The sequence below is a fragment of the Cyprinodon variegatus genome, unplaced genomic scaffold (assembly GCF_000732505.1).
Source record: "Cyprinodon variegatus isolate N-32 unplaced genomic scaffold, C_variegatus-1.0 Scaffold216, whole genome shotgun sequence".
Taxonomy (NCBI): Eukaryota; Metazoa; Chordata; class Actinopteri; order Cyprinodontiformes; family Cyprinodontidae; genus Cyprinodon; species Cyprinodon variegatus.
This window is the reverse complement of record NW_015150669.1, coordinates 757,214-901,392: the sequence shown is the minus strand read 5'-3', so window position 1 is coordinate 901,392 and position 144,179 is coordinate 757,214. Positions and strand designations below refer to the sequence as shown.

Below are 144,179 nucleotides of genomic sequence, written 5' to 3'. Positions count from 1 at the left end.
TTCAACCTCAAATAAAGCATGGTCAACCTTCAACAATTACAGAGTTTAGGAACTATTTGCTTAGGTTGGAGACCTCCGTTTACCTGATGAGCATACAGTTTGTTATGCGTCGTCTTCCACATCTCCCAGTGCGGATCCAAATTTGAGCTTATAGCAGCCACTTCAATGCCACATAGCACTGTGAAAAGCAGGCTCTGAAACATGGTGAGAGCTAACAAAAAGGTAAATAAAAAGGAGGCTTGCTAACTTATTCTGCTTCAGCAAGAGGACACGGTTGCAATTGTTTCAGAGATGTCAATGTGAACGTAAAAGAAAATAATTTATATTAACTTGACAAAAATATGGGAAACTTTCATGCATGTGTAAAGTAAAAGACTAATTACTTTAGAAGTCAAAATTCTCCACAGTGACAGATTCAACCATCACCCACCTGTATAGCTGTTCTTTGCAGAAATCACATTCAGCATTTTTTTCAGCTTTATCAGCATATATTTATGCCATGCCTGCTACACACCTGCAACTAATGAGACATTCGACTTTTTATTTTGTCCACTTGGGGGCAGCAATAACAAGCCATAAACAGCCCTGATCAAATATGGGAGACAGAGCAAGATGAGATGGAGGTATGCTTTTCTTTTTTTCTATAAGCCCATGATGCTGTGCAAGACATGAAAGGTGGGAATTAAAAAGTTTTTTTTTCTCTTTATTACAAAATTTGTTTTTTTTTTCAGAGATTAATATTGCACTTTAATATATGTGTGAATGGTAAACAAAGATCCATTCGTGTCATATGTTTTCATCCCTATTATAATTTACCATTTAAACAATTAAAGTAATAATAATACATAGAGTTATAAGCAATGGTGAATTTATATTTTAAGAGGTTGTTTATAATCTATGATCTTCACTGATGAAATAAAAAAATAAACACAGCAAAAAACAATAAAAAAAAACCAACAACAACAAAAAAACAACAACAACTAATAAATACATTAAAAAACATAAATATACCAATCCAAGCCCCATTAGAAATAAGAAGAGAATCAATTCTGGACATAATTCTGTACAGATGAAGACCAGCTTGGGGCTGAAAATATCCAATTATGCATAAGTAGAGATGCAGATTTGTTGACCAGAAGCGCTAAAGAGTCCAAATCACATTACCAGGGGTTGGGAGGTTGACTCCTCCAATAATGATGTACTTTGAGATCTTTTTCCTCGTTGAACAGCCATTATTCTATTCAGTGATCAGATCAATGCTCTGATCAATCAACATGTTATGTCATCACTTATCCTTCCATGTCATTTTCTTAGCCTTCCAGCTCTTGATGCTTAACTTGTTTTTAAAAGCATAACCTTTTTTTGGCATCATGTCCTCTCAGAAATGTTCAGTTTAAGGTCAGTTGTGTTTATCAAAACAGTTTTGGAGAACATGAGAAGGTTTACATTTTGTCTGACACCCTGTTAGCAAGCTGAAACTCATGTCTTTGAGAAATCTAGAAAATTTAGGCTGATAAAACAGTTAGGGATGTCATATTCTTTTCCTAATTATGAAAATAATTCATTAAAAGGCACATACAACTGTTTTCTTTTGATAAACCACGTAGATTATTTCAATGATCTTTGTTTCTTTTAAAAAGAAGGTTTATCATATAAAAACTAATTGCAAAGGAAGCAGATTGAATGATCAGAGAGTGTAATAGTGGAGGAGGGCATGAGTATCCCATTAGCCACCACCCACCATGGATTGTATTTTTTCCATTTACAAGGTTAAAGAATGGGAGATAACCAGGGGTAACTACACACAACTTTGAAAATGTATTATTAGTACGATGCATATTTCTGTAGACAAAATGTAAAAGCAACACAGACAGACACATTCTCGATGCCTCATAATTTAATAACTTAAATCCTTTCATTAGTCTTTATTTAAACTGCAGAGCTGATAATATGAGTATATATAATGTCCAATGTCATGTTATGTGACTTACTTTTTGCTTCCAGTTTATGAAAGGATTTAAGGTCATACCTTCTGCAATAGTCCCCAAGTACTTTAATTCCCCTTTCAGCACAGTCGTAGCAGGAGAAAGAGGATTTACTCACACGTAAGCAGGGATTATATCATATATTTGTTTAGGATAGGGTCAAAATTATCATTCTGGTGATCATCTTTGAAACTCTCTAAAGGCATGGCGATGCACTGAATATGAAAGCAGAGAGAAGAAAAGCAGACTGAGGCTTTTTTCCCACCATTTTAAAGTGATAAGCACATGATGGGCAATTTACATAGGTGTACATACAGAAGCTGTTTTAGTAAACCTGAAAAATTGAGAAAGACTTTTGTGTAAAAAAGAAAACAGAGTGTGTATCAACAGCAGCTTTCTATCAATGTAACTCGTCATCGTCGTCGCCATCATATCAAATGCATCTGTTCATAAAATATTCAATTTTAGTTCTGGATGTATTTTTAGGGCCTTGCTCCTGCTAGGATAGATCCGTTCAACATAATGTGTAAACATTTAACAGGTTATCTTGCAGAATTGCACAGTGCACTGGCAAAACAATCTAGAAATAAGTAAAAATGTCTTATTTTAAGTATATTGGAATGAGTATTTTTACTCTTAAAATAAGATAATTAGATAGCATGCACTTAAAATACGACAACGCAATTGTGTTTATTTATTTTATATGTAAATGGTCTTGTTCCGTTGGTAAAATGCATCTTTTACAACCCCAATCCAATAAAAAATGCACCTATTTTAGTAAAAATGACTTATCTAGATTTTGATTTTTTTCCCAGTGTTATTGCAACCATTCATCCTCCCATCAACTATGAATAGCTTTAAGCTACTTTTACAGCTTTTACAAGGGGGTAGAAGTTATAGTTCTGGTCTTTACACCAATATTTGAGTCTAAAGGGTTAAGTTCTTTTTCCTTCTTTAATGTGAATTGAAACGTAATTTTAAATATTTTCTCTTTGCATTTTTTTATTTGGAATTGTTTGCATGCTGCTGACATTCTCAGATATTTGTTCTCATTCCTACAGAGATCTATTGGTCGAACAGTCATGTTTTTGGTAGTGTTGCACGATGCCATTTTTTTGGCCCTGATACCGATACCCGTTACCTGGCTGTGCAGTATCGGCCAATACCGATACCATATGTTTGAAATTGAGTTGTGTGTGTATATATGAAGAACTGCGTACTACTTGGATGTAAAATAATTGCCATCATGTCAACCTTTGTGAAGTAAAGCAAGCAAAAGACTAATACAAAGTGAATCCAGTAGAACTTTTTATTGCCTACCTGGAATGGGTGACAATAGTTGAATACATTTTTGGCTCTCAAAATGGTATCGGTGCCCTGTTTGTTGGTACTCGCCGATACCACCATTTTAGTGCAGGATTGGGGCCCCGCCTGATACTGGTATCAGTGCAACACTAGTTGTTGGGTAGTCGAAGGAAGCTAAGTTACCGTACCCAGAGAAAACCTGCTCCTGCACAGAGGGAACATGCAGACTCCGTGCAGAAAGACCCCAGGCTAGTATTCCTTCCCAGGATATTCTTGCTGCAAGAAAACGGCGCTAAGGGTTGTGCAACTGTTCAGCCCCCTTTGAAGCTAACAAAATCCTTCAGAATACTTTATTATATCGGCAGGTTAGAGCTTCTTAAACCAACAGTGTATCTTTAGTACACCCTGTTAATTCTGCAGTGCTCTGAAAAAACAATGTGCACTTATAAAAACAAACAAAGAAGTAAGATGAAAACTAAATAAATCTAGGTTGATGTCACAGCGTGGGGTAGACTGCTAACGTTGCAATGCCACAGAGGTTTTTCTTGTTCCTTGCAATACGGATAAAGCCTCCTTCTCCCCATTCTGTTCCCCAGCTGAAACCACACAACATTACACTTTATAGTTTTATGACAGAAAACAAAATGTTACAAAAATGTAAATACTAAGAAAAACATCTGTACCTGTTTTTCACCAGCCAGTAGTCCTGTCCTCCGTCTGTGCCGTAACCCACGACCAGGACGGCGTGATTGATCAACTTTGGGTTACAGTCAGGCACATTGTATAAACCTGCAAGAATAATGTGCAAAGCAACAGTAAATGAAACAGTTCTATACTGGTTATGTGTTTATAATAGCATAAATATTGAATATTCTTTTATTCAGATAGTACGTAATCCCAAGGTATTATGTATACATGCATGTAAATGGAGGAATCGAATAAGAAAGAAGTTTTCCTTTGACAAATTGACACGTAAAACTTAGAGGAGCGCATAGTACCTAAGAAAAAAACTTTAAAAATGAGGTGAAACTATTTAAACCACAGTATTCTGTCATTTAGCACCTTTCAGTAGCATCATTTCTCATTCATAGTGTAATTGAACCTTTCATCGGGTAAATTAGAATAAAATCAAAATGACTTTTCTTTACTCTTTACAAATTTACTAACACCACATTTGCTGATATTTCCATCAATTTTTAAAGAATAAATGGAACTGAGACATTTCAAATGTATACTTTGCTTTTCTGGGTTCGATCAGATTGTCTTTTACAATGTTTGCATGGGGTGTGAATACTGTCAGTACTGCATTTTGCACCATATTTATTTATTTATTTGCACTGCACTGAGCCTTTCCATATCAATGCCTTTTGCACCACGTCTTTAAACTTTAAACTTTCCTTTTCTCCTACACTGTTTACATTCTGATCGCTGCTTCACTTTATGAATGGAAAAGTTCATTTTACTATTGTAAGCTGCTCATTCACTGTTGAAAAGTTGTATGCATCAAAATTTCGTTTTGTATAAACTATATGTATACAAGATGACAATAAAATTTATTTAAGTGTAAAAATATATGGAACAGAATCCCAATACTTTTTGTCATTCTAAAAAAAGAAAAGCGGAAAACGGCAGAAAATGTAGGTAACACAAATGACAGATTTTCATCTTCAGATTTAAGGAAAAGGCATCAGTGAAATAGGTACTTATCCAAACTTTTGTCATCTTGGGGTTACAAAATCTCCCACAACCATTATAAACACCTAAATCTACTACGGGGTAATTTTAAAGTGATACTAAGAAAGATCCCACTGTCCAACCACTGCAAACATAAACATGATAATGATAACGCTTCATGGGGCTTCATTGCAAGCTGTTTGCTTTTGATCTGTGCCATCTAAGATGTAGTATTTCAGAAACAAACTTCGAAGGTGGCTCGTGACTAAAACAAATGATAAATCAATGGAAAAGCCTCTCACATGCACACTCAATAAGGAAAGAGGACCTGGGACCCCAGAGATATTTTGCACAAAGGAAAAGAAATCCAAGCTCCAACCTTGTAAAAGTTATTGGGGAAGACTAAGGACCTCTAACTATATAGTCTTTAAGACTGTATAATCTTGCACCCTCAAATTATGAAGCTTGAAAAGTTCAGTTTGCCTAAACTGAACCTGGATGACTGAGAATCTTCACAGATATCTCAAGCTATGGAGTTTCATACAATATATGCAGTGTTATCAATCAGTTTATTCAATTAGAAAAATTGATGAAAAGAACGTTTGGTGTTATTTAGGAGTTTCTTTTAAACATAAGACATTTTGCAAAAACACATTTTGGCAAAGTTCCTTATTTTGAGGATTCAGCAGCCTCACCTCCTCTGTAAGAATGGAAGGAGGGCAGCATGGCATTCACAGCCACAGCAACTGGTCCAACGGATGCAACTGCAGCCTGCAGAGCCAATTCATCTCCCCGTGGAAGGATGTGAAAGTTTGAGCAGTAGGCAGCCCTGCCTTGCAGCGTGTAGCGGCATTTTCCGTTCTGAAGACAAAATGAGAAATTGGGAAATACAGAAAATATAAATATTTGAACAAATATCTGTGGTATGATTGGATCCCTTTTAGTCTTCATCTTTCATTTTAGTTGATTTCATGCCTTTGCCATAACGAGCTACATAAGATGTTACACTACGTTATTTATTAGTGAAAAAAGAAAAATAATATGTTCAATTTTCTCTATGGTCTGGGTCACCTGGTGTTCGTAGGGGTACGAGCGCTCCGAGTCGACGCCTTTGTTGTGGATGATGTAGCTAAAGGCCTTGGTGATGTATCCTCCTCTGCAGCCGAGGTTTCCCTCCTGAGTGCCGCAGTCCACAAGGTTCTGTGGACTCAGCATAACAAGGTCGCCTGTTCGCTTCTTCATCTGCCCCTCAAGAGCCCCTAAAGAGCTGAAGGCCCAGCATGAACCACATAACCCCTTAAAAGAAGAGCAGCAGAAAACATTTAGAGCAGCTGTTGCATTTCAGATGTTGATGTATAGATTATTTTGTACCTGATTTCTGACAGGACCAACCAGGCCGTGTTTCCTCCAATCAACACTTTTTGGAAGCGATGAGTAATTCACTTTCTTAAAGGTGTTGTTCTCGATTTCAAGAGCTTCTTCCACCTTCAAACCATTTAGCCTGTTATTTATCTCCTCTGCTGTCTTAAAGCAGAAAGACAAAAAAAAAAACAAAACAGAATGCAAATGAATAGTTTTAGAAACAACATCTGCATTTTAGTGTTCAGACTCTGAGAAAACAGTCAGGCTTTCTTCAATTCTACCTCAAAACTAGTAAGCCTAAATAAAATGACATATCATGTAGCGGCTATTTAATTTCAGTTTTGGGGAAGCTAAAAACAATGAATTAAGAAAACCAAATAGGTTGCATTTTTCCGACACTATTCAAGATGGAACATCTTCCACTTAAGCATCTCTAAATATCCGATAATCAGCTTTGCAGACATATTTGTTTTCTATTTGATGCTTGAATATCTGTGAATAGAGAATACATCCTTAAAAACTTTTAACAGGACAATGTTGCTTTTTTATGCAAAAAATAAATAAATAAATAAATAAAAATCAATAATAATTATAGGAAACAAAGCACATTCCTGTTAAGTAACAAGACATTTTGGTTGGGATTAAGTTTAAAGCTTTGGAGTGAATAACGGTCAGCATAAAGTAGTTAATTCAAGGGTAAGAGTTAAAAGGGAGTAAAACAAAACCAATGCAAAGTTGTAACATGAGTAGAAAGTTTCACTTTTTGAATCTTTGGGCCTGATCCTCAATAGCTCTGCCCGTCTTAAAGCAAGTCAAACGTGTTTGTATGCACAGAGCAGATCTGCATGGAAGGCGCCGCGCAAAGTCATTTGCAACTGCACCGTTTTATGGGTGGAGGATATGCAAATGTAAATATATTTACCACATGAAAAGTTATTTTTGAAATATAAAACTCAACTGCTGTCTTGGTTTTTGCCGACTTTTAAAAGTCTGGTGTAAACTGAGATGCAATAATTTCTGCAGTCATTGTGGTCACAAGGGAGGCATTGATTCAGACAATGGATACAGTGGGTCTGTGTGCATGTTAACATATTAGGACTGTAAAGAATAAAACTAGTAGAATTAATAACTATTAGTGGAGGAAAAAATGTCAAAGCAAGTCAGTACGAATTAATGCAGCAGAATGACGCAAAATCTTTACACAACTAAACCATAAGGAACAAAAATTATTGAATATATAGCTGGTTCTGCACACTTTAGAGGGAACTTTCGCATTTGTGTTTTGGCTCCCAAGAGGGCCCTTTAGCAGGCATTATGGCCCATAGAAGGACACTAGTTTTGTAGGTACAAATAATTTCTTTGCACGTCCAATTTAGCGTAGCTTATTTGGAATTTTTAAAAAATCTGACCCTTTGTGAAGATTCAGTTAAGAACATCATGGTCTCTCTCTTACTTTAAACTTGACCACTGCCTTTGTCGTTTTTCTAAACTCAAGAACTTATAACTGGATGCTTATTCATATACTAGAAAACCAACTGCGTAATCTTTAGCAGAGAGGACCTGTTTAACAGTTTTCTCCAAGACCTAAATACGATTAATTCTATGATAATACTGCAACATATGCTATCTTAAATACACATGATTAAAGATTTGTAGTAAAGTAAAATTATAGTTTTATTGAGAAGAAAATCAATATGTTTTACCCCCTTATGACAAACATATTTTTATTCTATCCACTTTCTATAAAATGAACAAACTTTTACATCCGTGGCAGCTATTCAGTATAAAATCGTGATTTTTGACTGTGTAATAACCTCAGAACGGGCAGAAGAAGCTGCTGATTGTGTGCTGACCAGATGATAAAATGGAAGTTAACAGTGATTAAGAATATAAACTTGGTCTAAATCATCTTTGCTCAATCATCTGGGTGCATTTTCAAATATCACACTGCAGAGGTGTTGTTCTCTTTGGTGCATATTCCTGAACTGTGATGGTGCTTTCCAATGCAACTGTAGCGCACTGTCCTCTGACAGCAATCCAAAAGCTTATGAGTGTCCCAAACATGCCAGACTCCTGCAGAGCAATGACACGCTACACCCATCTAGGCTTTTCTGCTCTGGTTTTCTCAGCCAAAAAAAAACACCTTGTGATATGCTTCAGAAAAAGGCCTCTCATATTCAGTTTATCCTTCTTCTTTATTTCATATCTCTTTATGCTTTTAGTTTTTTACACAATTTCCTCATCATTTCAGATTCCTGCCAAAAATCTTGCTCTTTAGACCATGTTTGAATTAAAAGGCACCCACATGCCCTGTTATGTCATCAGTCTTTATGTGGCATCGGGGCAAAATGTGTTGATTTCAGATTTAGAAAAAGCAGAAAGTTGAAATAATTACTTCAAGAGATTAATGATATTTTAAGATCAATTACAAAACGATGAAATATACAACTTGGCCCAACGTATTTAAAAAATGTTACTGCTACACAAAAACAGAACTATGTGCAGATTTACACAGCAGCTGTTATATTACTATGTATTTGATGGGTCTTTTAAATTATTTATAACTCACATACATAATTATCCAGTTATCTGCTTTTTTAGTCACACTACAGCTTATAAGTTCTTTGATATAATAGTGTCAAATTCCAGTCTGGTTTCAATTAAAAGAACAAAGGGAGGTGTGTCTGAGCTAAAATTGTTCTCTTCACGTTACCTACTGTTTGCCCAAACAGGACTTCTTGCGGCTTTATTCTTGTCATTTTTAAATAGGGACCAGATTTTATTTTCTTTTTTACTTGTGTGACATCAAAATGTTCTTTATTTTCCAATGTTGAAGACAGGAAATAAGGTAAAGTTTGGGGGAAAACATGCGGGGTATGTCTGAAACAGGTAGCCTGTCCTGGAATGGCTGAGTCGAGGACTGCAGCTATAGACGAGCTGCACGCTCTACCTTTGTGCCACCAGCTGCAAAAGTAAGGTACGATTTGTAATCCAGGGATTTTCTTGTAGTATGATTTCAAAGAGTTGACATTCAACGACTTTTAACATGTTTAGATTAGGTTATCATTAAATTCAACAAATAATTTTCTTATCTTATTGTGTCAGCTGGTCAAACTCTGCTTTTCACCTCTGACCTCCTACAGCTTTGCTCTTCTTGCCATAGAGTTCGATCAGCATCCCAAAGCTGTGGAACATTGTCTCCCCATTCATAGTTTAGCACCATAGATGTACTGAAAAAGCTGATAAAGGATGGATTTTGCTTTTTTTCTGAAAGGTCTTAAGTTGTTTTGAGGTCACAACCTTAGATCTCTTTCCTACTGCATCTGTAATGCCTCAGAAAAGGGGTACAAAAACCATGCAGTTTTAGAAGAAAGCTTGAGGAGGGGTGAAAAAAAGAGGTTTGCTTTCAGTTGAAATCTAGTTAGTAAGCATGTGCAGTAACTGGGGATTTGGAGCCACAATTGTTTGATTGTGAAAGTAGGTTATGTTCTTTGTGTGTAACTACATTGCAGAATCTCAGGTTATAAAAGTAATTGGCTGTAGTGGTAGCAAAAGGAGGGACTTGCCCCGAGCGCATTTCACCCAAGAACAACCACTAAATCTCATCATCCTACCATGTCAGCTAGGTGGTTCAGTCCCAGAACAAAGCTTTGTTTTCCTGCTGAAGCCTCCTGGTTGTGTCTCAGCAACATGAGCAGATTTTTCTCCCACACTGTTCTCCTGAAGATCAGCTCAGTCTGAAAAAATCATATTATATACATTATTATCAAATATGTTTGCAAATTTGTGTGACTGCATGTTAACTTTTTTTTTTTTTAAACTCATACCTGATTGTCATAAATTTTGCCATATTGATTTTTCCAGTCTTCCCACAATGTCTTGGTAGCTGATAAGGAACAGCTGAGGATCACAGCTGCCATTAGCAACACAGCACATAACCAAAAGTGCATCCTGCAAAGATAAAGAAAACCTTTTAAACTATCATCTCTCATCTGGGACTTACAGTCAGAAAATAGTAAAACGAATAAAAACAGAAATTGATCTCAGCACTTAAGAATTACAGTTTGGATTTTAAAATTAAAATGTTTCAGAGAAAATAATCTAAATATTGCTCAGTTTATCTATCTATTTATTTTATCAAGGCTGTGATCATTATTATTTTGACATAATTTGGATTCTGCAATAATCATAATTTAACTAATATAAATTTTGGGAAGGGCCAGGTGGTGATTTAATGACCTTTGAAGCTTCTGTTAAAATACATAAAATCACTATTCGTGCGAATACAACATGTGAAAACCTCAAACACACTGCTTCCTATTTTGATATAAAAAAAAAACAAGAAAAAAAAGAAAAAGAATAGCAGGCAGTATGTCAGAAAGAGAGAGTCCACTTATGTTCAAGAGGGGAAACAGGTTGAGTATGAGCATGTAAATGTGTGCGCATTACCAAACCAGCACAAAAACAGAAAATCTTTTTAAGATGTTTGCCCAGTCTGGTAAGAGAGAACCGCACTGTCATGAGCAGAAGGGTCAAACTAGAAGGAAGAAGTCATTATCTTAAAACCAGCATTCAAAGCCTGATTACTTAACGCAAAATGACAAAGAGCTTAATGTTTGCAGACATGTCCTGTGGTCTCATGTAACTAAGTTTGAAGGTTTTTGTCACACTGACTATTGTTTAATTTTGGAGGAAAAAGTTGGAAACTTGCTAACTTAATAAGGCCAAGGGTAATAATATGATATCTGTAGTGGTCTAGGTGGATACTTATGGGCTGGGTTGCTGCAGGAAGAACTGCCTCACGCCATAAAAACGTCTCGTAGAAACACTGGACCTACATCTTTAGATATCAGCCAAAAACGTTTTGTTGGTCCAATAAATAAACACATTTCTTACAAATTAGAGAAGAAGTGCTGGAAGTAGAGCTTTAAAAGACTATCCAACATGTTTGATGCAAGTTAAGATGTTTGGAATGCAATCAAGGAAACGCAAGTTAGTTAGTTTTGTTTATAAAGTGTAATAAGAAAAAAAACTTTTTGTTTTCCGGCATTTAGGTAAGAAATAACAGTGGTTTTGCTAAAATACTGTAAGAGGCTACGTTTTGTCTGATTTGATATCAGGCAGTGAGCACAAATGGTCTTGATAAAAACATTTAGAATAGGAGCCCAAACATTTTTAACATACATATTTAAAAAACTAATAGAAACTGTAAGATATAGACAACACAGGAAAAGCCCCCCCTCTGTGGTGCACTTGTCATGATTGTGTCCTTTTCTGGACTTTTTGGTTCTGTTTGTTTGCTTTCTGTCTTATCAGTTACACTTTGATTTATGTCATTCTGTTTTCTGGGTCATTGGTTTCATTTCCATTTTGTGTCATTCTAGTTGTTTTCTGATTGAATTTAAGCTCTTATGTATTTATTGATTAGCCTCTGTTATCCTCTTGTGCCAGTCTCCTTTCCTCTGGCTCCCTTCTAGGTCCTTCTGTCCACACCTGCTCCCATCAGTTGATTACTCCATTCATTTTTCTGTTAGGCGGATATATTCCTCCCCTGCAGTTTGTTTCTCTTTGTTCCTTCAGTATTTCCTATTTTTTGGTTCCTTAGTTGTTGTTTTTTTGTGAATTGGTTCTGGATTATGTCTTCTGTATTTTTACATCATTAAATTTAGCAAGAAATCATCTCTGCCTCTCCATCTCTGCATCTGGGTTCTTATCAAGTATCCACTAATCCTGACAGCACTGTATCAATACTCAGATGATTAATGTAATAATTCAGGGGAAATGTTTGCATGTTTCTCTTGACTTTATACAATAAGATCATTCTGAAATGTTTTACCCCCTGCCAATAATGCTTGGATATTGGATCAAAATGTGTAAACAAAAGTATTACTAAAGTGTCTTCACACTTGTGAAACCACATTATTGCACCTTCTAATTTTTTAACCATCCCATACTAACAGATATTTGTTTTTTATTTGTGTAGAATAAATATCCCATTATAAGTGGAAAATGCTATAAAATAATGCATCATGATCATTTTTTAAAGATAACAAAACCTGGCATTTTTAAAGGGAAGTATAGACTTTTAGAACAAACTGTTCAGTTTAATGATGCTCTGTCTTTAAGCTATTAAATACAAACAAATTTAATATGCATGCTTTATTGAGCTAAACTAAGGGTTGCATAATTTTGACCAACATAAAGCAAAAAGTAGATAAAAGATTAAAACCTTGAAAATTAAACTTCACAAGTAAAATATTTGGAGCTGCTGCAAAATAACTTATTAGAGTGAGGGAAGTATGTGATATATATCTGTGTAATCAGGAAATACATTTCTATATTCTCACATTTTTACACATGCTCACAAAGGGGAAGTTAAAATAGGTTTCACTAAACTACTTTCACAACAATTTCTAATTTTTTTAACAAAGTTTACCAAAAATATATCACAAAAACCGAATTAGCACTCACCTTGACAGAGACAATCAGCGAGTTTTTAATCTTCCAGAATAAAATGACGCTGGTTTACAAAGCAGACAGCTAACTTTCAAAGAGGAGGTTTTCCTTCCTCTTACAACATCTGCTCTGCGGCCTGTCATGTGAATCTCGTTTACTACCAGCTGCATTCTGACCCAATATAGCCTTCCAGTATTACTGCTGCAGCTCGGCAACATGCAAGAATCGAAATAAGTGTGAATAAAATTACGCGAGGGGGGAATCCTACCAATGCAGAAGTTTAGGAATTATTTCAAATGAAACCTGCAGTTTTATTTGTGACAACTCTTTACTGGCATGCTGACTCATATTTTGCTTATGGAAATGCAAAAAGAGGAAATACAGTTACAGTGAGGGGTTTACTGTAGATGCACTCACATGCCCATGAATATTAGATTTCATTAAAGTATTTAGCGATTGGTTTGAGCTGTTTGTTATTGTTGAATGGACATGCAACACGTTAGATAAATTATTTTAAACAAGAATTAGGTGAATACTTTGTGTAAAAAATTCTCCCCAAGAAAACTTTTCTGAAATACTAGTTGGGAAATGACATATTGACCAGAGTAGCTAAAAGGGGACAAACTTGTCAGCCTTACGTGTTTTACCATTAACTGAAAATATGTAATTTAGGGGAAAGAATTTCAAAACAAGCAGTAGAACATTCTACCTTCCACTTTATGTTGCAAAGGAGGACCATTGGTAATCTTTGTCCCATTAGAGGCAGGAGAAACAAACAAAAAAAAAAAAGAAAAAAGGGGCAATGAGATTGAGAAAATGACATTTGTATAATTTTGAACAGGAAGCGACAATAAGAAGCAGCAGGGCTTCAAAACAGATGCAGAGGGTGGAGGTTTTCTGCTGGAAAGGTAATTTGCATCGGATGAGCTCCATTCCAACAGTCATCAGCTCCTGCTTTTCTTCACTAAACTATTACGAGCAGGTTGACGGTTGGCTGCTTTTCATAGAGATTTTCCATATGTTTTATTATTTTTATTTCATTTGAAATCTCAGGACTCTCCTCTCGGTAGAGACATAGTTTTTTGCAGAAGTCACATTTTTCATTGTTTATTTTAACAATGATTTGACAAGGGTTACAGAGGATGATATGTCCCCTGCATTGCAGTGATAGAGCCAGTGTGCAGGACCTTGTAAATTAGGCAAAATCTTTTAACCTTCTCCATGTTATTACAGTCCAGTAGTCTATTTTGTTTTAGAATATGTCAGTGGTGGTAGGAAATAAGCTTTTTATCAAGTATTTTTTAACGTTAAAGGTTTTCAGCTTGTTGGACAAGCAAGAGACAATCAAGCAAATATGAGAAACACTCGAGTAAAAGTAAATTTTTTTTTTTCATTCATATTTAAAATACTGCAAATGTGGCAGACATTTTGGTTATTAAATTTTATTTCCTGGGACACTTTGTTAACATGATTCTTGAATAAAGAATTTTGGATCTAAAATAACTCATAGATATTTAAATTCTGGAACTAGATCAGGCTTTACTCCATTCAAAATAATGTTTGATTAAGATCTGTAGGATGCTTTGACAAGTACATGCAAACAGTTTTTGTGATGTTTAACATGGGATGCGAGCCAGTTGCACACCGATCACAAAGCACCTGTGAGATCTTTTGCAGCTTGCTGGATGCTTTTGCTGTTTCCAGGACCGACACCTGTGTCACTGGTCTTCCTCTTCTTTCATTTGATTGTCAGATTGCAAACAACTTATAGGTACATACCACCACGTACTGTACAAGAATGTAGCCTTAAGTTTCCACATACAATATTCTATTTTTGAATTTTGTGCTATGTAAAAATAAAAACAATGCTTTATTATTACCATAATTTCCTCCCTATCTCCATCTGTCCCTAAAATGCCTTTAATACTCCATTCTCTCCAGTTTCCCCTAATTACTTTCCTCATCCTCTCTCTTTCAGTTGCATATTTATAGCAATTCATCAGAACATGATCCACATTTTCTTTTCCTCCACAACCCTCACATATACCATTATTTCTCTTCCCTAGTATGAATAAAAACTCATTCAAGTAGGTGTGTCCAGTTTTTAGTATTTAAATGATGTATGTAATGTAAATGATTTCTTTCCTTCTGCTTCTCTCTCCGTAATTTTTAAGTATTACAGATTTTGAAACCATATAACCTTCTTCCTTTCTCATTTTTATCTTATATTTTTTGCCATCTTTCTGCTTTTTTCTTTTTAATTATTAATTTACCTTGCCCTTTTCCAAATGGAATCTGAACCGTAATCTGCTTTCCCAAAGCCTTTTTAGCAAGCTTATCTGCTATTTCATTTCCTCTCATGCCTTCATATGCTGGTACCCAACAGAACTGAACGTCTCTTCCATATCTAGATAACCTGAATAAACTTTGATGAATTTCTAAGACAAGGTCTTTCCTATAGTTTCCTTCTGAGTGAATGCTTTCTATTGCTGCTTTTGAATCTGTGCATATCACCACCCTGTCTGGTCTCCTCCACCCACTGTAAAGTATTAACTATTGCAACCATTTCTGCTGTGCATACAGACAAAAGGTCCATTTATCTTTTACAGATACATATATGAAACTCTTAAATTTATATTCCTATTCCCACTTTTCCATTTGGATTTTTGAACCAACTGTGTAAATTTTTAATAACTATAATACAGTTGTCTAATATGTAAGCTAGTTTTAACCCCAACTTCATTATGTTTCCATTCTCTTTTCATTTCATGTAGTTTCAAGTCAACCTTTGTTTCTGGAAACAACCATGGTGGCTCAGTGCTAATTGGGTTGTTTTTAGAAAATGTCTTATCATCTAACTCATTTATTTTTGCCCATTCATTTCATATACAGCCAAAGCCCTTTCTTGTAAATTAGGAATATTCCCAACACTTCCTTATTACGCTTGTTGCTGGGTTTTCTTTACCACCACTTCTAATTCTGATCAAGTACGAAAGTGATATTTTGACCTGTCTCATTTCTAAAGGAGTTTCTCCAGCCTCTAGTAAAAGAGCATTAATGGGGGTAGTATTCTTTATACCTTATATTGTAATTACTATTTGTAATGCCGATCTTGCTTCTACTCCATATACCATAAAAATCCATAATCTATTACTGATCTCATGAGAGCCCTGTAAATAAATATTCAGTAGTGACTGCTTATCAGCCCCCCAATCATTCCCAGCCACTGTTTATTATTTTCTTGCACTGCTTAATAAGCATTTTCCATGCATATGAACTATTTAGCCATACTACTAAATATTTGAATTCTGCTACTCTATTTATAGGCTGATCATATACGTTTATTTCTCCTATATCAATATATCTTTTATTACTGAAAATCATATAAAAGGATTTACTGACTGACATTTTGAATCCCCAGTCATATGACCATTTTTCTATTTTATTCACAACTGTCTTCATATTTCCTGCTACGTGCGAGACATTTCTTCCCCTCATCCATATGGCTCCATCATCCGCATAAAGTGTTAATTTGATGCATTCATCTAGATTTAAAAATATATCATTAATCATAATGTTAAATAGTACAGGAGTGCTTAATGGCCTTGCTCCTTCTTATCTGTCTGAGCTGTTGCATTCTTATACGCCCTCCCGTTCCCTCAGGTCAGCTGATCAGTTGCTTCTGAGGGTCCCAAAGACAAAATGCAAGCTCAGAGGGGAGCGTGCTTTTTCTGTGGCAGCTCCTAAGCTGTGGAATGACCTGCCTCTGAGCATAAGACAGGCCTCTTCTCTTGCTGTTTTTAAGTCCCTTCTTAAGACACATCTTTTTTCCTTGGCTTTTGGCACAATTTGAGAGGTTTTACTTTGTTTTATTCTTTTTGTATACTAATATGTATTTTACACTCGTTTTTTCTCTATTTTATAATTTTATTGTATTTTATGATTGTGTACAGCACTTTGGTCCTGTCCGGTGCATAAAGTGCTTCATAAATAAAATTGGTATGGTATGGTATGGTATGGTATGTTTTCTACTTTAAAATGTCTTGAATATTCATCCCCAACTTTAACTCTTATTTTCCTTTCTGTAAAGAAACTTGCTATGCAGATATGCATTCTTCCACCTATTTCCATATTTTCCAAGTTAATCAATCCACATTGAGTCATACACTTTATCTTTGTCAAAGAATACTACTATTTTCAATTCTCTCATTTTTAGACCTTTTTCTATGTCATTGCTAATTCTCACCAGGGCATCCATTGCAGACCTTCCTGTTCTGAATCCACATTGATAGCTATTGAATATCTGCTTCTGCTCTAAAATAAACCCCAATCTCTTTACTAATATTTTCTCAATCCATTTTCATAAGTGAGAAGTCAATTCTATTGGTATATAATAGAGTACTATACTGCTACATTACTTTTGAAATACTAAGTACTGCAGCATTTAGTAATGTTGATGAGTGCCTGATTAGTGCACTCATCAACATTTCCTTTTAATGTCACTAAATGACTTGTTTGATCACATAACTGTTTTAAAATTTGCCATTTGGCTTTATTAAAGCACCATTTTGTTATTTTGATTTAATCGTGTTTATTCAACTTATCTTTAATGATTCTCTTTACAGGAAAATTATGACTTCCTATAATGGATTCTCCCCTCACACTCCACTCACAAGAACTAACTATTAAATTAGATACTAAAGTTAAATCAAGGCATGACGTAATACCTTTATATATGTCAATTCTTGTTCCCTGTCCATTATTGAGGGACACCAGTGACCTTTCATCCATCATTTCTTCCACTATTTTACCATTATTATCCATCGGTCTGCTTCCCCATAGGCTATTATGTGCATTGAAGTCACCACACCAAATTTCTCGTCTTGTTATTTATCCTAAAAATTTATAAAAAAACTCACTTTCTAAATCTTTCCATTGATTATCATAATTGCGCATCCTAATATTTCCACTATTTTCTAAGTTAAGTATTTCTACACTCACACATTCATACTTTCCAGGAACATCATTTCCTCTATATGCCAGTCCTTCTTTAATGAATGTTGCACAGCCTTCTCCATTACTGTTTTACTTCTATCTCTTCTGACTGAACTGTAACTGGGAATTTTAAAATCTAAAGATTTTAACCAAGTCTCCCGAAAACATATAACATCTGGAGCTGTTTCTAATTCATGTACATATTTTTTAAATTCTTCACCATTTACTAAGAGACTTCTAGCATTCCGTTTAAGAATATGTATGACCATTAAAAAAAACAAAAAACATTACTTGATAATTTCCTGCTGAACTCAGAAGTTTGTGAATTTGATCTGCTTGGACCTCTCTCATGTCAAACCATCCTGCTGCTTCTACAGTCGTTTTAATTTGATCACTTTTCTTTTACATTTCCACTGTAACATTAATAATGTGGCAAATAAATGCTACATAGTTATCTTTTTCACCATCATTGTATTTTCATCTGCATTACATATGTGCTTACATGCATTATGTTTATCTGGTCAACTGACAATGGTTTGCTTCTGTTTACTTTGTGAGGCCTTATTTTCCTGACTTAAATTTCCTTGATTTGTTTCTCTAGTTCCCAGGTCATTTGTACTTTCTTTTCACTTTCTTAATGCCTCAGCATATGAAACCTTCTATGTTATTTTTATTCTTCTGCTTGTCTTGCTATGCATCCACCAAATGCTGAGCCATGTTCTCCTCCACAGTTACAACATTTTATTTTGGAGTCTTTGTCACACTTTCCTTATTCATGTGAACCTCCATATCTTGCACACCTTATTTTCCCTTTGCACTCCATTCTTTGACAAACAAAACACCTTAATGGATTGGGAATATATTCTCTCACCCTGAAGTTTATGTAGCCAATCTGCACAGATTCTGGAATCACATTCTCAAACTGCAATTTTATTGCCATGGTGTATTTAACAACTCCATCTCTTTTGTGTTTTATCCTTTTTGCATCAATACCTTTTCCTCCTTTAATTTCTTGTTTGACATCATCCACTGTCATGTCAAGTGGGACTCCTGTAATTACTCCTCTTAATCTAGCAGCTGTGCCAGGAATGTATGATTTGATTCTTTCACCTACAAGAGTTGTCATTTTGAGAATCTGTTCTAGTTGTTTTTTGTTTACAGTATAAATTAATATCTATGCCAGTTTTCAAATTTGTTAATTAGCCTAGCTGACTTTATTTGTCCAAATTCCTTCTCCATTGCTTTAGTTAGTTTTATCGGATGTACGGTAAGTGTCCTTCCTTTTGTTTAAACTCGACTGTCACTTTCCCCTCTTCCGCTGCACCTGTTTTTCTTGCACTTGTTTTTGTCTTTTTGCTTTTTTCCTCTCTAACCACACTCCCATCTGACCAACTTCTATCTCTTTCCTGTCTTTGCCTCATTTCTCGTTTTCTCCATGAAGATCTTGACATCATCCACTCCATTTCCTCTCCACTATTTCCACCTGATGTGGAAGCCATTAAGCTACATTCAGAGTACAGCTTATGCAATCCACCAAAAGAGTTCAACTCCTACTGACTTCTCACTCCACTTGCAATTCTCCTCTGCATTCTGAGACTCCCCTATCGCCACCTGTGTCACTGTCTAAGCTGAAGCCCTTTTAAAAATGCATGGACTCAGTGGGACCGGCGAGGAAGCAGAGCTGGATCCAAACATTGATGGTCTTTATGCAGAAGCCCACATAGAAAAGCCAAGGGTGTTAAAGGGAAAGAGATTTATTGTCAGATGAGAAAAATTTAGCTATTTTGTCTCAGTGATGTGAAATATGTTTATGGAAGTCAAGTTTAGTTTAAAACTCCAAATACACTTAGGCTCTGTACCAAAACCGAAATGTGATTTAGCTTAAGGTTCACAGAACTACTTTGATCAAAGCACAGCAGCATGGCTACTTTTGAATGACTCGTTACAAAAAGAGGGAAGGTTTGGGATGGTCTAGACTAGCAGGCATCCCCAAACTCGGTCCTCAAGGCCCCCTGTCCTGCAGGTTTTAGAGGTTTCTCTGCTTCAGCACAGCTGGGTATTATGATTGCAGTAGACCAAAAGCCTGTTAATCAGCTTTCAATTAAAATCAGCTGTGCTGGAGCAAGGAAACCTCTAAAACCTACAGGACAGGGGGCCTTGATGATCGAGTTTGGGGATGCCTGGTCTAGAGGGAGTCTGGACTTGAATTCAGTTCAGGTTTTGTTGTCTATCATTAAACATAGGCAGCCCCAAAGCCAGTCCTCGAGGTCCGCTGGCCTGAAGGTTTTAAAGCTTTCCCTGCTTTAGCACAGCTGATTCTGATAATTGCAGTTCAGCAAAAGCCTGTTAATCAGCAATCAATGAAAATCAGCTGTGCAGAAGCAGGGAAAGCTTTAAAACCTGCAGGACAGCGGCCCTCGAGGACCGACTTTGGAGATGCCTAATAAACAACTAAATGCTAACAAACACTTTAGTGTAGCTGAAAGGAAACATTTCTGCAAAGAACAGACTCAATGCCAGTTATTGTAAACTTTTAGTGTAAAATGAACTGTTAAATTGGCCTTGGCCCCTGTTACGGTCCCAGTACTACAGACATAATACTAAATCTGTTTTTATGAGGAAATACACAGGCAAGAAAAACATACTGTAACTTATTGGTCCTTTAAAAATGTAATTTGTTATGTTTACAATTTTGTGGCTTACTTAAACCATGAACTATTGTCCTGTTATTTATTTATTTATTTATTTATTTTGTTTCATTACTTCGTTCTGTGCTGTCACTAACTAACAAACACTGCCACCCATGCCTGCCTGGTAATTTTGGTCTAGAACTTTCATTGGCATTTATCATACTGTATATTAGATAAAAAAAAGTAAAATAGACCAAAGGATACTGTATTTGAGGCTTCCTATAAACATATGACTGTTTATATGGCCAAAACTAGATAATAACTTAGACCAGGTTAGTTCTGTATGTTATAGGACACACAATATGAGACTATTTCGATGTATAAAATCCAAACACATTCACTTCCTAGTATTTTTTCGCAACAAGGAAAGCCTAGCAAACAAGAAAAGGTAGCCTGTAAAGCCGGAGGGTGAAGACAAAAGAAGACTCAGAGTTAAAAGACATTTTTTTTGTTTTGTTTCCAGCTTACCTTGCTCTCAAACACTTCTCCCTTTATAAGTTCTGCTTAACATTTCACTGTCTTCCACATAATAAACACCACAAAAAACCCAGCCACAACAAGCACCCAGGGAACAGGAAGAACAGGAAGCAGATATAATAAAACCGTTGGTATGATGATGTTACGCAATGCTGAACTTTGATTTGGCTCACATGGCTGCAGGAGTTACCCTCTGATCTTTCCCTCTTCCTGAATCCGGGTTTGGAAAGAGATTTGCTGATGAGAGCAGGATCCCTGAGGTAAGACAACAGATGGTAAATTTCTGACTCAGCGTTCATTGCGCAGAAATCACTGATAGGCTTTGCGTCAACACACCTCAGGATGCTGCTGCTGAGCGAAACGGCAGGTGGATCTACTTAACACCTTTATTAGATAACATGCAACCGCTGTGACCATTATTAAAGAGAGGTAACATTCAGTAGAGCCCTTTTTTCTGTTATTTCATCAGTGTCCCCTCTAGGTTTATTCCCTAACGTCTCAGAGCATATAGATGATGGTGAAGGTCATATTATTTTGATTATATTCCCTTTTTCATATTATTTAATTGCCTCCTGACTGCTGACCTCAAATCATTAATCCATTAGAGCTTCCCTTGCTTTTGTATTTTCATAATCTGGCTATTTCTTCATGCAATTGAAAAACTTATGTTTCATTGTTTAGAATATTGTTGTGATTAAAAACACAAAAATCAAAATCAATCGAATATTAATAAGGCGAATGGTGCAGAAGAAAAAAAACTTTTTCTAAAAGGAAAGGGATTAAGTATTCCCATTTGTTTCTAATATAGAGAATAATTGTTTGCCATAAAGGTAATATAACTAAGACTCTTCATCTGCTGTAGCCAGGTTTATGCATATGAACAACAAAATGCCAACATATTCCAAGACCAGTTTGTGGAACACCCTCTGATGTTCTGTTTCCTAAAGAATAAGAAGTCCTCAGCATACATTTCAAAAACCTTTATCCTCTTCGATGTGTATTATAATAGCATTACAACCAATGTTTCCCAGACTAAATAAAGGGGTTTACAAAAACAATTCCATTTTTGAAATGGTCGAGACAGAGCAAAGGGCTAAAAAAAAAGATTCCTGAAAGTGTCTGTTGCTCAAATTCCTTCCCATAAGGTGTTGCTCCTAAATCCTAAAACTGGGCAGACCTGAATCCTGTCATCCAAGCACTGAGCATTGGAGGGAGTCCAGCAGCTACTGCATATAATCCCCCTGCACGCTCTCCACATCCACAGCCGAGTTGTTGTTGTTGCCATGAGGACGGCTGAGTTGCAGAGAGAACGGAGCTGCAGCATCACACTTCCTCTGGAGTTTGCGTTCTTAAAATGGGAGGAGGATGAGGAGGAGGGTGAAGCTTTCCTGTTGCCGCTTGCTTTTTTGCTTGCTCAAACTGCTTGTTACTTGAATGGAGGGTCTGAATCATCTCTGCTCATTTTCACCGTTGGCAACAGCAACACCAGATATTTGCATTTGAAACATGAGCACTTCATTTTGAAAAAAGGTGAGTTGACATTTCAGATTCTTTGTTATTCAATCAAAAAGTGTTTTAGTTATGTTAGTTTTAGGGGGCAAAGTGTTTGAGCTTGACTTAGATGCGGCATCATCAATAAAACGAAAATATTTTGCACCTGATCGCTGTTTTCACATTGAGTTATGGGTTCTGAGCTATGCAGAGCTGCTGCCATCCTCATCACATTCTTTATGTAAACAATAATCTGCATCAAGATTGTTTCAGCTTCCTAGAAAGAATCTTCTCAGAATGAGAAGGTCCTTATTTAGATGCAGTGAAAGAAGTGGCATATCACTTTAAAAGTTAATGTATAAACAGAGATATCTAGAAGAGAGGTAAAAGAAACAGTATATTATTTGAGATGCAAGAAAGAGGAGATGAAAGCAAGAGCTGAAAAAAATAAACCATCCTCCTCTTCCTTTCTCTTCATCTGACGTGTTGCACACTTCATAGTGTTGGCAAGTGATAAGCAGAGATGCCAACACTGATCACACCTGTAGGTGTCATTTCTTTCTCCATTTATTGTCAGTTTAAAGAGATTTTAACAGCAAGGCTCACATTTTCCAATGAGCCGTACCTCCATATACCTGCAGCCAGCTTGCTCTATATGAGACAGTTATATTTAGAGTTTATAGAGATTGTTGTTTTCATGCTAACACAGCATTATCACATTCACAGGCAAGAGGGAGAACTCACTGGTTGTCCCTGTGTGATAGATACTGGGCGTTTTTCCCAGTGACAGATCATCTCAGCTGTTGATCTAAACTCACATTCAAATTCGCTTGTGTTCTGCCCCCTGCTGGCAGCTTTTCTAACCATATGTAAACAAAAAGAGATTAGGAAGATTCAAAGGTTTGAGAAAAAAAAAATCATGACCTTTTATAATAAGCTTTTCTAATATTACAGCTGTTATGTGATCATAGTTCTAGGAATAATAAAGCCATGAACTTTGTGTCACTAAAATATAAACATAATTTTGTTTCTGGAGGATTATGTCTGAGCTGAGTGAAATTTATCTTTGAGACTCTTTTACTCAGATTTTGTGGATATCAGTGTAGCTTTTATTGCAGAAATATTAGCTACTTTAAGGATTTCAATTTGCAAAAAGTGGATATTGCATGATTTTCTTTTAGTTAGGTAAAAACTGTACACTTTATATTTTTATGTATTTTCTTTATTGTTAGAAAATGGTTGTGCTGTTACCTTTACTTAGAGTAATTTTGTTTGTTGCTTTTTTTAAAGGTTTAAATTTGTTTAGAAATCAGAAACACAAGTTTAGAGAGTTTTATTCCCTTATTTATGTTCTTTTATTAGAACATATTTTGGATATATATAAATAATTAACATTTACTGCATTTTTTCATAAGAAAAGTCAATATCAGAATATATTAAGTTTTAATTAATTAATAATTATATTATTTGAACAACTTGTTCAAATAATATAAGGCTCCGTTTTTCATTCTGACCATAAAACAGTTTCTGCACGTGGGACCAGCTGCACTGGTGACATAACGCTAGTTTTTAATAAGGAGGGTACATGCATTATTGTGATTCAAAAATCACAAACTTCTATATGTATTTATTAAGTACAGTTAAAAGAAAATCCAAAGAAAGACTAAAAGAATAAGAAGCTAGAGAAACAATTTAGCATAAAACCTAAAACTGACATTTTGTAGCATGAAGCACCTTCAGATTTTTATGCACTTGTCAATGTTATGTTAGTTTAAATGATTAAATAAAGGGTAACTGCCCTTGTGAGATATCCTTGACATCTGGATATCTGCATTCTAAAGCCATAGTTTACAGGGAGGTTTCTAAGGATGAAAAGATGTTAGTCTCAAAATGGTATAATTCATGACAGAGTTACAAAGTGTGGAGAATTTTATAAAACATACAATAGGGCCTTTAGGAGAAAATGCTTCAAGGGCTAAATTATAAAATTAAATCAAATGGAGCTCTAACTAAGTACTGCTTTTAACAAATATCTTTCATTTTCTTTGGAATTGTATATGATAAGAGTCTAATTACTGTATATGATGAGAAACATCATACTCTTATTTCACTGCGTATGGTACAGCCCTCCAGAGCACTTTGTGGTACCTATGTGAAGTCCTAAGTAATGGAACTAAACCTCTTAGGCTCCGTTTTTCATTCTGACCATAAAACAGTTTCTGCACGTGGGATCAGGTGGAAAGAAAGTGTTTTGTCTGTCTTTCTTTAATACACTCAGTGTGCTGATTCAACAGAATAAGGAATTTCAGTCTTTGCAGCTTAAACTAATACTGATATGTTAGCTGATAATTGAGTGTTATAAAAGAACAGTGACATCTGGGGCTGTTTCAATCGAAACCTTTTACATTAACAAAGCTTTTTGCAATGAATTCATCTGCATTTGATTACCCTGCTAATTAATTTATCAACATCCTTAGAGATCAGAGCAAAAACTCAAGCTGTAAAATGTAGCGTCTTTGTCGGAAATAAAAATAGTGCTCAAAGATACAAAGAGATGAAATGTTGGCTAAAGAGATAAAACAAACCCTCATTGTGAAGCCTGATGTGAATACAGCTTATTTTCTGTATCACTCTATCAGCACACATACAGTAAGAGCACATTGGCTGTACAGCCTACTCTTTGTTTGTAGTGTTTTTGCCTTCTTACAAATCCTGCAAGAGCTGTCAAGCTAAAATAAAACCTCCCTTTTGACTACTGCATCCAAGAGCCTCAATCCTTGTTGCTAAGGTTACATCCGCACCATCAGTTGGAGCTACATTTTTTTTAAATGTGCTTTGACTTCAGGTTTTCATCATCCGACTCAAATAGTTGCAAGAGTATTTGTTGCATATTGTTAGAGATGACCACAGGTTTTCTTATGTTGTTTCCTGGACTTAAAGTGAAATGCATCATAACTTATCTCTTCTCTTTAATGAATATTTAAAAACAGAGCAGACATTTTCCACACATCTAAGGAATATATATAAAAAAGGCGATACCTATAGTTTAAGAACAGAAAAAAGACAAATTTTCAGCATTAAATTCTTGAAATTCATGAAATTTGCTTTTTAAAATAAAAGTAGCATCTTCCTATAGCAAGCTAAGGCAACTTCATTTATAAAGAACATTAAAAAAAGCAAGCATGGACCAAAGTGGTTAAAAAATGAATGAATTATAAATGAAATAAATAGAAAACATAAAAATGTTTACATAAATATGTTATAGTTAGCACATTCATACAAAGATTACCCACAACCGCTTGTGTGCTTTTTAAATTTCTTCACTGTTTGTTTGCAAGGAGGCGAACCTTCATGACATCTACTGTATTAAAGCAGTCTTTATAAATCAGTGCAGTAAAATGTTTCCCTCTTCTTGCTTTTTTGACTCTTAAATCTTAAAGCAAACAAAATCAGACAAAGTTAACTCAAGTTCATTCAAAAGGTAGTTTTAAAATAGTGATTTTATTTAGCAATTGAAAGTTATGTGACCTGACCTGAACCGATGTGGAAAAGTATATCCTCCCCAGGAACTTTCTGTAGTTTTGTTTTTTGCCATCCCTCTCATACAAAAAAAACAATGTGACAAAAAGAGAAATAGATTAAATCTATAAGATGACAATTGCTTTTTCAAAGTTTCATAGCCTATTAAAGACATCTGAATCATTTATAATCTTCATAATGTTAAAAGAAATGGATATCAGAGTAAATATTTTCACATTAAAGTATATTCTTAATATAGTATAAAAAAGTGCAGGTTGCTACCTTTTTTTTAAACTTAAATATTCTTATTTAATAGAATTAATTTTACTTTTACTTTAAAGATTGAAGGATTTACATGCAGTATAATACAGCTAACCCCTTTTAGCCAAAATGAAATGCTTCATATTTAGCTGCTCTTGAATATTTCAAAAAATATATATACGACCCATTCTTATACTGACATGTTTAGAACAGACTTCACTGTGTTACAGATTTTATGTTCCTTTGCTTCTCACCCACAGGCAGATCTCCAGATGTTTAAGGGGACTGCAGCCCACCTATGTTTGTACTGGAGAGCTGTGTACCTGCTGGCTGCGGGGGTGGCATTACCGTCTGAAACGCTCTGGCTGTGTCCACCTCCCTGTCGCTGCAACGCTGCTGTTCTGGAGGCGAACTGCTCTGGTGCTCAGCTCGGTGTCATACCCAATGGTCTCCCCCAAGATGCCGAGCTGCTCAACTTAACCCAAAACGCCATCAGGACTTTGGTGAATCAGCAGTTTCACACACTAACTCAGCTTTTACACCTTGATCTAAGTGACAATCTTTTGACATTGATTGAAGTGGAAGCCTTCTTCGGTCTGCAAAATCTGTTGACGCTGAATCTTTCATACAATCACCTCACGATTATTTCAGTGGGAGTGTTCGCTGGTTTGACGAACTTACAGTTACTGGATATAAGTAGCAATAAGATTCTTGTGTTCTTAGACTTTACTTTCAGAGACTTAGCATCTCTGGAGGTTTTCCTAGCAGACGATAATGACATTGTTTTTATCTCGAATCAAGCCTTGGCTGGACTAAGTAGACTACAGATGCTGGATCTTGATGGCTGTAACCTCACTGCTGTGCCAACAGAGGCGCTCACTCACCTGAGTGTTTTGAAAAGCCTTCATGTTCACCAGCTGGGCCTCAAAACGCTACCAAACTACTCTTTCCATTCTCTGCTGCACCTTAAAGAGCTCGTCATTACTCATTTCACCAGGCTGGAGACTCTGTCAGGCAACAGTCTCTTCGGCCTTAACCTTACATCCTTAACCATCAAACACTGCAACCTCAATGAGGTACCTTACACTGCTTTGCATCACCTTGTATACCTCGTGTCCATTGACCTTTCTTTTAACCCTATTACCTACATCCATGGAAACCTTCTTGGTGACTTGCTAAGGCTTCAAGAGTTTCATTTGGTCGGCGGCTCACTGGTAAACATCGAAATAGGAGCATTTAAAGGTTTGGGATTCTTAAGATTGCTGAATGTTTCAAGAAATCTTCTCACCACACTTGAAGTGGGATCCTTTCATTCAGTGGACACCTTAAAAAGCCTGGGACTTGATGACAACCCCCTTGCTTGTGACTGCCGCCTGCTTTGGGTGGCTCAAAGGAGGCTTTCTGTGGACTTTGGCAGGCGGCCGCCGACCTGTATGACCTCCACCAAGCTGCAGGGCTGGAGTCTTCTGGAGTTTTCTGAAGAGGAGCTACAAAGTCTGCTTACCTGCCGGCAGGCTCGAATTGTGGACCGAAGGTCCCAAGATGTGAAAGTAGATCAAGGACACTCTGTGGCGTTTTACTGCAGTGCACAAGGTGATCCCCAACCATCTGTCATCTGGCTTAATCCACAGCTAAGGCAGGTTTCTCCTGTTGGCAGGATACGGGCCCTCTCCAATGGCTCCCTGGAGGTCCGCTACGCTCAGCCACATGATAGCGGAATGTATATGTGCGTGGCATCCAACGCAGCAGGGAATGAAAGCCTGCGTGTCAGTCTTCATGTCCAAGCCTTGCCATCACCCTCCAAAAAACGCTTTCGTCTTAAAAGTTGGCTGACTTTTCCGTCCTCTCCTCCAGGAGGGGACAGAAATGAGACTCTCCCATTCGATGTGAAAACCCTTCTAATTGCAGCAACCATCGGGTTCCTGTCGTTCTTTGGCTCTGTGTCTGTGTGCTTCATTTTCATGTTCTTCTGGAGCAAAGGAAAGGGGCAAATAAAGCACACAGCAACAATTGAATACGTGCCGCGAAGTGCCATGAACAAAAGTAACACAGGTACATCAAACTACATGGAGACAAGCAGATTTACTATGAAGCTCATATGAGTTAGTTTGATTTACAATAAAGCAGAGAACTAAAACAATGTGAAACTCAACATTCTTAATTGTTTTCATTTTTACATCTGATGTTACTATATTTTACTAACAGCAGAGTCCTGTTATTTGAATGCATGAAGCATGTTCTGTTCCAGACATTATGAGGACTACAGGTTGGGGTTGGCTTCTTAAAATATATTCAAGTATTATTTTAATGCTTCTTGCCATTAGAAAGAAAAAGGTTGCAGCTCCTCAAAGTGCAAACATCTTAGACTGGGAACCACATACGTAAAAGGTGGAGATTTTGACATACAAGCTCGAGATGAACCACTGAGTTTTTTTGGGCTGATATTTGTCTTTATTTTTTTATTTACCTATTGTGATTTTGACAGATTCTATTTTATTTCCTTGAGGATCATGATATCTAAAAGATGAGGTAAATGGTAGAACAGTTACTCTGATAAAAAAGAGTTTTTAATTAAACAGAAAAAGAAGAAAGTCCAAGGCTGTAGTGTAATGAATGAATGAATTTAGAGTTTTGCATACATCAGTATGTCCAGCCTTTAAAGGCTTAAAAGACACCAATATAAACACAAACATAAGGACCAGATATAGCGGGCACAATAAATTCATGAATTATTTAAATAAGCAAGTCAGCTGTCTTCTCCAGGCTTTACAAATAAAGACAATTTAAACACATTTAAATCAAACAATATTTTGATCTTTTCATTATAAAAGAACCAGAACATGTCAGACTTTTTAATCAATAATTCATCAAACAACACTTTTCTTAAATGTTGTATTTCCCCATAGAAAGGAAATATAACAAAACATTTATTTCATTATACACATCTCCCAACTCAGATAAACCAATAAGCCTCTTCTCTTCTGTTGTTTGAGAAAACCTTCCAGTTTCTGAAGCCAGGTGAATACCTGGATACATGTGCTCAGATGAGCAATCAGACATGTTTGGTTCCTTGTCTAACTTCCCTGTACATAAAACTGTTTCATAAACATCCTTTTTTTGTACAAAGGCTAATAGCTTTGGCATATGTTATGCATAACCATTTTAGTTTAATTGGGAATACATTTTGTTCTAATTTAATTAAGACAACAGGGATATTTATTTTGTAATATACATTAGAAGAGTTATCCCTACCCAATAGTAAACATTAACTAAACTAAAAAAGGTTTGCCAGAATGCATTCTGTAGGGAAAAAAAATGTTTTTGCTTTCAAAATGAGTCCAAACCAATCCAAGTCAGCAAATGAATGACCTAAGAACTGCATAAATAAAGTCAACACTAAAACATGATGTCCCTACATCCCAAGGTGGAGTGGTGGTCTAGTGGTTAGGAATTAGAATCCTTAGGTTTTGAGTTTGAAACCCATTGCCACTCTGGTTCTTTTGGCAAGACAACACTTGGCTCTGCACTGTTCCCTGGGCACCCCAGGTGGAAGCCCAACCAACACCAAGGGGAAAGGGCAAACGCAGACTGCAGTCGCATTCTAAAAAGCAAAAAAAGAAAAAAAAAAAAAACAAAACAAACAAAAAGCTTTTATTTCTTAAGTTCTTGCAAATATTACATGTTTTTAAGGACATAATATGGATTGAAATATTTTTCAATTATACAGCGTAGTTTCATTTATTTCGATGTCACAAAATCCTGCTGTTTTACTTGATGCATGTAGATATTCAAGCTTAAATTAATTTAAAGTCATTACTGAATCCAAAAATTTGTGTCTGAGGGTATGAATTTGATCAAATAAATAATTAAAGCCTTTTTTTCTTAATGCACACTTATGTGAAGGTTATTTTCATTTCCATTAAGCGCTCTTCAAAATTGGAAAGACAGGAGAATTAGCTGTTGAAATCAGGCATATCTGTTGATCTTCAGGCATGATCTGTTGATCTTTTTTTCTTAAAAAAGTGACAAAAAAGTGAAAAACTTACAAAAAATTTAGAGTCAGTGCAATAATTTATTGGATTGGATAATTAAAGTTAATTTAATAAAAAAGTAAATTCTCTTTACACGTCTTTATCACACATGCAAATATTTTTGAAGGATGTTGATCCCTGCCAAAAAAATAAAAGGTTTCAAAACAAGAGTAACAAAAAACATTAGCTAAATTAACTAGCCCTCTAGTTTGCTTATATATGTTTCATATTTTTCTCTTTACAGAAGGTAGCCTATATACTGTATTAGACAATAATATAACTTCTTGTTTTTTTTATCTTTGGATATTGTGAAAAGGGATTTTAGCATTATGTTGAGGCAACATACTATCAGCACGGCATCCTGTTTCTCAGTGCTTATTGTTCCTTTCTTTTTTTCTAATATTGTCACATAAACTGTATATTATGCAATCGGTTCATTATTTAAAGTTTAACATTTTTGATATGACATAAACTGCATGAAATAAAACGCCTGATCATTGCAAAGATTTCATTTCATCCACCAGAGAGTGGAGCTATTTGCACACATTGTGAACACAGAAACACTGTGAAACAGTGAAATATATACAAGTGCTTGTGAAGAACTGATGAAATAAATGACTAATTCTAACAACTGGCTCATGATGGCTTTCATTTACCACCACAGCCAACAGTCACAGCTGCCTCTGTTGCTGTGATGTTCAAAAGCTGGTGTTGTTGCTATGACGACACAATAACTCTGACAGTATGGAGCACTGAATGAGAGAGGAGAACCAAGATGTTTCCAGAGCAACGTTCAAAAAATGCCTCTTTACAAGAGGTTTTGATCTCAATTATTATTTCATCTGGTAAGATAAATGCTTGAAAATTTTCAAGGTCATTGATAAAAAAATAAATCACTAGCACTGAATGAAGTTTAAAAGGTTGTCATCAAATTTTCATACTACAGTCAAAGGTTTAGTTTATTTCTTTCTTTTCATTTTTTGATGTGTGGCATTTTGACCAATTTTTTTTTTAATCCCTTGTGACATTTGATGAAAGTTATACTGTAAATGTGTGTATGGAAAAATAATTTAAAAAATATCAGAATATTGATACTAATATTGATTCAGCAAAAAAGATATCGATAGGACCTTTTACATTTTTTCAAGATGAGAAGCTAAACACAGCATCTACATCAATTAACTAAAAAATATGTTTGTTATATATCTAATACTAATATATCTAATACTAGTACTACATTTTTATTAATTAAATCTACATTCTACAAAGTTAAAAGTTCTGAATTGGTTACATCACTAGATATAGTTAGATACACTTCAATAGAATAGAATAGAACAGATAGAGTAGAGCAGAATAACGGTAACAGTATTCCTGTGCACTAAAATAAAAAATCTAACAATTAAAAACTTAAAACAAAGCCTTGTTTGGAGAACGCTTGGGATTTTTGATATAAGACTGTCTTGCAGTGCAATTTTCCTTTATGTCATAATAAAATGTGAAAATATATGTTTCCCTTCTAATTCACTGTCATAGTAACATGTCTATTTATAAAATTAATTAAATCCAATAACAACAAAATCTTACACAATATAAACTCTTTATTTTTCACGTTTAACAGCATGGTGTTAAAACTCTACAATTATATAAGTAGATACCATTTTATTAAAAGTGAATTCATTTTAGTAACTTGAGAAACTGTATTTCTGTTCCGTACTGTTTGTAGGTTGCACAAATATAGGCTTCAAGGTTGCCATTGGCAAAAAGGCTTTTAATCTAAAAACGTGCTTCGTTGAAGGGTATTTAAATCAGGGAATAACAAATCTACCGAGACATTTTATTTTGAAAATCTAATAATATACTTACCCGGAAGTACATTAAAAAGTTCCGGAAGTGTTTTGCTGCCGCTAAGATTAGAGCTAGCGGTTAGATCCATTGTTAGATTTTTCTATTAAATGTATCGTAATTTACACATTTGTTTAGTTGGAATGTTTTCACTACTATATTAGAAAGTAAAGATGGTAACAGAAAAAAACATTTAATTGATCAAAAGCTAAACGACCGCAAAACAACAGGCAGCACAAACAAAAGCTAAGGTTTGTTAGCATTGCTTACAAGTATGAGTTTGGCAGTTAAACGCGAACCCAGGAAGACTGCGGGAAACCGCATGTCTAAACTGTTGGATGCCGAAGAAGAGGATGAGTTTTATAAAACAACGTACGGAGGCTTCAACGATGTGAGTAAATACTCTGGAATAGTAAACAAAAAACTGATAACCATAGGCTAGCATAAAGATGCTAATGTAAACATTCTACTGATTTAAACAAATTAAACCTATTATTTTCACAATTGTGACAGTTTAGGAGTTAATCATTTCAAAATTGTATATATCTATTTCAAGTCTATTTTTCAAACTTAAAATAAAAGGATTCACCCAAAAAACTGAATGAAAGTGCCAATTTATTACTTTTAGAATAACATATATACAAATATTTGCTTTGTAAGTATTTACTTCTTTTACTCAGACCTGCCCAATTATATATACTAAATTCAACAAAACTTCAGTAGTTTTCAGATAGTTTTCTGAATTCTTTTTTTCTGGTTTGGTTTTTGTAAAATAAGAAAAGTATAATAAACCGATAGTAGCTGGTAAATTAGTCAGGAACATTTGGACTAAAACTGTAATCAGTTCTTCTTCTTCTTATGAGGTTTTATGGCAGCTGGCAAACTAGTTAAAAGTGCATTACCGCCACCAACTGATAAGCAATTAAGCAGGGAAACAAGAAACGCCTCACCCCAAGAAAAAAAATAAAAATAAAAAATAATATTTTTCTAAACTGTTTAGCTGAACCCAAATAATAAATGCTTAATCACATTTGCCCTAATAATTTCTAATTTATCTTTAATGTATCATCACTCTGCCAGTTTCTAATGGTCCTATTGGTTTTCCCATCATGCTTTCCACCATTTCCCAGTTTAAATCTTTAACTTAAAGGTACTCTTCTGCAGCTTTCACTAGGGCTGGGTATTGTTCAAATATTTTCGGTGCCGGTACCAATACAGATACCTTCACTTCGATACAGGTTCCTGAACGATACTTTTTCGATACCAGTTTTATAATATAATTTACTTAGCAGTTTTACTTTAGAAAAATTAACATGTCTGCTTTCTCAGGAGACAAACAAGCCCCTTGAATGGGAATCTTACTGACAGTGCACTGCTGGTATGTGAGGGTCTGAGCGGCTCTGACAGAAATAATATTGGAAGGCAGGATGGTAATCTGGATGAACTGACTGCACTGATTAAGTTTTCAGGTGGATTTTCCCATTTAAAAACATAATAAAATACTTTATTCCCACTGATCACAGCAAATATAGCTGCAAGGCAAATAAAGAATAGAGTAGCTCTGCCCAACGCCCGTCAGAGAGCCAGAGCAGCAAAGCTGCTTCAGCCGCGCATCAGAAGCTGGTACAAGCAGCAAAAAGGAAGCAGCAGACGCGATTTTGCTGCTCTTTCTGCGTCCGGTGTGAAAGCAGCATGATTCACTCCGCTCTGGCTTTGCACTGCCCACGGGCTGCTGAGAGGAGGATGGTCGCGCAGGCTGCGGTCCGCTCTTCTTGCAGTCAAACACCGAGCAACTTTCTGCTCTTAAATTATTTCCGTGCACCATGTATTGCATTGTGCGCTATTGGCATCAGTCTTAATAAAGTGAAGCCACATTTTTGACCTAGGGGGCATTTTAAAGGGGTTCCACGACACTCACCACCAGTTCACAACAAATACACAGGAACCCTGGCTGTAGGCGTGACCACCTATGTATTTTTCCTGGATGACGCAATCATGTTAAGTGTTACAGCCAATCATCGAAACTTTGCACCGAAAGACGAGGCATGTTTCGATACTCTGTAGAACCGAAGCATTTCGGTCGGTACCATAAAAGAACCGATGTTCGGTACCCAGCCCTAGCTTTCACTATTATTTTGATTTTTTTGTTTTTTCTCATCATCTGTGCACTACAATTGATCACTTCAACCATGAGAAGAAAGAAATCTTTTTTTTTTTTTTTTTTTTTTTTTTTTTACAATTAATGAATCTTTAATTTTGGGACCTTGCTCCAGAGGTTTTGAACTTGCCATGTGCTGAACTGTTGGTTTGGGTTTTTCTGACTGGGATGGGATCCTTTTTGCAGCTTCAACATGTTATTCAGAGCTCAAATTTCAGTTTTTTTATTTCTTCAGAAATTTTCCTTTACATACAGCTGCTATATGTTAAAATGTTTGGCATTTGAAGCATCTCAGAGGCAGAGGATTGTACATTTTAACATTGTAGCTCATGTAGCCAATGAAAACTTTGCTGGGTAATTGCTCTTCTTCAAATTTAATCAACACAGATAAGCTATCACACTTTTCACAGTTTCCTGTTGTTTTTAACCTTTTAACTTCTTTTACTTTTGCACAACTTATGTTTTCTAGAATCTCCTTTTCAGGCATTCTTAGAGGAACTCCTCTAATGAGTCTCCTACTAATCTTTTTGTTCTCCACCAAGCTGCACTGAACTCTTTTCCCCTCAATCTTGTTAATCCATATTGCTTTGCCTTGTTGAGCGCTGTCTCTTCAGTTGATTAACAGGTCTCCACTATACAGTATTCTGGCACTTCAGACTTCTCCTACTAGTTTATTTATGGATTTTGTTAACTGATCCGGATCTCAATCTGTAAAAGACTCTGCTGATTAACTAGTCTGAATATACTTTGTACTCATTTTGTTTTCCAGTGGAATTTCTAGATTGTTCATCGCTTGACATTTCTGAACTGGACTCTCCTTCAATTGATCTCTGCTTTTTCCGCTTTTTCTCATTTTTTGACGCTACTCATGGCCCAGGACATTTCTCCACAAGCGACCTAAACACGCACCATCCGAACATGCCAGGAGATTTTCAAAATACCATCATCGTCTTCCCGCACCACGTCCAATGTAATCAGTATTTTGTTGCTACCCTTCATAGGTAAAAGAAGGGCCTCACCTTTGATTCCCACGCCTTGATTGTTCATGTTCTCATGCTTTAGAGCTGCCAATCTTGCCTGTTTTGTAATAAATCAAGGAGAAGTTTAGTAGCTTACTTTTAGATTGCTCAGTTTAAGTGTTAATAAACAAATAGTAGAGAGGGAGGGCTCTGTTCCTACATTGCTAGAATAAACTCCAATCACTCCTCTCTGTGGAATTTCACTAGAAAGCAAATAAATTGTAGGAACGGCATAGCATAAGGATCATAGATTCACTTTCCTTCACCTTGATCATGCTATGTTCAAACATCTTGAAGTGTACCAGCTGAAACAGCAGGTTTTCTCCTCTGGTGTGGTGTGTAGTGTTGTTTTGTGAGATTCACTGGGCTGATCCTCTTTGCACATAGCCTCTGAAGAGGAATGGACCCTTAATATTAATGAAAACATCAAACCTATTGTCCTGCGACTTACTGAATCAGGTTCAGTATAATTTGCTAAGTTTGTGCAATCAAGAATGGAGTTTGAATTGGGTTCTACTTTGCTATTGATGCTGCTAGGATGGAACTAATTCAAGTCTAAACTTGTGCTGATTGATTTACTATTGATCCCAAAGCACATGAGGTAATGTCCTGCTGACTTTGTTCTCAGATCTGTCTCTTCCTGTTCGAACTATAGCATTGTTTTTGGGTGTTTCTCGTGTTTGCTGTCTCTTGGATGCATTCATTGGAAAAGCTGATTTTCAGCCTCAAATCTGTACACAATCAGAAATGCTAAAAGAAAATGAAAAAATAATAGATTTGTACATAAAAGTGTGGAAGTCTGCGTTTGGGAAATACTGTCTTTCAGTCTTTTTGTATAAATCTTTCCTGTTTTTTTTCATTTATTAATCTTTCTTAAATGTTTTTAGTCTCCCTGACCACATTTAATTGTTTCATCACATAAAACCTGATTGAAGCTTATTTGTCCTAAATGAGGAAGTTGTGTTTACGGGTATGTTGGTTCACTGTTCATCGGCAGATACTTAAATTTGTCGGGGACAGTTTGCTTTTTAGAATATTTTAAAGCAAAAACTCAAAATCAGTATTTTATTTCCTAAATGATCATTTATTATTATTTTTTTATCTATTACTAATTTTTTCAGTTTTGTGTTATTTGAATTATTAGTGTGAATTGATCATTTTCTTTAATGGGATTATATGTAAACTATCAAGCACAACTGAATACTCTCATTATCTCATCCAACCTTTTCCTTCTGCTTGCATGTAGGAATCTGGAGATGATGAATATCATGGAGAGCACTCAGACACAGAGGATGAGGTGGACAGTGACTTTGATATCGACGAGGGTGACGAACCTGACAGTGACCAGGAGGAAGATGCTCCTCGGAGGAAGAGTCGAGTCGTTACCAAAGCTTATAAGGTATTTAATAAGCTTAAAGTCTATTGGTCTAATATAATTTAAATGAGTCAGAAATCCATTTATTACACATTTTTCTTTTTATTTTGTTTGAGTTATTATTCTCGTTTGACCAGTGGTTAATCTTGTATTTCTATATTCATTCAAATGTTTTTTTTTGTGATTTCATTGTATAGCTAATAGCATTAAAAAAATGGGACAGTATAATTTTTCTCTCTTAAACAGAATCATTAGGAATACATAGTAAAGTAAGATGAATGTGGCAACACAACTTCTGTTTTCACAGGATGTCTCATATGCTCCAATCAGATTCCATCAGTACCAAATCCTGTTCGTTATATAAGGAAAAATCACTACCTGAGATGCATAATTTCCTTTATTCTCTGCTGCAGTTTGAGCAAGCTATGTGATTTACTCCTGCCCTTTATTAAATAGTTCAGTTGTATGCTGTATTTTTTTTGTATTTAATCCAAGGAGCCCATAAAGGTGGCAAAACCCAAACCTAAAAAACCAAATGAGGAGCAGAAAAGGACAGAGAAAACCAAAGTGGAGCTCAAAAGAAGGATTCCCCAAGAATTTCAAGATTTTGCTGAAAGTAAGATGCTGCAATTTTTCTTCTTCTCCCAAAATTATGAGCCATTTATTTTCCTAAATTATTACATTAACAATAATAATGATCAGTTATATTATAGATAAACAAAAAATAAATATTGGGGATCTTAACTACTTTTCCTTGGTGGGTCTGTTTTAGGTTAATAATTTAATGCTCTGTCCTTATCTTTTACAAAGTAGCTCGAAAGTCTGTGAGACAGTCCACCAGTGAACACACGAGGAAAACCAACCTGCGCTTACAGGAGCGCCAGGATGCTCCTCGGAGACGGAGAGGCGCTCACCGGGATCGTCCTCTGACCCAGGAAGAACTGCTGGCAGAGGCTAAAATCACAGCTGAGGTCAACATTCGATCTCTGGGTAAGAATCGGATTAGTTAGAAATGTCTTACTGCTCAATTGCTCCTGAAAATAGAACTAAACTATGCAGGAAAAGCAATACAAACTGGTTAAAGTAACGACAACAGGCACTGAGAAATAAACTGGATAAAAATGTCACTTCTGGATTTGAATTTGAAACAAATGTGTTTCTCAAAAAATGGGAATACATTAAAAGTTAATTTATTCCACTAAATAATTGTTTGAGTTTGTTGAGTTTATAAAGATGGGTGGAATAAGTGGAAGACGACTTGTTGTTTCACCATCTTTGTTTGCCATGGCCTAAAGACCATCAGGTGTAACCATCAGAGTTAATACATAAATAAATATATCACTTTGTTACAATAAATCTAAAAACTATATGAGCTTCACTTCCTCAAATAAAACTTCCAAAATAAAATAAACACTAAAGCATATTTAATATCCCTTTAGGATGACTAACTTATTTTTGAATTAAACTGAATAATGTCAGCAATTAAGATGCACTTGTATTCTGTTTATATTATGCTGGTTTTCTGTACATTATTCAACATCCCTAACGGGGTAGATTCTTGTTTTACTATAGTTTATATGTACTAATGTTATTTTCCCACAGACTGAGCTCTAACTGGTTTCTCTTTGTAGAAAACTACGAACGTTTGGAAGCAGACAAGAAGAAACAGGTCCATAAGAAGCGGCGTTTTGAGGGGCCGACCATCCGTTACCATTCAGTCCTGATGCCCCTGGTCTCTCACTCACTCCTTAAGGAGGAAAATGTGGATGTGGAGGGGTATGTGTCATCACCAGTCAGACCCAGCTGCCCTTTAAAGTCTTTTTCAGACACAATATAAACTTCTTTTTTTTTATGTATGTATATTTTGTCTGCAACAAGTATAATCCGCCCCATGAATGTTTAATCCCTTCTATATGACCGTATGCCAAAACATTATCTCATGTTTAGCTGTTATGCAATTTAGTAAGAAGATTTATTATGATTTTTCATCAAAGGAAGAGATTAAAAAGGAAAAAAAATAATAAAGTTGATGCGGACAATAGTAAAATAAATCCCATATTGTACAAAGTGAATACAACAATTACTGATTATCTTAATGCCATCTTCCACAGGCTGGATCAGGACATCTCTGTGACTGCACCACAGAATCCCACCACGACTCCCCAGCAACCCACTGGAGGCCTGTGCTCCCGGACTTACATAACGTTCAGCGACGACGAAGCCTTTGAGACGGCCTTTCCTCCCAGAGCCAAGTCCAGCCCCCAGATTCCAGTTCAGGAGATTTGTCCCGTCACGCACAAGGCAGCGTTGTACCGGGACCCAGTAACGGACATACCCTATGCCAACGCTCGAGCCTTCCGCATCATCAGAGAGGCGTACCGGAAATACGTGGCAGCTCACGGGTTTCCAAGCAGCTCAGGAGGAGGAGCAGGGGCAGACTCCTCTGCGATGAAGGCGGTGCGCCCGAAAATGGTCGTCAAACAAAGTGGAGTTACGACATAAAGGAGTATTTTTTTTTTTTTTTTATACATTAAAATGTAAGCTTTCTATTGAAAATCCTGCAGATGTTTGGGGAATAAGCAGAAATTTGTAATGGAGTTAAACAGTAGAGTTTTCACACAACATAATGAAGTCCTTGGTTTGAGGCACCTCTATAAACCAGCAGCGACTCCATAAAACTGTTTCTGTTTCTCCAAACAACCTCAGTTACCTTTACAGGTCAGTGTAAGAGAAATACATTTCAGTGCTACTATTCACTGAAGGACAGATGGTTAGAAAGTCAGAGTTCCTGCGTAATAAAGAAAGGTATGGGATTTCAATATGGTGTTCTCAAAGAAGCAGAAAGATTGGCGGATTGTATATCCTTCCAGACTTTATTTCCTATTTGGTTGTCTTTTTAGCTTTCTTCCTTGTTCTAGGTTTGCCTTCTTACTTCTTGCCTCCCTGTCTCTCTCTACCTTTCTTGATTTCTCATGTCCTTCCATTTTTTTGCATTCATTGTATTCCTCTTATTTCCTTTGTAAAATTAAGTCTGGAGATTTGCAACATTTGGATACCCCTATCAGAAATTTTAGGTTTATTAGTGTCGACTCATCTACAGTTTGAATGCTTTCTTTTATTGTCCTTAAAATGTCAAGTTTTTTACAGATAACTCTTTTGTATTTTCCCTAAGTGGCAATCCTTTTCAGGAATAATGAAATAAACATTGATAACTTTGATTTATTGTTTGACTTTTTATTAAAGGTGACAGTGAATGAATATGGATGTGACCAGAAACTAGAAGAAAGTTATTTTTTTTTTTAAAGGTTTTTGGAAATACAAATATTGTCATCTAGATAGAAACCAGGATCACCAGAATATGATAACAGATTTTTAAATGAAATATGTATCTCAAGCCTTTTGTGTGTACAAAACAACAGGCAAAAAAAGTTAGAAAACAAACCGCTGGATTTTTTTGTTTTTCTCTTAACAGGCCTTATAAAAACCTAACTTTCTCGTGTTCTATGTAAAAAACAAACTGAAAATGTGTTTATAGTATGGTGCTGAGTAGCTCTCCAAGATCTAAAATGAGACGCCTCACAAAACACATTTGTTTTGGACTTAATTCTTTAAACATTTAAATTAAAACCTGTTAGTCTGCAGCTGAATTCATTCAGTCATCCAACTGAACCCCTGCTTAGTAGCTATCTTTGAATTAAACCTGAAACTAACACTGCTTTGTGACTCTTAACAATGACACTGGAAATTTTCTACAATAGCATGTCTGAATATTTATGTGTATTAGTTGCGGATTTAACTGATCAGGTAATAATCCCTGACTTCCATTAACACCCTGACATCCTTATCAATAAAATAAGGATAATACTCTTTCGTTTTTTTTCAATAACAGCTTCATTCTCTCCAGTTTTATATTCCTCTTCTCTCTGAACGTTAAGTGAAATGGTGAAGCATTTTTCATTAAAGTCTAACCGCTCGCTCTCTTGCCCTGCAGAACTCTGTATTTAAATGAAGCAGACAGCGAACAAACATTTTAAAAAGTGTGCTCGCTTGTTAATAGCAGATAATTGCCTGAGCTTCAGTCCTGAACAATGACGCTATGCTGATCCCTTAGGGGCTTTAGATTAGCTTTTCTATTTTTACTCTCGGTGTACAATGACCTAGCAAGAAAGTCGCCCCCTCAACATTTCAGCAAAGTGAAACCTTTAACCTCTTATGTCGCTAAATAAGAATCATTCCTGCAGCTTTTTACCATCTAGGCCAGCTTTAGCCGTCAAAGAAGAACATCCTTGAAGATGCTTTGCATGTATTCTGCACTCTAACCACTAAAGGTTTAGCCTAAAGCAGATGAATAAGAAAAATGTTAACTTTCCTTGAAAGCTCCATTAGCTTTGAGCCAAAGCTGCTTTAAAAACTTCTAACAATCCTCTTTACCAGATTTTTCTGTTCTCAGTATCTTAAGTAGTAGCTTTGGATTACTCAAGTTGTTTCAATTGGTTTTGTTCATCTATTACTGACCTTACATGATAATTACAAGTGGTATATTCAAACAGAAAATAGAGCTAACAGGAAACCAACAAACCAAATCAATCAAGAAGCCCAGACACACTTTTATTTCCTCCGATCCTCAGCTTATTCTGATGAAACTCACTGTGTTTTCCCTCCAGAAGAGACATATAGTCCCTCCAGTTTCTTCTGGATCTGCACTGGGGTCTTCTTCCAGTGGGACTTTTCTGAAGACGTCACCATGATCGTTTCCTTGAACCTCCTCAAACCATTTCTTTAGATGACAATGAGTATCTATTCTCAGCTGAAAGAGTTATTAGAGCTTTGCACCTCATTTACACTGCTCCCTGGGCGCCCCACCATGGCAGCCCACTGCTCCCCAAGGAGATGGGTGAAATGCAGAGGTAAACATCTCTAATGTGAGATTAATAAAGTTCAATTATTTATTAATTATCTCCAAGGATGAGCCCATTCACCCTCAATCATTCTGCAGACAGCTGACACTCAAACCGAACCAAATCTTCAGCAAATAGCAAAGCTAAAACATTTCTTTATTAAAATCAGAGAGCCTTGTGGACTCCAACATGCTCTCGTAAATAAGCTCCACCTTGGGGCCAGCATGCTATTACCTCCTGCCTTTGGTACTAAAGGACTGTATATTCCTTAAAAGCCTCTCTGAAAAACTACTGGTAGAGTTGCCTTTTCCAGATTTGTCATATAGACCGGACGACCAACGTTTCCTCAGCAATTCTGTGATAGTAGAATATGGTCAGAAAGGAAGTCACTGCTCCTTAGAGAATCTTACCCAACATATAAGAACAGATATTCACATTGATGCTGGGAAGAATTTTTCTTCGTGGACAAAAAACACACGTATTCCTAAAAACAGGGACCAAAACTTTCCATGTTATGTTCAAGTTCTTCATATGACACTTAAGACTCTTACCAACTAATAAAAGGTCAACAGTTGTTGCTGGGCAGCTTTGTAATGACCTAAGATTCCTCATATGTGGTGATTGCCTGGCTGTGTGTTTCCTGGACGGGGCCGCCTTTTACAGCTGCTTTTTATGTCTCTGCTTCCGTCTCCTTGAACCCCAGTCGGCCTCGGCAGATGGCCGCTCACACTGAGCCTGGTTCTGCTGGAGGTTTCTTCCTGTTAAAAGGGAGTTTTTCCTCTCCACTGTCGCTACAAGCATGCTTAGTGTGAGGGATTGTATTTGAGTCAATGAATCGATACAATCAACTGGTTTTCCTTAGATAGAAAACTTTGTATCAATTTGACTGTATGATCTGGTTGAACTGTAAAGTGCCTTGAGATGACATGTGTTGTGAATTTGGCACTATATAAATAAACTGAATTGAATTGAATTGAATTGATTCTTTCTTTAAATACATTTTGAATTAAAGTTTTCAGATGGGCGGCTTAAGGTCAATCAGCAAGACTAAGAACATAGTCTAGTAAATCAAGAGCTTTTTTTGATTTTCGGGCATAAATGTACTGGTATATTTGGGATGATGTGTGTGTCAAGACCCACTTGACTAAATGATGGTTTCGACTTAAATAAACAGAAAAGTTGACAAAGTTGATAAACAGAAAAATTGTCTTAATTCCTTTGTGCTCTACTGTTGGTTAGATTGGTTTCTTTTTTACTCTCACCAAAGATTTTGTTCCAGAATAAGTGAATTCTGTTTACATCCCTAATGTTTTTCTCCTAATTTTTTTGCAAATTGTAATTGTTAAATAGTCTGGTGACATTGTTGCCTTGAAGCAGAAAGTCCTGAATTTCCAATCCCAGCCAGAGATCTACCTGCGTGGGGTTTGCATCTTCTGCCAATACATGGATGGTTTCTATCAGACTTCCTCCAACAGTCTGAAAACCCAGCTGTTAGGTTGATTGGTAAATCTCTATTGTCCAAAGGTGAGAGCATGCATGCATGGCTGTGTGTCTCTTTATTTCCCTTTGATGGACCGGTTATCTGTCCAGGGGGTTCCTCACCTCTCATCTGTGCAGAATTGATTTAATTTATTATAAATTCACTGTTATCGGTTGGAGCTCATGAAAGACATTAATGACCACTAATGATGGTCTTAAAGTAAGCTTACCTTTTAGTTTAGATAGTCTGATGCTCTCAGTTCATTAAAATATCCAAGCAGTTTCAAGCTAATGAACTCAATGCAGAAAAAATATGACTCCAATGTGTGTTACAACATGCTAAGATGTTTGATACTCTATATTAAACTAATATCTCACCAGCCTACATTAGGAGAAAGCTGACACACACACACGGTGTTGTTCTGGTGTTGCTTTACGCTTGTGCCAACAAACGGACTTCTCTGCAAGAAGGATTTTATTATGCCTTTTAAACTCCAACAACCGCAATGCCAGTTATTTGAAAGCAGCTGCCTCCCACACACTTTGTCACTTGCTTTGTGAGGAATAAAAAAGACCAAACAGCTTAATTCAAAAATAACAAGCAATCCCTTCAAGCGCTGATGATGTATTCAGTGTCAAGCTGTGCAAACATCTCTGCCGGATCGACAACTGCATATATATACATATATATGCATTTAAACACTCAGCCAGTAGTGTTTTTGTATCATAGATGCTTCTCGCATTTCTCTAATCCTCTCCTACAACAGGAATGGAGAATGCTTTGTCTCCCACATACTGCACCCTGCATATGGCACCAAATGAACAGTTTGCAGAATAGGAAGAGAGCGAGCTGCATTATGGCTCGTTCTAGTGTGGTAGTTGCCATGGAGAGGAGTGTAGGTGGTGTACTCTGTGCTTACTCCTTCTCCGTGTCCTCTCCCCCCTTTCCTCTGTTGCCCACCCTCTCTGTTCTGCTATCTGCAACATTCATGCAACTTTCAATCCTATGCATCTACTCAGAGGTCACTGCTGAGATGCTCAATCCTATGCTTCAAGCTATTTTAAATGAGATAAAACTGAAATAAAATGTATGAAAAATGGTCTTGCTTGAGGCTAATATTAGCAGCTCCATTTACAATTTTGTTTAGCAAAAATATGAAACACCACAATGTAATGTATTTGTTTTACGTGTTGAAATATTTGCATATTTTCCCTGTTATCTCGAGAAAAACATCTACGGTACTCTAATTGTTTTTTTTAAAGATTATTTTAAATGTGTATTTCTTGTTGATTACCTAAATTCCTTTGTATGTTGTGATTTGTTAGTCCTTTTTCCTGTTTTGCGCAAAAGCTATTCTTTTATCAGTTTCCATGGAGATTTCTAGTGTGTGCGTATTTAGGGTGACTGAGAACCGTGAGAGAAAATTGTAAGGAGGTCTAGTTTTTTTTTTTATTGTGGTGTTTTAGATGAGTGTATTAACTTCACTGTCCCAAGATAGATTTTACTTTTTGTGTTGGGGCCAAAAAACGCCTCCTTCAAAACATATCCAGATAAGAAAAAGTTCATTTCTGGATGCGTTGTTTCATACGTTTTTTCTTTTTATATTTATGAAAACAGTCAACCTTATATATATAAATAAAAAAAACCACAAAAACCCAACATTAAAACTCAAATTTTAAAGTAAAAGTTTTGTAAAACTTATTTACTATCACAGCTCTCTCTTCAATTAGTAGTGGCCTTTGAAAAGATGTTAAAATAAAGCCATAAAATAAATCTGCATTTTGCTAGAGTCCAATGTGAGGCCATGTTTTTGTGACTGCCTGAAAGTTGTTGTGCTGGTATAAAATGAATTATTGTAAGCTCTTTACACATATAAACTATGGAGCCAGGGAATGTAAAAATAGTTCAATTATATGTGAAAATTTCAGGAGTTTAAAAAGGAGAAATGGGTGAAATAAAAGCAGAGATCTTTTACATTTTGTCCATTTAACCTTAGCTTATAAACTGAATAAATCATTTGTTTGTCAGCTATGCAATGCAAAGATTTCACATACTTCGATTTTTCTGTTCACAAGATTAAAACTTAAATCTTTGTTTTAGACCCCTTAAACATTTACAAATAAGGAGTAATGAATGTTCTAAATTTACATATTTAACTTTGTGACATTAAGTAGACTAAAAAAGGCCTTATAAGGTCCCATATTGTTTTTTCCAGGGATTTATATACCATCGTTTTTAAGTGATGATCTATTGAGGATGTGACTATTACTGGCAGGTATTTATGCAACATGTTTATATAGAAGCAAAAACTGAACAGCTGCTGTTGCCTCCTAATATCTGGACCTAAATGGCAGCTTTGTTCCTTCATGATTAGAACAGAAATCCATTAGACTATGAAAATGAGTCACTTACAAATGTGCAGTGGTTGTCTCTGTTTGGGCTACTGGGATTCTTTGAACAACATAAAGTGAGCACTTAAGGGCCAAATTTACATTTTAAATCCAAAGTCATCCTTTTTACTAAATGTGAAAACATTTCCTCACTGGTGTGTATTCAAATAAGCCTTTGCATTTGCTCTGTATGATTAGCCCTTTTTTTATTATATGTTTTTGCTCCAGGAATAAAACAGGAAAGTTCCATTTTATTGGACTTAATTAAAATGGTATTGTTATGTTTTTCCTTTAAGGTTAAAAGATTGTTCCCTCACTTTCTCTAACTGGACCCATCACAAAGACAATAAGACCTTCATTGTTGGTTCTATGTCTGAAGGGTCTTTAGAGACACTGAATGTATTTCTCATTGACTCTGAGTTAATGTTGGACACTAAATCCTTACCTTAATAATGAATTTGGTTTATCTTAAACAATATGAATAATAAATAACCTGATAAATAATAAATGCGCTGAAATGAAAAAGGGGACTTCAGATCCAGAAACTGAAAATAAAACTGATTCTTGGAAGACACAAAGCACCAAGTGAAAAATCAAGCACCCTGCCTACTGAACATTTTTATTTTACACAAATACCGCACATTCTGGGCTCCCAGCTGCAAGTCTTAAGGATAATCCATGAAGAACGCCTTGTTGGTTTTGTCTGATGTGTAAAGAAAACGTACTGATAATGGATCTGCTCACTAGTTCTGCAGACGCTGAACTCAGTTTGTCTTTCTTAAAATTCAAGGGTTGATTTGGAGAAAGAAAGTATCTCAAACAAATATTCATGTTTTTTTTTTTTCAGGCAACAACCACAAACATTTTTACAATTTTTAAAATGTAAAATCACAAAACAGTCTCCAGGATTTTATTCCTTGCCGAACTTACAACTTTAAGTCTTTTGCACATTAGAGGAGTGTTGGTCTAGGGCAGAGGATACGTATTAGTGGACCAGGGTCCGGATCTTGCCCCACCTGCTGGCTAATCTGGACCCAACCTTATTTAAAACATTTATAAATTACTGCTTGTTGTCTAACTTTACTTGCACCGCTTCTCATGTTAACATAGTAAATACCTCTGGAGCATCCGGCACCAGGCTACACATGATAAAAATTAGCCAATGAGCTGTGTCAGTCTGGGTTGCTACTGCGAGCTAAACCTGTGGCAAGCCGGGCGATGGGAAAGAAGGAGAAAACGATGAGAAAAAGAGAGCAGAGAAAGTGTGGATTGCTGGAAGAAGTGCAGTGAACTATTGAAAGAAAAGTGAAATGGTGTGCTTGAAGATGACCTCGCACATTTAGAGTATGTTTGGCTCAACCTACTGCTGTGAAGCAAGATTCCCCACCATGATCATAATCAAAAATAAATACCGATCAAGGCTTATGAGTGAGCACCTTGATATGTGCTTGAGAATAGGACCATTAAACCCAGTTTTAAAAGCCTTGCAGGTCAGCATAAAGCCTACTGCTCTCATTAAGCCATAAAAAAGAAAGAAAAATAACAAACGGTCAGTTCAGGTGTTTTATAAGATATGTGAATCAGGAAATTATCAATATATCAAACTGAACGATTGCTGTTCTCTACTTAAAAACACTTTAGATTTTAAAATTGAAAATTTTCTATTTTTTTGTATTTTTTTTCTTTAGAGATTCAATGTATAACATGAATGCATAATTAGCTTATTTTATTTAAGTGTTAAATTCTGTTTAAAGTAACGGATTTGAATTAAAAATGTCTCTGGACCTTTATTGGTTGATGATTTTGATTGGTTACACCTGACCTAGTGGGTTAGAGCACAGCGCTTGAGCTTTGAGAAGGTTGCAAATACCCGGACTGATCCCCACAGCCTGCACTCAGGGTCCCTGAGCAAAACCCTTAACCCTCGATTGTGCTGCGCAGTAGCAGCCCACTGCTCCCCAAAGGGATGAATTTCTCCATTGTCAGATCAATGATGTTCAATTATAATTATTATTTATTAAAAGGGATTTTGTTAAACATTCTCTGTTCCACATACAGCAGCTTAAATCTGTCATATTTTATGGAAATGTAATGTCCTATATTTAGCTGGAACAGCTCGAACAAGCCTTCTGATGCAACTGAAGAAAATCATCTCCACAGCATGATGTTGCCACCATCATAATTCACGGTAGGAACTGTTATTCGGTTCCTGCACTGCATGTTTTTTGGTAAAAAGTAACAAAGTTAACAAAGGTCATCTTCTTGCACACTCTTCTATATATTTGTTGCACTTCAGATTTGTGGAGTTCTTGATTTATATTTGCTCAATTGATTGAGCTACTGGCTACTGCTCTGAATAACATTTGCCTTGCCAAAGTCTTTCTAGGCAAACGTCCATATTTCTGGCAGTCTTCAACCACCCCTGAGGTTTTTGCAGAACAGCTAGATTTATGAGATTGAATCACACTCAGGTAGACTCTGTTTTTTAATGAGGTGTCATATTCTGTTACTTGGTTGCACTGAATTATGTTTCAAGTCATTAAAAGGAAGAGGATTTGAAAATTGCAGTTTTTACACTTTCAGTTTTATAATGTAAATATATCTGGCAGGCCTCTATCAAATCCCTTAACTTTGGAATTAGTCTCCATTTTGCGTTGGTCTATTATAAAGCTTTGGGATTTGGTAAAGAAAGTGTTTTTTAGCTTATCCTATAGATAGACACAATTCTCAGTAGAGTTTGTTGCATTTAAACAGCACATTACTAGACATGAGTTAATCTGAAAGCAGATACTGAGACTCAGTGCAGGGTTTCCAATTTTCTTAAATAACAAACTTGAGATGAACTCATGGCAAATCTTTTTTTTTTTTTTTTTAACACAGTGAGCCCGCGGCTTTTCAGCACCCTTGGGATCTAGTTATCAGAAATTGGAAGTGCCTCCTGTCACAGAATGGGTTGTTTTAGTTTTGTTATTTCCCTTTTTGTAGCAAGTAAACTTTTAGGCAGCCATGTTCATGGACTTGTTGGAGTAATGTGAGCTCTCAAGAAAATTTGTACAACAGGAAAGACCAATAATTAAGTCTACAGGTGCATTTCTTTTTTATTGGTATAAAGGTCAAACTTCACATGATAACAAAAAGAAATATAAATTCAACAATGGCAGAACTTCCTGAAAGAGAGACAAGCAAGCACCCAATTTATATTGGTTGGTCAGACTGAAGAAGCATATTTTAATGGATGCTGCCTGTAACATTTTGCAATCGCTTTTGCTTAAATTCAACAACTTATAAATTGTTGCATTCAAGTAAAACATGAAATTCATCCCCTATAGGACCATTACCGCACCAAGAGTAAATTCTTATGCTTCACCCTAAATCGTGATATTATCCTATTGCTTTGGAAATTTCTTATGTTATCCATTCTGAAATTGTATATATCTTCACAGAGCAGATATTTTATTCTGATTTAATTTTAGGATAAGGACCTTCTTGTCCCTGTTCTTGTTGTTTTCCTGATTTTAGCTGAGTTTTCATGCTGTCTCAAAAGGAATGAAAGATTTTTTCCAAGCACTAACCTCACTTAGCTGATTGCTCCTTCCTGTTTCCAAAAATTTGATGGCAAAACTAAATAACCCAGTCCTTCTTTTATTGTAGACAAGCCATGATCTGCTTATCTGTTTTCCATTTTTAATTTGTATTAAATAATAGCTACATAAATCAGGACAGCAGACAAGATAGAGTAGAGCAGGAGGCGGGGTTACGAATCTACTTGCTCTGGAGAGCAGAGTTCGGTGCCTTTATATGTTGTCACCAAAGTCTCAACTAGCAGGATAAAGTCGCTAGACTTGGCGCTTTTTTGAAATAAAAGTGCTAGAGGGGTCTGAAAAGCTAAAAAGGCACCAAGTTCTCAACACTGCTCTTCGAATAGTTTGTTTTTAAATGGCTTGCTGCTGTCTAAGCATTCACTGATGAGCACCAATAAGGAATAGTTTTATTAACCATACATGTTGACAGAATTTTATGGGGCCCCCAGGAACTTGGGCCCTAGGCAACTGCTTATTATTGCCTAATGGCAAATCCCCACCTGCTTCCAGCATCTCTACCAGTAATAATAATAATAATAATACTAACTAGTACAATATTATTAATAGTAGCAACAACAATAACAACAACAACCATAACAACAATTTAATCAATAACGGTAGCCTATAACAAAATTAATTAGAAAAAAAGTTGAGAATTAGAAAACATACATTTGACATTTCCACAACAATTACAACAGGGACAACATAACACCACATAAAGATTTTCCTTCATTCAACCTTCAAGTAATGTGCCTTTATTTAGTAGCTAATGGCTTTTTTAAATTAGTTTGTAATTGATAAACTTTAAAATGAACAAACGGAATTTTAAATTTGAAATATCAGCTGTGCTGCTGCCATCAACACCTTTGTTTATAGATGTTGGCGACCGGCCTGTTTTCCAGTGTAGTCCTGTTTCTCTGACTGTGACTGGGTGGATGTGCTCTCTTCATCATCTGACATGGGAGTTGGCTCGAAGCTCGTCTGCCTGGCTGTGTGTTTCCTGGATGGGGCCGCCTTTTACAGTTGCTTTTTGTATCTCTGCTTCTGTCTCCTTGAACCCCAGTCGGCCTCAAAAGATGGCCGCTCATACTGAGCTTGGTTCTGCTGGAGGTTTCTTCCTGTTAAAAGGGAGTTTTCCTCTCCACTGTCACCACAAGCATGCTCAGTGTAAATAGAAAACTTTGAACCAATTCGACTGTATGATCTGGTTGAATTGTAAAGTACCTTGAGATGACATGTGTTGTGAATTGGCGCTATATAAATAAACTGAATTGAACTGAATCTTAGGTGATTTCCTCATTAATACAGCTGGATATTCGTTAGCTCATGTTAACGTTATTTGTTCCTTTTTCTATCTAACAGCTATGGAAGAGGATTAGGGCCAATGGAAAAAAAAAAGTTAACTGATATCTACATTTAATTTCAGTTTAATATGGGAAAAAAGTCAGAATTCTGAGATTAAAGTCAGAATTCTGAGAAAAGTCAGAATTCTGAGAAAAAAGTCAGAATTCTGAGATTAAAGTCAGAATTCTGAGAAAAGTCAGAATTCTAAGAAAAAAGTCAAAATTCAGAGAAAAAAAGTCAGAATTCTGAGACAAAAAGTCAAAATTCTGAGAAAAATTTCAGAACTCTGAGATTAAAGTCAGAATTCTGAGATTAAAGTCAGAATTCTAAGAAGTCAAAATTCTGAGAAAAAAAGTCAGAATTCCAAGAAAAAAAGTCAGAATTCTGAGACTAAAGTCATAATTCTGAGACTAAAGTGGGAATTCGGACTCTTTTCCCATATTATACTGAAATACAATGTAAAAATCAGTTAACTTTTTTATTTTCTTCCGTAAACAGTTATATATTGAGTTGTGAGAATAATAATTGAATAATTCCTCTTCAGCTGGCTTTGAATCGGGCGGACCGGGTACCGTTGGAGGCGTTGCATGGTTCCTGCCCACCATCTCCGCCCTTCTCCGCGCAGAGATCAGTTTGTTTTTCCCTCCGAGCTCCGCCGTTAAATCTAAATCAGGTGCGACTGGAAGCGCTCAAAAAGGGTCAGTTCGGCATCAATTAACAATCAGATCCTGTCCTCTTTCTTATCGCATTTTTCCTTTGGATTATGGGGACGTCGTTGTGCGCCAACTGCTGCAGACGCTTGCCAAGATTAAACCATCATCTGAGGTAGAAGAAAGGATCACGATTAGACAAAAAAACAAAACAAAAAAATCTATTTACCATTCGTGCATGAGTGCGATTTTCTTTTGATTTGCTGGTACGCATTTTTCTGTGAATATTCTTTGCATTCGGAAGCTTTTTTGGGGGGTTTGGGGCGCGCAGCGGGGCTGTTTCCAGCTCAGAGTTATTGGCAATCACTGCAATCATCATCATCACCATCATCACCATCTGATTAGTAACATTTATTCTAATGTAATCGGCATGAGCACTTGTCACAGTTTCATGCCTTTTTTACGCTCAGGTGTGTGGAAAAAAATCTAAACCACTCTGCAGCTGTAAGGCGAGATTATTCCCAGATATAGGAGGGGGCAGCCTGGAGTCTCATGATCAAACAATTAAGATGACAAAAAAGGGAGATTGTCTCCATTACCGTGCGAGCTGCGCAGGGATTGCTTTGCATTTCGTTGGGGAACAGAGAGTAGAGGAGGAAGAGAGGAAGGAGAAGCAGAGGAGAACAGCTGAGCCGCCACTGGCAGGCAAGCTGTGGCTTCAGTGATGGACTGAGCTGGAGGTGAAGGGTTTTCCTGTCACAGCATCAGCATCATTTTTTTTCTCCCCCCCTCAGAAGCTGTCACTCTCAACAGAAACACTTATGGACACTGCAGCACAGGTGAGGATCAAGAGTTGTTTGCAGCAGTGAAACACAACGAATTGGCCTAATGAATGAAAAACTTCAAGCTTTTAGAGATTATACCTGGATCAGCGTCTCTGTAATGCCTTCACAAACTGATTCCTTCTGTGCATCGACAAGGAGTTAAGCCTCATAACCCTCCCCCCCTTACCCTAAGTGCCCTGGAGACCCACCTGGATCCAGTCTGCACCCACAGATGTTCTGATTTCTTCTCCAGAAAGTCCTGTTTTTTTGGGTAAGTGCCAAATCGTGGGTGTGTTCCGAAAAAAAAAAAGTGCCTTGCATTAATGCTTAGTCTCACTGTTAGGTGTTTAAGGAGTGTTGAATCCAGCAGCTCTGAGGAAGGTGTTAAACAAGCCTGTATGTGGAGAGCGGATGTAGATAGTCCTTCTCTAGTGTGGGTCAGTGCAGTTTGGTCTACTTCTTTCCTGTGACCTAAGAAGCTTTGTGAATCGGGGTCACACATGTCAGACCCTCTTTGTTACATGTAAGCAAAGAGTCTTTTGTAAAGCATATGCAGGAAATTGTGAACTTTTACAGTGCAGTTGAGTTGGTGTAATCTTAACTGGATCATCACCTTTTATTTTAGCCAATTATTTGCTTGTTGGTTCCACTGCTACTAAAATAAGTAATGTAGAAGTTAATATGAATTAGATATTGAGCTTTTAGATTTTTCAGAGCATATAAATTGTTAATTAGACTGGTGATTTCTTTTTCTGGAGGTGGATAATGTGATGTTAGATACAAAGACAAGGCATTTTTGCACCATTAGTTATTACTAATCACAAAAGGAAATGGAAGAAATTAACTACAATGTCTCTTTCATAAACTTAAAATTATGATTATAATTGATTTGCTCTCAGGAATATGTAAGCCTTGTAAAAAGCCAACACCAGTCGTAGCCCAAACACAAAGTGTTTATTGAACAAGGGGAAAAGTTTCTAAATGACTATAATTTAGACAACCTTTTCATTTCCAATCAATATTTGTTGGAAGTTTATGCAAACAAAAAAGAAAAAAAAAACTTTTTCAAAAGCAGGAGGAATCTATTTTCATGATGAATGGACATGACTACTGAGGTCTGTTCAAGAATAAGTGATACTGTAACATTCTCCACAGGAAGCCTTGAAAAACCTTAGATGGACCCAGAAGAAATGGGATTTCTGGTGAACATAAACCTCATGTCCAGCCTTTACTCCAATAGTTGAGCAGGATACAACTCAGAACATTTATTCTTCCTCTAGTAGGAGGCAGAGACAAATACAGGTTACTGTCAACCAGTTGACTATAAAAAAAAGAAGAAAAAAACCAAAAACAAACTTATCTCTCTGTGCTGTAAAATGCAGGTTTGATCTGTGGTCTCATCCACTATTACCCTCTAAACCTATTTAAGACACATTGCTCACTACTGCCACCCCCAACTAGAAGGGGAAACACTTGGTCTGTACCTCATGTATGCTCTACACTAGGCAATAGAGCTTTAAAAATGATGATGAAAAGTCTCATTTAAAAGTTGTGTTCTTGTACTTGCCTTTTACTTTGTTTAAATGCCACTGTACCTCATGCATAATTTTAATTATTTACATATATGATGTAATGCATGATGCCTCAAGCTGGATGCTAAAGCCCTCCTAATTCCTACATATAGTTTACTAATTATCTTTCTCAGGGGAGTTTTACCTACACCTGTACAAACAACAGGAGGCCTTGATCATCTTATTATCTGTGAAATAGCTGACTTAGACTTAGCAACAAAATATGTTTTTTCTAGGGTTGTTTTCCAGTAAATGGTTTATTTTCAAAATACATTCTGGTGGTGATTCAGAGGGAATAACTGAGTCATAGTTTGTAAAAATGTTTTACCAGATAAGCACCTTGGATGGATAATTTTCCAGATGTCTAGTCAGTGAATTATTTATTCTCTGCCATGATAGAGTTCATCCATCTCAGCTGGCGTCAGATGTAGTTAATGTTCTGGTTGTATGGATGCCGTAACCTTCATGGCCCATTATGTAGAATTGCTATTGTACACAGTGGATATTCTCATCTTAACCAAAAAAAAAAACATTGAAGAGGGGTGGATACCTCTTTTATTAATGAAACGTCTGCTTCTAATGGAGCAAGATAACTCTTAACTCATGCCCCCCAGCTGTATCTTCTGTTTCTACTTCACATGGAATGACTATTGGAATGTCATGCATCCCTTTGCAGAGTGAATTTGTTGGTTAGGTGTAATAAAAAGGCATGAATCACTGACATCAATTGATTTCTCTCAATTTGTTGCAAACTGTTGAGAATGTGGACTCCATCGCCGCTCCGTTGCAGTTGTCAGCTGAGAGTCTGACAGCCGGCAGAGCTTTGACTTTCCTCCAGCACTGAGTTTCCGTTATAATTCTCCCCTTCTTCAGCCATTGTCAGTGCAACGCATGGATGGAGCTTAAACGCTCTGCCAAGAACAAAAAGGATCTGTCATTCCGGTTGAATTTCCTCTGAAACTACAATTTCAGAAACTTATCTAAACAAAGTTCAGTCCTGAAGTTTCCTTAAAATGTTTTTCTTTTGCATTTGGCCATTAATAATCATTCTGTCATCATTCTTTAAAACTGACCCTCCTACTTTTTCTCAAACCTTTTCCAACCAATTTGACTGGCTTGTGGAAGTATTAATTCTTATTGTTGGCCATCCCAAAATAAACCCTACTGCTATTGATATATAAATTAAAAGAAGGAAAGAGGGTCTAAAGATTTCTTTATTTAAAGATTTTATTAATCATCCTTTTGGTTAATCAGAGATTATTATGGATTACATATATTGTCTATCATAGAGAGGTATATATTTTTAATGATTAAATAGGAAAAAGAAACAAAATACTTTTTTTTCCTAAATTAGTGATTATTCATTCCATCTATTCATCTTCCTGAGTTTATCCATCAGGGTCATGGGGGAGCTGGTGCTTATCTCCAGCAGTTTATGGGAGAAAGATGGGATACACCCTGGACAGGTGCGCAGTCTATTTCCAAGGGATATAGACTGCTTTTTCTTCAAAAAGTTTTAGGGTAATTGATTAATCATCTTGTCTCTGGAGTTTAATGGCCTAATGTTAACATGTGCTGAATAGACTAGGAAAAGGAAAAATGAAGTTTGGAGTTCAAATTTTTGAATCACTTTGGAGACCAGAAGACCACCTTAGCAAAAAAAAAAAAAAAAAAAAAAAAAAAAAAAAAAAAAAAAAAAAAAAAAAACAACACCTTCATTTGGCTGGGACTTACTGATTCTCTTGACCTGTGATTCTTACACCTGTTCTCCATCCTGGCTTATGGTCTGAGGGCTACTTTAACTGAGGACATTGGGATTGTTTGCTGACTTGAGTTTAGGTTCGAACTGATTTGAACATTAGTAAAATAAAAAGGTACTCCTATAAATGTCTCTGAGGGATTAAGATTAAGATCTTGGGTGATTAGAAGTAAAAACTACTTTAAAACTAAAGATAGTAGGAGCTTCACTTAAAAAAAAAAATTTTTTTAACAATGCTTTCCATACTAGCATATTTACTTTAAGGTAAGCAGACTGTGTTGTGGCTTAATTTGGCTGCTGCATTTTCTGTTTCTGATACTTCAGCAGTCCTCACCTTTAGGGAGAAGGAGGGTTTGGTAAACCAACCAGAGCAGACTTGGGCAAACTGTGGCCATATTGCTAAAGTAACCAAATAAGGAAAATATAATCTAATATTTAAAAAAAAATGTATAGGACTATTAAGACAAACAATAATAAGATATGTTCAGATCTAAATCATAATCATTTATTTTTTCATATTTCAACATATTTTGCTTGAGGAATTGGGATCATGGTTCTCATTTGGACAATCAAACCATTTGAAATATGACAAAATTTGATGGCTGATTAAATCAGAATAACTTTGAGGTATTTTCCACTCTTATGTATGACTTACTAGAAACGCATAACTATATTTTCTATCAGTAGACCATAAGTAAAGTTAATAAAACTACTAAAAGCAACACTGTGTAACTTTTGACCCAAGTATCTGCCAAATTTGCGATATGTTAAATTATTTTTTAGGGCAATATACAGCACTTGGTGTGTTTTATTGCCCCATCTGGGCTGACTTTCTCAAAAACTTGAGTCGGATACGTAGCTGAATCAGTCATGTGACCCAGACTGAGCTCCCCTTAAAAACGAGAGCTAATTAAGATAAAAGTTGCTGTTAGGCAACATAACAGATATGATACTTACCTGATTAGACATATTTCTGGTTCTCTGATGTACGATTTAATTAAAAGGAGTGATTGTTACCTTCATTTTGCAAATAACTCCATGACTTCTCATAGTTCAAAGTAGTCTGTATCAGATTTCAAAACACAGAAGGTGAATATTAAATTCTGTGACACTGCAGTGTTGCCAGTTGTTTTCATAGCACTAAACCTGGAACTTACAGGTCAAGCGCCCCCTGGTGGCTACAAGCTACTCAGTGTTGCTTGAATTTAACACATCATATTAAGTACAATGGATCCTGAGGATGGTGAATATTGATGCAGATTCAGTATAAAATATTTCAGGGCATTCATCTTATATGAGTCCCGTCCCACCCTTCTATAAATGGTTATATTATTTTGTCATCTTTCCAGACTGTTTTTAAGAATTTTGCGATCCTTTTTTTTCTAATTCTAGCCGTTTCCTTTCTCCAACTTTAATCTTAGATAACATGATGAAAGGATAAATTATGCTTCAGAGATTAAAGGTGAATTTTTAACACTTTTTGTACATTTCGAAGGTGATGTTTATTTAACCTTTTACTGATCTTTAACCTGATCTATTATGAAACTGTAACTAGTAAATGTTTTTATAATAGTGGAAATCAATCATGTACCTGTATTTATCTTATGTATATTTTCATATCATTCCCCCCTTTATTTAGCAGCTTAGAAATTATACATGATCATATAATGTTTCTGTAATGAATCAGCTGTTATAAAAAAAAATAATAATAAATGGATAGCGAGGTTTGTTTCAATTCATTCACAATTGAATCTCTTTGATGGATGTTTGACCTTCACTCCAAAATCTGAGCCCTTTTATCTCATAGTAGTGGGAATTTAGACAGTGGGAAGTTCACACCTAAAACCTTACAGATACTTCAGACAGTTTTGGTCCAATGGAAGATTTTAATCTGACAATATATGTAATCCGTAATCCTCACAGTGTAGTTTGGAGATTTTAATGGTATGGTTGAGGAGTTTTGCGAATTTTTGAAAAGACCCGCCCTCTCCACTTTAAAAAGTAATTGCACATGCACAACCCAGTACCAGCTCATGAGAGGGAACCCCTATTAAACCCGTGGGAGAGCATGCATGAGCCCATTTCTCCTCATGGGCGCTCTGTTTAAAAGTTGGATTTTGCATTACTCATACAAGCTAACTTTCCAAAAGAAGATTAGAATTTTTCCATATTGTCAAACTCACAACTGGTAAGTCAAAATGGGGATGAGCGTGTAGGACGGCCTTATGTAAACATATCACCAGAATGATTGACAATTAGGAGGACCATTTATTTTGATGATACGGCAGGAAAAAGAACATCCTCCACTATACCTTTAAATCTAAATTTTACTCTAGACCAACCAGTCTCAACCTTGGGGCCCAGACCTCAACTGATTTCTAGAGGTTGACAAATCCCTGTGGAAAAATATGTGCAAAATTATTTGTGGATTCCGACCAGACATTACAAGAACGGCAAGCGATTGGTCTCATACAGAAAATGTATTACTCAAAACAAGTTCTTAGTCAGTAGCAACAAAGCTTCAACTGATAGACTGTTTCCATCCCCATTTCTGTCCGAAAAGACCTTTTCTGTGCTGACGTACATGGAAAAACAAATACAGATCCTGACTTCTAATAGTTGAAAGTGATCTCTGTGTGGCCATGTCGAACATAAAGCCACGGAGGCAGCTGCTCCGTTCAAAAAATGAGGCTCAGCCGTCACGCTAAAGAAATGCAGTAACATCTCTGCTTTTGACCAAATAATTTTTCATATTTAAGCTGTCAGAAACATAGATGGTTAAAATGAAACATGGGCTGTTTTGTCAAAGTTTAGCACACGCTGTTATTGTTTTATTTCATCAAACAAAATAAAGTTTGCATAATTAGTTTAGCTTCTAACAGCAAAATGATGGGATGTATCCACCATTATTGGTCTGGTCAGGAAGTTAGCCTCTTGATGCTGCTCTGTTTTTCAAAAAAAAAAAAAAAAAAATCCCACTGTGTTTCAAAAGAAAATGATAAAAAGACTAATAGCTGAAATACATTAAGGCTTATCCAGATTATATAAATGAAACTTATATGGATGGGGTAGGGATGGGGGGGTTGTGGACAGCAGTGTAGGTTAAATTGGCAGTCACGACTCAAAAAGGTTGAGAACCACAGGTCTGGACAAAGAAAATATTCATCATCTAAAATATTTATGAAGTTGGAGTTCTCAGAAGGCGAAGAAAAGAATATTGCTTTTAATTTTTTGTGTAGTTTTTTAAGTAATTGAGCTATTTTCAAAGCAAAAATCACATCAGATATCAGTGAGAATTCAAAGTGGAGAGTTTTTCAGCACCTGCTTACAAGAGGAGAGGAATCTCACATTGCTGATGTGTCTGTAGGAGTGCTTATCAATTAATCATGGTAGCAGATTGTAGTTGAACAGCTTGATGACATTTAGCTTGGAAAGGGCAACTATAAAAGGCCGCATGTGAAAAAACCTTGTGCACGAAAAAACACGATGTTTCAGGATGCAATCAGGACTGAATATACCTCTGAGAAGGAGTTATTTCATCCAACCCAATCAGGTAAACATTAACTTTAGTGAGAGGAATTTAATGCTCACCACAAGCAAAAGGTTAACTTGCATCTGTGTACAGGGCCCTGCAAAAATATACAAACCCTTTAAAACCTTTTCAGATTTATTCATGTTACACTTACAGGTTAGCTACAATTCTGAATATAACTTTACTTGAGGTTGGTTAATATGAATAGGAAAGAAAATTATTGTCTTACAATGAAAAATCTGAAGTGTTCACTTGGTTTCATAATTTTTATTTGCAAATTAGCTTAGGTTCAGACATACTGGATTGAGCGATTTACTGAAATGAAATCTTACTGTTAGTTTTATCACTCTAAGCTGGATTTCTCTCTGAAGAAAACAGTATTTGTTAACAAAGATGTTTAACTTTCTTTAATCTTGGTGTTTAGATATTTAGGTAGAATAAAAACCTATTTTTCTTTGAACATCTGATGATGCTGTCCAGTTCTCCTAAATGATCACTGTATGAAAAATGGTCAAAATAATAAAAAAGCTGTTTTTTAGCCATCTCATCTAAAAAGTAGAGATTTAGAATCACTCTATCAAAATCTAATTTTATTTCAGCATCTAGGGAAACATTTTGGTAGGACTGTAACAGTCTGCTGGTTATCTGTCTTAAATTCAAGTATTTTTTTTTTTTTAATTCTTCCAAGTTTGCCTTAAATGTACACTGCAAAAAGAATTTAGAAATAAGAAAAAACATCTTAAAATAAGTGTATTTACCCTTAATTTGAGTCGGAAAATAAGATGATCTGTCAATGGAATGAGGGTTTTTACTCTTAAAACGAGAATTAGTTAATATGCACTTGAAATAAGACAATGCAATTATTTTTTCTTATTTTAAATGTAAATCTTCCTGTTCCATTGGCAAAGTGTCTCACTTTCCTCCTCTATTTGTATGATATAGTTTTAAAACTTGAACATGTCAGTGAACTAAATGTTCTTTTTAGAACTTTTAACATCTTAAATGTGAAAAAAAGTGCAAACCATTTATTATTTTCCATTCACCTGACTATTATTCAACACTTTTTGTGTATCAAATGAAATCCTAATAAAACACATTGAATGTGTGGTTGCAATGTGACAAAATGTGCAATGGTTTCCTTTTTAGTAACTGAAAAACAATAATTTTGTTCCAATTTCTTGCGTTAATTTTGCCTAACATTCAATACCACTGTTGGGATTGTTGGTTTATTAAAACTAAAATTTCAAACTCTACTTGTGTCTGTGCCATATAGCTGCATGGACACTTCGTCAAAGACGTGGCTGCCGCATCAGGGTCAGTTTGGCTTGGTTGGTCAAGCGGAGGTTTGCTGTGGTGGACCAGGAGTTTTAACGCCAAGTGAGTCAGTCTAGAAACGAACCCGTCTGCTTCTCTGCTCTTGTCAGCTTTGTGTCGTTTCCCAGCTTCGTCCTTCAGTCCGTTCGTTGTGGTCTGCCGAGGTTTTTTGCTCTCTTCGTTATCTGTGTTTTTATATGTACCTGCCAGGCTACTGTTTGTTCTGTTTACAGTGTTGAAAGCTTTTATTGAACTTCTGATTTTTGCTTTTCATGTCATGACTACCCAGTCATGTTTTTAGCAAAAAAATACCTCTATGCATTGAAGGTTGTTTTTTTTTTCTTCTCTCCTGTATCCTCCACTGGAGCATCAGGCACCCTCTGAGCCCCACACTGACACACTTCCCTCTGTTTTATGTTGCCATCCTCGGGGTTTGATAGCTCCATTCTCTTCTGCACTGCCTTTGATAGACCCAGAGTCTTTCTCCTCTCCTCCTCCATGGATCAAAGCATCTCCTTTTATTGGCTCCAGGAGAGTCAACAAAGTGCATAAACCTGTTGTTTTTTAATTTCAAACATTAAAACGACAAAGTAAAAAATGTTAGCAGAGATTCCCTGTTTGGGAATTTATATCATTTAAGTGTTTAGCTTTTTATTTTTAGTTATGTAATACAGTTCTCAGCAGGATGAATGAAATCCCATTACCATACCGCAAAAAAATTTAAATCTCAATAAGTCATTTTTTCTTTAAAAAAAAAAAAAAGTCTAATTTCAAGTGCGTATTATCTACTAATCTTATTCGAAGAGTAAAAAAAAAAAAAAAAATTAAATTTACCTGATGTATTTAAGGCTAAATGCACTAATTTTAAGTAATTCTTACTTATTTCTATATAGTTTTTACAGTGCAGCTGTGTCCCACTGGGATGTCCCACCTTTTTTTTTTTTTTTTACAGTCAAACCCTGTAAAAAAAATAATCTTTATGTTGAAGATCTAGGTAAAAAATTATTTTTACATATGTATTACATAGACCAGGGTCTAATGTTTTCATTCTTCACTTCCACATGTATCTGAAGATATGACAAAAACAGAAAAACAGAAAAAACTTATCAGCTAAGTTAATATACACATTTAAAAACGGAGAGCAGGAGGTTTTATCAGGGTTGAAGAGTCACTCATTATCAAATTTGACCTTTTTAATTTTTATAAATATTATATTAATAATAAAATAAATTTGAAACAGATAAGCAGATATGTTGATACTTACCAGCATAGAATATCTCGTTAATGTGACAACCTATTTTATAAATATGAAAAATAATCATGTATTAAAAAAAGAGGTAAAGGCCTGTGTTGATGAGTTACTCTGTTAATGTGTTATTAAATATATATATCATCAACTTTTAGATGCTTATCACTGCACAGCAGTATAGCAGTATAATGAGATTCTATGGAGCTAAAACAGTGACAGATTGCATTGACATTGAATGTGAGATTTTGCTTTGAGGAATCAAACCCTGAAAAACTAAACACTGAAATTTTAAACAAATTAATACAAATAAAAACATATATACATTATAATTTGAAGCATTCACTTTGCTAACTGTGGTAGTTGCTTTGTTTAGTCTACAGCAGATAGATGATGAGGAGTATTAGAAAAACAGAAGGACCCTGAAGGAGCCTTCAATATATTTAATAACAAGTACAATATGCGCAATATGATGGTTAATGAAATGCAGCTAGTGACACTAAAACCATCTCTCACTGGCTTCATTTCTTTTGACCATCAAATTGCATTTTACATCCAATGCCGCTGTTGTTTTTGGGAGTTATTGCATGAACAAACTAATTAATGTGCAATTTAAATTGTATTTCCTATCCAACCCAAAAATATGCATTCTTGAAATTAGCAGAATATCAACATAGTTTTGTGCACATTTGAAATGGAAACATAATGGATTAAAGACTAAAAATAACCATGAAAAGTTTTGACTCTTTTAGAGAAAAGTTTGAATAGCCAATCATTGAAAAGGCAACCATTCAAAATGTAATTTTTGAAATTTCAGTAATTCTCCATTTATTACACTGGCTTCCCATATCCATTTTTTAGTATTTTATTTTTTTAGTTCCACATCTCAATGTAAATGCAAGCTGTCACTAATTTAACTCCATAAGATTAATGATTCTCTTATTTCTTTTAATTTTGCAGTTATTTTTCCCAAATTGCCAGTGGCTCATATATCTGGTTCACCTTCTTGGAACATTCCTGGAGCGAATCCTGTGAAACTCTGGATCTTTAATTTTGATCCATCCATTCACAAGTGCAGTAATGAGATTTCTCAATGCATTAGTATAAATGAAGGTAGTTTGATGGAGAGCAGTGCAAAAGCTAGTAAACATGTTCCTATGGTAACTGGGCCACACTCCCCTTTGGCTAGAGCTCACACACCATCAGAGAGACGGTTGCAAGAAAGACAGGACCGCTGGAAAAAAAACCCTACACATAATAGAGGAAAACTTCTGGTTATTTATTTAGGTTTCTGCTGTTGTTGAACCGTTTTAACACAAAAATACTGCAGGTTGTTTTGTTGTAAGTATGGCTTTAGCCGTCTTTTAAAAATGCTTGTCAGGATTTAGGCTGATTGCAGTTTTTTTCCTGTGAATCTCTCCCTCCCACAGTGCCCCCTCTTCCTGAACCCCTCCACCCACCACTTCTTTTAAATCCCGCAGCCTTGCCTCTTCTGTGCAGTGTGCATTTACCTCGTTACAGTGTTGTTTCTAAACATAGCTCCAGAGTGGCTTTGAAACAGTCAGAGGTCTACTTTTTTTTATATGTTTCCAATAAACATGATTATCTACCTTACTGTTTAAAATAAAATACCCATTTTGATATGCATTAGCATGCTTCACACAAACTGGTACCACTGCTGTCAATACTGTGCAAAACCTTCTTTTTACTAACAGAATAGCAATCAGTTTTCACCTTGATTGGAGCATACAGAGACAGGGACCAGTTACAATCTCTTTAGATTTTTACATAACCTGGGTCCATTCTTACAGGATTTATAGGATTTGGGTTTGTAAACTCTGCTTGCACTTCTAAAAAGTTATCTTGTTTTGTGGTGAACCATTACAGTGGTACAGTACTTGGTCATATGTTCTGTATCAATAGTCTGCTGAAATACCCAGGTATGATCCATTTTCTGTTTGCTGCTAAAATCCATTTGCCTTTTTTATTTGTCATGTACTACAGCACAGCAGCATAAAGTAGATCCCATATTTCACATTTGGTAAGATGATTGTTTTTCTTACATGTATACTATTTTGTAACATCCAATCCAACTGGAGGGTTTTTAACCTAAATGGCTTTATATTTTACCTTTATTGCATAACTGTGCTTTCATTTCAATGATGTAAGGTGACATAATGTGAAAAAAATAATAGGGCTGAATAAATAGCAGCAATTTGCCTTGGTCGCTCACACATTTTAAGCTAAGCACAAAGCTCCCATGTCTTTTTTTGCACATGTTGGTAACTTTCTTCAAGACTGCTGTATGGTGTTAAATTGCTGCCACAAAATCACATAGTCCAATTCTTAATCACAAGTGCACATTTAATAACCAAAACCGTGCAAAATAGTGATTGCTGGCGTGTATGGTTATTCGAGCGCTCTTGAACGCAGCACCGCGTGCAGAAAAACACGCCCCCTCTACCCATCTGTCTGTAGAAAAATTGAGCTCCCCCTGCTCTTTTCTGATTTTTGGCAGCAATTTAACACCATAGTGCTGCAGCTTTCATGCACCGTGTACAAACTACTGCTTTTGAACTGTTATAAATGTGACTTCAATATATCACAGTGCTTTGGTTAAGCTATTGCTGTGTTTAATTACCTCAGCATTGTGTATCCTTGAAACAAAAACGGAAACTAGTGGTAAGATTCACATTTTAATTGATGAGATATATTCATCTGATAACTTCTGTTTTCATAGTCCATCGCAATTTCATGCCGCAAACATGCCTCATATGGACACAGCAGAAGTGGATTTAATAAGGTGTACATTGTTCTAAAAGCTGAACTATTAATCAGCACTGATACAGAAATAAGAGTAAAGTCTTCATTTCTATCATTAAAGGAAGTGATGCCGGTATGTAGGTTTGGTGCCATCTACTGTAGGTGGAAAAGTCCTGAGATCTTTCTAATATTTGGCTTCCAAATGAATCTAACATCCTTTAATGTTGATCAATATTCTTGTAAATTTGGCCTTAAAGGCCTAAAGTTTTTTTTTTAAACAATTAAAATAAGTATTGTTTTTGGTCATTCAGTCGCATAACTTTATAATGTGCACTGCTTTCTAAATGAGGGGAAAAATACCATAGACAGCACAAGGTTGACAGTCATAAAAAGAAATCAGAGTAAGTGAAAACTGGGCATTCAGGACGTGATCGACTGAAGAATAATGGATCTTATAGAAATGTACTGTATTTCTTAAATTTTAGGGATTTAGCATGGTATTTATCTGTTAAGGTATGTGAAAAAACAATGAAAACTCCATAGATGTTACAAAAGAGTGTGACTCTTGTGGTAGATAAGTGGAAGATAGACGTGATGAAACCGTGGATTGTGCAAATAAAATATTTACACATTAGTGCTTACTTCACTTTTTTTCCATTATCCTACTGTTTGAGTTATTTTTTTTTTTGAGTCTAAGAGGCACTACATGATAAAATAGCTTTGCGTCTCTATCTCTAAGCTGTTACAGCATGTTTGGCATCCAGATTTCAGTCTGTGTTTTGTAAATCACAGCTCATACTAAAGCCTCCTGGGGTGTTGCTGCCGGCCTGTCAAAGACCCACTAAGTGGTTGAGGCAGCTTTCCTCCTGTCAGTCCTGGTGATTGTTTGGACAACTCTGCTCACAATGTGGTTTTAACTTTTTACACACATTTTAGATATAGATTTAAATCTGAATTTGACCTATTTTTGCATTTTAACACACATTTTGGATATATACTCGGATATGAATTTGACCTAGCTTTTAGGTCATTTGACTGACACAAGACTCATGTAAAATTATTACCCTAGACTGGACAGATGATTCAGATTTGTTTTTTATCCAGACGAATGCTTTTATGAAGACTAAAATCAGGATTTCTTTTAATTTTCATATCATAGGAGAGTATTTTTTTTTTTGGATCCTAAGCAAAGGACAGAGTGCAGGACTGGGTTGGCAGAGAGCAGCTGCTAAGGGTAGAGCTGTTTGTTTCATTTGTCCTGGTTTACATCATATCATCCGCTTGGCCAGCAGCAAAAATCAGATGCAATAACCCGCATTAAACCTGAGGAGGGTGCCAAACCAGGTACAAACCTGGTACATGTAGACAGCACTATATGCATGCCTTTTATTGACAAAAAAAAAAAAAAAGGATGACTAGGGAGTTAATAATTTAAAATGAATGTAGTAGCCCAGATTGGCAGGCTTTGCTAGTATCGGGTTGGACCCCCTTTTCCTTTGGAACTGCCCTAATCCTTTGTGGCATAGATTCATCTAAGTATTATAAACATTCATCAGAAAATTTGGTCAATGTATGGTCAAAGCAAATGCTGCAGATTTGCTGGCTGTACACCCATGATGCGATTCTGCTCCACCACATCCCACAGCTGCTCTTCTGGAGTAAGATCTGGTGAGTGTGGTGGCCATTTGAGGACAGTGAATTCATTGTAATGTTCAACAAACCAATGAGGTTATTTGCTCTTCATGGCATGGCACGGCACATCTGCAAGTAGCCGTCAGAAGATGTGTACATTGTGGTCATAAAAGCTTGGACATTGTCGGAAACAATACTCAGATAGGCTGTGGTGTTGAAAGAAAGCTTGATTGTTGTTAGGAGGCCCTAAGTGTGCTAAGAGAATATCAGTCACACCATTACACCACTAACCTGAACCATTGATACAAGACAGGATGGATCTATGCCTTTATGTTGTTTATGCCAAACTCTGACCCTACAATCCAAATTTCGCAAAAGAAAACTAAATTTATTGGACCAGGCTACATTTTTCCAATTCTCTGTTGTCCACTGTTGGTGAGCCTGTGCAAACTGTAGCCTCAGTTTCCTGTTCTTAGCTGACAGGAGTGGCACCCGGTGTGGTCTTCTGAGTCTGTAGGATGCTCGACCATGTCTACATGCCCTAATGCATTGTTTTGCTGCTGATTAGAAATTTGTGTCAACTAGCAGTTGGAAAGCTGTACTTAACACAGTAGCTGCTAAGGGTACATACCCCAGGCATTATTTCAAAGGGCATTACTTTAACAGACACATTTAACTGCAAATGTATTGAAATCCAGCTTTTGTGTCTAAAGCTGCCTGAGAGAGAGGTTACTGCATCAGTTTTTTTTTTTTTTGTGAACTAAGTTTTACTTTAAAGGTTAATTTGCTGAAAAACCCAGCGCCAAATGTACTGCTTGTGTTAGTGGTTTCATTGCTCTAACATCCCTGACTTAAATACAGGCTTCTGCAGTGGATAGTCTATGCTGAAGAAGTAATGCAGTCATTTCAATCAGGTATGCTGGAGCACTGACACATCTAAAAAAGGCAGGACAGTGGGTCCTAAGGACAAGAGCTGGAAACAGTGAATTAGAACACATAGGTCTAACCTCTGTCATGCCAACATCATAAAGCTGCCAACATGCTGAGGTTAATAGTTCTTTGTCAATGGAGATCAAATATCTGTATAAATCTGATGAATTCCTCTTAATACCAAGTCATTGAACTGTTGTTCACTTATAGCCATTCATACACCAAATGGTGAATGGTATAATGCAGCTTAAATATTTTTCTCTGTGGTGTGTGTTTGGCAACAGATGGATAAGAGACGGACATTAAGAAAGGGTGTTCATCCATGGGCTCTAATAGGGCTTATTTTTTGTTAAAGCTCAGAGAGAAATGTATCCAGCATCCCTGAGGTGGATGTTACTGGTACTTCTCAAAAACAGTTCAGCTTTATTGTTGGAGATTATGAAAAAAAAAAAAAAAAAAAGGTTTCTTAGCTGTTGTGTAAATTCAGGCATCTGGAGAAGATGTGTAGGAGTCAAAATGCAGCAAACTACATGTGGGCAGTTTAGGCGTAAGTCACAATAGATTGTGAAAAGCACTCATGTAATTATTTTCATGATGTCTATTATTGCAATGCACAAAGTTTTCATTCACTATTTCTGCCTGGGCCCTTTCATTGTAAAATACAAAATGTACAACTTTCCAACATTATTGAATGAAAAATATCACTTTGCTGATACATAATAGTGAAGAATGAAAGCCTTGATGTTTTTCTCAATAAACATACTTGTGCAAAATTTTTCACCTCCTTTGAATTATACATTTTTCCTTTTAAATGTGTTAATGGCCTATCATAAAGGACAATATAAACCATGAATTTTCAGATGGTAGCAGAAATACTTAGTAAATACAGACAGATTTGAACTAGTTTCACGGCTTAACTTACGTGATTTAACTTATTGATTTAGTTTTTATTACTTTACATGACTGCATTTTCTCTTGGATTATTACTAAAACCTGAATGTAGTTTAGCTAGCTGCATGGTGACGCAGTTTGTAGCATTGTTGCCTTGTAGTAGGAATATTCTGGGTTCAATTCCTGGGGTCTTTCTGTATGGAGTTTTTGTGTTCTTTCCGTGCAGGTGTTGGTTCTCTCTGGGTACTAAAGTTTCCTCCCACGGTCCAAAAACATGACTGTTAGGTTAATTGGTATCTCTAAATTATCCTTAGGTGTGTGTGTGTGTGTGTGTGCATTGCTGTATGTCTTTGTGAGTCTCTTGTCCTGGGAGAGACTGGTGACCTGGGCAGGATGTACTGCGCCTTTTGCCCATAGACTCCTGGAGATAGATAGTGACACCAGACCAAATAATTTTACTATTGGAAACGTGCAAACTCATTGGCAACTTAGATACAGATTTTTTCTGATTTAATTTTAATCCAATCAGTTGCCAACAATTAAATTGTTCATTCTGAATAAGATAAGAATATGGTAAAACAATCTTTCAATCTCTTAAGGTAACCTTATTGACCAATATCATGTTCTTTTTTTAGCTAAATTGTGTTAACACAATAGCTGATGTCATCAACTGTATTTACTAGATGGAGTATGGTAATTACTGGCACTTCCATATGACATGAATGGAATATCTGCCCCAGCAGGCCTGTCTGTGAGTCAATGGAGGCTTGCTGTCAGATGCTCATGACCAGTCATACTGAGATCCAATGTTTGTGGTCTGTGACTGGCAACATCATCACTTCAAATTAGAGCACAACATCAACAGCACGGCAGCTATAGTAAGACATATTTTAGTCTAAATAGTATCTTTTAAAGCATTATTTTTTATTTTTAAGAATGAAATACAAATTGGATGCATACAGTTGCTTTATTCATCTACTACTACCACCTTGCAATAATGTAAACAATCAATTTTGTGCACTTTGTTATAACCTTACTGAACAGAAACCAATGTATGCTTTTGTCTGGGAATTGAGCCAGAATTTCATTTTTTAACGAGCATTGTTCTCCAGAGAATCCACTCTCTGATAGCACTGTGAGCAAATGAAACTGGGAGCCACTGTTAGCAGCTTCTATATGTGCAGAAACTCATTGATTTTTGGACTTGATGTTATCTAGAGAATCTGCAAAACTGAGAACCTCAGCTACTTTGTGGTTTAAAACCTAGCTTGCCTCTTTTGATAATAACCAAAGGTTAAATTTATCTTTTCTATACATGTCAGTTTTTTTGGAATAGCTATTTATGAAGAGCGACTTGCATGTTCAGATGTAACAACTTCAGTGTAGATTCATGAAACAGCTTCACAGTTTCTTCATGTGATAAAGCACTGACTACTAAACTAATATGTTTTAATACAGGCACATACGTATTTCATAACATCATTTATTTAGTGCATAAAGCTGTTGTGACTGAATAGCATCCAAGTATCAAATTATTTAAAGTAAAATCTTTTGGAACTGAACAGTTTTGTGACTGCATGAGGATTTGTTTATTTATTTTACAATGTTTAAAAGTTTTTAGGCTTGTGTAATAAATTCTGACATTGAAAACTAATTTCTGAGTATTTTTTGAAAAAGTTGTTTAATGTCTCTTTGAATGCATCACTAATGAGAGTTGCCTGTTAGGATCATTTAATTTTAAGGTATCCTAATAAGGAATTACAAATCCTTTATTTAAATTGAAGTTTAAATGTCTGTTGCCACCTCTACAGTAACTACAACAGATTTAAATTCAGAACTTAGCAAATATGACGCTTGTGTTGGTCCTGCAACAGAAATGGACGATATTTTTTTGTGTAGCCAGTTTAAAGCATTATAGTTCATGATTTAACCCTTTTCACTGACTGATTTTTGTTGAACATTTAACTTATGAGTCTATTCCTAAAAAAAGTCTCTGGTGAGCCATATTCTCTCAAATAGTCTCCAGTGAACAGATTTAATTCCTTAATAGTGTGTAAAAAAATTTTTTTTGGTTTGTTGATGATTCTCAAATGACGTTGAGCCTTGGTTTTCTTTAAGGGTTGATGCTGATCTCTATGCTGCCCTACAGCAAGAAGGTTTGGGGTTTGATTCCCGGCCCGAGGTCTTTCTGCATGGCATTTGTTAGGGGAATAGTGGCATAGTGTTAGGGCATAGAACTTGGAATTCAGAGTTCAAGCCCCACTCCCACAGACTGCCACTCCAGGGATGAGTTAAATGCAGAGGATTCATATTGTTGCTCTGTATTTGTGAAAGTGTAATGACCATAAAAGCTGGGGAAAAAAATAATATATAATTTTTTTCCCCCAGCTTATATATATATATATATATATATATATATATATATAGCTCAAAATGACAAAAAAATTTAATCTCAGGCCACTTTAACACCAGGTGCAATTCCTCACATTTACATAAGAAAAGAATAACACTTTACTGATCTCATGACCGGGCAATGCAAAACAGAGGAGCAGGTGTAGGAAAAAAAAAAACTACACAAATGGAGTATAAAAATTCTTATGGGGTGATAATGGTATGTTCAGATGCACAGATAGAGTAAAGCAGACTACAACTTAGCTGTTGAGTTGTTCAGTCTTTAAGCAGTTGAAATAAGTAATCTAAGCATCTTCAGGCAAATAAATAAGTAAATGGCAGCTTTTTGTCCTTAAGGGTGTGCCTCTACAAGCTTTTTCTGACATGTCTTTGCAAAAAACTCAGCATTAGTCTGAATTGATTGAGAAGGTCTGATAAAATCAATTTTCAAAGCCTACATGTTAATTCTTACCTGCTTTTGGGTCTGTACTTTGACAGGACGACTCTTACGCATTGTGCACAGTCTCAGGTTTGCATTGTATTTAGTGCCATCCATCTTTACTTTAATTCTGACATCCTTGCCTTACTGAGGAAAAGCATCTCCAAACCCTGTGGTTGCCACACTGTGTGTCATCCCGAGGGATGGTTTGTACAGTGTAAAGTCCAAAGCTAGATTTGTTTCACACTAAGCATTTTGCAAATGAGCTCAGAAATTCTCATCTGAACAGACCGCCGTCTTCCACATATCTGCTGCATTCCCTTAGTGGTTTGTTGCAACAAAGTACAAGCAACACTTCTTATTACTTTCTTTCAGCAGTAGCTTTCTCCCTGCAACTCCTCAACAACTGATATGTTTGTGGATTGCACAGGTAATAGTTATACTACTGAAAGATGTGCTTACTGGAGCTGGGGCTCTTTGCAACTTTTTCACCTACTGCAGGCTTTTCCTCTTTTAGGCTGATCTATGCTCTCCCTAACTGACCTGTATATGCTGGGCCTCATTTGGTTGCATTGGTTTTAATATATTCATCGGCTTAGAGGAAATTAAAACTTTGGCAAGGCACTGCAAAATCCACTTTGGTCCAAACTTAAATCAGATTAGTTCCTTTCATCCAATAGCGATCATATAGGCACAATTAAATCCAATTAAATTCCTTAAAAAAAAACTTAATTATATCACATTACAATTCTATTTTTTCACCTCATACAGTATTGATAGCTCTTATGCCTTCTGTTAGAAAATTTGGAAATTATATTTTTAATGCACTATTTTAGTTTCAAAAATGTCAAAGTGTTCCAACATTTATTAATAGACATGATAAAGGTTGACTATGTTTCTCTAACACCCACTCTTAGTCTTTCTCTCTCCGTCTTTCTTTCCCTGTATCAGTTAGCTAGAGGCTGTTGCCACCCACACGCTCCGTCTTGAGAGCAATTTACATTCACAATGACCCAACTGAACACATCCATGTGTTCTAACATGTCACGTTTACCGAAATCCCTCCTCATCGCAAAGGGCTGTTTTCAGGAGTGGGTAGATGTATGTGAAAATCTTTTCTGCAAGGTCATTCAATTGATTCTGTGTTATGATTCGATCCAGTTTGAGTCATACATATCTGAAGTCTTTCCTTCAGCTGAGGGGGATTGCCCCTCATGGCCTGCTGATTTGTCTGAATTCTTTTTTAACATAAAGAAATGAAACTCTTTGCAGTGTGTATCTTGTTTTTTTTTTTTATCATCCTTGCTATGCAGTTTTTTCGTGCCTATTTCTTTACACTTCAAATAGAAGCCCTTGGAGTTGTTTCCATGGGTACCAAACAATTAGCTGTGATTCAGAATAGAACCTGGAAAGTAGCCTACTTACAGGCACTGAGAGTTAGGAAATCAAAATCATAGGATGACAGGGTGTCTTGATTCTCTTTAAAAAAAAAAAGGATAAAACAGCTCCTCTGGGTAATGGGCATTTCTAAAAAAGACCCAACCCAACAGATCACTCACAGACAAAAATAGAAGCTTGGATTGAGTAACAACATTACAAATACTTCTGGATAAAAAAATATATAACAGACTGGTCTGTAGTTACATAAGCGCAATAGCCCAGCTGCAAAACTGCAAAAATTAGAAAAATTCTTTCTCACTATACATAACACCTTTTTTATAAAGCAATGCTACATTTGGTGTGAATCATAAAAAAAAAGGTATTTCAGAAAAAAATCTAACAGAAAATCCCTATCATGCCTACGTTAAAAAAAATGGTAGTGAGTTAGTTTGGGCCAACTTTCCTGCTTCAGGGTCTGGATAACTGATGAAATGACACTTTCTACTAGAACATCCTGGAGGACAATGTTCACCCATCAGTCTGTGACTTTAAGCCTAAGAACATTTTGGTTGTAGAGCAGTTTAATAATCTGTGAAACCTCAACCAGTGCTGCAAGCTGTCCTGTAAAAAAGACAGAATTGGATCGAATTAACCTGCATTTTACTAACTGAAGTTTAGTGTTTTCTCTTGACTTTATAAAAATGAAATACATCTAATTAATATAAATTACCTATCTTTTAAGGTAATCATAGCACTTTATAAAAACTTCTTCTGACATAGTTGTCTGGTTGCATCAAAACACGTTTTGGAAATGTTAGTAAGCCCAGTTTCCAGAATAACAAACTGATTTTTTCCCCAGCCAAACCAGCCATAAACCACAATATTCACATCATAACTGGATCCTCGTCTCTGACTCCATCAAAAGCAGCAAGAAACCTGGATGTTATGATCATGTTACCACTGTTTCTCGATCTTGTCGCTTCACACTACTAAACATACGAAAGATCTGGCCATACCTATCCCAACATGCTACCCGTCTATGTCTATGCAGTCTATGGTTATCTCCAGCATTCACTATTGTAATGCACTCCTGACTGCTCTTCCAGCCTGTACGGTAAAACCGTTGCAATTGATCCAATATGCGGCGGCACTTCTAGTCTTACAATCAGCCCAAAAAGTCTCACGTCGTGTCTCTGTTCATTGAGCATCACTAGTTACCCCTGGCTGCCTGCATCAAATTCAAGTCCCTGATGCTAGCCTACAAAGTGCTTAAGGGTAAGACTTCAGTCTACTTGAACCCTCTTCAAAAAGGCTTATGTCACAACTCGGTCACTCCGGTTAGCAATGGATTGTCATCTAGCAGCACCTACACCACGCTGAAGACAATCCAGACTGTTTTCATGGGTTGTTCCAAGATGGTGGAATGACCTTCCAAGTGCTACAAGAAAACCAGCGTTCCTTTCTATCTTCAGGAAACTGAAGACTGAAGAACTCTAGGTCTCTGAGCAAGACCCTTAACCCCGCACTGATCCCCGGGTGCCGCACAATGGCAGCCCACTGCTCCCCAAGGGGATGGGTTAAATGCAGAGAATTCATTTCGTTGCTCTGTACTTGTGACAGTGGAATGACAATAAAGTTGAATTCTATTCTATTCTACCTCTGTACCCCTCTACTATTCTTTCTGCACTTCCCTCTCTCTCTCTCTTTGCTCTCACCACTGATTATGACAAGTGATTTCCCTCTGGAGAACTTATTGTTATATTCATGATAACTGTAAAATTGTGTCTAGTTTGTAAGCTGCTTTGGATAAATGCATAAACACTGAGATTTGCAGGTATAAAGACACAGAGCAGTGTTTGTGTGGTTGCATGTTTTCTCTGCGTGGATTTGACAGAAAGTTTCATACATTTTAATATGAAGATGCAACATTTATGGAAAGAGCGATCTTTTTAGTTTTTAACTAACCTTTTACTACCAGTATTTGCTCAGCTGTCTGGTGGATCAATGTTATTTATACAATTTTTAAATATTTTCCCAGCGTGTATCTTTCTCATTGTTCAGGTTATTCCTTTAACAATTCTGCTTATTTAAAAGAAATACACAGTCTGAAGTCACCTACGTATTGTTCTTAGATTAGGGGGCAATGTCACATTAAATCAGACTTGTTCCTTTATTCTAATTTAACTAAAAAGAGCAAAACTGTTCTTTTTATGCATGGCATACAACAGATGCGATATTAGAATGCATTAATTGTTAGATTTAGGGCCAGAGTAGAACAGTTCAGATAATGGTGGTGAGCAGCACCAGATTCCTGGTGATGCAAATCACAGACAACCTCACTGGTCAAAAGGGGACAGAAGTGCATGTACTTCCTGCGAAGTATGAGGAGAGCCCACCTGCCCCCACCCATCCTCACCACGTTCTACAGAAGCACCATAGAGAGCGATCTGACCAGCTGTCTCACTGTGTGGTGTGGAGGCTGCAGCGCCTCAGACTGGAAGGAAGTGGGAAGAGTAGTGAGAACAGCACAGAGGATCATTGGGGCTCCTCTTCTTATTTCATACCAGCACTGCAGGTCCCCGTAATATCATCAATGACCCCTCACACCCCCACCATGGACTGTTCTCCCTGCTGCCCTCTGGGAAGAGGCTTTGCAACATCCGACCAGCACATTCTGCAACAGTTTCTTCCCCGCCGCCATCAGACAGCTGAACTGTTGAAAAAAACTTAAAATCATGTCACAGACTCTTCATCACAATGATAACGCCAAACCAAAAATACTGCATGTTTACACCATATATATTAAATGCTCTTCCATATCAATAATGTTTTGCACCATGTTTTTTCTCCCAAACTGTTTACATTTGATCACTGCTGCATTTTATGGAATGGAAATGTTCTGAAAGCTGTAGAAAATGAACTTTCATTCCGCATACACTTTGTGTACATACAAAATGACAGTAAAAGTTGTCTAAGTCTAAACTAATTATAGGGAACAAATATATAGAATAAATGTTCCAAATTGTATTATGCATGGCAGAAAAAAGTAGCACCTTATTGCAATCAGTTTAGGTTGCTATGATCGTCCCTTAGATATTGGTGAAGTGTAAAGAATGCCCAGTGTCCTACGGTTTTCTCTTCAAACAAAATTTCTCATCAAACATTATTTTTAGAACATGGAGAAGAAAATTTAGGAAGGCTGTAAGTGAACAAATCTTGCACACAACTAATTCTGGTATCTGTTTGACGTAATCTTTCATGGTCAGAGAAGGCATCTGCTGAGATTCCCTGAGGATAGTTGCTCATACTTTCCTATAGATCCATCACCATGTTACTGAGTAGTCCAAGCCTTAAGACAGACCAAAGCTAGAGGTATCAAGATGAGTCATCGAGGAGTGTGGGCCCCACTTCCGATGTCACTCTGCTGTCAGGTTTCTTTTTTGCTTAATTTTTCACGGAGATTCATAAAGTTTTCCAAAACCAGTTGTTAAAAATGTTTTGTAGTGAAGCACCTCTAGACTGTTTCTTTTTTTGTGTGCGTGTTTGAGTAGGCTGCATCTGTGTATTCTTATTCATGTTATTAAGATAAGCCTAATAAATAATTAGTATTCCCATAAATAATTTTTTTATACACAGCAGCCAGGAGACATGCACCCATCCAACCTACACAGAGCTATAGGTCACTGCCAGACTGTCAACAAACACTTTTAGCAGGAGTGGGAACACTGCATTGACCTGGAAAGACTTTAAAAGACAAAAAAAACAAAAAAACAGACTATTGAGTAGACTGGGATGGGAATTTGAAGTGTAGGCAGCAGACAATTATCTCCATCTAATGCTGCAGCTTCAACTCACTATGTTTACCTTGAAAAGCTTTTAACAGATAAAAAAAAATGATCTTACCTGCATTAAAATGCAGTTTCAGAAACAGCATAGAAGCTGTCTCATGCATTTCTTTTCTCCTTTCCTGATCTTCTTTCTTTAACATTTCAATAACACACTGGATCCTGCTTTCAGACTTTTTTAGGCTCGAGCTGAACCTGTATTTGTTATTGCACAGGCTAGGATCCCTCACTTGTTATGTTGGGGTAATGTCAGGACAAATCACGATCTATTATTATATCGGAGTTGATCTATTTCAAAAGGGGTGTTTTAAAGGCCTTCAAAGGCAAACTGTTTAGATAAAGAATGTGCATTTTCTTGGATAATCAAAATGCAAAAGGCTTTAAGTTTAAAAGGCAAAAGTGCAATTAAACTTTTCATTCTAAGTTGTATTGGTCTAAATCTGAAATAAAAATCCACTATTTTAAAATAATATTTTTTTTCAATAATTTTTTCATATAATAATTTTATATAATAAGTTTATTATAATAATAGACTTGGTGAAGACTTTCCTTTATGGTTGCTGTTTTCTTTTTTTTTTTTTTTTTTCCAGTTGTTGTTATTTGCAGGCATTTACATTCAGACTTGCTTGCCTGCATTAGATCAGGATCTTCTGGCAGAGAGCAGAAATTATGTCTACATAATTCTACTAATGAGTCCGCCTGAACCCTAAAGCTGTACACTAGTCCCAAATCATCACACTACCGCCACCATGTTTGACAGTGAATTTGATCTCGTTTTTCCAAAATTCTCATGGTTGGCAACATGCCGCATTCTACACAATTCAATATTAAAAGGTTTTGTGGGGCCTCGTGCTTTAATATGCTCTACAGTTTGATTAGTACATCTTTTATCCTTCCTTTTATCAGTTCTCAGTCACCTGACACTGTTTTGTCTTGTTGATTTTTTTGAGTTTTGTGGGGGTAAATGTGAGACAGGTCTTGATATTCTCTTTGGTAATCAGGGATTTTTTTACCTCGGAACTCTCTGATTAAGGTCCATTTTTTAGAATTTTGTTTAAACGAGAGCACTGACTAATTTTGGAAAAAATGCTTTAGAAGTAGTAATGACCTAGACATACTGTATAATCACCACTCCTTTATAATAGTATGTCAGCAACTCACCTATGCTCCTTTTTTCTTAATTTTCTAGGTAATAGAAATTTCACTTTAATTCTGAAATGCCTTTGTTGACTAATTGTATTGGTGACTTTGTTTTTATATTTTTGGCTTATATCATTATATTAATATCATGTTTTTAATAAAAGTTATATTTTAGGGATTTTTGAATTCTTAAGTTTTGGCAGAAATTAGACCTGATTTTGGCCCATTAAGCACATCACTGGTGAAGATTCTCAGTCATTCAGGTTATAGTCATTCCAAAAAAGTAAAAAACCCTCTGCTGGACTTTGTTTCCAAGTTTGAATATTTTTCGTTTCCCATCGAGGAAGCTTTTTCATTTCAAAATTTCTGAAATAGCATTGAGTTTGAGACTTTATAGAATGGACCAAAATCAAAGCCTTGTTTTGACTTAAAAAACATGCAAATTGAACCGGACGAATTGATCTACCCCTTAGGAATTGGTAGTTGTTTGGCTCCTTTGTTACCCCGATACCTGTCTATATCTCTGAAAGAGGGTTTTTAGAGGGAATCGTTGGCCCGGCTGAACAGGCGAGGTGTTCTGTTGCCCTGTAGGGGGTGAGGGTTGCGATGATGGCAAGAAATCAACTCTATTGCTGCATTGTAGGTTTTTAAAAGCTGAAACCTAAGTCCACCCCCTCTGTTTAAGGTTAGTTTTTCTTACTTAACATAGATGGATTCCTTCACACCCCTCTCAAACCACCTGTCTTCTTTGTCCAAAATGTGAACATTCTGGTCCTCAAAAGAATGTCCTTTGTCCATTCTTTTAATTTTTTTTTTACTTTTTTGGAATCATGAAGCACATGTCAGCTTCTCTAAAAAATATGGTTTGTCACAACTTCTTGTTATTGCTTGTTCTCATTGGGTGTAGTTCTTTTGAAAAAGCTTTTCCCCTTTAAAAAAACAAAAACAAAACATAATTTGCAAAATGTATGCCTGTAATTCAGAGTGTATAAATAGGTGCTTTGTTGAGTACAATGTCATTCAAAATAATTGAACACTGACCCAGGCATGTTAATTAATGTGACTGTTCTAAAACCATTCAGAAATAACTTTCAAATAATTATTAACACCTAAATGTCGTCAAACTGATCATAGATTAAACAAAACAAGACAAAACCCAAATGTCTAAATGTATTTCTGACCATAATAATGAATTATAAATCCTGCAACCATATTACTGCCTGATCAAATATATGATGTCCTCTTACAGGATCTTCCTGTGTTAATAATATATTTATTATTTTCATGTTAAGATCCTTTAGAAAATAATCCAGATTTGTTAGAAAGTGCATTAATATTATTTTTCTTTCTTCCTTTTTATCATACCCTCTTGTAGACCAATCCCGCAGGGCAAGTTTTGCCTCTGTGAGACAATCGAGTATGGAGACCCCTCCTAACACGACACCTCAACCCTTCAGGCAGCCGGTGAGTACAATAAAACCCAAAAGGAGAAGCTTTAGTTCACAGAATTTTTTCATGTTCATGGGATGTTTGTTTTTGTTGTTTAATCTACAGAGTTTTCTCAATCGAAGGCTGAAGGGTTCCATCAAGAGGGCAAAAAGTCAGCCGAAACTGGACAGAACCAGCAGCTTCAAACAGATGATTCTGCCCCGGTTTCGTAGTGCTGACCAAGAGCGGTAAGTTATGGAATAAAAAGCCTAAAATGCTGATAATATCAAATGTTTGCTCTGTGTTCATATTTCAAACTGTTCAGGGAGAATTCATTATTCTTGGAACCTCCCGGTCGGAAGGAGGCCCTAAAGCCTTCCTAGTTCACCCCAAAGCCCAAAGTCCTGATTTTAAGTCAGGTTTAAGGCATGAGCTCAATGCTGTTTCAAAATCTTCTGTGACTCTTGGAAGTTTTTACTCTTCTAAAGATTACAAACACAAACTGAAGTGTATTCTATTTGATTCCCTGTGATTGAGCAAGCCGAATAAGAAAGTAGGTCAGTAGATCATCCGTAGGATGCATAGTATTTTATCATTATTTTACAAACTAATGCAGACCGGGAAGGGAACTCTGGAGGCGCTATAGAGAGCCACAGTTTTGTTGCAGGAATCTGTTGATGGTTTTACTATCAGTTGTTGAGGATACATTTTGCCTTGTTCCCAGTAAAGAAAGACCTGCTTTAGTTTGTTGTAGTTGTCAGTCGGCAGTGGGCATAAAATCCTAGCATCAGTGAGATGATGCGTCAAGATGAGGACTGAATTCTACAAGTGTGTTAGTGGTACTGAGGCTATCCAACCTCAGTTAAGGACAACCAAACATGTTTAAAACTTTTTGAGTTGGATCTGGATGCAGTTAGGTAGTGTGAAAAGACAACTGACCAAAGTTTCAACAGATGAAGGTAGCAGCCAATGTTTATTTATTGATGTTCTACTGCACTACTCTGAAATAGTGCTAGACAGGCTACTATGTTACCTTAACAATATTTCCCTGAAGCCAATCCATGGTGAACTTTGAAAAATGCTTGGGAACCTTGTCCTGTTTAAATCTCCAAAGATCTTACAGCTTTCTCACAGAGGATGCAATGTTTTCTCTCAGAACTTCCTTTTACTTGTTATATCTTTCTTCCAGCCACCCACTGGAGATAATCAGTGTCAGAGGAAGGAAAACAAGCAGCAGAATTAGATTAATTCGAAAATTAGATAATCTGACAGAGCTATATGCAAATTCAGTTTTTTGTAAGTATCAAAAAAACAAAAAACAAATACAAATTGGGGCAGAATAACATTTCTAGTTCAAAATGCCCCAAATTAAAAATGCCTTGGAAGCCTACCTTCACACAACACCGATGCAGCGGGTCAAAGACGAGGCTTTCCTCCCGAACTTGTCGGTCTTTAATCATGTTGGCCGTGCGCTGTCTTTTGCATAATTTAAACTTATTGCAAGTGTTCCATGTAGCTGACTAACATTAAGACACTTTTTTTAAATGCTGAAAAAAAACAGAGTTGCATATAGACTCCTGCAATCTATTTTTTCTGGGTATTCCGCAGCTTCTTCTTTTGCTCAACAGACAGGGCATCAAAATTAGGAATACAAAATTAAAAATCTGAAAAATTCTTAGAGAATTGAAAACATAAAACTGACTTTTGGGTTTCGGTGCCTGACCCCATTACTACCCATCTCTGACAATAAGACGGTAAATCTTTCAACTTAACCTTATTTCCTCCTTCTCCCTTCATACCACTTGAAAATTTCCAATTTTAAATCATGGATCTACAGACATAAATCCTAATACTTTTTTTGTGTATTTGAAGAGTTGTAGGTAACTAATGGTGGCCAAGTTTTGGGGTCAGTAGGTATATATTTCTTGTTGTGCAAAAACTGATTCCTTGAATGTTTTACTTGTTTTTACTGCTTTATTGTGGACCACCTGCCTAGATCAGGGTTTCTGGGGACAGTTGCTGATAACTTTTCTTTCTGGCGCACTGGGTTGGGTGGCCGCTGTTCCTTTGCTTTCCTTACTACAGTATGCATCCAGATGTATATGGTTGCATTTGCAATGGAAAGGCAACTGGAGACTCTGAATTATATTAAGTCACTACTGTAGGTCCTGATGGTTTCAGCCCTGAAGACCTGTGCAGAGCAGCTCTATGACAGTCTACAGCACCTCTTCAACCTTAGCCAGACGCAGCAGACAGTACCAGGGATGAGAAAGACCTCCTGACTTGTTTTGGTACCAAAGAAAACAGTTGTCAATGACTATAGACCTGTTGCCCACACATCATAATTAAGGTCCCAACTCCTGTTGGTCCAACTGAGCAACAAAACAAGCAGCAATTAAGACCTCTGCTGTTTGCTTATCGTTGTGGAGTTGGAATCAGCATGGAGAGCTTCTCCTGAAGCAGAGCCAGGATGATTGTATTGAAGGCAGAGCTGAAATCCACAAAAAGGATCCTGGCGTAGGTACAGTACATTACCTGCCGAATCCAGGTGCAGGAGGATGTAGTGAAAGGCCAAATTAACAGCATAGTTTGCAGACCTGTTGGCTCTGTAGGCTAACTGTAGGGGGTCCAGGAGTGGGTCAGTGATCTCTTTCAAGTGTGAAAGCACAAGACACTCAAAGGACTTCATAATCACAGAGGTCAGGGAACCTGGCCTAAAGTCATTAAGTCCTGTGGACCTTGGCTTCTTTGGAACAGGGATAATAAGATTATCGTCCCTTCTGACCACAGTTTGGGAGACTGAAAGGTCAACTTTCAAATCAGGGAGCCAGAAGCACAGGAGCATCACAGAGGACGGTACTGTCACCATTATTTTTACTCTGTACACCTCTAACATCAAGACAGAGTCCTGTCAACTGCATAAATACTCTTCTGTCTTTGCAGTCTTTTGATGCATCAGAGATGGACAAAAAGCTGAGTACAGAGAGCTAGTGAGCTGCTTTATGGTATGATTTGGAAACACTTATTTGATCCTGAAAGTGAACAAAAGACGGGAGATGATTGTAGATTTAAAATGAAATAGGAGCACTGCTGTTGTTTTGCAGTTAACCTGATTTTATTTGAAAAATTATCAATAATATAAGTGAAATCACAATTATGAAAATGTACTCTTCTAATAATCCACAATAGATAGATATTTTGAATAATTGTAATTGATGGCTACCAGGCTGTGAAGATTATAATTAATACTTTTGATTATCAATGAACAATTATTAGCTTTTTTTAACTTACAAATTTATATAAAGCAGTTGTGGATCTGGATTTGAATTATCCATGAGTAACCATCATAATATATTCCTGCAACTCATAGTTATTAATCATAAACCAGACTACAAGAAATATCTCTAAAATATGCAGTTTACCCAAAATAATGGTTCAGCATTAGCTTTTAGAGACAGGAAATCACTTACAAAAACTGACAACTACACTTAATTCATGCAATGATTTCTTAAATAAAAATAATTCCCTATGACAAACAATAATACTGTCCAACACTATTAACTAGAACACACTAAACTATTAAAAGAATAAACAAAAACAACCAGAAAGTGGTCAATAGTTCACTATGGACAGCAGTGGTTTTTAGACAATTACAGTAAATAATTAATCAAGCTTCAGCTTAATTTCAGCATTGAATAATAATCAACCAATGCAGCAACATATAATAAAATAAACACATTAATGAGGTACATGTTGTGGGATGATAATGGCACTTTTAGCTCCAAAAGTGCCATCATCTCAAAGTGACAATACTGTACCTTCCCCCACTATGTCCGGACAACACATGTGGTTACAGCAGAGATATGGGAAGCAAACGGCTTCTCGAATGGAATCTGCAGACAATTAATGCTCCAAAACTCCAAGTTTAAACAAGCTTCTTTTTCAAAGAAATGATAACGGAGTAATAGATGTACTGCTTTGACCAGTGAGGATGCAAAGTACCATGCAGTCTACTGCATGTTTCCAAACAGCACTAAGCTAAAGTAGACTTTCCAGAGCAGCGGTGGCTGCAAAGAAAGGGTTAATGGCGGGTTCTTTTCCATTTTTTTAAACCTGTGACAAGATGTTGAGTCACGGCATGACACTATTAACATCCCGGGAAAAGACATAGAGCTTAGGTCCTTCAATGTTTTTCACATCATGCTGCAAATCTTCTATATGCCTGGTGTGTAGAGTATGACTTCCTCTGCCATCATCTGCTGGGGAAACATCATAGGGCCAAACTACTTTAAGAAGTTCAACAAACTGATAGAGAAAACTGGCTCTGTTCTACAAAAACTCCTCTTGAACATCTGGAGATATTTGCGCAAAGAAGAATTCTTCATAAAATTAGTAACATTACCAACATCCATGAGCATTTTCTATAGAAGAATGTTAAACAACAACAGCGTGAATTCTCCAAATCCAAGACAGACTGCTACAGAAGAGGCTTCCTACATTTAGCTACTTTGAAAACACACTGAACTATAATTTACAACATTAAATTTTCCTTTAAGATTAGTAAAGTATTTTTGAATTAGAATTTTTTAAAGCTTTACCTAAAATTCACAGAATGTAAGAAATACTGCATATAACTAAACGTCAACATCTAGAATTACTGGTTGCAAAACCTTGATGAGTACATAAACATTTCCCTTTTGGATCAATTTAGTGTTTTTGAATTTATAATGAATCTCTTGAATCTTTTGAATTGAATCCCTTTGGAGCATTTGGGGCCTATTTCTCAATTTTCAACAAACTTTTTGCATTGCTCTGTTACCTTTGCAATGTATAGGCTTGTTTATTTTTTTAATTTATTTTTTATGTTAGTGACCTTTATACAAGGTAAGCAGACTAGAAATTGACAGAGAAAGAAACAAGGATAGTCTAAAATTAGAGAATTTTACCAAATGGGTGCATTAAGGATTAATTACCTCTGTGTATGGTTCACCTGCTCTTCTGCTACACCATACACTGCAGCAGACTTTGCTGTATGTCAAGCGTGCAATGAAACATTATCTTCCACAGTCCAGGCTCAAGAACACCTTATGTAAGCAGTAAAACCTTTGATTGGTCACAAAAGGTATGCCTGAGGCCAAACCGGGTCTAAAAATGTGTGCCCTTGTGCATAACATTGACAGATGGGTATCTATTAATAGCGAGGTTTTTGTTAAGTTTGTATAAAATATCTCTAAATCATTAAAAGTTGTTTATTGCAAACAACTGAACAAACTGCAAGAATAAAGAACATTTTAAATCATTAAATTGTGATATATTGTGTCTTTAAAGGTAACTTTTAAACAATTTTGATTTTATTTTATAATTTTGATTTAGTGAATAAAACACAAACTGAAAGTCAAATAATTCTGAACGAATTATTTTACATTTTTGCTTAAGAACATATATATTCATTTATTTGAGTCCCTTTTTTCTCCAAACCTTGTCAGGATGCAGCATCTCACAGCTTCGGATCGTCTCATGACAGCTTTCTTGCCTTGTTTTGTTTTTAGAAAGTTGTGGGGTCACATCCCTGCCTTTGAAATTTTATGCAGACTTCACACAATCCAGTCACGAAGCCCATATGGGAAATACACAAAAAGATTTCAAGAGGGAGTAAAAAATGTAGTGCTGACGGCACATTTTCCCATCACAGCGGGGTTTGCTTTACAGACATATTTGGGGCTGCTGTGGATGTCCGACATGTGAAAATGAGGAAAGTGCCATTTAGTGAAGGATGTGGAAAAACATTTTTCTTTGTAAAATGCAGTTCTTTATGTGTAAAAAAATCAAAAATTAAAATAAATATATATAAAAAAATCTAAATTAACTTGATTGTGTGGGGGCAGTGAGGATGGAGCCTGTGAGTGAAGGCTGAAGGATGTTGGGTTTTAAGTCAGAGCTCACCGCTGCCTCAGACAGCTGCCTGCACAGCTCGCTTTGAGTCCTGCCCACACACGCTTAATTCACTCCGTCGTGTTAAGTTGACTTTGCTTTAAACCTTCAGTATCCAACTGCACACCCGAGCTTTTCAACGCAGCTGCTCCTCCTCAGCAGCCAAGTTGGTTAGTTTTATCTGTGTTTTTTTTTATTGTGCTGTAGTCATGATTATTCATTGATCATCAACACACCACATTGCTGCATCAGTATTAATTGTTTATATAGTCAGTCATCGTGCCTTTTGGAATAGTATAACTGAAATTTTGTTCTTCTGTCTCTCAGAAAACCCCCCCCCCCAAAAAACCCCACACATGACAGTGGAGAAAAACCTCCTCTCATCAAAAACTTGGTGAGGCGGAATCTAATTTCCCAACACTGACTAGCCTAATAATTGTTTTGTTGCTACTGAACTCATATCTCTGTGTGCCAGCAAATCAATTTACCGCTTCTTATTCTGTCTCAATTTGATTCACCTGACCCTGAAATGCTGCAGTGGAGACTGAAGTGCAGGCACTCTGTCAATGGCAGAGGATAACATTCCCATCCTGTCTCAGCAATAAGGTTTATTTTTTCAATGTGCTTCAGCTTGGTTAACCTTTCTTCATCAAGTTAAACCTCTTCCTCCTTGGGAAATTATTAAATTCCAGGCCAATTCTTCGGCGGCATCCGCCCCAGGATATCTATATTTTTTGCACCGGAAAGATTTCATCATCAAGTTTCAACAAAAGGTGTCTCCTCTTCTACAACAAGGGGCCTAAACATCCTCTGCACAACTGTGGAGTTTTTGTAGACATAGTTGCAGTTTGAAGTCTGTCTAAGGGACTATAACAGCTTATAAACTGGTTTGTTTCCATTCAACTCTGTTCCTGACATCATTATCACCCATTCTTCTCACCTGTGCAGCTGTGTAACCTCTCATCGGGACTCATGTTATCACCTGCTCCACTGCCTATTTAACCAGACCTCAAACCAGTTAGGTTTGCCAGGTTATTTGAAAGCCTCACAGCCAGTAGATGGCAAGCAATCCTTCAATGCCTGAATGCCTGATACTGACATTGCTTTTGCCTCATGGAGTCTACGCCTTTAACTCACCCTCGTCAGAATCGACCTGTTTTTTGCTATCTGACTACTTATTTTTGCCTTCTCCTCAGATACCTCCATTGGGTTCTAACCTCTCGGCTTTGACTCTGTTTCTGTCCCATGACCAATGAGTTATGTTGTCAAGACAGAGGATCTGCCTCAGAGTTCCTGATTGTCCCACTGCCTCTAGCAGTGGTGTCGTTACTGAACCAAGTGCTTTTCAGAGCGCTGTTGTAGAACCAAAGCACAGTCTCCTTGTTTCACCTGGATTCTGAGTAGGTTATGGGGTTTATTTCTGTTAGATCCAGTCCAGCCACTAACCTGATCTCAAAATATTCCTGTTCCCACTGCTGATTTTGTTCCTGCTGGCTTTGTTGAATTTATTACATTTGTTACAAGTTATTTGTTTCTGGTTGATTATTGGGACCTAATTCTTCCTCATTACAGAAATAATCTGACCTAAAATGGACCCATTACATGTGCCAATAGTCTCGTCTCATATCAGAGCACATGAATCTCTCTTTACAGATTTCGTCACAGATTTGCTGTCTTCTAATGGATAGCTACAACAGATTCTTAAAAAACGGTTTACTTCATTCCCTCGAAGAAGCTCCCCTGTACCAAAGAGATGGGGAGATCTCTGCTAAGGAGGTGTTTCGTCTTCATGGGATTCCACCATTGTTTTGGATAGTGGACCCAATTTATACACTGATTCTGTAGGGAGTTCTGTTATTTGCTGGTAGTTTCCTTCAGCCTTTTCTGTGGATTTCACCCCCAGCCTGATGGCCAAACTGAGAGGATTATAATTCAGACCAAACTCCGGATCCACCGTTCCTCTGATCCTTCTAAGTGATCTAACCACCTCCCTTGGGTGGAGCATGCCATTCATTTGCTGCCTTCTTGCACCACTGGTCTCTCACCCTTTTACATTGTTTAGGTTTAGTCCAGGAGAGACAGGCCATTGTTCCATCTGCCCATGCTGCCGCAATGAGTTGCCAACAAGTTTGACGGAAGGCAAGAAGAGCCATCATCGAGATGTTTGGAGTCAAAGTCAGAAATGCTAATCATCATCGGATTCCTTTCCCTGATTATCAGGTCAACCAGAAGGTCTGGCTGTCCACCAAATTCAGCTTCAGGTGGAGAACCGTTGCCACTCTGTGTCCTTGACCCGTTTCCCATCTTCAAGATCGTGAACCTAGTGGGTGTCAAACTCTAACTACTCCGCCCCATGGGGATTCACCCAACCCTCTGTGTGTCCCAGATCAAGCCCTATGTCATGCCCAGTCTCGAGTCTTCCTCTTGGCCCCTCCACCCACCTGGCTTCTTAATGGAGAATACAACTACACTGCAATAGAGTTTTGGCCCAGTTCCTTACAGAACCAGTTTAAGAAGTGAGTTAGGTTAGTGGAAGAGAACAGTTTCCATAAAACCTTTAGCTTTCCTGCTCATCTTAAGATTTTTTTTTTTATATTTGCAAAAAACATTTTCTTCTAACCTTTTTTTTTGTTAAGTGCACCAGTCCCTCCAGCAGCTTACTTTCGGCTTGGTAAACTTGCCTATGTTTACTTCCCAATGAAACAATAGCAACAGTTTCAGTAATAAGTTTTAGCTTTGGTTTAAAATAACTGTATGATTTTCACATTGTTTTTACAATTAGGTTTAATTCTTGAACAGAGGAACGTGATGCCTTCATGTATTCTGAAATTGTACCAAGAATGAACTAGACTAATTGTAACCTAACATTCTCTTTCTTATAACTTGCATATTTCTTTATTTTCATTTCCTCTCAGAAAGTTGCGACGTCAGCTTTATATCTGTCACAACTCCACAAGTCCCCCTGTAATTCTTTCCCCCACCTATCATTTCAGTAGTGTATTTTTTTCAACGTTTATGAGCGCTGACTATTAGCTGACAAAGATCACTCAATACAAACATTGCTTTTGCTAAATTTGTTATTTCCAAACATCAACACACTAGCATCCACTTTCGGCTATTTACTAACACTATGCCTCAGCTGCAACAATAACTTATTCTGCCTGTTATTGTGTAGGCCTACCTCAGGACGCCTCTTACTCATCAGAGTAAACTGCAGTGGTGCCATATCCTGTCTGAAGTAGAGTTTTTTTTTTTTTTTTTTTTTTTTTTATAACTCTGTTGTTGTTCCAGAGCTTTTATATGATGTTTGGAAAGTCCACCATCCTGCTGAGGAAATAGAGCAATTGTAAAAACCAAGTACATAAAAGTCTTCTGACTCTAACTTACCAAGGACAGACAACAAAAAGTTTAAGACCATTGTTTGGTTTCTGGTACATTTAATTTAATCCAGGTTCAGAGTGTAAAAACCCCACCTATTTTATTTCATCCTGTTTGATTAACCAGATGATTACTCCAAATTTATGTAGTGGAGCCAAAGAAAAAACTGCACAGACTTTTTACTTTCTAGACCTGCATTGTCCACCAAATCATATGACACATTTCTTTATTTCGCTGTTTTGGTTGTCAGAATTTTGGTAGTTTGATATTGAAATACTTAGTATTGTCAACAGCAGCATTTTTTTTTAACTATCAATGTTTGCAAGTACTGATCTCAATTACTGCTAGGATTACATAATTTATTTGTGAATAACTCAAAAGTTTTTATTCTCCGTAGCTTGCTCTATTTCCTCAAAATTTGGGTGCTTGATGCACCTTTACTTAGCTTTCATACTAAAAGATGGCAGTAGAGAGAAATTTCAGAACACTGACACATAAAAACTGCATTTTTAACAGCACTGAGCTTGCCTGTAATGCATATGCAAATCAGCATAAATATCTGGAAGGCAGCGACTGTGTTCCAATAACCATGGCAATTTTTTCACTACAATATCTACAATATAGATATTGCAGCTAAAAGAAAAGGCCAATACTAACATTGACCAGATATAATATTGCCATAAACCAAACATATTTTTAATACTTATTTTGCCCAGTTTCATGTTAGAAAAGGCTTGATCAGTGACATCTTACAAAAAAGAATAATAGTCAAGAACAGTCATGAAAACAACTGACCAATGAGTTAAAACCCAATGATTTATGACCCATAAGCCTTAAATAGAAACGGAGTGTTTCTATCAGTATTTATATGCAAGCGATATAATCCGGTTTCAGTTTCTTTTGGCTGATATTGTACAAATATTGATATCAGATCTGGAAATTCCTACACTTCAGGAAATATTGTTACACCTAAAGAAAAACCTCTTGAAGGGACATCAGCTGTCCTGCTAAAGTTGACAATAACGATTTCAGCTCATGATAGTTGCAGGCATACAATAAACAGCATTAATATAGCTCAATACATCAGGCGCTGTATATAGCTCAATTAATGCCACTGACACAGCACACCACCTTTTTACATTTTTGCTGTATGAATGATTTGTAGTTTTTCCATAACACCATAACACATTGTCTCATTTAACCAGGGACCTCTTAGCTGCTTCTCTTTTTAATGATTTGCTTTCGTGGCCCAACGACTCACCATGTTAAAATTATGGTTTGAACATTGCAACATCAGATACCTAAAGATCAAGATACAGTTTTATAAGCTGCCCTGCTCTCAATCTTCATTATGTCATTATGACTTTATTGACGTTCTCTACCACACCTTTTAGGATTTACTGTACAGCTACATTTATACTGACATTAGATTACACAAGGGTCAACTGTATCAGTATAAAGGGGGATAAATACAACTGCAGATCACATTTTTCAGATTTTCATTTGTTTAGTTTTTTTTGGTCTATCATAAAAGCCCAAAAACTACATTGAGGTTTGAGAATGCGATTTGATAATACTTTTGCAAGGCTCTGTAGGTGGCTGTTTAAAGTAAAATCTCTATTCTTGAACCAATGTTATGTCAGCAGGCCATTGCATTGATGTTTTCTGATTATATTGTGTGCATGTCAGCAGTTTAAATTGGTATCCCTAAATAAATCAATTTATACAACTGTGACACTCAGAAACACACATTTATCCTAGTGTTGAGCATATACAGACAAAAATAAAGGCGCAGTTATATTTTCTGGAAGCTGGCGCTCAGTGATTTTCAGCTGCCGTGACTCATGTTGTAAAAACATGTATATGAATCTTGAATATAAGTCGATGTCTCCTTCTCTCACCAGGACTCGCTTGATGCAAAGCTTCAAAGAATCCCACTCCCACGAGTCCCTCCTCTCCCCCAGCAGCGCTGCAGAGGCTCTAGATCTAGTTCTGGATGAAGATGCCATTATTAAGCCTGTCCATTCTAGCATTTTAGGACAAGAGTACTGCTTTGAGGTGTGTTAATTTGTTTAATCTTATCTTTTTTGCCTGTCTGTGACTTTTTTTCTTTAACTAAAATTATTTAAAGTAGAACTGCAACACTGCTTTTTCTCTCCAGAGTCTTTTAGAAATACAGTGACCTTTTAGTTAAAGAAATCTGATAAAATATAAAAGATTATCAGATTTATAGCTTTAGGTGAACAGAAATGCAAAACTATTGTTGGAAACAAGGCTATAATATGTGATTGTCATAAAATACTGCTCAACCTCTCTGCCTACTTAAAGGAACTAGGGGTGGGAATTCTGAACAAATACACATCTGTGTCCAGTTAAAAAAAAAATGCTAATAGGTGAAGAAGCCTTGAGAATAAAAATCAACCAGCCCACCCGTGTATCTCTCCATGCACAGCAGTCTTATAGCAAACCATCACATAGTAAATGGTGTTTCTGCATCACTAGTGCAGGGCTGTGAATATGGCCTGTACACGTTTCACTGGTGTCACTGGTGATTCTATTTTCCTCCTCTTGCCTCTATTTCCTTTAATCCTTGTAGGTCTTGGGGTGTTGCAGGTTGCTAGTCCTTCAAGGGGCGTAACAAAGAAAAACTGGATAATTTATGCATATTTATGGCTTGTGAGATGAAGCAAGAGTGTCCACACAAAAAACCCTACTAGGGAAGGGCCCTGAATGAGAGCTAAACAGGACGTTATAACTACAAGGCAACAGGGCTGACCGCTGTCCTACCTTATCCCAATAAAATACAGTAGAGTTCAGTTTTTTTTCTGACAGTTATTGCAAAGTTTTCTATCTGAATAAGGAAACTGCAAAGAATCACCAATTTTGCCGCAGCACTTTGTTCAAAGGATGCATAGGTCAACAGAGGTCCAGTGGCCAGTATTTTGCAATAAATAATGGTTTTAATAATATGAAGTTTCATAAAATAGTCCCCGTATTCTTAAAATAAAGATAACAGCTCTTATAGTTATCTCTACGTAGACATCTACAGGTCAGAGACTTATTTAGAATCATAACTATCTAGGGTCATAAATATCTTCACACACAGTATTTATGAAAATGAGCCAGTATTACCTACTGTAGGAAACATACAAATAATTGTGCTTGAGGAGCCGTGTTGCACTGAGAATGCACAGATTTCACAAAAGCCTCTTAAAAAAAACTCTCAAATCATTTACATATTGTATAAGAAAAAGAAGAAAAGCAGTGTACTGTAACAGGAGAATCTAGTGGGAGCTAATCTGCCTGTGCACCACTAACTTTGTCAGAATCTCCATCTTTACTAGTAGGTATCATTGATTGTTACTCATAAAGCTCCTTGAATAAATAAAATTATTAGTGACAAAAGTAATTATATACAAGGTTTGCCCTACAAAGAAAATTTCAATGTAAAAAAAACAAAATAATATGTTTCGTCTTTAGGTAACCACCAATTCAGGGACAAAATGTTTTGCCTGCCGATCAGCTTCAGAAAGAGACAAATGGATTGAAAATCTTCAAAGAGCCGTCAAACCTAACAAGGTATTCTCAGTGGATCATTTTTTTTTCCTTAATTCACTTGAAAATGTAACCCTCCAGGGCTGTTTAACGCAGAAATAGCACTCTTTTCAGGACAACAGCAGGCGAGTAGAGAATGTACTCAAGTTGTGGATAATCGAGGCCCGAGATCTTCCAGCTAAGAAACGCTACTATTGTGAGCTGTGTCTGGATGACATGCTGTATGCACGCACCACCAGCAAGCCACGCACCGATACAGTCTTCTGGGGAGAACATTTTGAGTTTAACAATTTGCCGACCATTCGTAGCCTTCGTTTGCACCTCTACAAAGAGACTGACAAAAAGAGACGCAAGGTAAACAAACATTTTAGTACTTTATATAACGTTTAATTCTTAAAAAAAAAAAAACACAACGATTTATTTATTTATTTATTTATTTATGATGTTTGTAATACAGGAGAAAAGCACATATATTGGCCTAGTCAGCATCCCGATATCCAGCATCACAGGCCGGCAGTTTGTGGAGCAGTGGTACCCGGTGATACAGTCCAGTGTTTTAGCCAAAAGTGGTGGTGTTGGTAGCACCAAAGTGATCAATGCTTCACTACGCATCAAGTCTCGCTACCAGACGATGAATATTCTACCGATGGAGCTGTACAAGGAGTTCGCCGAATACATTACAAACAACTACCGAACACTGTGTGCAGTATTGGAGCCGCTGCTTAGCGTTAAGAGTAAAGAGGAGGTTGCATTTGCTTTGGTCCACATTCTTCAGAGCACAGGGAAAACAAAGGTAAGCAAAGTAACACATTTATTCCGACTGAATAAGTAGCCTGACAATATATAACTTTATGTTTTTGGCAAATAGAATGTAGAAGGCTTATTTTTGACAAATAAACTGCTTTCTGCATGGGTTTATGCTCTAAAGGAATTGTTTTGTTAATTTTAAACAATGTTTATAAATGTTTTTCAGTCAGCTTACAATAAAACTTTAAAGTTTTCCTGTCTTGGTATTGATGGATCTTAATACTGCATTTAACTAAATTAATCATAACATACCAATTGATAGACTTAAAGAGTGGTTGGACTGTCTAGTTCTGTAATAGATGCTTTAGGTTATATTAATCTGGCCGCTGGCATTTAAAACATTAAGCTGAACAAAAAAAGATCACATTAGGTCTCCCAAGGCTGCATTCTTGGTTTACAGGGTGATGTATTTAGGAATTCCTTATCAAACTTATGCAAATGACAGGTTTTTCTGTGTCGACAAATTAAACACTACAAAGGGGGTTCATGGGTAGAGCATTTTTTTATTTTAATTAGGTCATATTATGATGGTGACTCTCCATAAACAGTTGGGCAGCTTTTGCTTATCTTAAAATGTTGCTAACCTCCTGGCCAGCATCCAGAAAAATTTAACCTGTGTCTCACACCAGTGTGAATTGCAAGAGTTTGCCCTGCAACCATAGGGTTGTCGGTTCGAGCCCTGGCTCAATATACATGATAATACACTTCACCCGCATTGCCTACCTCTGTTTAGTCAGAAGGCCCGGTGCCACCAGTATACGGCAGCCACAGCTGGTTCTGTCAGTGAGCCCCAGAGCAGCTGTGGCTACAATGTAGCTTGCCACCATCAGTGTGTGAGTCAATGGGTGAATGAAACAGCTTCGGTCAGGTCTCCTGACTTGGAAAAGCACCTAAAATGTGCAGGAAATTCTAGATCCTTCAGATCAAGACTGAAAACATTACTAGTCCTGCAATCAGTACAGTTTTATAATTTTTTTTGGTAATTTATTTGCTTGAAATTAGCATTTCAAATGTTATCCTTAATTTCCTATAACCTATTTTTAATTTTTTTTAAAATTATTTTTCCCTTTAAGATTTTCTTTTATTTTGTCTGGAAAGTAGTTTAATTTATACCTGCACTATTAATGGTGCTTTACAGATCAACCTGCCTTACTTGCAACTGTTAGATTTCATTAGACTGCATGTTGTATCTTTTCATAGGAGTTTCTTTCAGACATGGCAATGTGTGAGGTGGATCGGTTCATGGACCGTGAGCACTTGATCTTCCGGGAGAACACACTTGCTACAAAAGCAGTGGAAGAGTACCTCAAACTAATAGGTCACAGATACCTCAAGGAAGCTATTGGTAAGAATAAAGCTCTAGTGAACAAATCCAATAGTCAAAAAACAAGCAGAAGCGGCATGTCACATGGTACCTAACAAAATGGAAGTTAGGTAGCTTTATCAAGGTTACTACTAATATCTGGAAGTTTTATTCAATTAGAAACTGGATTTTTTAGAACCTCTTATTTTACCTGGTAGCTGTTCAACAGACCTCATGGCATTTTAGTTCTTGCCCATAATGAAAAAAGCTTTGCTAATGTTCCTTCATACTGACTTTTCTCTCATTGTATATTGCCGTATGTTAGAAATATTTGTTTTTCCTAAAATTACTTTTTTCTTAGTGCTTCTTTGAATTCCACTTTGTCTTAACCTTCCATATTTTTCCCCAACTAGATTAGCAGGGTTGCAGGAGTATAGTGCCACTTTTCAACTTTACACCAGATTTAAATAACCCCGACTTCTCCCTACAGACATAACGCCGACTTGATAATTGGACCCTGAGTTCAGTATCCTAAAGGGCTGGCATGCATACTAAATATGCTAATAGCAGCTAGGACCCGAAAGTCAGCAAATGCCTTTAGTTATTATGTGTAACAGTTTGAAATCCAGCATGCAGTTACTCCTAAAATCTAAATTTAGACTTAAGGTGCAAGAACTTTTACTGTTCAACCAAAGGTATAAAAATAGTTGGACTTATTTTGTTGTAAGTAAGGACTTAAATATTGTTGTGTTTTTCCATATTTAAGTTATAGTGTGTCATGTCTATGCCTTGTAAAACCCTATTCTAAAAGATTTTAATTATTAGTAATAATTAGTAATAAAATATTTAATTGTAGATTTGCTGATGTTAACCGCATCCATTTGTAAAAACTGAAACAGGGAAAAGAAAATTGGATTATGGATGAGTTTAGCGTAGTTTTTCATTCATGTTTGACAAGCCTTAAAGCCCCTTACTTATTAAGGAATGATAGATGGAGGTAAAAGGATAAGGAAAGGTATGATCCATTTGACATGGAGGAGATATGCAATTGGATTTGTTTTTAAAGTGTGGAATATTGTGTACCTATAGGATGTTCATGGTTTATCTTGCACATTATTCTTAGCACTTCCTAACTTTTTGCCCTAATTCCTGTTAATTTAATATTACATGTATCCCTAGTTTGAGCTGAAATACTTGAATATGTTAATGAAAGAGCTGGTCTACTGTTAGTCAGTTGGCAAGGTGAACGTTGATCCTTTCTAAAGTTTGTGGCAGCTCCCTCCATGCTGGGCCACAGTGAGCACTCTGGTGTCCCTTTTAACCCTCCATAGTGTTCATAAAGCCCAACCTTCCACACTTGAGTTAAGCTGGATTTATTTTGTTCTTTTAAAAAAAAAGATGTTAAAATGTTTGTTATTCAGTGTGAATATAATTCAGAAATTAATATAATACATGTTGAAAACATACTCCAATTAAGTAGTTGTATGCCAAAAAGGGTAATGATCACTGAATAGGTAAAAAAACGAAGGAAAATACATCTAAAACTTGATAATTTTTTGTTGCCTTGTGTGTTAGTTTGCAAAGGGGGTCCTCTGCCAGAAGCTAGTGGTATTTGGGGGGCTGTGGCATGACAAAGTTTGGGAATCCCTGTAGTAACATAATCATTTCTCCCTGGATCTTATCAAACTTTCAGGTGATTTTGTTCGAGCCTTATATGAATCTGAGGAGAACTGTGAGGTGGACCCAATGCGTGTTCCTCCGTCAGTCCTTGCTGACCACCAAGCCAACCTTCGCATGTGCTGCGAGCTTTTACTCTGCAAGATCATCAACTCCCTCTGGTCAGTTTATAAAGACATTTCCTTGCTTATAATGAAATGTAGTCAATTCTTTTTGCCTGTTAAAGGTATAGTAGATCATTCTTACAAATTTTTGAAAAGATCCGCCCTCTCCACTTAAAAAAAAAAAGTGTAGATGCATAACCCTGTATCCCGAGATGGAACGCCTATTAAAAGCGTGCAAGAGCATGCACAAGCCCATTTCTTCTCGAGGATGGTGCTACGCAATGATAGGATGGATCCATCTCACCCATATTTATATATAAAAAGTTTCCCCACAAAAGACTACTAAAAAAAAATAATGACTTGCTTGTTTGTGTGTGTGTTACAGTGGAGATTTGGACATGTTTGCTGGGTAAATAAGGATCCACCGTATAACTACTGACGATGCAAATTACAAAATAAATAAACTTATCTTCCATGGGTATCTTTCAAGATACAATATAGAGGTATAGTAGATAACTTTTACCAGGACTGATGTTAAATGGATTTCTCCAAACAGCATATCAAACTTAACCTTTCGAGCAGAAACTTTACAACCGAGGCATCAGTGGAAAGCCCAACCTGTACTGTCAGTGTCCGCCGTTGCGTGAAAGAATCTCCTAAAAACACTCTGGTCTTCTTTCTCTCTTTTAAGGCTTTTCTCTTCTTCTCATACAGTACACTTCGTAGACACTAAAATATATATTTTAGGAGTTAATGCTGTCATTCACTCCAGTAACATTCCCTTTTTAGGAGAAACAGGTCCAGAGCCCCACTGATCCTCCACCATACTTAACAGTGGGCCCAAGGTGCTTTTCTAAATGTTTATCTTTTATTTGAGGCCTGCACCACCTGTCATGTTTAGTAATAGTCCTGCTTTAGAAATGACGTTCCAGTTAAAGTTGACAAACCTCAACATGTTCATGATTTGGCTGGTTGTTTTTTACTGGGACTTCTCCCAAACATCTAGCTGACATATTCATGGACCTAAGATGCCATACTGTATATGTGGAGATGTCTTTGTGTCCCTCCCCCCAGTCTGAGTTGGAATAAAACATAAGCTTTTTAAAACATAAGCTTTTGCAACGCTTTTTAAGATGTTTGGCCTGCTTCATGCCACACATATATGTTAATGTGATTTGTAGGATTTTCTCATTCAGGCAGTTATCATGATGCTTGCAAAGTTGAACAGAAAAAAATATGGTTAATAATTGCTGATTATTGATTAAAAAAATACATCTATTTATTTGTTAAGAGAAGAGTTGCTTCTGTTTCACCTCATCGAAATCTCAATGAAGAAGGGAGGCATACATTGCTGATTAGAGTTAGCTCTGATCACCCTTTAAAAAGGAATTTTGCATTAAGCAAATGCTTCATGATTCAGCTGCATTTATTTTAGCCAATTCATGATGGACGCCCAAAGAATATAGTACCTGTGATTAAAACCTATTATTGGGTCATTTCCCCTCGGAGTATATGTACTCAGACTGATATTTCTTAAAACTATTTATCAGTGGAAGAATTATCTACTGTGACAAGGAAATTAAAATGAACAAAGAAATTATCCAGGAGAAACATTTCCATTTTGTGAAAAGTGATATGGTCAGGTAACTTTCTATAAGTTTCAGTCTCCCGACTTTTCCATCTTGCTGTTCTCCCTGACAGTCACTGTAATAAGTACAATGTTCTCGCTTCAGCATTTTCCCTCGGGAGCTGAAGGAGGTTTTTGCCTCCTGGAGAGCCAGATGCGCCGAGCGAGGGAGAGAGGATCTCGCCGACAGCCTCATCAGCTCCTCCCTGTTCCTCCGCTTTATGTGCCCAGCCATCATGTCGCCATCCCTGTTCAACCTGATGCAGGAGTACCCGGCTGAGCGCACATCCCGCACCCTCACGCTCATCGCCAAAGTGATGCAGAACCTGGCCAGCTTCACCAAGTGAGTGTCTCCTCAGCTCTTTTGCACTAAGTTGACATAGATATGCTGACATTCTGCATTCTTGTTAGGTAGGATGGTCTAAAATCACGGAAATAGAGGATTGCAGTTTTGCCGGCGAAAGAGTTTAAACTGTTACTCACACACAGTGAGCTCAGAGCCTCACTGCAGTGACACATTTCTTTCAGTCTGCAATCTCCTCTGACACTGTGATTAAAACTAGAACACCGATGTGTTATTTCAAACCTTTGGCTTAAAAAAGCAGCAGTGATTAAAGATTTAAAAGTTTGCTTATAAGTCACCATTGTGATTTATCCAGGTAAGGCTAAGAGAATTTGATCCTATACTCAAGCTTTGATGTTTTCTTTGTTTCTGATAGTCAAAAGTTATTGCATCCTAAAACTAATTGACTGTGCAACAATAGCTGTATGATATGAGTCTTTTACAGCACTGTAGAGGAAATGTGAACACATTTTGGTCAAAGAAAAAGATTGCTTTTCTGTAGGTTTTTAAGCCCATTTGAATCCTTTAGAGGTAGAGCTTTGGAAGTGCTTTTTATTCTTCATGTTCAGAAATGGTCAGAGGCTACCGTAGGAGCTGCTGGAGAGTAAAGTTCCTGATTTAATCAATTATGGAGAACAAGTACCAAAGCAACCCTAGACCTTCACACTAGCATGTTTTGATTGTTGCTGTGATATCTTTCTAGCACCACATCTCTAAAATGTCTTTACAGCTTTTCACTGACATGATATGTTGGTTGATGTTTTTTGTTGTTTCTGATCTGATTTTGCATTTCTTTGCTTTGTTGAAGCTTTTGTTCATTAGATCTTTTTTCCTACTTCGTGTTGTCAGACAGGTTATTTTTAAGGTGTTTCTTTGCTCTATAGATAATGTTCGTTTTTAGGACAGGATCTGGTCAAAAACAACAACAACAACGACAAAACACTAAATTAGAGAGTTTTCTTAGTGAAAAAAAGTGTTTTTTGAAAGCAGTTGGTTGGTTTGAAAAGCCAATTTTTCCAAATATTTATAGTTTTTTCTTTTTTTTTTTGTTACCATGGATCTCTTTGTTTAAATATAAGACAGAAGAAGCCTATAAACCACAAAATGCTTTTCACAATAAAGCATACTTATTAATTACACATCCTACATTTTCTTCTAAATTCCTGAAAAAAATTTCACTATTGTGCAGCATTTCTGATATAAAACTAATGCTGTGTTATTTATTTGAAAACAGAACTGTATTTAGGTGTGAATCTGTTTGAATACATTCCCTAAGTTAAATTCTGTATGATTTAGTTTTCCAATTTAGAACTAATTAATTTGTTTTTGCAGGTTTACAGAGTAAACCAAGCTAATGGGAATAGGTACAATCTATTCATACTAATTTGTAATCCAGATCAGTTTAATGCATTCTGGTTAAATGTATTTATTAAGTATAATTATAAGACTTCAAGTTGAAAGCTGAAAGCTGTGTCACTGCATGAATTATTCCTTTGATTTGATGTCATCCTGGGGGTGCAGAGCGAAGCAGGGGAGAGTAGGAAGGAGAAATTCACTCCGGCAAAAGCAGACATGGCCTCCGTCTGTCACGTCCACCTGGGTGTTGAGACAACAGAAAAGAGAGACAAACAAAACCAGCAGCAGACTAAAAAGGCATTTTTGTTCCTTAGCACGACTGCGGGAGGTTCAGGGTAACTTACTGCACAGACACTTTGATTTGATATATTTTCCATTCCCTTCTTAAGCAGGAAAATGTACCTTCAATAAAAGTCATGTCTAAGTATAAAGGGAAAGAAATTGAAAATTACTCTGAGGTAGAATATTTTTTATTTTCCAATAGTGAGGCTCAACCTGATGTGTCACTAAATTTAATGTGTGTCTTATCTATAGTTCTGATATTGCGTATCTCAAGTACAGGTGTCTTATTAGATTGGATTAAAATTAAAGATATTTAGCTCCGATATATAATTTCATAATTCTTATGTACAACTAAGAAACTCATCTTCATCCTCCCAGTTTTATTTCTCAGCCTGCTAAAGCACAGGTCCGTTGGTCAGACAAGAACCTTTCTGTTCTGTGTGATTATCTTCTCAGCACATGTTATGAATTTGCTATAAATTTATTTTGATTATAATTAGATCAGAGAATTTAGCAATAATTGTTACTTTATGTAAATCTCTGGCATCTTCATTTGTGAAGTTTTGCTTTCATTGCAGCCAATGACTACCAGAGCATAGACTCACCCTTTTTCAATGTTTCACCTTTTTAGATTTGGACCCAAAGAGGAATACTTGTATTTCATGAATGAGTTCCTAGAGATGGAGTGGGGCTCCATGCAGCAGTTCCTCTATGAGATTTCCAACATGGACACTGGAGGAAACGCTGGAGGCTTTGAGGGCTACATCGACCTCGGCAGGGAGCTGTCCATGCTGCACAGCTTGCTATGGGAAGTCATGGGACAGCTCAGCAAGGTAGGTCCATTTAGGACTATAGTGGATTCATAGCGAAACTCATAAATCTGTTTTGAAACGAGGTGGATAATCAAGAATTGGAAAATAAACAATCTGTAGAGAGATTAGTACCAACCAGATGCATTTATCAGGTCCAGAATACCTCAAATAAGTACAGTAAGGACACTTAGGCCATGGAAGAAGTGTGAAGTAGTAAGGAGCTAGGGCAAGGAAGTAGGAAGCTTCCTTGCACCAATGCAGTTGGCATAGGGACCGCCTGACATCTCTAGCTGCCATTAGGAGCTATATGGATGCCCATAATCCTTTGTGTGACAGGAAAAATAGGCACATCCCATCTCTGGGAGTTTAATAAAAATCCAATATTTCCTGACATGTGCTGTGTGTGACATATGCAAATGTCCTAAACTCCATCTGTCTTTTTAGGTTTTATAATGGAGACTTTCAGCCGTCCACTAAATTTATGTAACTTTTGTTTATTGCAGATCTTTGATGAATGGCTGTAGTATTAACTTAATCAGCATCATTTTTGTGTGTCCATTCATTGCATAATGTGTTCCTTAAAGATATTGTGGAGGATTTTTGTGAATTTTTTAAAAGACCCGCCCTCTCCACTTTTAAAAGGACGAGCGTGCGAGAGCCCATTTCTCCTCGTATACTCTCTGTTTAAAAGTTGCTGTTCTCATAGCTCATACAAGCTTACTGTGCCCAAACGTCCGCTCTAATCCTTAAATTCCTCAATCACTATATAGAGCGGGGACTATATGGTTGACTTTATAGCCAACTCAGTTAACTGACCATCCGGACAGATGATCACTGCTTTTTTCAGGTAACTCCTTCACTGCCTGCGCCATCATTGTTATTAGTCGCCGCTGTAGCGACAGCCTATGACGACAGCGGGCCTCTGTGACAACAAATCCCATAATGCCTTGCGAGGAGAGTCCCCCCGTGCAAAGCCTTCCGGGATATATATGCCTCTTCTGAGGCCTTTCTTTTCTTCTCATACACTTTGTAGACACCTTTTCTCATACTTTTATGAGATATACACCGGAAATTGCGCATGTGCAGAAAAATATGACGGGGCGAGCACGTAGGACGGCCTTACATAAACATATCACCAGAATGATTGAGAATTTGGAGGACCACTTGTTTAGATGATCCATCCGAAAATAAAAGATTATCCTCTATACCTTTATGGCCAAAGGCTGTCCCGATTCAGCTCAGCACAGCAGGCTGAAGTTCTTCTTCTACCCTGGATAATGCTCTTTCTGCTGAAAGGTGAAGGAATAGGAGCTACAATTTGAGGCATTGGGCTCAAACTGGGGACTAATGATAAAATTGTGGTTTCAAACTCCAGTCCTCAAGGGTTGTTGTCCTGCAACTTTTAAGTGCATCTCTGCTTCAGCACACCTGACTCCAGTATACCGGTAAGCTCAACAGCAGAGCTCTCCATAGTTTGGCTATTTGCTGCTAAGGTATTGTACATCTTAATGCTGCAGGACACCAGCCCTCAAGGGTTTGAGTCCGACAGGTTTAAAGTCATCTGGAGATCGAAAACTAGACAGGTTTTTATTAAGCTTGATTTACCAACCTCATTTTTTTTATTTGTTGCACAAAAAGAAAGTTTTCAAAATGTTATGCAGCCCTTCAAAGTGTTAAAAAGGTTTTCTATAAACTGACAACCTAAAATTGACTATAGAGCATAACAAAGCACTGAAGGACATGTGTTTGTACAAATAAAACGCAGATAGTTAACTTCCCTTCATGATACTCACTTGTATTTTACTTATTTTTTATTGCTTTTTACACGGTTAAAAGCAGGAAAGTCCACCACATGGCAGAGTCAGTATGTGGCAGGGCTTAAAGGCAAAAATATTAATCATACCAGCTCTTGAATTTAATGAGGTTTGAAGTTTTCAGTTGATTGCAGTGATATTTTACTGTTTTTGATAACTAAACTTGTAAGAATTTTTTTTTTTTTATTACAGTTACTATTAAACTGTAACATAAATTAGAAACCCCACTATTTGAAATGCATGAATTAACTGGCTCTGTGGTTCAATGAAAACATTTCTGTTTGACTTGCTCTGATTAGTAATCAGCATGTGAAGTACTAAGAGTTTTTCACTGTTCTTGGAAATAAGAAGCACTGTTTGTGGCAGATAAAAGCTTCAACTTACAGCATGCGATTTGATGCTATTTTTAAGGTAAAATCAGGTATTATAAAACTCTTAGTTTATTGTATTAAATCACTTTGACAGACGTAAAAACTGCAACCCACTGCTCAGAGGTCAAATAGAGCTTGGTAACCAGTGACAGCAAGGAAAAGCCTTGGCTTACATCTCTACCTATGATGTGGGGAAGCAATATGCCCTATAAAGCAGCTTATATCAAAATATTAAGCTCTGCAAACTGCAAAATAATTTAGCTTCTAAGTGTGTCTTAAAGTGCTATTATTAGTAAATAAACAATATTCTCTTAATCCTGTTTTCCCCCCTCTGTTCTTTACTTCTCTTGTTTTTAGCTTTTGAAAGTTGAAATGACCTTCTAGCAAAAGAAATAAATGTGGCCGTCTGGAACTTTGAATAAAAAACTGATTGCTGAACTGCTGGAAATGACAAGTAAACAAATACAAACAACAAACAAATACAAATAAGTGATAATAATTTGTTTTAGTTTATCTTCATTGTTGTTGCTGGATAGTGTATATTGCAGGTAATTAAAATAAGACTTTCACCACTGGAAGGGCCAGTATAGAATTAGATCATCAGCTTTTGTTTTGCTTAACATATTGAAAAAATAAATGAGTATATTTTTCTTAGAACTCTTCCTCAAGTGGAAAACAGCAATATATTTATTCATAGTTTTCTTGTTATCCTTGAGAATGTTTGTGGTGCCAACTAAAGTTATATACTGCATTTTCCTGTTTTCTATGTTAATAAACCCCTCTTGCAGGATGCTATCCTCAAACTTGGACCCCTGCCGCGACTGCTGAACGACATCAGTGTTGCCCTGAGAAATCCGCAGCTCCACATGCCCACAAACCATCAGCCAGAGAGACCGAAGGACAGACTCTTCTCCCGCCCATCCTTCAATCGCCTTATGTCCTCTGATTTCCAAAGCCTCATGATGCGTGATTTAAACAGGTATCTTCTCTCTGTCCCCTGTTGTTTTTCTACATTTTCTGTTGTCATGATTTCTGGGCACAAAACTGCATTTGCATGTCCCTGAATAGAACAAAGTACCAGCAGGATTGGTCCCCGCTGCGGCCCTTAAAGACCCTTGCATGATTGTGATTGCAAATGTGCACCTAGGCTGCATAAAGAGAGGATTTTCAGCTCCACAAGGGTGTTATTAACAGGGACTCATAAAAAGGCCAAGTGTACACAGGAAGTGAGAGTTCTGCAGCTCAGAACAACCTCAGTGTATTACTAAAAGCCCATAATGCTAATGCTAATGCACCTCAACAGGCTTTCAAAGCAGTTGATCAATCCCTAATTGCCAGTGCCATCTGTTTATTCGGTCTTTTCTCACTTTGTTTTGAATTCGTTTTAGCTCTTCAGTTTTGTCAGGAGACAGTTTTTGCACGGCACTGGGCTTTAATAGAAATAATAAGGAAATGATAAGGATCATCATCTGAGGAATAAACAGCACTTTAGTGATGGGAAAATCTTGTACAGATTGCTGAGAGAGCTCAAATGTCTGGAAAATATGACATGTGATGGATGAGTTATTCACAGGATCTGGACTATTTTGGTCCCTGTCCTGCATTTCATTTCCCTGCACGACCCTAAACTGTGGCAATGTATGAGGTTTACTTTCAGAATGCTCTGAGAAGATTACGAGAAAATCTCTGCATTTCTAGACTTTATTTTCCATCTAATTTTCTAAATGTTCTTTTTTTCCATTTCATGTGCCTTTTCATAGTTTTCATATTTTTCTCTTTCCTTTATTGCTTCCCTTGTGTCCAACTTCCTGTTTTCCTTTCTTCTATTCCAACACCCTTGTGTCTTTTCTTCTATTACCTCCTTCACAGTGTCCTATCTTCCTTGATTATTCTCTTTTCTACCTTATTTCTTCTCTTCTTCTTTCCTCCCTTTTTGCACCCTCCATTTTTTTCTCCCATGGTTTGTTTTTTCTTGCCTCCATTGTCCTACCTTTCTTTTCAGCTCATTTTCCCTTCATATTGCACTTTATTAATCCTTTCCTTTTTTCCTGTTCTGTTATCCATCTTTTTGACCTACTCTCATCTTTGTTTTCCATGTAATCCTTCCTTTTATCATTCTCTCATTGCTTGTGTCCTACCTTTCTTCCTTCTATTTGTGCTTCTTTCCTTCATCCTTTCTATACTGTTCTTCAGTATTAATAGCTTCAATATTTAAAGTCTTCCCAGTCTGTAAAATATGAGATACATTCATAGTGAACTTTGTGGTTCACATGTTAAATTAAATCTGACCAAAAGAAAATATGTAAAAGTCAGGTTTTTAGTAATAGTAGAATTTTTACATGAATAATTGTGTAGGAACGTGTACCACACTGTACCACACAATTAAGGCATTAATAATAAAGGATTAAACAGCATAAACCAGATAAAACAAAGTCTCAGTAATGTTGAAAGCTAAGTGATAGAAACAGGCTTTAAAGAAGTTTAATTGCACAATGGTTGCATAATTAACATGCATGTAATTCATGCATAGTGTGAATTCTTACAGATAAGTGTGTGGGATCATTTCTGTAGCCTTGGTTCCAAACAAATGAATAACCTCAGTCTGCATTTGATGACAAATACATAATCCATGAGAGCTCAGGGACATCCCTCCCTGTATAGATTTCTGTTATATCTGTTCTTCTGCCTGTCTGCAGCTCCATAGACATCTCCCGCCTCCCTTCGCCCACGACTGGAGTCTCAGCTGTAGAATCCCTCTCATCCAATCTGAATATGAGGCGTCAGGCAGAACGAGACCTCCGCTCTTCGTCCAGGGAAGTGTTCTACGTTACCCGCCCACCTCTGGCTAGATCCAGCCCCGCATACTGCACCAGCAGCTCTGACATCACAGAACCTGATCCAAAGGTAGATTTTGTAAAATCCTAGCTACTTAATTTCCTCATTTCCTCATTCAATACTCTCAATGAAACATTTTCTTAGGTTTTTTTTTTGTTTTTGTTTTTTTTACATTTTGGGTAAAAAATAAACAACTGCACCCCTTCGTTATGCTGCTACTTGCAAAAGCATTTATACTCCATGAACATTATCACCTTTTTAAATGGCACAACTATCAGCTGCAACGTCCTCAGATGCTTCATCTCCCACTTCATCCGGGACCAGATTGCAGGACAGAGACTCCTTCTTCCAAGACAGCTCATCCAGCTCCTCTTGGAGAAGCCTGAGGTGCTCCCAGGCCAGATGACAGACTTGGGGGGGTGGGTGGGGGGGTTTGATCATCTGAAAAAGATGTCCCAGCAACCTCAGCTGACTCCTCTCGATGTGGAGAAGCGGCTCTACTCCGGGCCCCTCCCAAAAGGCCGAGGTCCTGACCTATCCTATCTCAGTGGGAGAGCCCACCCACCCAGCAGAGAAAGCTAATTGCAACTGCTTGTATCCAAGATCTCGTTCTTTGAGTCATAGGCCCCGTCCACACGAAGTCAAACCCTGGCCTAAACGCACATATTTTTCACCAAACCAGCCTCTCATCCATACAGACGGGGTCTGTAAACGAACTTTTTTTTATTAAGCCTTCAGAGTGGGAAGATTTTGAAACGCCGTTTTCGCGTTTCCATCTTTAAGCTCTAACCGCATTTTTTTTCTTACACGCATGCGTCATAGCGTCGCCCCTAAACACGCATGCGCGACACAGTATCACAACAACAATGGCGCCGTACTGTGTTGAATGGTTGCTGCTCATGCTACTCACCCTGCTTTCGGGCTTACAACAGAATCTTCTTCTTCTGGAATATCTCCAGGAAGAACAGAGCAATATCGACGACATAGTTCAGCACCTGAATTTGACTGAACCACGAAAATGGACCCGCATGGCAACCATGTATAAATATTAGTGCGCATGCCCAACATTTCGTTGCCTGTTTTTGCCTATTTTTGCTTTGGCACCACAGCGCCACTTACAGGCCTGGCATAGATTTTGCAGCGTTTTCATGGATTCATGTGGACGATCACATTTATTTTACGTCTCTGTCTTTACGACAAACGTTCTGGAAAATATTAGCGTTTCGTGTTCGTTTTGACTTCGTGTGGATGGGGCCATAATCTAGATTTCATGACCATAGGTGAGGGTAGCAACGTAGACCAACCTGTAACCTCGAGAGGTTTGCCTTTTCGCTCAGCTCTCTCTTCACCACAACAGACCAAGGCAGCATCCGCATTATAGCAGTAGCCGCACAGTTCCATCCATCGTTCTCCCGCTCCATTCTCCCCTCACTCGTGAACATCACCCAAAGATACATTGAAATCTCCCCCAACCGGAGGGGACAAATCACCTTTTCCCGGTCTAGAACCATGGCCTCATAGTTGGAGGAGCTTCTTCTCATCCTGGATGGCTGCAAACCCTCCCAGTGCATGCTTTAGGTGTTGGCAGAAGGGAGCCAGCAGAATCACTTCATCTGCAAAAAGCAGAGACACGTTAATGTATTCAGTGTATTTTTTAATAACTACACATTTGTTTGTTAATTACATAAAAAAATATATTTATAAAAATAAGCATGTGAGAATTAATAGAGAATATTTCTTTCTTCTGTTGATGAAACTAAGTATTGATTCTGTTTTTCTCTCAGGTCCACAGTGTAAACAAAAGTGTCTCCATGATGGACCTTCAGGACTCTCGAATGAACAGCATCTCCAACCTAAACTCTGTTGGAGACATGCTAGCCTCTTCTCAGGCCTCCATTGCTGGCCTCGGCCACAGCTTTGGGAACCTGGGCGCTCCTCTGCGTATGGGGGGTCACTTGCCCCCGGGTTCATCCGGTTCTGGCCTTAGACTGAGCCAGATGGGCCACGTAGGAGCTCCCACAGAATCAATCTCCCAGCAGCAACAGCAGGCAGCTGCAGCCATGCATTTCCCCTTGTCTTTCCAGAATCCACTATTCCATCTGGCTGCCCAGAACTCCCCGGCTCAGTCCCAAGCTCCTCCCCCTGCCGCCATCCCTCCTCCTCTGCTCCTGACCCCTGAGGCTGAAAACGGCCACCCCGACTACCCACCTGCCTTTGGCAACAGTGCTTTCTCCCGCAGTGAGGACCTTTCTGCCCTGCAGTCACAGAGCAGCCTGGTGCAGCCCAGCATCGTTCACTCCCACAGCTACAGTGACGACTTCACTCGGCAGAATCAGAACAACGACTATGCCTGGCACCAGCTGTCTCTGCAAGTACAGGTAGAAACTGATTTCATGCTTAAAAAAAATGTCATTTAAGGCCATGAATGTGTTTACATTTCTTCTTTAAAATGTTATTGCAGATGAAGAAGAGATTGCAGATGAAATTATTGCAAATTATTGCAAACTTGAAATTAAACATGTATTTAAAGAATAAGAAAAGCCGAAAAATTATTTAGATTCTGTGAGATAACAGAGGTCAGCAAATTATTATGTAATATTTGGAAAACTATCAGTGCATCAAATGCATCTTTCTATATGTGATAAATCTACAGTTGAAATAAGATTTTGCATAAACTTAGAATATGCAAACCTTCTTCTTCTTCCTGTTTTACAATAAATCGGACCGAACCTTTTCTATTTTGGGTTAGTTTTCCAAAATCACAGCTGGTTGTTAAATACCAATGCATTGAGATTCTTTGCTGGTTTTCTTTAAATTCAGATGGGTATTTACATCTGTAGTGCCGCATGATTTGCATGTTCTATACAACTTGACTCATCGAACTGTTGAAACTGGGTCAGGTCTATAAAAATCCTTGCACATAAATCTTTTCAGCTCTGCCCTCAACTCCCTGGGCTAAGATCAGGGCTTTATCATAGCCCCTCTACGACATTGAATTTATTGTCCGTAAGTCACTTTGAAAAAATATCATGTCGTGGATGATTTTTGAAGATCCATTTGTGTCCATGCTTTAGCTCTAACATCTTTAGATGTTGCTTTCATATGCTTACATAGAAGATATCTCCTTTTAATGCAATCAAATTTTTTATAAAATGCTCAGCAAAACCTCACACATCACGCTGTTACAGTGCTTGTACTTTACACTCCCGTATATCACGGTATTTTCATTGTCCTCAGCCTTTCAACTGTTCATTCTATATGTATCTCTGTACACTTCATAATTTTTTTTCTTGAGTTCATTTATTAGCTCTAATCTGTCTTAAGATCAATGGCTTCTTCGTTGTTGATTGGCCTTTTAGTCCATGTTATTAAAACACATAAAAACATGGGATAAATGAAGAATGATGGATTAGAGGATCCATAATCCTCTACAAAATGTTCTGAATCTGTCTTTCTCAATTTAGGGAAGTGAATAAGCACCTATTGAACTCTACGTGAATGGTTTTCTGTTTCTATTACAAATTTTATACGTATAGTTTAATTGTTTTAGTTTGCTTTAGTCACTAAAATCAGCAGCGAAGCAAGTTAAAGTCTTAAATCTGGGGCCTTTGATGGAGCAGTGTAATATGCAAATGATACAGTAAAGTAAGTGGCACTCGTTTCGCTGCAGACAAACCTCTGAATCCAGATGATTCCGCCACCCCGCTCTGCGCCTGTCTTTCAAAAACTCTAGTTATTAGCTATCGACCAAAAGAGCAGATAAAAAAAAGTCAGAGCTGCTGATGCTGCACATAATCAGTATCTGTCTTAGCCACGTGTGTCCTGCAGATGTGGTGCAGCGCATCTTCAAAGAAGCAAAGGAGATGTTTCAATCTAAACAGCTTTAATTAAATGGAGGCGAAAGAAGCTTGTATTTTCTGGTGCATATTTAAATGAGCTTGGTGACTGCAACTTGATTCAAATGGACTCGGGCCATTGATTCATCTGGCTGATAAGTTTACTATGGGGCGTGGATGTAAAATTACAGTGTTTAATGATGCTGTCGTGTCGACTTGAGCTATTTCGGTCCCGCTGCGTGGGCTTTAATGGAACAAACATCACAAGCCACCTGCTTATTTATACAGATGATGCATTCAGGAGAAGAGCTTTAGGAATTAATAATTAATCTATCCATCCCTCACAAATGATTGTTGTTATTTAGGAAGCTAATCGAAACAGAATGTTGCAAATTGCTTTGCATTTATCCTTAATATGCAAAGGACATCAAATATTGAAAGAAAATGGAGATGATTATTAAGGATCAGGAGCTTGAAATAGAAAGAAAATGTGGAAGGTCGTGTCTCCAGGAGCATCTGCTGACCCAGTTGTCATTAACTGAGATTCTTGAACAGATGGAAGGTGTCAGTTGGAGGTAGCTTAGGGTGTGAGCATCTCATAAACAGGTGAAATATCTAAGATATGAAGAGATGTTGCCCCCTCTGGTGGATGTATTAATAGACTATAAAAAATAATAGCAAAATGCACAAAAACATAAGTTGAATACAACCAGGATGGAGCAAATCTTCTTGATCATACAATCACTGAAAAAGCATGACGTCCTATTGAACATTACTTGTTTCAAAATAATTATTACACAATAGTGTCTCTTGTTTTCTCTGGAAAGTCCTTTATTTATAGCTAACCACCAAAAAAGTAACCCTATGCTCTTTAAACAACACATTCCAAAAAAAAAATTGTTTTTTTTGAGTATAAAAAAAGTTTATTTGGAGTAACTTGCGTGAGATGCATTTTGAAGCTTTGATCCAGTGTTTGACATCAAGCATCACTGTCATTTTTTTGTTTGTTTAAAGCTAAATCAAAAAGAAAACAGCATCACTGGTTAATTGGTTTAAAACAGTTTTTTAAAAATTTTTTTAGGTAATGTTTTACTTTCTTAGGTAAGTATTTCTGATGCTCATTTTATCCAGTTTTATTCAACTCAGTTGTTTCGCAACCGGTAGTTTGATAGTCCTTTAAGACCAAACCAGTATAGTTTCTGGGGCAAATCACCTTAATGTGAACCCTTCTCAGACCCTGAAATGGATCAGTGAACCATACCCTGACATGGTCACAACGCTGGTCTAGAAATGGTTTATTCAGACAATGCAGGTGAAGTGTCAAGGACACAACGATACTGAAAGCCGGGGCCAGGCCTGAAACCGACAAGCCTCCGATTGCAGGGCAAATTCCTGCATCCGATGCCACTGTCACCCCCCTCTTAACCAGTTACCTGTTTAGATCAAGGGATACTATTTTAAGGTTATTTAAAAATAGTTCATCAATAACACCTACTATTAAAAAACCTACAGTAGCTTCAACAGTGAGGCAGGCCATATTTTTGGGCAGTGTAATATATAACCTCCAATTTGAAACTAATTCAGATTATTTTAAGATCTGATTGCAAATAGTACAGAGCTTCTGTAACATGTTTTTTCTGAACATCTTTGACAGCTATTTGGATTTTACTATTAAGGTAACTCCCATTTCAACGCTCAGTAGAAATCTAAATTTAATGTCTCAGGTTAAAAAAAGGTAATGTTGCAAGAGGCTTTAGAGAACCTGATCATTAACCAGACATGGTGTTGTGCAAGTTGAATAGATTAGTGGCAGGCTGAAAAGGGGGATGATGGTAGAACTGGCTGATGGCTGGCTGAACAGGGAAGCACGCTTTAGAAGACGGATAATGGCTTTATAAACTGATATCAGACTGAACTGGATGGTTGCAGGCTTGAGTAGATGGATTATGGCTAACAGCCAGGGGCGAACTTTGAGAAAGCAGAGGACAGCTTAACAGAGTGGTGACTGCCTGAACAGGCTGCTGGGTGGTGACAGGCAGAGAATTTCTTGACCTGTATTAGAAGCATATGAGTATACAGTGAGGGTAGGGCAAGCACAGGAAGGCAGGTGCTGCACAAAGTCACTGGAGTGAAGCTCAAGAGGGCAAGTAGGAGACAATCTGGTGGAGACTGACAAAGAGGCAGATAGTAATCAGCATGATAAAAGCTGGGAAGAATGAGGTTAAAATCATTCAATTTTAATAAAGTTTTTCCCTCACCAGAAATCAGATATGTTTCATACTGTAGTTTTACAAGTAATTTTAAGATCTTTATTCAGTTCATTTATTTTCTGTTTATAGTATTTAGAAACAAGTTCAAACTGACTCATGCTGTTTCTTTGCAACTCTTTCTTCTCAGGAGTCTCTTCAGCAACACCATTTGATGGGAGTCACATCTCAGTCTGGCACAGGCACAGGGACTCCTGCTTCCCTGGCTACACCTCCAACGACCGTTCATCCATCCCGCCAGTCATCCATCGCCGCGCAACACCTCAAGTCCCAGCGCTCCATTAACACTCCGGCCACTGCCACGCCTCCGAAGGCTCGTCCACAAAGCAGGAACCTCCTCCTTAATTCCTCGGATCCAAGCTTCAGTGGCAGTCAGCCAAAATCCCGCCCAACGAAGCAAACGACACAGCAGCAACAACAGCAACAACAGCAACCGGTACAGCAGGATGGACAGCTGTCTGTCACAGACAGTCCAGCTCCAGGACTTCCCTTCCAGACAAGCTCTGCTAAAGAAAACCAGGCTCCATCAGCAGCTGCAGAGGAGTCTACAGACACGCCCACGAAAAGCAGCAAGAAATCTCAGCAGTCACAGCTGCAGCCGCCACAGCAGCATCTGCTGAAACCGGTTGCAAACAAACAGGTGAGCGCTGCAAATCTCTTCACTCCAGATAAAAACTGAAGAAACTTTCTTTATTATAAGATCCACATTATAAACATATAAAGAGCAAGTAAAACTTGTAACACATTATTTTAAATCATTTCTCTTCTCAATTGCTGTTTTAGGGTAACAGCCCGGGAATGAATGAGCGGACAGTTGCCTGGGTGTCCAACATGCCACACCTCTCTGCGGACATCGAGAGCTTGCGGCCGGACCGCGAGGGCCAGCTAAAAGAGTACTCTAAGAGTATGGATGAGTCACGACTAGAAAGGGTCAGCATCTTTTTCACTGATCACAATGTCATCTTATGCAGCATTCAACAACAGTATTTAAACGTGTAACTTTAGGTGATGGACAAACATAAAACAGCACATTATTAAGTGGGGAGATATGTAGAACAGAATTTTCTATGTTTTTTTGTAATCCTTTAAAGCCACGCAACCGTCCTCACAGTGAAACATGGTGTTGGCAGCATCAGGCTCTAGGGTGCACTTTTTTTTTTGAGCAGGAGCAGAGAAGCAGTTAAGTGGTGATGCAAGGCTAGATGGTGCTAGATACAGAACAGTCCTGGAAGAAAACCTTTTTTGGAGGCTGCAAAAATTGTAAGACTGAGGATGAGTTTTTCTTCAAGCAAGAACAATTTTAAACATCCTGCCAGATCTATGACAGAAAGCTTTACACCAAAACATATTGATCTGTTAAAAGCACAGATAGATGAGCTAGTTCTGCACCTCCAAATTGACTGAAACAATTTTACAGAGAATCAACAAAAATTATTATTAGAATTGATATAGCTTATGCATACCTGTTATCAACCATCTCTTTCATCATATTAGGACCAAGGCTATTCCTTGTTATCAGATGTAGCCCTTGTGTGCTGTTGTTAATCAGCTAATTCTGAAAGGAGCTGTAGTTGACACCCACTCTAGAGATTCTACATACGCTAGCCGGGCATTAATTGCATCAAGCGTAATAGAGTGCATGGGATCTCCTAATACGAAACAAAAGGCTACTCCAAGGGTTATACCCTTAAAGCTACTTCAAGATGTATGAAAAGTGAGGGAAAAATATGGGAATCCCTTTAAATCATAGCTAGAAAAACTATAACTACAGTAATGGAACCTCTATTTTCTCCTTTAGCTTAACCCAGAACTCCAAGACTTGTATATCCATTACAGACAACCCTATCTGTCCCCTCTGGAGATTAATGGTGTAACTTCGGGGGAGAGATAAACTAATTTCCCCAATAAACCCCAAGTTATACCTTATTAATTACTCAGTTAGGAACAAGAAACTACCATTCAAATGACGGACATTTGCCATTTTGAAAAGAAATCTCCAAGAAGCGTGGATTTGTGTATAAAAAAAAATTCTCAAATAAATTTATTTTAAAACATAGAAAACAGGCTGGAAATTAACAGTCAGCATACAGACTCAAAAGAAATATGTAAAACTGATCAATATAACCTTAAAAAAACTTTTTAGTTTGCAGTCATAAGACAAAACATTTGAAAAGTCTTTGTAGCATGAGTACTTTTCAAATACCTTGCAAGTAGCAAACCTCTTACTTCCCAGAACTGTTGGGAAAAGCATGACTACAATATTTGGTTCACCTTTCAGGTAAGGGAATATGAAGAGGAAATTCACTCTCTGAAGGAGCGGCTGAAGATGTCGCATCGCAAACTGGAAGAGTATGAGCAGAGGCTTCTGAGCCAGGAGCAGCAGACCAGCAAGATCTTGCAGCAGTACCAGTGTCGCCTGGAAGACAGCGAGCGGCGCCTAAAGCAGCAGCAACTGGAGAAGGACTCTCAAATCACAGGGATCATCAGCAGGTGATCAATTTAGCCTGGCTTTCTCTTTTTCCTTGTTTGTCAAACAAAAAATGGTGATGGTTAAAAAAAAGTGTTTTTAGGGATGCACCAGTGTGCAATTTGGGCCGATATCAATATTAATATTGCTTTGATAGCTGATAGTCCCCGATTTTATGTATTTCACATATTTTTCTATTGTAGCAAAAATGACCTCACCAATGGCATCCTTTCTTTACTTTAGAATAATCCTGTGCTGCATCATAATCATTAATAGGTCCAAACAAATCACACAAAATTCACATGCCTTTCTTGAAAGACATACAGAAACAAAAAGATAATAGTAAATATTGGTGGTTCATATAGTTTTTTTCAACAGAAGGATACAAATGTATTTAAAAAATGACTAATATCAGCAAATACTGATGTTAATGCAGATATACTGTGCATCCCTAATTTTACTCCTGCAGAAACTCTGTTATTGCTCCCTGTATTCATGCAAGAAGACCTTATAAAACTTAAATATTTCACTTTGATTTGATGCAAACATACATAATAGCAATGTGGATATACAAAAATGATGATTTGAGATTTTATGGAAGGGATTCAATTACATAAATCAGAGAAAAATAGCTGACTTCATATTTTGTATGGATCATCAATGACCATTTGACAGGTGTTTTTATATACTTCGTTGTGTTATCTATTTTGGATCTTTTCTGGTATAGTTACTAACCTTCAAAAGATCTGCAGTATGGAGGACCACACCTGACATAATTAAACACATACAGTATAAATAAATAAATGACCCATAAATATATAAGGTTGTTGGTGAAATAATGGCTTAAAATTTTAATTAGTGAGCCATTAAATGCAACAAACTGATAAAAACTAGAGATATTTTAAAAATTTATAAATTATTTTGATAGAAAGATAGACAGACTAAGACAAGAATAAAACAATACAAGTAAAAAAGACAAAGCAAAATAAAAAACACCAATTATAAGCTTTAAGGAGACAGGAATACCAGTGTCTCCACAGCTTAGACTGGTATGGTATTGCACTACATGTGGTTTCAAGATAATTTAATTTCAGATACTTTTATCCTACGGATAAAATTATACATTAACTGTCATAAAATAACATGTAAGTTATTGACTCTTGCTGTGACAGACATATTTCTCGCACTAGTCCATCTTGGCCATTTCAAAAGTACCCGCAAAGCATCATTATAGGCCACCTGTAGCCTTTGCAGGTTGTTTTTTTATATGTAGATAACAGGGGAGTAGTGTAAAGAAAGGTACAATATATATTTAATAGTTCCACTTTAACTACATCAATACATGCACCAAATTTATGAGCAAGGGTATTAGCTTGAGCATACAGCATTCTACATTGTCTATAGATATCGTCATCATCTGACAGATTCTCTGTGATGATGTGCCCAAGATACTTGGTTTTAGTTGTAACACCCAGCACAGTATTTGACAGCTGAAAATCTGGAAACTGAATGGATTTATCTTCTTTACTGCTACAGATCATGACTTTTAGATGGATTGTACTTAATGTCATGTTCCAGACCATTCTCAGGACAGATTTTAAGTAGTTGCTGTAACCCAGCAGTACTTGGACTAAATAATACTAAATCATCTGCATTTATCAGGGTAATTAGAGTTACAACCTCCCAACTTGGTGATAGTTCATCCAGTTCCAAATTAGAAAGAACTGGAGACAAAATCCCACCTTGCCTCACCCCATTACTAACTCTGAATGGAGTCTAGAAACAGTCCCACGTTTAATTTGCAGTGTTTGCTGAGCATACCAATATATCAGAATACAAGCAATATACTCTGGTACACCTTTTTGTGTCAAATTATATATCTTTTATTTTTGCTGTTCCATTTCATCTCTGCACTTTTCTTCTAATTTCTTATTTAAGCAATCAATATTGAGTCTTGTTTGTTTTTTTTGGTTTTTTTACTGGAATGTTTTTAGCTCCTTATTTATTTCAAGTAAATTTAGTGCTGTTTTATTTTTCCTAACCCTTTTGATTTTCTTATTTTTTGACTATCCAAATATGTTTAAAACATGTTTTTCAACCCTTTACATTGTTATTTCTACCTCTCCTTTTTTCTGCCACTAGTTTTTCCACCTCCCGTGTTTCCGATTCGTGTTCTCCTCCATATGCGGCTGTAAATACAGTATACAAACAGAGAGGCCGACTTTAAAACACTACGGTCAACATTGCAACTTCTCTGTTATTGGCTGGGATCAGTAACTGTAACTCAACTGCTAAATCTGTAAATCTTCTAAGTTGATTAGCAAGAACAGTCATCAGTTGCTACTACAGTCAGACAGCCACCAGCAGCTACTAACCTCAGCCAGTAGGAAAGAAGCTGCTGCTGTGACACTGCTTCAAAGCCATATGTATATATATATTTTTTTTTTTTTTTTTTTTTTTTTTTANCATTTTTTTACATGCTGCACATGGAGAAAAAATGAGTGGCAGAAAAAGGAGAGGCAGAAATAAATAGCTTAAGAGAAATCTGTTTGCTGTGAAAATACTTAGATTAGGAAATATAGTTTTTAAAAATAAAAAACATACTGAACTGATCAAAAAATATGATAAAGGGTGTAAACACATGTATTTCGGTGGTCAAAAAAAAGGGAAAAAAAATGTTTTTCTTTATGTATCTTTGTTTTCTTTATGTAGCTGTGGCAGGATTGGTCCTCCACAATGCAGGTCTTATGGAGACCAATGTGGCAGAGCCTCATTTGTCATAGAAGTATGGCATATGTTAACTTTATGTAAATAATAAAGCTTGGAATGGTAATGTTAAGGATACTGTAAGTGATATATATGCAACAACTAAAAAATGAATAACAGTCGATGTAAAATCCTAATATGGGTAGAAATAAAAAAAGATGAGTGTTTGATGTAGATAAAGGGCCTTATTGAACCTGCAATACCTGCCAGTAGTAGAAGAGGAAATCTATTTGTGTGCCTTGTTGAGGCAGAGGAGAAGAGAAGAAAAGGCAAGTTTGTGATCATCCGAGGCCTCCTGCTTTCTGCTTCAGTGCTGCTAAAGGTCATCTCTACATTCATACTGTAGAATCAGTGGAGCTCCATCAGCAGTTATCTTTGGTTCGTTCTTATTAAAAATCTTCCTGTAAATGGAGTCGAATGTCCTATAAAAGGCTGTTTTTATGAGTTCAGTCCAGGAGAGGTCAGCAGAGATGAAGAAAGCTGGGAAAATTTTTTAAACCTGACAAAGGCTGGTATGAAAGGCTGAGGGCATTATCTGTGTCTTTAAAAGCAGCACAGTTTTGACATATGATGGTAGTAAAAATGAATGAATTAAAAATATTTAGTTCTGTTAAATCTGTTAAGATATTATGAAAAATTAATTCATTTCTGTGACTTAATTTACTAAGTTAAACACATTCTACAGAATTGTTACATCAGTTGTAAAGATTTTCTGCTTGCAGCTAATAAAGACATGACTTAAGATTAGAAATGACCTCAGACCAATAAAAACATTGATAATACAGAAATGTTTCATATTATATTTGCTTTATTGCAGTTAGCCTCCAAGGTTGATATTTCTGTAGTTTCTTCTCTTGTTTCTTAAGTTTTTTTTTCCTTCTGGTCATTATTAAGCAGTAGTTTAAACAATAGTAGGGGACAGTTATTTTCATATAGGCGAAGAATTGTTGAAATTCGTTTGATCTGGTATGTAGATGTATGCAAAACAGGGGCGGATTTAGGAAATTTGGGGCCCTAGGCAAAGACTGGCAGGGGGCCCTCTGAATTGAGAAGACAACACATAAAACAGACCCATTATACAGATACAGAAATTTAAATAGAATAGACATACAATATTTGCTCTATGTTTTTGTCCCTTTTCTTTTTGTTCTCCTCTATATGTTTTGTACTCAGCTGACTTTTCATGCTGTCTCAAAAAAGGAATGAATGATTTTTTTCCAAGCATTAAGCTCACTAGATTAGATTTAGGAAGGAGATTTGCTTTTTCATTTTTTTTAATTTGATATAATTTCAATGTCTTTAGGAGGTAGAGGTGTTAAATTAGGAAATTTGATTTTTAACCTCATCTCTCTAAAAAAAATGTCTCTTGGATAGATTGAATATGTATAAGTGGTCAGCTGATACATACTGATATGTATCAGCAATCAGTGGTTTTACCCGTAGAAATGTTTTACATCATGGTGCCAAATATTAAGCTACAGTCATTGCAATGCATTGACTGCAGCAATGCTCCCGCAACAGTAAACACAGCTTGAGGAGCTTCTTCTGTGAATTTGTTTGTCCTCTTGAAAAGCTAATTAGGATCAAATTTGGAAGGGAAGCTGGCTTTGATCAGATGGCTTTGAAGTGCTTCATAAGATGGATGTAAGTGCGTTTAGCTGTAATAACTTTTCTCTTTTGGTGTATCAGCGAGAGTGGAAGACTTTAGGCAGTCTGCAATGGAGGCGTGTCTGTCTCAAGGATGGTTTGTATGTAGATGTATAATTGTGAGAAATATTGTGCGTGAAACTAGAAGCCAGCTCTGAGCTTGGTTTACAGCAGCTGCAATGGATTGCATAAAATAATGTAACTTGGGTGCGTTGTTCATGTCATTTTATTGCAACACAATTACATTACAAACACAAACTTCTAAGTTTTCCTGTTGGGTTTTTATGTAATAGTGCAACACAGAGTGGTGCACAATTTTACCTTGAATATATGTTATGAATGAAATCATCCCATTATAGCTCTGGTTGTTTGATGTTTTTCAGAGCCTCAGTCCCAGTCTAAAGTCTGGTAGCTACTTTGGCAAGGGTTTCTTTCCGATATAAAGTAATATTTACAGTTCTGCTTGAAAGTTTACATACCCTTCCATTCAACGCAATGTTACATTGAACTAGTGATTTACATAACGCACATAACGCAAAATAATAAAAAAGGAATGTTATATAAAAACATACTAAATGGTAATTTAGTAACATAAAATATAGATTTTGTTCTACTTGCAACAAGACATCTAAAAACTTTCTTAGTTTATTACCACAATATTACTGTTTATCAGCACTATATGAAGGCATGGAGTGTGCATGCCTTAAAATTCAGGTCTTTTCATTTCTGCAGCTTCTGCACAGTTAGGATGAGTCTATTCTCTAAATAGTGCACACTTAACCCAATCTGTCAGCTTAGGTACATGTCCATGTCTTATCAGATTTTCAGTTATCTTGTACTCAATTTAATGATTGTCTTTTCTCTAAAAAAGCTTTTTTCACTCACCAAAACAGCTAAAAGACATAACAGCAACATTTAAGCTTGTTGTACAGATGTTAATAAAAAAAGTTTTTGTAAAGTTTTACCTGAGTTTTGGAGCTAATGGCATGTCAGAGAAGGCCAAATGAAATTGCATGTCCAACATCTTATGATAACTCATTTATAAACATTTATTCACATAGATTTTGTACATTGTATTTTGTGATAGAAAATTAAGCCAATTTATTCATGAATATATAATTTAACATGGAAATGTTTAGATCTTAATTCTTTCAATTTTGATAATTATGGCTTAGAAATCATGAAAACCAAACAATCAGTCTCCCCTGGGTGACTATATTCACAGAACATTGCAAAAAAAGTTAGAGCATGTTCACAAAAAGTTGAAAGAAAAGAAAATAAAGTATAGAAAAAGGTGCATCACCAAAAAGCTTATCCAATATGTAGAGAACTGTAAACAAATTTATTTAGGAACTTAGAACAGCTGGAGTCAGAGACTCCATAGACGATATATGAATTTTACATTCAAAAATAAGTTACAAAATCATTTAACCTTTTTACATTTTTTGTCCTGTGCTTGTGTATTCAGTATACTAAAAGAGCTGGTCTTTCAAATGTTGTGACTTGCCCTATGCAAAAAAAACCTGAGTAAAAGTATGTTAAAATTGCTTTATTCATAACTATTTGTTGCAAGAGTATCAAAAACTGTATTACACAATTTTTATGGATAAAAACATCAACGTACAAATATGAGAAGTGTTCACTTTTTTTTTAGATTTCTTATATTACATCACAAATAATGTGTTTATTTGGATTTTATGAAATAAACATGATGTAGTGCTTAATTTTAAGGAAGGAATATGAAATGCCCTTTTCAGGAGGTTTAGATGATAAAAAGATATAATAATCTTTGCACATCTCTAGGCACTTCTAAATCCATCATCTAAAAAAGGAAATATTGTACACATGCAGGCCTCCCAGGACATGTTCATTCACTTAAACTGACAGGATGGGTAAGGGGAGCATTAATAATTGAAACATGCAACTCTTAAGGAACTAAAATTGCACTATTTAGTGGGAGACGAATACTGTTGACAAGAAAGCAACAATTCAGGCTCTCTGTAGAGTCTGGCCTTTTGGGAGGTGTAACAGGGGAAAAAGCTCAGTTTTCTGACTAGACAAAACCAAAACTGAACGTTTTGGCCTACATGCAAAGATATATTTGGTGACAAACACTTAATATCAACCAAAGAAAAAAAAAAACACACAGTGAAACATAGTGATGGCTGCATTATGCTGTGGGGATGTTTCACTAGTTGGAGGTGTGGCTTTGGCAGAGCTTCGCCTTTCAAACTGTTTTAGTAAAGAGCTCCTAGAGACAAGCCCCTAAAAATATAAGGCCGTAATTACGTATAAATATGGTTCTGCTAAGTAATATCTCAAAAGTAATTAAAGGTATAGTGGAGGATTTTCATGAATTTTTAAAAGACCCGCCCTCTCCACTTTAAAAAAAAAAAAAGCTCATGTACGACCCTGTGACAGAAAGCGGTTTTGGTTTGGAGGACCGGAATGCAGAGACGAGTTGGCAGAGGTGAATTTAAATGGTTTAATAAGGTTCACAGGCACTGAGGCAGGAATAAAAAAATCCAACAAAAAATAACTCACGAGCCAGAACCTAGGAGACATCAGGGGAAAACCAAAATCTAGGAACCAGGAAGAGACAAGGAAAGCAGACAGACGATTGACCAGAGGTTAGACGAGACGTTAGACGAGGATCCAGCAAACAGGAACTGAAGAGGGAGGGCTTTTAAAGGGGACAGAGACAGGGAGAGGGCTAATGAGGAAATTGAAAACAGGTGAGGGCTGAAGAGAGAACAGAGCAAGAGAAAGAGGACACAAGTGGGCAGCAGAGGACAACAAATGGAAAACCTGAAAGACAGGAACTAATAAGAAAACAACAACAAAATAATAATCAAATAAATAGGATAAAGAAACATGGTGAAAAGAAAGCTAAATACTATAAATCAAGGAGCAAAAGAAAAACATAACAGAAACAGAAACCTAACACCCTGTACCCGCTCCCGAGAGGGAACGCCTGTTAAGCGCGTGTGAGAGTGTGCACAAGCCCATTTCTCCTCTGTTTAAAAGTTGCTGTTTGTATCGCTCATACAAGCTAACTTTCAAAAAAGATTTGCAATTTTCCACTATGTCAGACTCACCACCGGTAAGTGAAAATGGGGACAAGCAAGTAGGACGGCCTTATGCAAACATATCACCAAAAAGATTGACAAGTTGGAGGACCACTTATTTAGATGATCCACCCAGAAAAAGAACATCTTTCACTATACCTTAAATGCAAAGGCACCTAACACTCTTTATTTGTTAAAGACATTTTTAAATGTGTGTCCACTTTGAAGTTCTTTCTTGCTTAATGTTTGTCTATTACACAAAAATTCAAAGGCTTTGAATACTCTTGTGTAACGTGTCCAAGAACACTTGCATCTCAGCAACAATCAAAAATATCCAATAGAAAATATCTTTTTTTTTTTTTTTTACATTTTCATTCATTTTATGTGAGGATTTGAATTAACTTCATATTTTGTTTGTTATTCATTTATCTTTGTATGTTTATGCTGTTAAATAATTTCTACCAGCATAATAGGAAGATGTAGAACATACTTTATCATCCGTGGGACTTATTTAATGGCTTTTAGATTATGTTGTAATTATTAAACACAATTATCTGTTTAAGAGAACTGATAAAACTGAAAATATGGCTTAATCTGTAATTTATAGACTACATGGAAATAAAGATGAACTAAACCTGGAAAGGTTAATTTGAACCATTAATATTTGAGTGAAATTATGATTTCAGATAGTGACCTCACATGACTACACACCTTATTATTCTATATTTATTCTACTTATTCTACATGTTCTCCAACTGAAAGGAGATCCACAAACATTTCAGGATCTTAATATTATTATAGCACAGTATCACATTATATCTGAAGAACACCGGCTTCATAACTCTACTTTTGTCAACCGGTTTGTTTGTTTCTATTTCCCTGTTGTCAGACTCATGGCTGTGGAAGATGAGCTGAGAGGGGGTGCCATGCCTGATATTAAGCCACGAATCCTCACAGACCAGGTTTGTGCCTGTGTCTTCACCTCCAATCATTTCCTAAATCAGTTTGCATCATATATTGCATCACATCCAGGAGCATTGTTTGCAGAAGCCAGCACAGGTTGAGAAGTTTCTAGCCACATGTCAGCCACCTTCATTGTTCAAGCCACATTTTTTGTCATATCAAACAGCAATGTTTCACCACATCTTGCAACCACTTTAATGGGGTTAAAAATGTAGGGGTTTCGAAAAGTACAAATCAGGCATCTAAGAAAAGAAACAACAAAAAAAAAACTGGCCAGGCAGGGTGGTCTTGTCTCTGTGCAAAAACAGAAAAATCTTGAGAGCAGTATTTAGATGCTATTTGCCTTAAATTGGCTCTTCTCATATGGAATGCAGTTTTCACTGAGGAACTGTGACTCACTAACAGCGTCAGTGCAATACAAGTTGCTGAATGCACCATGTGGGATGATTGATGACGCAGGTGAAGAGGCTCTTCATGCTTAAATAACTAAGAGGAAATGTTTGCTATCCTTAAAATACACCGTCGTCTTATCTCCACCCACCGAGATTACAGGAAGACTGATCAAATTGTAGCGTCCAAATGCAGAAACATTTCAGCATAGCCCTGCTGTGAAATGCTTTTTACACCTAAAACTAAAACAACTGACTTGTAACGTAATTAAATGCTTGAATTGGGCAATCTAATATGAAGTTTGGTGATAGTGCAGCAATGCAGGATTAGCTTCCAATCTTGAGTCAAACCGTGTCTAAAGTAATGTGGTTAAAAAAAAGTCATACCTAATGAGATAAAAAAAAGCCACACCTTCCAGCTGTTCAAAGTTCTGCCTTTCATATTAAGGTCTTTCTTTCTGTTGTTAAAACACTGAAAGGAGAATCATATTTGCTGACCCTCATTTCCAGTCTTCCTTTTTGAGAAGGTTGTATATAAAGTCACAACCAGATATTTATACACGCTATAAACTTACAACTTTTAAGTCAAATATGGGCTAAGCTGCGAATAGATTATAAGGCCACACCTCAAACAGCAGTTTCCTTTTGTGATATCATGGAAATGCCAGTCAGAAAAAATATATCAAGAGGACCTTCACAGTCAAGCCATCGAGATTCCCCTGATGGCATCACATCCCTCTGTTCAAACAAGCATGCATTTAGAGAACAAAATAAGAATACCATTTATAGTCTGTGCCAGTTGTACTGCAAAAAAGTGAATAAAAGGAAACAGGTGCACAAATTAAAAAATGTAAAAAATAATGAAATAGAACAGACTATCCGGTGAAGAAAAACTCCATATCTTAGAAAATAAAGTCTTTTTTAGGAAATGGCATATCCATGCTCTGGGGCTCTATCTGCCCAACAGACTTCTCCGATCTACCGTCCTGATCCTATGATCTTATGCTAACAGCAGGAGATCATAAGAGATGAACTCCTGCTGTCCAGAGCTAGCCTTGCCTCCGCCCCATAGAGTATTTGTGTCCTTTTGGGGCCCCACAAGGCTAACACCGCCCCTCATCTTACCTTTTTCTCAAAATATGTCACAGGCATTTTTGTAATGTCAGGTTACCCTGTTGGATGTGCTAATACTAGCTTGCTGTCAGACTTGTGTTTTCATGTGTGAAGGACTGTTTAGAGTTCTGCTGCTATCATTTAACTCTGCTCATTCCTTTGAGTCTATATGAGTTGGGTAATCGTCACTGCGTCATAATTGATTTCCACAATTTTTCCTCACTCAACCAAAGCATCTACAGCCAGAGACATGTTTGACAATGATTTTGGGTCAAAGCAAGGGGTTTTCTTTTGACGCAATTTTTTTTTTTTTTTTTCAACAAACCGGCTACACACTGTGGAGAAGACGGGCAGACAGGGTGGGGGTGCAGGTACAAGTCCCAATAGGCATCCTACACTTGAAAAAGTCCCAGTAGTCTAAGGAGGGAAATTCAGAGGTGATGGAGCTAGGTGCTGCTTTATACAAGCCCACTTTGAAGCACCGCTCCTTAATCATGTGAAGGTTACAAAATGTAATGCTACTTCAAGCCACTGTTACAGCCTCAGGTGTCTGCATTTTTTTATGCAAATATATCATGTACATGTATTTGCATGCATAAGACTGCATCTAGTTTGATGTAGGGTTTGTCACAACTATTCTAATCATGCTAAGCATAAAATGTTGGACAAATGGCTTTAAAAATAGATATTTCAAGTCCATTTCACTCTGATGTCCTGTGACTTGGGGAATCTGTTGAATACTGTTCATTTTGAGTGATGGACCTTTATTACATTTTTCAGCCCAATTTTCCCAGCAAAAAGCAATCCATACCTGCTGCTGTTGGGATTAATTCAGGATTACTTTATTTTAGGGCTGCAACAACGAATCGATAAAATCGATAAAAATCGACTTTTAAAAGCGTTGGCAACGAATTTAATCATCGATTAGTTGTGTCGCGCGATTAATGCGTCATCCGCCGCCGCCGTCATCCCGGGGAAGAAAAAAAAAATATGGCAGAGCGAGTCAGCGCCGCAGTTGCAGTGTTGACAACTCAGCGACTTTTCAGACCCCTCCAGCGACTATTTCTTTAAAAAGCTACTAGCGACAAATCTGGAGACTTTTTACGGTGTCACTGGCGGCTTTTGGAGACTCTTACGTGAAAGCATGTATCGTTCCTACTCTTGTCCTCCAGCGGCAGCTGCTGCCGTGGGGCGCCTCCCCCATCCCAACGCCTTTCTCCCTCTCCCACAAGAATCCCTCTCAGCGGGGCAGTCAGAGCCGCAGGATTTTAGTGAGGAGTTTACCCTCAGCGTCCAGACTGCAAATGAAGCGCGCATGCCCCGGGATTGACGGCGCAAATTGATCACAATAATTAAAATAGCCTGCGCTTTGTAAAGTGAAAAAAGTCGTAACATGCAACTTTTGTAAAAACAAATGAACATGGCACAGAAGCACCACTGTTATGACGCAGCACCTGAAAAGAAAACACGTTGGGGCCTTCGATGGCAGTGAAGAGAGCTGATCAGCAGGATGAGTAACCATGTTTGTTTCATTTTAAAGTGGGGAAACGTTACGTTAGTTTCTCAGGTAGCTCATCTGATGCTTTCCTTAGCTTGTTAGTAGGTTACAGACAGTGATAAGGTTGGCTACTTATTTTACTTTTAATTTCATTTGAATTAGCTTAAGCAGCGTTTATATTTTCTTTATAAATAAATTAATTTGCAAATTATGAGGGCAAGGCTTTTAAAGTTTAAATCTTCTGGCAAAGATAAAGTAAAGAAGATCCTGCAATTTATGGAAGTAAAGCAGAATAAAATCCAGCAAGATCAGTAATATGTCAATTAATTATATGCCACATTCCCATGTAAATATCTGTCTTTGGAGGATGTGTTTTTTAGCACCCCTAGTTCTCTCATTTTTATTCCAAATACAATTTATAATTTGAATCACAGGGCTATTTTTATCTCTATGGTTCAGTATTTTCTCAAGTAGCAACTTTAACTGCTATACTTTCCTGTCTTAAAAGGCAGAACTCTTCTAGTCTATAAAAACCTCATTTGTTGAAATGGGGGGGGCCTATTGTTTGAACCCCTTAGAGGCTTTAAAAAACAAAAATGCCGGTCTCTTTTTGCGCTTTATGAAACAAAATACCCTATATTTTGTGGATGTACAGCTACATTTCTCATGTAAGTTTGCGTAGTTTTAACACAAACATTTATTTTTCATATTGCACCAGTACAGTTAATGAGAAACCTGCACTTGCGTGCTTGTTTGTTCTGTCTAAAATGTTTATTTTGGAATGAAGAGGTTAATATAAAAAAAATATTTTGTGTCCGATTCATCGATTAATCGAAAAAATAATCGTCCGATTCATCGATTTTCAAAATAATCGTTAGTTGCAGCCCTACTTTATTTGATCCATCACTGAGAAATGTCCCTTAAAATCATAGCACAATACATTTTTGTCTTTAAAAATGTTTCATTTTCATTTCCATTGTTTTCAGTTGGGTTAGTACTTAGAGTCTTGAATTGGGTTTTGGTTTGGGTAGGGGTGTTAAACCACAATTATCTAGGTAGTGAATCAATATTTTTTATGCAATATTAAAGTATTGACTCTAACCTTGTAAAGCGTTATAATCAGATGTGTTTTTCCTTGCAAGGACTGGAACAGAGAAGGCCTGTACAATTTACTCCTTTAAAGGAAACAATCCTTTCTGAGCCATTCATCTAATATCACTATCATGACTGTCACTTACTTATTAAAGGTGACCTAAAATAAAGTCTTTATGTACTTGTAATTTTGGCCTGGATAACTTTCAATAACAGCCAAAGTTTTCCATTTGTTAGTTGAACCAGCTGCCCTGTCTTCACATCACACTCATCTTACACCCATCCAAGTGACATTAGTCATCTAATTTTCTCTGTAAAAGAACGAACATTTTTTAAAGAAATATTACAGTGTGATGCTAAATGTTTATCACCAGTAATCTGCAAATTTAGAAAAATGTTAATGTTTGTTTTGTCTTTCACAGTCTCTCAGCCAGGTATATGGGGGACTCCCTGGATCCTGACTGCCACTTCCAAAGTGACCAGAATTCATGATGGTCACTCGAGTGTAAGAAGGTGGATCAAAATGGCTCCTACAGAAGGACTGCTTAGTCAAAGCTCTACAAAGGACTACAGATCGTATCGTCTCACAACGTTATCCATTAAAAAAGTATTTTAAAGATTGTTGCACATATTAAAACTTAGCCTGTAACAGAACTTGACAATCAACTCAGCAAGAGGACCAACATGGGCAGCAAAATGTTTTTGCACAGTTTGGTGAAATACAAGCCAGTGCCACATCAACGGCAATACTGTTCCTAATGAGTTTATGTAACTGAGGTGGTGGAAAATAGTGGGATAAAGAATGGATTCAAGCTTTTTTTTTTCTCCCTGTCTACAAGAAGATTTCCGCTGCAGTAGCTGAGGAAAAAAAGTATTAAAAAGACGCTTTTGCAAAGCACAATATCCTTTCATGGCGACGCCTTCAACAAGCATGTTGAGCTATATATATATTTTTTAGTTTAGGTTTAGTAAAATTTTGCTTTAGTTTATGCGGCTTCCTTTTATATTACAGCCATCTTGTTTGAAAGTTGCACAATTAGCTGATTGAAGTAAAATCTAAATCATTTTATTTTTCAACTGAGGGAAAATTTGCAAATACTAGACTTTGATTCTTTATCAAATCTATCGTTTAATCACCTAAATGTATTTAATGATGGGGCAGTTTAATCAATCAAATTTTTTATAACAGTATATTTTCTAAATCTGACCCACGGTTAAAATAAACAGAAAAAAAATTTACTCTGAAAAACTTTTGTAAAGCTGGGCATACGCTGTATGATTTATTGCCCTTTTTGGGTTGATTTTCCAGTCGTGTGAGAATTTTTCGAATCGGGCAGACTTTCAGCCTGATCGTGCGTTGTGTAGTGCACATGGGGTAACAAGGGGCGATCAGCCACTCACGACCACTTCCAGATCAGGAATCGTGAGGTTGGGAGAAATTAAAACGTGTTTGAAATTCAGTCAGCCATCGTGCTCAAATTGCTCAGTGGGCATGCGCAAACAAAGATTCTTCTTCTTCTCAGAGGAAAACACAGAAGCATGGCGGGGGATGCGAGGGAAATGGAGTTCTTTCTTTAAAATTGACAGACCATAGTAGCCGCGTAGTGTTGCCCAGCCATGTCTTTGTTCGCCTTTTCTTTTTAGGGCTTTCAGCACATAAAGTTGCACAAATTGCCAAGGCAGCGCGATTCTCTCTAGTGAGCTTCATATTCCTCTTCTACTCGTTTGGCTTCCAGATAGACGAGTCCGAGTAGCGCCATCTCACTGCGGAGGTAGGTCGCATCAGAGTGTTGGGTCCCACAGTGCGAGAACATACATCATGAGCTGTGAACTATTAAACCCTGCGGTTTCGTCGTACGGTGTGAGCTGTAGCTGCATGCAATGATTGAAATAATCGTACAGTGTATGCCCGGCTTAAATGGATCCTGCACTTCTGGCCTTGTTAAGTTTCAGAAAATAATTCTAAAATTCATTTGACCACTAGAACCACAATTTTTCCAAAGCTCATGACTGAATTAAATTTATATAAATCTAAATATAGTATGTTATTGTAATTTTGCTGCCATGCTATTGGATGGCTCAGAGATTATACAGAATTTTTGGAACAGGACCTCAACTAAGCCTCTTAGTAGCTTCTTTTTTGACATCTTAGAAGTAATGGTGACTGTAAAGACGTCACCTTTTCTTGCATAGCTGAAAGGTAGCAAAGTCAGCATTTAGCCCTTCCTATACATCTTCCAGAGTAAACTCAATTTGGAGGATGAGTGAAAGTTTCTAATGGATGAGTAAAGCTAACAGCTGCACAGATCACAGTTAAATCCATTTGACTTAGAATATATTTACAACTTCCATGAAAGGTCAAGCAAAGACAGTGTCAGGTGTTAGCATACCTTGTCCCGGTTTTGTAATAAATCTCATTCAAACTTAGAGGAAAAAAACTCAGATGTTTTATTTAGCAGGCCAAATTAAAATGGCAGAGGGGCTTAACAAAATTGTGAAAATCACAAATTAAAATGTGCCAAGATAAGGGGAAGTGTTGAACTGAAATTGTTTTATGTTTGACAATTATATTTAGATTGCTGCGTTGAGAGCTACTCTTATGCTATGTTCAGACCACATGCTGCAGAAGCAGCAAAAACGCGGTTGCTGCTTCACTTTTGATGTTGAAGTTTAGTTTCGATGTGCAGCTGAAGCTTCTTTGCTGCTCTAGCTGCACGGTCAAAAAGTGGGTCTGATGTGCGTTTGGCAGGGCTACCTTATCCTTTCTTTGCCTGTAACAATGGCGGATTGAATCGAGAGAGTGGCTTGGCTTATTTTAATGAAAAATGCTACCTTCAGACCGCAAGGGCTGAAAGCTTTATTTTTTATGCTCTAAGCGCAACTGTCTGCGCCTTACATTCTTTCTGTAAGGGCCATAAATTCCAACTGGTAAAGATTGACGTCACAGAGCAATTCCAAGTTCAAAATCCAATATGGCTGTGGCACATGTAAAGAAATTGGAAAGTTGCAAATGTATACTATCTAATTTATTAGTCCTTTTGACTAGTTATATCTCATTAGCACAGCGATAAACACAGAGCCTGGTCTTCAAAAGGTTTGCCTGTATTAAAACAATTTCGTAAACACCTGCACAGCTGATTATGAAGGTGAAAATCCAACTACATGTGCAACTGAAGAGTGCAAAAGCACAAGTAAGCTTATTTGTGTGTGTGCCTTTATAGAAAGGTTAATAATATCCTAAGGACCAAATTGAGCTACATCAAATGTGGAGGATATTCACACATAAATATTTCACATCCACAAAGAGATTTGTCAACCCTGATTGCATGTGCAGTTTTTGCATCAAAATGTAACACTTTTGTGTGGTGGAGAGAACTGACATGGGGAATGAAACATAGTGTGCCTTCAAATAACTGATTTGTTCCCTAACCACTTCCCTCTACTTGAATACTGTCTGTGCAGCACTGCAGATCCTACAAAGTTTGGTTTAGACATCAGCAACCTGTTGCAATTAAGTGTTGCAATTAAGTGTGACATCTTTAGTAGAATGATAACACTCACTCAGCTACATATTGTTGTTTCAGTATGTGAACATGATGTCCAAGGCAAGGCTAGTTTATCTATAAAGTGCATTTCAATAGCAATACAGTACAAAGTGCTGCACATAAGAAAAAAAAACATTCATATGAAATAAAGGTAACACTAATAACTACAGACTAAAAATGAATGATTAAAATAACAGGATTATATTAAAAGTTAAACAGTTGATAAAAAAAATAAAGGTAAAGTTAAACTCAAAACTTATCATCTTTGTTTTTCATAAAGCACAGTTAAAGACCACACTTTTACAGTTTTCTAGGAGTATGTTCCACATTAGTAGATCATGAGAACTGCTTCCCCATGTTTGGTTCTAGGAATGCAGAGTACATTTTAACCAGGAGACCCTGGAGATCTTGGCAGTTTATAAATCTGTCATATATTTTGGTAGTAAGCCATTGAGTAATTAATAGATTAATATAACTATTATTAAGAGATGGGGAGCCACAGTAATGACTTTAGAACTAGATTGATGTGCTCCACTTTCTCAGTTTTATTGAGGACGTGAGCAGCAGCATTCAACTGTCTGTGCAGCTCTTTATCCAGAAATTTTGGGAGTAATCTTTTCCTCTAAATATGAATGCATGATTTCGTTTTTAAAATTCTGCTGAAACATTAATCCTGGGATATTGTAAAAGCCTTTGTTGGGATTTTGTTTATTTATTTATGTGCCTCGGAAGGTTCAGATCTGAGTCCATCAAAAAAACCCAACATTTTTTATTAGAGCGCCAGTTTTCTAGGCACTATAACAGTATTGAATGCTGCACTAAGGTCCCCAAATAGCAGCACTGTGTACTAATACCATAATCTGCATTTATATGAATGTCATGAACACTTTGATAACGACAGCCTCTGTCGTCACTAGAGAAGCCTGTCTGAAGGTAATTGAAGTGCCTAATCATTGCTAGGTGAAGTTCTTTAAATGTTGATAATCTTACTGATGATGGAGAGGTGTGAGTAGGGTTAGGAATTGATAAGATTTTCACAATTCCCTTATCGATTCTATGAAACAATGAACTTGGTAGGTGCACGGTGACATTCGTCTACCTTCGCCTGGGACATTCTATTTCTGCCAGCCTTGGCGAAAACACAAGGCAGTGAACAGGAGCTGGCAGCCTCTGAGCCAGCCAAGCTACCCGTCTCGTCACAGTCATCTAAATCTAATGGAGAAGGCATACGTTTAATGAAAAAGCATTACTGTAGAATTTCGGGAAATAAACTCATCTTCCCCTGATTTAAATAAACGAGCGTCACCTTTCTCTCGCTCGCTGAACTAGGGAGCAGCTTCGTAGCATGTTTCGTTACATCCATTGCAATAGCTTAAATCATGTAAGAATTCCAGCTACCAGTAGTTCTAATTAAACATGAAGGGCTGGATTAACAAGAAAGGCACACTCCCTTAATAACCCCAAAGAGAGGTAAGAAATTGGTTTATTTCCAGAAATAGCATATGATTTACTAGGGAGCACATTAGGCACAGCCAGTGATATAAAACTAGCTACTTAACACCAGAGTTGCCTTCCAAGCTGGTCGTAACTTTAGCTTCTGTCTGGAAGGCATCAAAAACACGGCATTCGTTAAAATGTATGCCATGTTGTGTGCGCAGGTGTTTCTGTATGTTAGATGTATTTTCTCCTCCAGATGTATTTGCCATTTTGCAACGATTGCAAAGCGCCTTGTTTCCATCTTTCTGTTCCTTAAAATTAAGCCAATCTTTCAATCCCTTTGACCGCTTTTGTTTTGCTTTTCTCGACTTACGCCTGGTCACGTCATACTTGCTTACTGACCGTGTGCATAACTTGCGTAAAAAACTTGACGTAAGTCGTGCTGCCCAGCGCTAGGCTCTGGTGCTGCCTGGAATCGTTAAGAGAATCGTTAAGCGAGCTGCCAAACGGTGCCATGGAATTGGAACACATGGAACCGGTTCTTAACAGGAACCAGTTTCGATTCCCATCCCTAGGTATGAGATGGGCCTTAAGTTCTGCAGTAGCAGCTTGTCTGGGTTGCTCTTTTTTAACAGTAGTTTAATAATTGCTGTTTTTAAGGCCTGGGGGAAAACATCTGACAAAAAAAAAATCCAAGGTGAGTGTCTTATTCTGTTCTTGTCCATATCTTCTTAATATGTCCAACATTTACAACAAGTTACTAACCTCTCATCCAAATTTTGTATGAGTGGCAGTCCTGCACAAAAGACACTTATCAAGTATAAGGGAGTATTAGTATACTGTGTGCATGGTATTTCATAAAAATAAATTAGCTGTTTGTGCTTCTATTAAATACCTTAAATCAGTATTTCGTGGTAACAAATTAGTGTTTCTTTGCCCCATAACAGTTTTTGGGCACTGTAATTTAAAAGTCAGGAGTATACTCACAAATATTTCTTTGGTCATTTTAGCCACAGAAAAGGCATTAATACTATGACAGACTAGGTAGAGTCTGTGAATGGGTGAACATATTTGAACTGTCATAAAAAGACGTCTGTGTTCCTTGCACAGATTGATGCAACAGTAAGTAGTTCAATGCACAATTCAACTTCAATGAAAATAACATAACTAAACGTAAACATTATTTCATGTTTATCGAAAAATAAAACTGAATATTAACAGCCTCCGTAAAACAAGTGCACCAAAGTATATAAAGGTGTACGGGCTCACAGTGGCTATTCGTAAGTTTGGGTAAAAGTTTTTTCTTCTCCCACAATGTTGCTTTTCAAGCTCTGCACTAAGCACATTTATGTTGTAGGAAATTGTTATGAGCAATGTGTTGCAATATTTTTGGTCAATCAGGTTTTTTGAAGGTAAATCAAAATGTTTAAATCAATCTCCCCTGGGGAGGAGAAGAAAAAGTAAAGTTTTCTAATTTTGTAATTGATAGGTAATCTTTTGCATTTGAACTTTTATTATTTTCTTGGTTTTTTTTTTAACTCTTGTTTATAGCACTTTGAGACACATATGTAAAGTGCACTAGAAATGGTATTATTGGTGTGATTATTGTTTGAAGAATGATCACTTTTACCTCCACCTATATTAGAACTCCATCTTTTTTACAGCTGATAGCAAACTGCAGTAGCACAGTATTTGCTCATTTTTAGTGGGTACATGGAACCTTTTTGCAAGTCTTATCCTTTGCGCATACAGTCTTTGCAGATCACCCACGACATGCCCAATTATTGTATGTTTAATTGTTTTTTGCCTGCAGAATTTAGCTCTCCTTATTTAGGCTTTTGAAGATCAGGCCCATAAATTTTTACTGTACAATATCTGTCCTACAGTTTCTGGCACAACTTCCAATCTTAATGAGGATTATAGATCGCCGACACGTTTAGACATGGAGCCGTTTAGAACACAGTTAATGCAGCTGTTTTATCATCTCCAAGATCTGTGCTTCTACTTGTAGCTGTTAGCTTGACTCTGATTAGCTGTTTGCTTGGCTGCAGCATAGATATTAACTTGACTTTGTTAGCTTTGCTTGAAATGGCAGTTTGATCTCAACTTTTAGTTTGAATCTTCTCTTACAATTTTTCCTTGATTCTCATTCTAACTCTAACTACTCATAAGTAGTCTCAACAACGTTGGTTTAAAAAGCAAAACTATAACTACAAATGAAAACCTTACTCTACTGTGGTATGCCAGGTAACACGGTTTTTAAAAATGTGCCATAAGAAATTATCGTTTAAACTAGCTGTGTTGCTGCTTATAATTAAGACATCTAAAAGCACTGGAATACCTTTGATTAATTTTTATTGTTTTTTTTTTTTTGTATTTCAAGCATACATCAGCAACAGTTTTGCATGTGCTTTTGTTGAAAAATATAACTCTGCAAGTCTACAAACTTGTTACAATTACCACCCTTTGAGCCACCTTTTCTCATTGACAGGCATTTGGTTTTAGCCAAACTGCCACTGGCTTTTCAGTTTTTTGGGGTTTTCTTTTTAAAAAGTAAGTGGCATTACACCTTTCGCATTATATGACACGGTTTGAGATTGGTAACAGATTAAAAACACCTGGAAAATGTATATGTGCATCAGATTTGACTGCCTTAGAGTCTAAACGCAGGGCCCCAACTAACAAAACCACTATAAAGAAAAAAACAAAACTGTAAACTTTGTAAATTAAATGTACTTTTTGTAGTCAGGTGATAAATTATTAAGCAGTGTGATTGTTAACTCTATTAGAATCATTTACATTACAAATTTCATTGTTGATATATTTTATCTTAACCTCTTGCCTTTAAAATTACATTTTACTTCAAGATAAATGATAAAAAGTTAAATGTTTATGTTACCAGAAATGTATAAAATAGCTTAATGTATATCTATTCTTATATGTAAAATATATCAGAATCAAGGGTAGGCTCTCAGGCATGTTAAAGTTGTGGCAAAAACTAATTCTTATAATATATGATGACTCTTAATGCTGCAATCCAGAAAAAAAACGTTGTTGGCAGAGTGCTTTTTCTTTTATTTCGGATGCACTGATGACTATTATATTAGCTCGCCTGTGTTGTGTAACCAAAACAGTTGTGGTGCTTTCAACAATGCTGGATTGCAGTTTTGAGTTCTTTTTTGCAACATGTATCTATTTATTTACTTGGCCTGCATTGCAATACAGTGTTCTGAAATGTTATACTTCGCATCCATTTTCATTTTTCTGGACACTTCAACTCTTTGTCTGTGAGAAATCTTTTCAAAGAAAGCATATATATAAACTATTTAAAGCTCTGCCAATGTATTATTGAAGGTTATCCTTGTTGGCTGCTGTGGGCTACCTCTAAAATCATGGCCTCACCAGTTACCTGCTTTACTCCATACAACCTACAAGGATATATATATACCGGTATATATATTTCAATTGGTTTAGAAAAGTGCTTGTATATTTAAATGACCCCAGCCTCAAATTGGGTGAAACTTAACTGCTAACGAAACAGGTAGATAAGTCAGGTTTAGATTTTGGTTGCTTATTCAGTTCTATTTTTGGATGTTCTGCATTTTCTGAGGTTTCTCCTGTTTAAGTGCCGTTAGCATCACAGCAGAACTAATGTCATTTGCATTACAGATATCCGTCTGACTCTCAGGTGTGATGCTGAGAACAGAGGAAAGAAAACAAATGTTTAATTTCTTTCAAATGAACAAAGAGGAATTTGTTTTCCAGAAAAATAGTGGTCTTTTTTTGTGACTGATCTAAAGTAAAAATATCTGAATGTGTCACTAAATGAGTATTTGCACTTGCAAAAGCATGTCTCTAGGGTCAGAAGAAGCATAGAAACAAGAGATAATTAAATGATATAATCAGTCAAAATGTCTGCTTTTCATATGTGCTTGGTTACAAAAGGGAGGAGTTAAAAAAAAGTGGAATAAATCATCGGCCGGAAAAGCTGCCTTTTTTTTCATCGCTACACAATGTTTAAGCAGAGATTTTTGCATTTCAGCTAATCCAGACACCAATGGATGATACTCCTTTTTTACTTTCAGCCACTCTGGTCTCTATGAACACATTATTATAGACCAGTAGATGAATTTAGAATTTCTTGTATTGTTTGGCAGACAACGGGACCAATAACTGAAGAAAAACCTATGATAGCCTAACATTTACAAGACTTTGCATTCTAATGAAAAATGTTTGTTTAAAAATTGTGACATTTTAGCTAATTAATGAACCTGTGTCAAATAAAGGGTGGGGAAGGGAAACTGCCACATACCTGAACGCAAAGCAAGACCTATCAGAGTGAGTTTATCTTATATATTTTAAGAAAGAATATAATACATCAATCAGTCTATTTATGTTTCTATAATGGATGTATAGCATTATGGAATGGAAATAAGATATTTTTCTTGGCAGCTATTATTCTGCACAATTGATCTACTGTGTCACAAATATAATGATGGGATTTTTGACTTGAATTAGGCCTCCTGGATGTAATACCTTAATTTACATGAGGTTTCTTTTGAAAAAAGCCATGCCCCATTGATAAGCCATACCCTCCAAATCCCTAATGTTGTGTGGTGGATGTTTAACGTTGGTAGTTTTATTTATAATAGTAGTTATTGTAGGTATGATTGCGCTTGTAATTATAATTATTGTAAGTATACATGATTGATATGACTTGTTTTGAACAAAGGGAATGTATTCATATTTCAACTGATTCTTTTCCCCCCCTGAGTGATTTAAATAAATGATTAAATCCCTATTTCTTCACGATGTCTCATTGTTTTACAAAAAAAAAAGGGTCAGATTGTCCCTTATGTAAAGTCATTGACTGAATTTTCTGCTTCTTTACCATTATAATAGGTAATAAGCATGGCTTTATTGACATTAAGTCTGCTAATCATAGACCTTTTCCTTACCTTTTATGTTCTCTAAAAGCTAAAACAGGTAATATCAGAAATACCTTTTATACTCTCATCTTCCTTAATTTAAACTTCTTGTAACCAGGATCCAGTCAGCTAAGATAATACAAATAGGACTTTGATAAATAATGTTATGGAAGAAATTATAACTATCTGCAAGGACTAATTATACAGAACTATAGAAACCAGACAGACAAACATGCCTTTAAAGTCGCTCTTAAAGGTGTTGGATTGAACAAACAAACAAAAAAAATATAAAATAATAATACAGATTACAAACAAGAATAGAGAAAATATCATATAAATAAATTATAAATAAATAAACATGACTTAAACATCAGACATATAATTTCAGTTAAAGCAAAAAAAAAAAAAATGATAAAAGCAAAAAAACCCTCATTTGAATCAATGGTTGAAAGAAGCAACAAAAGGTATATTGCCTACAGGAGCCTGACGAAGCTAGATCAAAATAAAGAACTACAGTTGTCTTATCAAAGGATTAATAAAAGAGACAATAAACAGAATAAAAAGAGGTATCAAAATGGGTAAAGAGTGTAAACAAGAATGGTTAGCATCAACTACCTGCAAACCGATTTCATTCATCCCATCCAGTAAAACTAATGGAATCATGCACTTTCATGTCACCACACAAACCATGAAAGTGTTGTTGAACAGAAGTCAAATTAGCTGTGGAGTCAGGAACATGTGCACAAAATTTAGTCTATGACCTTGAAAACTTTTTTCCTCTGCAGAAAAATAAGATAACCAACAAAACAGGAACATTGTTAATGCAAAGAAAAGGCAAGACAAGTTTATTCGTATCAGTTGTAAACAAATTCTAATTTTGACTTAAAAGAACTCAGGCTTTCAGCACTTTTACAGTCTTCTGGAAGTTCCACAATGGGTGGATCATAGGAGCTAAATGCTGCTTCTACATGTTTGGTTCTAGTTTTGGGTGCACAGGGTAGGCTGGAACTAGGAGACATTAAAGAGTCTGGGAGGTTGATGCACTGACAACAAATCTGTTATGTATTTAGGTGATATGTAGACTAACAGAAGGATTTTAAAGTCTACTCTCTGATGAACAGGGAGCCAGTGTAAGGACTTCATAACCATAACTCCATAATCAATTCTACTAAAGATAAATGCACAAATACGTTTTTCTAAATCCTTTCTGGACATTATCCTGGAAATGTTTTTCAGGTGATAAAAGGCTGACTTAGTAATTGCCTTTCTGTGCCTCTGAAGGTTCAGGTCTGAGTCCATCATGACACCAACATTTCAGCCATAACCAGTGGTTTCTAGCTGTAGTAGCTTAAGCTGTAACCTTTTTCTGTATCTTTCCACCTTTGGAAAGAATATTACCAAAGTTTTGTTTTTATTCAGTTGTAGAAAATGATGGTTAATCCACTTATTATTCTCTTCAAAGCATTTAGCTAATTCTGTGATGGCTTCATTGTCACCTAGTGACATTGTGATGTAAAGCTGTGTGTCGTCTGCATAGTTATGCTAACTGATCTTGTTTTTCGCTATAATCTAAGCTATGGGGATGTTGATATTGATTAGAAGGGGACCCAGAATGGAGCCTTGAGGAACCTCACATGTGATTTTTTTTTCCTGGTCTCTGATTTAAAGTTCCCTACTGACACATAAAAAGCCCCTGTCCTTCAGGTAGGATTTAAATCAGTCAAGTGCTATAGCAGACAGACTGACCCTATTTTTCAGATGCTCTTAATAAAAATCAAGTGATCAACAGTTTCAAAAGCTGCACTGCAGTCCAATGATGAATTCCAGCGTTCCTATGGAATTTTTTTTTCTTTTGTCCCAGAGGTCACTGGTTTTATGGCACATGACTGGTCCAAGCCTTAATCGCTTTCTCACTATTTTTAGATTACAGCGCCTGTCATTGGATTTGAAACTTTTTAAAATGTTTGAAATTCACCCAGGATCCTCTCAGAGCCCCCTAAAATCTGTGTGTTTGATAAACAGCACTTGGAATGTACTTCTAGTGTTTTCTGTATAAGTCTTTCATCATTACCCAAGTCATTTGGTTTAAAAATGTAGCTGGTGTTGGAAGGCCACAATCTTTCTTTCTGAATTGAGCACCATTCATTCCTGGATCTGGAACATAAAAGTTGCTGTTTCTGCTACTATTAATCACTCTTTGACTCACAAGCAACTTGAACATCCTCCATCAGCTTTTGAGCCAACGATATTTCACTCTTGGGTGGTCCAGTCAGTTGGCTGCAGTTGGAAAGAAGAATGGATCTTCTATAGATGACAGAACAGCTCACATCTGGAGAGGATTTTCAGAAAAAAAAAGTTGCACAGAGACATCTACAGTACAAGAACAGCATAATCTCATGATGGTGTTATAGGAAAGCCATATTACAGGTGTCGTTCCATATTTTAAGAACATCTAAAGCAATTTAAAAATTTTATTTACCGGTAATAGAATATTATTTCATTTGTAGGACTGTGAAATTTTGGAGGTGTGAACAGCCTTATCCTTCATTCTTTGCAGCAGTATGCTAGTGTTTTTTCATTTTAATAAAAAAAAAAAAAACAGAACTCTCCCTAATTTTAAACCTTATATATATCCTCAGCAATGTCAAGTTACAAGTTTATTACGTCCCCAAATATTATAACTATTTTAAAATATTAAAATCAAAGGATTAAACTTATCATGTGGTTCAGAAATCCTACTGTTTTTTGCTTGATTTTTTATATACAATCAATTTCATTTAGTACACTCAAACAGACAAACACACTTAGATGAAACTGTGCTATAATTTTAACTTCACTGGTTACAATGAGGGGTTTTTTATTCTTCAAAAAATTAAAATAATAATTAAATTCACCATCCCACTGTTAGTTAGGCACTTACAAATCTCAAAGTTGATGATAGCCAATGCTTCACACAAGATTTAATATTTTGTTCCTTGTTTCCTTTAAACCCATAAAGGAAATGGATTGTTGCTTTTAAGCATTTCAATCGAATGTCAACCTTATCAGAGCTAATTAGGTGGGTTGAACCAGACAGAACTAACCTTTGTTAACACTTTATCAATACTTTTCTCCCCTTTTGGACTTCTTTTTGATTGTTCTTTATAGTTTTCAGTTATTTATGTTATTCTGTTTTGTTGGTCATTGGTTTCTTTTACATTTTGTGTTAAATTTAAGCTGTGTTATATTTTTTTGAGTTACTCTCTGTTGCCCCCTTGTGCCAGTCTACTTTCCCACAGCTCCCTTCTAGGTACTTCTATCCACACCTGCTCCATATCAGCTGATTAGCTCATTCTTTGTTCTGTCCCCCATATATACTATATATACTGTGCAGATCCTCATTGCTGGTTTCTCCTCATTACTTTGCTTTCTGTGTGTGGTTCTCCCCGATATCTCCTGGTTTTGGTTTCTTTTATTGTTCCTGGATTTTGCTTCTGTTGCCTTTAGCTTATTTTCATTAAATCAGCAAAAACTCACATTTCCCTCCTTCTACTATGTTTGGGTCCACAACCAACCTTTATCCTACCTTGATATTTATGGGTGGGCCATGGGTAGCCGTTAACTTCCAAACTAATACAGTTAGTCTCAGACTGTAAAACTGGTTTGGTTTCACTTGTTAGTGGGTTAGTAGAATCTTTGGGCTTTATATAAACAATCCAACAAAGACAGAAAATTACACAGGCAAACCCAGATTGATAGGTTGGATCCCATTTTAATCCAATGTAAATATCCAGTTTGCTAATGAGGTACTGAAGCTTCAGGAATTTAGATTGTTAAACATGTCCTGAAAAAAAAATCTAAAAAATGCTTGTTATTGTTTATCTCATTTGCTTTTGGTAATGCTTGAAATTCTGGTTAATGATTGGTATTTCTGGTAGCTGTTATAATTACCTTTGTGCACAAGAGAATTCTCAGAGGGTGTAATAATTATTTCTTTTAAAAATGACTGGAAGACTTGTTTGATTCCAGTACCTGCTGCTGGTCTGAAATAAATAATTGTATTCAGAATTGATTATCAGCTTTAGCAATAACAGTTGTTGATCCACAGCATTTATCAGTCTATTATTATGGTTATGTTTCTCCTGAAAAAGTGTATTCAATGACTTAAGTTAGGCAACATACTTCAAAAGGAATCTTAATAGTTTTCACTGATTTAACAGTTGTTTGTCAAATGATTGAAACCATTTGATTTTTTTTCCTCTATTCTGGACTTTTTCAGTCACCAGATCTAGTTCTAACACAAACACTCTTTTTAAAGCAAGTCAGCAACTGGCTTTATAAATAAGTATGAAATCATTAGGAAACATCTGGAATAATTTGAAATACAGTCTTCTGAGCTGAATAGCTTATATTCCTTTTATGTAATGGGGGCAGATAATATAACTATATACTTATTTTTGCCTCCTTAATATTCATTATACTTATTTGTTATATGAATTATTTATAATTCCTGATTGAGAGAGAAGAAAAAATAATTATATAAAAACTCTAGATGCCTATAGAATGGTTTTTGTATATATCCTTTCGCTTTGTATTGCACTTCCATGTTGACGTTATTGAGATAAAAACTACTTTTAAAACATTTAAGCAAATAGTTGTATCATTTAGATTAGATGTATGAGATTATTAAGAATAAAATAAACTATCCAGTTTTAAAAAAATATATATTAGCATAAAAAATGTATTTACACTTTTGTCTTATCTTTGGAGAGATGCTTGTCCAAATCCCATTTATGAATAGGTTAATTGGCAGAAAAACAGAATTAGTGAGAAACACCTATTCCTTTTAGAAATACCCAGCATCTGTTTTAGGCTTTGTTATGATCTAAAGTCACTATATAGTGATGGTGTTATCAGTGTTATATAAAAAGCAAACAAATGTGTTTCCTTCAATAAAGAATATCTTTTTACATAAGAAGGTGGGACACCTAGGGATGTTGACTGTTCATTACTGTTTGCAAGAGGTGACTATACAAACAAAGAAGATATAGTACCCAAGTCAACCCTATGAGACAGCCGGTACACTGTAAAACACTACATCAGTTTAATAAAAGCCTTTAAAGGAACGGAACATAATTTTCATCACCTTGTTTATTATACTCAGCTTAAATAAGTGAGTTGATGAGTCTGTTAATAAGTGCTTTAATAAAAATGCTTGATAACTCAAAATAAAGTATTCAAAATTGGATCAGTGTGACCTAATTGCCAGACAATAACATACGGTAAGTGAATTTGCTGTTACTCTTACTGCCAGTTATTTAATTATACATTAATAGTTTCCTTTGCTATCATCATTTTTCCCAGATTGAGATTAGTGTAGTTTTGGATTCTTAAATTATATATTTTTTTAATAATAAAAAAAAAAGTATACTAGATTAGTAATGTCATAATTTCCGCGCCAAAACGCACCCAACAGAGCATTTGGGGATGCAAAAAAAAAAGCTCCCTGAAAGTTGATGGTTTGCTCTCTTATTCTAAATTACAAGTACATCACAATACTAATTTAATTTAACTTCACGAAAAAATGTTAATTAAAGAAAGTCTTCAGTGCACTGAACATATATATCTTAAGTGACTAAAACAAAAACACTAGTAGTTATATTTGCTTTCTTTGGCTTTTATGTAAGGCCAACTAATTTGATTTTAGAGTCAATAAACTGTAGAGGAGCAACAACTTCCAGTAATTCTTTGCTAGAAGCTTCAACAGCTCCTAGCAGTGTAATAAATAAAAAAATGATGAACCACCACCAACTGCACACAGCTTCGTTCCACATTGCAGCTAATCAGAGCCAGCACGAGTCAGTCATCCAAACGTGGCTTAGCATTCAATCACATCATCTCAGTAGCTGAAGGATTAATGAGATGTCAGCTGTTCCCCATCAGAGAGCTGTATGGAGACAAAGGAGGAACACTAGCCAGGTCGCTGCCAGGCTGCAGGCGGATGAAGGCGGAACAATTTCTCAGCTCTTATTACTCTTCTTGAAGCAATTACCCTCCTTTGATAGATTATGCATATCAGGACAAAATGTATACAGTTTATCTAAAAGAGAAAGGAAAGCATAAATGCATTTTTTTTATAGCTAACGATGCTGCTGATTTTATAAATATAATTTCATTTTTAAACTGTTTTATGAATTTTCATTTAAAATAAGACAAAAACAACTGCAGGCTCTTATTTCAATTGCATAATCTCTAAGTATCTTATTTTATGGTTGAAAATGATCATTCCATTGGCAGGTCATCTTATTTTCCTTCTCAAATTAAGGGTAACAAATTATTTTATAGACATTTTTACTAATTTTCAGAACATTTTTGCAGTGTATACACTGTGCAGAATTATTAGGCAAGTTGCATTTTTTTTAGGATTATCTTTATTATTGGGCCACAATTGTGTTTTCAATCAACCCAAAAGACTTCTTAATATCAAAGTTTCATATTTTTGGAAGAAGATGTGTTTTTTTTTTAGATTTGGCCATTTTATGAGGATGTCTGTGCATGCAGGTAAATATAACAGTGCAGAATTATAAAGCAACATTATAAAAAACAAATATATACCCATCTCATTTATTTTGACCAGGTAAATGAATATAAGAACTCAAAATTCAGAAATAAACATTTGCGATGCTCAAAAAGAAAACAGAAAACAAATCAGTGTAGCAGTCTTTCGTCATCATGATGCTCAAAAGCCTTCCATCCATAGTTTCTGTCAGAGTCTTGATCTGTTTGCGATCCACATTGCGCGCAGCAGCCACCACAGCCTCCCAGACACTGTTCAGATAGGTGGACTGTTTTCCATCCCTGTAGATCTCATATTTCATGAAGGACCACAGGTTCTCGATGGCATTCAGAACAGGTGAACAAGGGGGCCATGTCATTTTTTTTTTTTCCTTTTAGACTTTTTCTGGCCAGCCACGCTGTGGTGTATTTTGATGCGTGTGATGGAGCATTGTCCTACATGAATATCATGTTTTTCTTAAACAATGGCGTCTTCTTCTTGTACCACTGTTTGAAGAAGGTGTTTTCCAGAAACTGGCAGTAGGTCTGGGAGTTGATCTTGACTCCATCATCAACCCGAAAAGGTCCCACAAGCTCATCTTTGATAATACCACCCCATACCAGTACCCCACCTCCACCTTACTGGCGTCTGAGTCGATAAGGAACTCCCTGCCCTTTACTGATCCAGCCTGGTGTCCATCCATCTGGCCCATCAAGACTCACTCTCATTTCATCAGACCAAAACATCTTGGAGAAATCAGTCTTCAGGTGTTTCTTGGCCCAGTCTTGATGTTTTGTCTTGTGTGTCTTGTTCTAGGTGGCCTTTTTTCGGCTTTCCTTACCTTGGCAAGGTCCCTGAGTATTGTGCACCTTGTGTTTCTCTGCGCTCCCGACATGTTGCAGCTCTGAAATATGGCACAACTGGTGGCTAATGGCGACCTGGCAGCTTCACGCTTGATCCTTCTCAATTCATGGGGAGTTATTTTGATTCTTTTTTCAACATGCTTCTTGCACCCCTGATTGTGCAATCAAACTTGGCAATTTCCAAACTGCTGATCCCTCTGAAAGACATCTGACAATTTTTGATTTTTTTAGAGTCCGTTAAATCTCTTTTCTGTCCCATTTTGCCAAAGGAAAGGAAGTTGCCTAATAATTAAGCACAATTTATATAGGGTGTTGATGTCATTAGGCCACACCCCTTCTCATTACAGAGACGCACGCCACCTGATTTACTTAATTGGTAGTTAGCTTTCAAGCCTATACAGCTATACAGGACAATATGTATGAAAAGGATGATGTGCTCGAAATACTCATTTGCCTAATAATTCTGCACAAAGTTTACTTTGACACTGGTTTACAATTGTACCGGTATTTTAAAAGGTTAGTACTGTCTGGACATTTTCTGAAATGTGGACAACCTTCTGCTATATACTTTTGCATTATCCAAAGATAATATTTTTTTTTTTACCTGAAACACCATGACAGCACCTGTATAAAAAAAGATAAATAATAATAATAATAAAAAACCTTGGTAAATCAATTATTTTCAGCACCAGCATAAAATTAACACTACATTTTCATCACAACCTTTGACAAACAGCAACAAACTCAGCATAAAACTTGATTATAAATAACGGTGATGTGAAATAAAGTAAAAATATAATTGAAAATAACGAAAGTGATTAAGCACAGAAAGCCAAGAAAATGGCTGAAAGCACTCAGAATTTTTAAAGCTTTTCTGCCCCCTACTGGTAAAAAATGAATACCTCATGGTGTCATTCCTCCAGAAATTCGATCATACTTCAGCAAATCATCATTTGGCTGAATTATCTTACCAGCATAACATATACCAATGCATAGGCATTTATTTTAGATTTAGGGGCAATGAAAAAGTGATGCATCTAAAAGCTGTAAGATGTTTGTTCCAGAAATCTAAATTCTGGAATCCCTGTTCCAGAATTGTACTTTGTAAGTTGTACTTTATTTTACTTTACTTTACTTCAATTAAGAAATACTCACATGATCCCAAAAATTACTGAATTATATGACAGGCTTTTTTTATGACCATGATATACAAAAATAAATATCCTTCCTGATTGTTTCAAGTTTTTTTCAAATCATACTTACAGTACTGGACGCCGATGTTTTTGCTTGTTTGTTTGTTTTTTCAAACCTCTCAATGTTACTGTGAATACTCATAATAATAGTCCCATCACTAGAGTTTTCCTCAATATGTTTTGAATTGGAGTAAAAGATAAAATGCCACAACTTTTGTGACAAAATAGACCAAATGTAACCTTAAAAAAAGAAAATTTCCAGGATTCAAGGAATAATGTCCAAGTGGGATGTAGAAAAATTCCTTAATG

General features: G+C 36.7%; 5 protein-coding genes across 10 annotated transcripts in view; 3 read left to right on the top strand and 2 right to left on the bottom strand.

The window, feature by feature from the left end:
- The window catches only part of LOC107088360 (cathepsin S-like), a 1,578-nt gene extending 1,293 nt beyond the window's left edge, over positions 1–285 (bottom strand). The window contains exons 1-2 of the mRNA XM_015380486.1: positions 84–285; positions 1–6 (exon numbers count right to left, since the gene is read on the bottom strand). The exon at positions 1–6 is cut by the window's left edge and continues 117 nt beyond it. Coding sequence (XP_015235972.1) covers positions 1–6; positions 84–203 — 126 coding nt within the window. The 5' untranslated portion in view covers positions 204–285. The remainder of the gene's footprint in view (positions 7–83) is intronic.
- Positions 286–3,179: 2,894 nt separating this feature from the next.
- Positions 3,180–10,280, bottom strand: LOC107088362 (cathepsin L1-like). The gene is made up of 7 exons (XM_015380488.1): positions 10,154–10,280; positions 9,941–10,063; positions 6,336–6,488; positions 6,036–6,260; positions 5,660–5,825; positions 3,974–4,079; positions 3,180–3,886 (listed from the first exon to the last, which is right to left on the bottom strand). Exons 1-7 carry the CDS (start codon positions 10,274–10,276, stop codon positions 3,787–3,789), a joined length of 996 nt encoding a protein of 331 aa, XP_015235974.1. The 5' UTR covers positions 10,277–10,280; the 3' UTR covers positions 3,180–3,786.
- Positions 10,281–21,141: 10,861 nt separating this feature from the next.
- On the top strand, positions 21,142–28,454 carry LOC107088365 (leucine-rich repeat and immunoglobulin-like domain-containing nogo receptor-interacting protein 1). Of its 2 annotated transcripts, none has more exons than XM_015380491.1 (2): positions 21,142–21,204; positions 26,476–28,454. In XM_015380491.1, exon 2 carries the CDS (start codon positions 26,488–26,490, stop codon positions 28,315–28,317), a length of 1,830 nt encoding a protein of 609 aa, XP_015235977.1. In that variant the 5' UTR covers positions 21,142–21,204; positions 26,476–26,487; the 3' UTR covers positions 28,318–28,454. The 2 variants fall into 2 exon arrangements, with proteins under 2 accessions (XP_015235977.1, XP_015235976.1); XM_015380490.1 differs by lacking the exon at positions 21,142–21,204 and adding an exon at positions 22,311–22,474.
- Positions 28,455–32,128: 3,674 nt separating this feature from the next.
- Positions 32,129–39,191, top strand: vps72 (vacuolar protein sorting 72 homolog (S. cerevisiae)). Of its 2 annotated transcripts, none has more exons than XM_015380474.1 (6): positions 32,129–32,479; positions 36,512–36,664; positions 37,136–37,256; positions 37,454–37,630; positions 38,272–38,416; positions 38,752–39,191. In XM_015380474.1, exons 1-6 carry the CDS (start codon positions 32,363–32,365, stop codon positions 39,140–39,142), a joined length of 1,104 nt encoding a protein of 367 aa, XP_015235960.1. In that variant the 5' UTR covers positions 32,129–32,362; the 3' UTR covers positions 39,143–39,191. The 2 variants fall into 2 exon arrangements, with proteins under 2 accessions (XP_015235960.1, XP_015235959.1); XM_015380473.1 differs by having other exon boundaries at positions 32,132–32,479; positions 37,451–37,630.
- Positions 39,192–50,992: 11,801 nt separating this feature from the next.
- Positions 50,993–126,406, top strand: LOC107088356 (ras/Rap GTPase-activating protein SynGAP-like). 4 transcript variants are annotated; one of them, XM_015380477.1, is made up of 20 exons: positions 50,993–52,078; positions 59,943–60,046; positions 78,016–78,104; positions 78,195–78,316; positions 89,282–89,435; positions 90,858–90,956; positions 91,047–91,286; positions 91,390–91,725; positions 92,940–93,084; positions 94,736–94,880; positions 96,557–96,793; positions 99,063–99,264; positions 102,217–102,407; positions 104,125–104,332; positions 106,048–106,641; positions 110,497–111,006; positions 111,150–111,296; positions 112,645–112,856; positions 121,204–121,276; positions 125,792–126,406. In XM_015380477.1, exons 2-20 carry the CDS (start codon positions 59,947–59,949, stop codon positions 125,828–125,830), a joined length of 3,843 nt encoding a protein of 1,280 aa, XP_015235963.1. In that variant the 5' UTR covers positions 50,993–52,078; positions 59,943–59,946; the 3' UTR covers positions 125,831–126,406. The 4 variants fall into 4 exon arrangements, with proteins under 4 accessions (XP_015235963.1, XP_015235962.1, XP_015235965.1 ...); XM_015380476.1 differs by having other exon boundaries at positions 91,035–91,286; XM_015380479.1 differs by lacking the exon at positions 59,943–60,046 and having other exon boundaries at positions 91,035–91,286.
- Positions 126,407–144,179: the final 17,773 nt, after the last annotated feature.

Bases quoted from the DNA above. Each gene is read 5' to 3' on its own strand.
- vps72 (XM_015380473.1), top strand. From the start codon at position 32,363: ATGAGTTTGGCAGTTAAACGCGAACCCAGGAAGACTGCGGGAAACCGC. The intron at 37,257-37,450 runs GTAAGATGCTGC...TCTTTTACAAAG, and splicing joins ATTTCAAGATTTTGCTGAAA to TAGCTCGAAAGTCTGTGAGA. The intron at 38,417-38,751 runs GTATGTGTCATC...CATCTTCCACAG, and splicing joins GAAAATGTGGATGTGGAGGG to GCTGGATCAGGACATCTCTG.
- LOC107088365 (XM_015380491.1), top strand. From the start codon at position 26,488: ATGTTTAAGGGGACTGCAGCCCACCTATGTTTGTACTGGAGAGCTGTG.
- LOC107088356 (XM_015380476.1), top strand. From the start codon at position 59,947: ATGGACACTTCGTCAAAGACGTGGCTGCCGCATCAGGGTCAGTTTGGC. The intron at 102,408-104,124 runs GTATCTTCTCTC...GCCTGTCTGCAG, and splicing joins ATGATGCGTGATTTAAACAG to CTCCATAGACATCTCCCGCC. The intron at 104,333-106,047 runs GTAGATTTTGTA...TTTTTCTCTCAG, and splicing joins TCACAGAACCTGATCCAAAG to GTCCACAGTGTAAACAAAAG.
- LOC107088362 (XM_015380488.1), bottom strand. From the start codon at position 10,276: ATGCACTTTTGGTTATGTGCTGTGTTGCTAATGGCAGCTGTGATCCTC. The intron at 4,080-5,659 runs GTGAGGCTGCTG...TTATTCTTGCAG, and splicing joins CTTCCATTCTTACAGAGGAG to GTTTATACAATGTGCCTGAC. The intron at 3,887-3,973 runs GTACAGATGTTT...GTGTGGTTTCAG, and splicing joins TACTGGCTGGTGAAAAACAG to CTGGGGAACAGAATGGGGAG.